Raw genomic sequence first — 139,047 nt, 5'->3', positions numbered from 1 at the left:
TTTGGTGAACTATCCCTTTAATGCTAAATCACTGAAGTAACCCTTTAATGCTTCTATATATATATATATATATATATATATATATATATATATATATATATATATAAATAATCATGCTTTTGTTTGCTCTCTGTTAAAGACTCATGGAGCCAAAGAAGGATCTAATAGAGCGTGTGGTGAGAGTTGTCGGAAAAAAGAAAGCCATCGAGCTTCTGTCAGAGACCGCATCAATTGAACAAAATGGAGGTCTCTACACTGTGGTATGTACAAAACTCAGGCAAATTTAATACATTTCTGTACATTAGATTGGAGTTTGAACTACTTTTTTTTATTAATTGGTGTTAGTCCTGTGTCAAATGTTCTTTTTTTTAATGTTTGATCATATTTAGTCAACCTATCATATTTTTTGTTTTGTTTGTATAGTTAAGTTTTAGTTGACTGGGAATTTTAGTTTAGGTTTAGTTATGGTGAATAACAGTGATTCCCTTTCGATTGCATATAAGAACTCCCTTTCTCGAGAATATGAAGCAAAACTTTATTCTATAAAGTATCTATTTTAAAACTCAGTGCAGCTGCACAGCAGATACAACAGAGGGAGCTACGCACTGATTGGCTGTGCTTCTGCAACTGCAAAAACCTATGGCAAGGTGGCTTAGAGAGCGAGCCAATAAGGATCGCTATAAAACTGTTAAATCCCACCGGAAAAGGTAGCTAAAATTAGCATATTGAGGCTATAAAAGACCATGTTCAGCCATATGATTTCAGATTTAATCTTCTTCAGCGATACAAGGTAGCGCCGTCAACCTCATAGCCTCGCTCTGTGTCCACGACTCGGCAGCGCTCACACTCAGCGAGCCGCAACAGACTGCATGGGTGTCTGGGACCTCGACCCAAGGTTGTGTTGAACCCTGAGCCACTAAAGCCATCCTACTCGTGAGAGGGAAGAGAAGGTGTTCAGGTCCCACCTTGGTCAGATCCCCACCACACATACTTGGTCACCCAGTTCCCTACAATCAGGTGGCTGGTGACTTCATTTGTTGCGCAGCCAACAAGCCCGTTGTCAAACGCGCTCGCCTGCACACAAACGCTGTTTTTACGGTGACCCAAAAAAAATCTTGCCAGTGTGCCCACCTCACAGTATGCACCACTACACTCAAACACTCCCCACACAAATGTAATGCGCACGCCCACTACACAGTGCACACCGCCAAACATAAACACTATCCCCACAGTTTTACAAGCACTGAGCAACCGGGCTACCCGGTCCCTACCAAGCGGCCCACCGACTCTAAGTCAGCCCTTGGCTTCACAAGTCCAGTCCAAGCAAACCATTCCCAGTACATCAAATTGGGTGTTGAATATAATAAAACAAGGTTACTCGCTACAGTTCGCTCGCAGACCCCCATGCTTTCGCGCCGTGGTCAATACCTCTGTGAGAAGCAGTGTAAGTCATGTTCCAAAAGGTAGTGGTGGAAACCGTAGACCCAACACCGAGTCAGGAATGTACAGTCGCTACTTCATCGTCCCGAAAAAGGATGGTGGCCTCAGGCCCATCCTAGATCTCAGACATCTGAACAAACCACTTATGACGCACTAGTTCAAGATGCTGCCGGTGAAACAAATCCTTGCACGCATTCGCCCAGCGGATTGGTTTTTCACAGTCAATCTGAAAGATGCCTACTTTCACATTCAGATAGCTCCCCGACATAGGCCATTCTTGAGATTTGTCTAGTTGAGGGTCAGGCTCATCAGTCCTGCCATTCGGGTTATCCCTAGAACCTTGCCCTTTTATGAAGTTCATGGATGCAGCTCTAGCCCCACTAAGGTTAAGAGGGATGCCTATACTCAGCTACATTGATGACTGGCTTGAGACACAGTTGATAACCCACAGGTCCTGGCTTCTCAACCATCAAGAATGTTTGGGTCTCCGGATCAATACCGCCAAGAGCTCAATGTCTCCCACTAAAAGTATCTCTTTCCTTGGGACAGTCATATACTCAATACACATGAGAGCGTGGCTTGCATCACAGCGTGCCCTGTCTGTTCAGAGCTCTCTGTTCAGGATGCTAGGTCTTATGTCTATTGCACATATGCCCCTTTCAACGCTGGCTGAACTCCTGCGTTCCGGCTCATGCATGGCGATCAGGCCACTTTCGCTTTGTGAACAACCGCTTTGTAAAAGCTCTGGCTCCTTGGAAAGCGACTGCCTGGTACCAGACAGGCGTAATGAGTACAATTACAAAATAGAAAAAGAGTACAATTACAAAATAGAAAAAGCGGTCTCGACAGACACGTCCAACCTAGGCTGGGGCGCTATACACAAGGGCAAGCCAGTTTTTGGCCAATGGGTGATATCAGAGAAAAGGCTGCATATAAACTATCTAGAGATGAGAGCGGTTATCCTTATCACTAAGAGCTTTACTTCTGTACATGAAGGGTCACCATGTCCTAGTCCAAACAGACATGTCAGAGGTATCCTATATAAATCGCCAGGGCCGTCCGAAATCTACACTCAAAATCAAAATCTTGCTCTACACTCCATTGCAAAACACCTTCTTTAATGGACAGAGCACAACCTAGACTCCCTGAGAGTGGCTCACGTGCCAGGTATCCTGAATCTGGGTCCGGATATGTTATCCAGAGGCGGCATTCCCCCAGGGGAATGGTCCCTTCACCCACAAACAATTCTGAGGACTTGGAACACCTTTGGCAAAGCAAAAGTAGATATTTTCGCCATATGCAAAATGAGACCTCTTGAAAGGGAATGTACTTGGTTACTCGTGTAACCTCAGTTCCCTGAGAGAGGGAAACGAGTATTGTGTAACGCGCCGTGCTTTTTCTTCTCAGGGTATCGCTTCACTCGATTTTTAACCTGAAATCCTAAGGCTGAACACAGTCTTTTATAGCCTTAATATGCTAATTTTAGCAACCTTTTCTGGTGGGATTTTACAGCGACCCTTATTGGCTCGCTCCCTCAGCAACCTCGCCATAGGTTTTTGCAGTTGCTGCTGCACAGCCAAATCAGCGCGTAGCTGCACTGCGTTGTAAAATAGATACTTTATAGAATAAAGTTTTGCTTCATATTATCAAAAAAGTTGTCGTCCCATATGCAATACTCGTTCCCTCTTTTAGGTAACCGATATAACGTGAGTAATCGAGTACTTTCCCAACCTTTTGTCCATGAAGCCTCCCCTCCTTACATATAAGAACTAGGGATGCTCATATTGACCGTTTAACAGTTAACCGATTAATACTAACAGTTAAACGGTTTTTATTTATTTTTAATGTTTTTTTATTTTACTCACGGGGCACGTCGACACAGAACCATACATGCTGACATAGACAAATTTTGCAAAATGAAGCAATGGGAACGAAGCATACTGTGTGAGACTATTTTGACAGAAAGGGTGATGAAGTTACGTGCAAAATAAGCCACACGGTATTACAATACAGCAATAGCCTAGTACAAGCTCCTGACTGGTGGAGGAAAGCTAATGAAATTCGCTTCCCGTCTCTGTATTCCCCGGCCATCGGTAGGGCTGGGACGGTATGGATTTTTTTTTACAGCAGATGAAAAGCAAAAAATTACCACGGATCAGCGGTAAACTGCTTTTAAACCCGTGATTTATTTTTAAAAAAGACGTGCAACAGGCTTGGCGCCACGCCCCCTGTTGAGCATCTTGTTGTGAGTGTGACACACACTAATCTTTTCCTATAGTTTGCTCTGTAAATTAAATTGAAAGTAAAACTAATGCATATATGCTATTTTAAATACTGTATTGTATTCCAGATGTATATAGCCTACATTTTACAATTAATAAACGCTCAAACATCCATTTCATAAGCATGCATGTTTATTTTTCATCAGTGAAACAACACACTACAGCCTGTAAAACATTTAAATGATTATAAGTAAATAATGGTAATCTTAAGAATATAAGAAAATTATATATTTGTTAAAAAAAATTATAGCCTATTGCCACGCAAAGATGCATCATGCCGGTCTGTGCTTTGAGATGAATGTGGGACACGAGCTGGATACACACAGTCTCGAAAGGAGATATTAAAATAAAAAGTGCACAACTCCTCCTAAGTTGAAGCAAGCTACCCTACTCTTTTTCCGAAGGACATCCTGGAACTTTTAATGACCACAGAGTCAGGACCTCGGTTTAACGTCTCATCCGAAGGACGGTACTCTTTGTCAATATAGTGTCCCTATAGCTAAAGTGGCGGGTTAGGACCAACACAGACCTCTGGCCTCACTAACACCTCTACCAGCAGCAACCTAGTTTTCCCAGTTGGCCTCCCATCCAGGTACTAACCAGGCTCAGCCCTGCTTGGCTTCAGTGGGAAACCAGTCTTGGGCTACAGGGTGATATGGCTGCTGCTGGTTAATTAGGCATTAGGCTCCAAATAAAAAATAAAATAATAAAGTGCCCAAAACCAATAAATAATGCTAGAAATAAAGGGCAACCTGACGCAGACAGCTTTGGGGACATAACGTAGAGTGTCTCTGTGCCTCTTAACAGACACAAAATGCAATTAAAATGTCTGTCCAACATGAACAGGGCCCTTACATGACAATGAGATGCGTATAGCCACGTAGCTATTGTTTAAATTCACCTGTTTTAAGCGGCTAGCTGTGTCTCGCGCTGAAGTCCCATGGGAACGCCGTTGTAGCCGGAGAAATAGTCCAGGGCAGAGCATTGTTTGTATGAAGAGGCTCTGCTCATCGGCTCGTCGGTTCTCAGTATTGAACGTGTGAACGTTTAGAAAGATTTAGTCCGATTTGGTGAACTGGTTCGACCGGTTCACTAAAAAGAACCGGTTAAAAAGAACGGTTCGTTTGTGAACCAGACATCACTAGAGTGATGATCTGATCGGGCTCACGGGTGAAGAAGAAATTGTTTGTTTGTGCCTTTCCGAATTGTGAAAATTTGCTGCGAACACTTGACTAATTTACACAGACACAACACAGCCAGACCGGTTAAAGAAAAATGCCATTCCGTGGTTAAAGACGGGTGCAACCACTGTGGAGGTAATGTAAACTTTATTTATCCTTCCAATTGGGCACACACGGCTTGAGGAAAGATGTGCAGAAATTTTAAAAAATCATGCTTTACACACACAATGCTCATCCCAACTGGAATGCCTTTTTTTCCGGCTACCGCTGAGTTCCCACGGGACTTCAGCGCGAGACACAGCTAGCCGCCTAAAACACATGAATTTAAACAATGGCTAAGTGGCTAAATGCATCTCGTTGTCATGTAAGGGACCTGTTCATGTTGGACAGACATTTTAATTGCATTTTGTCTGTTAAGAGGCACAAAGACAACCTTTACGTTATGCCCCCAAAGCTGCCGTTTTAGCTGAGTGGGGGCTCTGGGCATCAACTGTAATAACTCCGAGTTGCAAGCACCAATGCGGTTCGTTTTTTTCTCTATAGACTGTACTCACAAAGATATAACGATCAAGATAAACGTAAAAATTTGTCTTTAAAAAGTTAAAGAGTTGTCCTTTAACTGCTTTTGTTCTATTTCAGCAGCGAAAATATTTCCAAGATCATATCATATCTCAAAACAACAGTGTGTTACTATATGATTCAGTGGTTTGAATGAATTGGTTGAATCAAAGATTCAATAACCTTTTCGTAAACCATAGTTTTGTAAACCTAGTCATAAACTACTGCCCCATTCATGAACGAATCAGCCGTTTGAACGAATCGAACTCAATGATTCACTCATTAAGACCTGACCCCACCTATGGGCAGTTTAGTTTATTGTTTAAACATTCTTTTCAACATTTCTTATTTGTATAAATAAAATGTATTTAAAACAATCTCATAACATTATTTAATGCAATTTTTAGTGTAAATTATTTTAATTTGGTTGGTAACAACCTGTCTTATTCTAATTTAATTTATTGATAAAATGTAAGAATATAAAAGGAACCTGAAGCATAGACTATATTTAATAAGATCAGAGGTGGGGGAATGTCCTTTATAAAAGGTAAAATATCATAAATATGAAGATTTAAATACATCAAAGCTGATGAGAATGTTGCTTCAGAATAAGGATATTTAACTCTGCAGATCACCCTGATAGATTTGTAGAATTGTAAGGTGGAATGTAAACTTGGGCCACAGATGGTAAGCACAATTACATTAACACAAAACTAACTTAATTAAAATGCCACAAGCCCATACTCTTTTTAATTATTAGAATATAGACATTAAGAGAATAAATTATGCAATTAATTTTACTTTTAATACTTAAAGTACATTTACAATCGGGTACTTTTTACTTTTTTTACTTAAGTGGGGTTGTCATTAGTACTTCTACTTTTACTAAAGTAAATATGTCTCTGGTTATTTGTACTTTTACTGAGATTCAGTACTTTCTCCACCACTGCATATTCTAACAGTGTCTTTTTTAACTGGTAGTGTGAGCTTATGAAAAAATTATAAATTAATTAAAGCAGTCGCCTAGTGACATGTAACCTGGCAAGTATCTTCACCAATTTTTCACCAATTTGTACAGACCCCAATGGAAGACGCGGAATGGATAAAATTAACACAAAAAATAAAAGAGGATTTGAATAAGCCCATTAATGGCATGTTTGAGTCATGCTGTTAACGAACTATGTGTTATTATTTCCACTTTATTTCCACCTATTTATTGTAATAATAATTTGACGTCGCGTAGCATAGGCTAGTTTTACACTTTTATTATTCCTTGGCATCCTCACATAGGCTACTAAACTGCATTTTTTTTTTTTAATCGTTTGCTTGCTGGAGGTAAACGACTATTACATCGAGTGCAGAGTGATGTTAACATTTCAGATAGCACTCAAAGAGTCTAAAGAGGAAAGTTAAGAGCGAAAATAGGGCATACAAAGAAGAATGGGAAGACATCTGTGTGTTCATCCTACCTGGTTTTGTGAATGCAAAGCTGGTGTGTCTAATTTGCAACGAAGTTGTCACTGTTTGTAAAGAATATAATATCCACGAGACGAAGCATGGCAAATTTTTTGCTGGTTGTCTTGTCAATATTTTTGATAAAAAGGAAGGTGAATTTGAGTTGTTATTGTTCACGTAGGATGTGCTGAGGCCCCGCCATATAGGCAAACGTATTGATGGTTCACTGTTCGTTTTATCATGCCACACATTTCATGATGGCTCTTTTAGAGCCGTGTCTAACAATCCATTCCACAGACTCTTGAATGTCTTTCAGAACTTTTCAAATTGAAAGCTCTCCATTTATCCCAAAATAAAACATTGCTGCTAAAACGTTGTCACGTTTTAAGAAGGCAAAATTAATTGAAAATGAATGTTAATGTACCTAGATTCGCACTGCCCGTGGTTTGAGCTCAGGTCTTTCTGCACGGGAGTCTGACGCGCTAACGATGAGGCTAAACGCTGCATATTTATTGCACTGGTCATAGACGAGCGCCTCTTGATATGACATGAGTTTATCTGCAAAGTTCTCATTAGCTCGCCTCCGTTACACTGACAGATATGTTTCAGAACCAGCTGCTATCAAAACAATTTGGCAGATGCGGGTGCGGGCCAGATATTATCGCTGGTGGGCCAATTATTGCCCGGCGGGCCGCCAGTTGCCGACCACTGACATAAATGTAATTTATTATAATTTCCAATTTGTTTATACAGTATTGTTCAAAATAATAGCAGTACAATGTGACTAACCAGAATAATCAAGGTTTTTCGTATATTTTTTTATTGCTACGTGGCAAACAAGTTACCAGTAGGTTCAGTAGATTCTCAGAAAACAAATGAGACCCAGCATTCATGATATGCACGCTCTTAAGGCTGTGCAATTGGGCAATTAGTTGAATTAGTTGAAAGGGGTGTGTTCAAAAAAATAGCAGTGTGGCATTCAATCACTGAGGTCATCAATTTTGTGAAGAAACAGGTGTGAATCAGGTGGCCCCTATTTAAGGATGAAGCCAACACTTGTTGAACATGCATTTGAAAGCTGAGGAAAATGTGTCGTTCAAGACCTTGTTCAGAAGAACAGCGTACTTTGATTAAAAAGTTGATTAGAGAGGGGAAAACCTATAAAGAGGTGCAAAAAATGATAGGGTGTTCAGCTAAAATGATCTCCAATGCCTTAAAATGGAGAGCAAAACCAGAGAGACGTGGAAGAAAACGGAAGACAACCATCAAAATGGATAGAAGAATAACCAGAATGGCAAAGGCTCAGCCAATGATCACCTCCAGGATGATCAAAGACAGTCTGGAGTAACCTGTAAGTACTGTGACAGTTAGAAGACGTCTGTGTGAAGCTAATCTATTTTCAAGAATCCCCCACAAATTCCCTCTGTTAAAAAAAAGGCATGTGCAGAAGAGGTTACAATTTGCCAAAGAACACATCAACTGGCCTAAAGAGAAATGGAGGAACATTTTGTGGACTGATGAGAGTAAAATTGTTCTTTTTGGGTCCAAGGGCCACAGGCAGTTTGTGAGACGACCCCCTAACTCAGAATTCAAGCCACAGTACACAGTGAAGACAGTGAAGCATGGAGGTGCAAGCATCATGATATGGGCATGTTTCTCCTGCTATGGTGTTGGGCCTATTTATCGCATACCAGGGATCATGGATCAGTTTGCATATGTTAAAATACTTGAAGAGGTCATTTTGGCCTATGCTGAAGAGGACATGCCCTTGAAATGGTTGTTTCAACAAGACAATGACCCAAAACACACTAGTAAACGGGCAAAGTCTTGGTTCCAAACCAACAAAATTAATGTTATGGAGTGGCCAGCCCAATCTCCAGACCTTAATCCAATTGAGAACTTGTGGGGTGATATCAAAAATGCTGTTTCTGAAGCAAAACCAAGAAATGTGAATGAATTGTGGAATGTTGTTAAAGAATCATGGAGTGGAATAACAGCTGAGAGGTGCCACAAGTTGGTTGACTCCATGCCACACAGATGTCAAGCAGTTTTAAAAAACTGTGGTCATACAACTAAATATTAGTTTAGTGATTCACAGGATTGCTAAATCCCAGAAGAAAAAAAAATGTTTGTACAAAATAGTTTTGAGTTTGTACAGTCAAAGGTAGACACTGCTTTTTTTTTGAACACACCCCTTTCAACTAATTGCCCAATTGCACAGCCTTAACGCCGGCTTCACACTGCACGCGTAAGCAGGGCGTAGGCAGCGCTGAAGCAGCGCGTGTGTAAAGCAGTAGCAGCGCGCGTACTTTTTCCTTTCACACAGGCAGCGTTTGTGGCAGTTGTCAGCCGCAGTTGTGTACAGAGTATTCTCTTTAATGGATAAGTTTGCATTACTCTTTAATGTATTTGAAATGGAAATAAAGCAAAGATTTATCATGAAGCTAATTTTATTTTTAAAAAATCATTTCACTTGTTTCTGATGTCTTTTTATTTCGTTTAGTGCGAGTTTTTGATAGAAGAAAGGCCATCGCACTATATGTCCATGAAAAGCATACTGCTAAAAAGAGAAACTTCAGGAAATTGTCTTGAAATATAGGATATGCATCAAATTTACATGCATTACCCATCATAAACCTCTTAAAGATAATTCATAAATGACTGTAATAACTAAGAGGAAACTTCTTAATGATGCTGCTTACGCCCTGCTTACGCGTGCAGTGTGAAGCCGGCGTTAAGAGCGTGCATATCATGAATGCTGGGTCTTGTTTGTTTTCTGACTACTGAACCTACTGGTAACTTGTTTGCCACGTAGCAATAAAAAATATACTAAAAACCTTGATTATTCTGGTTAGTCACATTGTACTGCTATTATTTTGAACAATACTGTAAATATTTAAAAATTATCAGGGGTGTATTCCAGAAAGCAAGGTTAACATACCATCATGTATACCTTTACGTTTGATTAACCCAAACCTTGCTTACTTGAGGTATGCTGGTTCCAAAAATGATTCCGGGAGTAAGTTCAGACAACTCAGAGAATGTTCCCGGTTAACACACAAGACCTTCTCAACAGAGCAACGACTCAATAATTCACCATGGAAACAGACGCTAAGAAAAAGCATGCCATTCTACTTCCTCCTCTTCTTTTGTTTAATGGTGATTTACATAACCTGCTTAGTGCACATCCCCACCTATTTGGTTATGCTGCAATAATGTTTTATTTTAACAAGTAATCTTTATTCACTGAGAATAAGGATTATATTGTTTATTTGATGCTAATTGATTGAATGCAGATCCATGTGTGAGATGACAATAAAATAAATATAAATATATATTAATTGCATTAACATTTTAACTTATTATTATTTGTTTTTATCTTTAGAATTAATATATAATATTGGATATTATATAACTGAAACCAATTTTGTTATATTAATAACTCTATTAATTATATAAAACACATCTGAATACCTCTTAAGCAAACTAACCCTGAAACATGCGTCTTGAAGACGCACTCGCTTCAGTCAAAAGACAGGTAAAAACTAATTTCTTCTATTAGCACTTATTCTTATCATACTTTTTTTTATTTTTATTAATTGTTCCTCCTCTACTTTTTCTCTTTTCCCTCCCTTTTCTGTTTTTTGCTACTCTTGAGTAATATCCAAATCTTTGTATGTAGGGCACTTTTTGCATTTCTTTGCCTTTTCATGACAGATCGCTTCCTGCTCTCCTCAGTTGTAAGTTGGTTTAGATAAAAGCGTCTGCTAAATGCATAAATGTCAATGTAAACATAACCAGCTCTGGAGCAGGTTATGTTCAGAGTGCGTTGCCATGCTTACTTGCATAACCTGACAGTTACCTCTGTTTTTGGAGCCGAAAGTTGAAGTTATCCGCTAACTTACTCTTAAACATACCTGGGTATGTCACATAACCTGCTTTCTGGAATATCCCCCAGGACTTGATTTGCTTTTTATTTGGGCTTTTCAAGAATGATGTATTTTAATTTAAACTTCATTCACTAGCACTTTGGAATTATTTTTAACTATGAAAAGGGCTTTACAAATAAAATATATTATTATTATTATTATTAAAACTGAGAAGTGTTGTGCAGTTGTTATTGTTCAAACATGTCTATTTTCAAACATGTTCATTCTGTTGGATATAATCAGTTATATATTAGATTAATATTGCTCAATGTTTTTTGTTGTTTTTTGTATTTCCTGCAGGATGGCAGTAGGAGACGGACACCTGGTGGAGTGTATCTGAACTTACTGAAGAACACACCCAGTATCTCTGATGGGCAGGTGAAGGTTAGTCATCACCACTGAAGTGTTTGGGTGGGCAAATATAAAGCAGCTGAGTTTTCATCAGGGTTTTTTTTATATATATTTTTTTTTTACTCCAACTTTCAAATGATAAAATTCGAATAATTCCAACGGTGATAGACTTCAATCACTTGTACTCAAAACACAACATCCAGCTGCTGAGCCATCATTGCCTCAGGCCAGCAGTCTCAGAACTAAAATTAGGGCAGAGCTTGTTAGGCTTTAGTTGGCAGTCAGAGCAGATTCTGTTCTGTTTCACTCACTCAGTCTTCTCAGGGCCGCTCGCTCAACCCAGAATCATATGAAATCTGTTTAAGGTTTAATAATCTAAAATCCCGACACCACCCACAATGATGAGAGATAACTTTTACATATTTGTCTAAATGGCAGTGTGCTTTCTTCTTAATAACCAAATAAACTGCAAAAATGACAGTGGTGAGAAACAGCAGTTAAGAAATGCTTATTGTCTTTATTTAATTCTAACAGCGCTAATTGTTAGCAGAGTGATCAATATAAAGGGAAGACTCACTCTTCAGAAATAAAAAGTGAAAGACTCACTCCGTTATATTAGGTGGGGAAAACTGTCCCAATAAAAGCCAAATTTGGAGCAAATAAAGCTTTATTAATTCTTGTGCATCTGTATTTTCACTTTCCTCATAGTAAAATGGCAATGAGGCACAAAGGAAATGGGTTATAGGGTAGTATAAACTGGAAATTGTAACTTGGTGTGAGCATTCAAAAGTGTTTTTGTTTTTTTGTTTGCTGCTAAGGTCCCTTTAGGGGCTCCGTAGCAAATACTTTTTCCCCCTCACATTTTGTTTTTGAATTTATATTTAAACATTAAAGGGGGGGTGAAACACTCAGTTTCAGTCAATCTCATGTCAAACTTGAGTACCTATTATGGATTGGCATTTTTGTCAATTTTTCATTTCGATCATCGATAGGTCTCAAAAACGAGTAATCGATTAACCGTGGGCGGGGGGCGGGGTGTCCGTTATGGAGATATGAAACTATTTTAAGACTGTTATAAAAAATGTATGCGACAAAAACATGAGATGTTTATGCAAATATGAACATATGACTATAAAAAAAATCACACTTACATTTTGATGCATAAATGTCTCAAAGAAAAAGAAACTAAATAGGCCTAACTCTCTCAAATAACCCAGTCAATGATATCGGGCATTGTATTTGAGCTGCAACTATGAATACACCACACCGCAGAACTTTGCTAGAGAATTAATAAACTCAGTCAAACGCATCACTGAGATTAATCAGATATATGCCTATTACAATTTACATCTGCCCAAAAGGACGCAAATGTGCTTGAAAACGAAACTCATTTTGAATGCGCTCTTCAACGCTAATACAAAGGCAACGAAACCACAGATAATTTACAACACTTTAATCGTGTTCTTATTATAATTCTATGTAGCCTAAATGACAGATTGGCGCTGCACATAATTTTATTTTTCATGATCAAAGTGAGAACAGCATCACTGCTCGTTTTTGAATCCATGAGAAACATTAAAACAGATCGAATGTTAAAAAAAATGAGTAACACTGCTGCATTATTAATATCATCAATGATTTTGAAAAAGAAATAGCCTATCTAAAAATAATATGACCGTCTCAAATAACCCAGAGTCGATAATGTCGGGCTGTTCCCGTTTGAGCTGAAGCTGAAGAGAATAAACACCAGCCGAAATAACGGCAGCACTTTGCTAGCTGGTTATTAAAATCAACCAACCCCGTCCTATATGATAGACAACATATAATCAAGTATAAAACAAATAATCTTACATTTTGCATCTGTGGAAGATGACGCGGATGCACAGATGAACTTGACCGCGCTCTGACTCTGGTTGGGGATTTAATTTATTAACAGCGCACGCTGATCCACGGGGAGCTAAAGCACGGGGAATACAACATTATATGACAATCATGTTCTCATTATAATGCTGTGTATGTGACAGATTGGCTGCCGCACATCTTGCACTGTATTTCATGATCATTCTCAGCGCTTCAGGCATCACTGCGCGCTTTAGTTTCCCTTTATTTTGTGGTCTGGAAGGCTTGCTGTCTAATGCTAACCAATCAGACCTCAGTTACCGTCCAAAATGCTGCAATAACCAATCCGAGAAATATACAAATATATTTTTTTAAAGTCAGGGTGATCATCGTTTTCATGATTTCATGATCGATCGTCACGGTCACGTTCGAGTAATCGAGTACTCGACCACTGTTGCCCATCACTAGTACCTATAGAGTAGTATTGCATCCTTCATATCTCCGAAAAGTCTTTCGTTTTATTATATTTATAAAAGAAATATAGGCTGTACCGAGTCTTTCCAGAAAAAAACGAGCGCTGGAGGTGTATCGTGTGGGCGGAGCTAAAGAATGACGAGCCTGCAAAGCGGTGATGTATTTAGTGGCCTGTCAATATTTGTGTGTCTTACCTCGCAGTTTATGAGGACATGATTCGGTTTATGGACTATTGTATGCGACTAAACCTTAGCAGTAGCAAGCAAAACGGTTTTGCACGTCAGACTAGTGTAACGTTATACATAGAACAACAATGGAGTCCGTTAGCGCATTTTAAAAGTAAAGTAAAAAAGCACCGCCACGTTATATTTATAATAAATTATTTTATCCCTTGAGGTAGCCCTCTGAGACTGCTAGTCAGAAACCACTGCCGTGTGTTGCCCTGCAAATGGATACACCTCACGAGAACCGCAGTCTGAATCTGAAAATAGCATTTATGTACACATTTACTTCTTTTCTTTGCATGGAAATCTCAGTAATGTTTTGTTTGCATGTTCCCTTCACACAGGAGATATTTTATGAGGAGAACCAGAAAGAATACAATAGCAAAAAGGCTGCTAAGAAGCGACGGAAGCAAATTGTAGCAAAGAAGATGAAGCAAGCCATTGGCACGCTCAATCTAGAAGAACATGATGATGTCTCACGAGAAACGTTTGCTAGTGACACTGAAGAGGCTTTGGGGTCCCTGGAGGAGGGCCCGTCGGATTTGGCACTGGGCACAGAGGACAACCCTGTAGTCTACAACACAAATGACCTAGAGGTTTTCTGATGCTCAGCACTTTCAGCATGCATGCTGTGCTTCATGGGCTGTTCTAGTTTTAGTCCTAACACAGCTTGTAAGGACTACATAGTTCGTATTTAACGCTCAGGATGAAAGAAAACATTTGATTTGTCATAAATTAGTGAATTAGTGCATGTTAGAGTGGCTGTGATTTTGATTTGGTCTTAATGTTCACAAATAGCACTGAAGTTCTCTATAGGTTTCTAAACTCTTTTGCTCTTTAGAATACCATCAGAAGCAGCCAACGGTTGTACAGATTTTCTAAAGGTCTTGGCTGGTTTAGAATGATGTTAATAAATTAGATTTTTTTTTCTGTCTGAATGTTTTGCAATCTTTTACTGTATTCTTGGAGAATGGATTGCAGCAAGAACATATTGTAAATGAACTCATTTTGAAGTAACTTGGAAATGCTCTAAATGTTTGCTGAAATAGCACTGACCGGTTATGCAGTACATAGGGTACTTGATGTATGATTCAAAATTCAAGCTTTGCTTTGTCAGCATGTCAGTTGTCATATTGGCTCGATTTCCGTGATCAATTTAAACATCTCTCTTCCAGTCGTTTACTTTCACTGCATCTTAAGATTTCAGTGCAATGTTGCAGTTCAGCTGAATTGATATTTTGTATGAAGGCATAAACATTCTTAAACTGATTTAGTTTTACATTTCTATGAAAGCCTTCTACCGCCACTAAATTAAAAAAAGTAAATGCAACTTGTTATATCGTAATTGTGAGAAAAAGTCAGAATTCTAAGTTATAAAGTCACAATTCTGAGAGATAAACTTGCAGTTGCGTGATATAAAGTCACAATTCTGACTTTTTTTCTTAGTCGGAATTGTGACACTATCACTCAATTGCGAGTTTATATCTCAGAATTCTGACTTTATAACTCAATTGTGAGGGAAAAAAAAGTCAGATTCATAGATTAAAAGTCGCAATTACTCTTTATATATTTTATTTATTGTTGGAAACGGGCTTCCATACGTTTCGGTATACTCAAATTAAAAACACAAACCCTTAATTATTGTGATCAATGTTTTATGGAATGTGGCTATGATGATCGTGTTCACTTTTGCACATGGTATAATATACAGATGTCTTTTGCTGGGATCCTATAAAAGTGCTTTATCGGTGACATGTTTGGAAAATCTGCTAGCAAATACAGACACATCAAAATAAGAATTAGAAGAGTTGGAGATTGTAAACACATTTTTACTAGTTGCCCACATGATGAAATTATTTCAGCTTTAACACATTTCTTATTTAGAAATTTCTCTGTTGTGCTACTTTTAAATTCCAGAATAAATGTTGAATTTTTTTTGTCAAGACAAATACAAATCTCTATAAATGCTTGACTGGAATAGAATAGTCATTGAAATTCTGATCATCATTAAATAAAACCTCAAATAATTACCAAATTATTTGAGTCCCAAATATCCAGCACATATCATGCTGACATCAAGGTTATTTATCATTTCATATATTGAGTATTTTCTGTTTCAAATCTTTAGAAACTGATAATGAATCTGAACTGATAGTGTACACTAATATTTTACTAGTTAATAGTTGACATGTTTAATTAAGCATCTAAAATAAGTCATTCCAATAAAAGTCAGACTACACAATGTATTTCTATATGTTACGTTCTTTACAGTTGTTAAAGGAACAAACACACGTATGAAGGTACTATAAATATAATTAATTGCCCTATTAATAAAGTATTGATATTTATTAAGTTCAAATGTCTACCATTTGACAAACACATAAGTATCTTATTTTTTTCTAAATTAATATCAAATCATATCAATAGTCGATAATAGTTCTTCTTACTGATCTTAAAGTTATGTTTAAGTTATTTAGGGTCTCTAATGTTACACATTTTCAGAAATAAAAATGGACAGACCTTTTGCCTATATTAATTAATGAATGTGAACAAAAACTGCCTCAGAAAATATAAACATACAAATGCAATGTAAAAACGGTAAAATAATAATAAATATACTTCATATCCTTGAATTTATTTAAACAAACTAAATAAAAAAACATTCATGACAGATGTTCTTTAAAAAAACAACAACTTGATTGTGCTAAAAAGACTGGATTACTCATTTTACATACTATTTAGGATGTAGATTGTGCACATTGGAATGCTGGCTTGTTCTGCAATGCATTTTTCTCATTGAAAAAAATAACAAAATAACTTAAATAAAAATTATGTGGGTAACCATTACATACATACAAATATAACATCAAGTGAAGATATTGGGTTTGACCCCAGGCACTGCTTTGTGGTTTACACACCCAATATTTTCCCTTACTGTTATATTTGCATATGTGTAATTTTGTTACCCACATAACTAGGTATTTTTTGCAGTGAGGAAGAACAAGCCTGCATTTTAATTGTGCATACTATCCTACCCAGTATGTAAAATTAGTAATTCAGTCTATATTTTACAGTATTGTACAGTATAAGTCTTGTCACATTGCATAGTTTATGCAAAACCATTCAATGTATATTTGTCATTCTGAGTATATAAATGATATGACAAGCATGGGCATGGACACTTTTTATACTTCTTCCTTTTATATTAATTTAGAAACAATAATATACTTATGTGTGTTTGTCAAATGGTAGACATTTGAACTTGGAAATAAATGTCAAATACTTTTTAACAGTGTTAAATTATATTTTCCATGTATAGTTCCACCTTGTTAAGTCAGTCTATCAGAATTTAGCAGTCTCATCTTTGATTGGCTGGAATTATGTCATATTGTAACGTTCGGTTGTGTTGAGCAAGCCAGCTTTCGAGCGCAAGCAAACGAGACGTTGCACATGTGAAGTATAATGTCGGCGCACATCAAAATATGCTTATTTTAAATACAAAATTGATTTTCGTTCGCTCGAAATACTTTATTTGCGAGACGAACATTTCTCCGCAAAACTCAGTTCACGTGCGCTCAAAATATGATCTTGCGCGCGCAGAATTGTGGTAGACTAGTAACCCCATATTTTACTTTAACTTCATACACGTGCGTAGAGGTGCTTTGCGTGTTTTTGTGCAGTTTGAATTTTGTCTCTGCACCGTTGAACCTCTGGTGACGTGGCGTTTGCTGATTGCGTGTCTGTAGTCACGTGTCAGTGTGGTTCTGATGCGCGGCCATATTAGTTCAGTTCATTCTTTCATGCGGCTGTTCACAGTAAGATATTCTCTCACACACATACATACACAGAGTAATTCATATTTTACAATAATGTTTATGTAGCACGCTGTAGTATTTACAGCAGCTCGTTTAGAGTTACACTGTTTGCTCGGAGTGTTGTTTTTATACTTTTCAGTCAGAAGGTAACGTTAAATCGTTTTTGTCTTGCTCTTAATCATTAGCGTTGTTTCAGTTGATCGGATGTTTAGAATTCAAATTAAATTATATTTTGCTCACTGAGCTGAGGAATGACCAGACATTCATAATTAACACAATGTTGTTTTGCTAAAATTGAGCTGAAGAATGGCGAGCGTGGCGTGCACTCCGGCCGGACAGCAGTCGTTGTCCCGCGGCGGCAGCAGCACTCCTCTGAGCCCCGCGCGGATTTCCAGACTGCAGGAGAAGGAGGACCTGCAGCAGCTCAATGACCGGCTGGCTGCTTACATCGAGACGGTCCGCAGTCTAGAGTCTGAGAACAGCGTCCTGCAGCTACAGATCAGCGAGCGAGAGGAGGTACGGAGCCGCGAGCTTACCGGGATCAAATCGCTCTACGAGACTGAGCTGGCGGACGCGCGCAAAGCGCTGGATGACACGGCGCGGGAGCGGGCCAGATTGCAGATAGAGCTGGGCAAGATTAAGAGCGAGCAAGAACAACTACAGCACACGTGAGCAACTTCATTCAAACTTCTGATTGAACTGTCTCTTTCTCTCTCATAAATTATTTTATGGGCATGGCGTATATTTTACGTTTGCTTACAAATATACAAAAAAATAGGAGGGAAAAGGTCAGATAGCATCTATGATATGCACCAAGAAGTGTTTAGTATACTTTTATTAACATCAGACTTTTAAGTTGATTTTATATATATATATATATATATATATATATATATATATATATATATATATATATATATATATATATGTATGTGTGTGTGTGTATATATATATATGTGTATGTATATGTGTATATATACACACACACATACACACACACACATAGGCGTAATTTACGGGTGGGACATGTCCCCACCACTTTTTTTAAAACATCTTGCTTCACGGATGAACCTAACTAATACAAACAAAACATCTCTGGTTAACTAGAAGAGTATCATTTTGTTCGTTTGTTAAATAAGAGGCGATCTGGCGTTTGTTGCCGCTGTTATCAGTGGTGCAGATTTCTCTCGTGGCTCATGCAGTCTTCACACAGACGAGCGCTTTAATCTAACGTTTAACGCCGTTGCAGAGACTTTCTATTTGTTTCGGTCAGATCACGAAACAAAATGCACAAAAACTGTCGCTGCTGTACATGTACTGATGATATTCGGTTTTGATGAGAGAAAAAAATAGGCTACGAGGGCAGATTAGAAACGAGAACTTCTAACAAGTTTAGCAGACTAGACCAGGGATTAAAAGCAAAGTGTGCAAATCTATATGCTCTTATTCACGTGAAAATTCTTGGCACAACGCTATATTGTGTTTAGATGCAATAATTAAATGAGATCTATATCAATAAATGAACTATTTAATTGATTTCCGGTCATCTTAATTCTAATTTTTCTGCAATTGTTATTGTACATATTTTACATCTGATATAACATTGTATCAGCAATGCTACCCCCCTAAATACGACATATAGTGCATTTCATATGCACGTGAGTTGTTGTATGTTGTATTTTGATGTATGAGCGCCCTTCACACGTCAAAATGAGCTTTGGCGTGCAGTTTTTCGCGTTAATATGATACATTAGGCCACTGCTCAAACTCAGTCTTTCAGACGGAGCAGCGTTTACTCCTGAGAGAAAGTGTGTGTGAAGGCTGTATGTTTATGTATGTTGTAGCTGTATGTTTAATACAAAAAAAAGTCAACCTTCAAATAATTATGTTCAGTTCAGCACTCAATACTTGGTCGGGAATCCTTTTGCAGAAATGACTGCTTCAATGCGGCGTGGCATGGAGGCAATCAGCCTCTGGCACTGCTGAGGTGTTATGGAGGCCCAGAATGCTTCGATAGCGGCCTTAAGCTCATCCAGAGTGTTGGGTCTTGCGTCTCTCAACTTTCTCTTCACAATATCCCACAGATTCTCTATGGGGTTCAGGTCAGGAGAGTTGGCAGGTCAATTGAGCACAGTAATACAATGGTCAGTAAACCATTTACCAGTGGTTTTGGCACTGAGCAGGTGCCAGGTCGTGCTGAAAAAGGAAATCATCTCCATAAAGCTTTTCAGCAGATGGAAGCATGAAGTGCTCCAAAATCTCCTGATAGCTAGCTGCATTGACCCTGCCCTTGACAAAACACAGTGGACCAACACCAGCAGCTGACATCGCACCCCAGACCATCACTGACTGTGGGTACTTGACTTCAGGCATTTCGGCATTTCCTTCTCCCCATTCTTCCTCCAGACTCTGGCACCTTGATTTCCGAATGGCATGCAAAATTTGCTTTCATCCGAAAAAAGTGCTTTGGACCACTGAGCAACAGTCCAGTGCTGCTTCTCTGTAGCCCAAAAGTGGCTTGACCTGGGGAAACCTGTAGCCCATTTCCTGCACACGCCTGTGCATGGTGGTTCTGGATGTTTCTACTCCAGACTCAGTCCACTGCTTCCGCAGGTCCCCCAAGGTCTGGAATCGGTCCTTCTCCACAATCTTCCTCAGGGTCCGGTCACCTCTTCTCATTGTGCAGCATTTTTTGCCACACTTTTTCCTTCCCACAGTCTTCCCACTGAGGTGCCTTGATACCACACTCTGGGAACAGCCTATTCGTTCAGAAATTTCTTTTTGTGTCTTACCCTCTCGCTTGAGGGTGTCAATGATGGCCCTTTGGACAGGGTCGGGTCAGCAGTCTTACCCATGATTGCGGTTTTGATTAATGAACCAGGCTGGGAGTTTTTAAACGCATCAGGAATCTTTTGCAGGTTTTTAGTGCAAATGCTGTTTCATGCATACTGAGCTTTTTACACTGTTAAAGACTTGGATTCCTATCCTAAACATGGACAAAGTTTCAAGTTGGACGTTTGATGGAGTATTTCTGTGTCAAAAATACTCCTTCCGGTTTTTCAGAAGTTTTGGAGTTTTTTTCGAGACTGCGTCTGCTTGACGTCGACACAGCGGAAAGTCCTTGTATGGGCCCGTACGGGCTCTTCTACCGATTTGAACGTGGAAATGACGAGAAGCGTCACAACATCACGCTTCGGTCGTCAAAATAGTGGATCTCCACGGTCACTGCTGTCACAGGACTTTCAGGAAAATCAACAAGAAGTGTTTTTTTGACGGAGCAGTCCCAGCGATAAAGGTTCACCGTCGTGCTTTGGAAGCAGGCGGTGAGTAAAACTGCTTCAAATGTCTATGTTGTTGGCTATCGTCGCGTAAGTAAACATCAGTAAACAACACGATCGTGTATAGTTAATTTATCAATGGAGCATGCGATGTATGGTGTGTGTTTAAATATCATGTCATCATATACCATGAGTAAACAAACGCAAATGTTGACGGGCCACTACAGTACTTACCACAGAGACGGACATCCCGCTGCTGCCGCTTCTCCTGTTCAATTTATTTCATCCTCCGGATCTGATTCTGGATCATATATGTATTAGTTGAATCTGATTGATAGCCATGGTTTATTAGGGTAACGTTTTCTTTTCCACGCATGACAATGTCAGCTTTCAGAAGCTCTCGTGCAGTAGCTGCTCGCTTGTCATTCTTTAGCTCCGCCCACACGATACGCCTCCAGAAATGGGCCATTTAATGAATTTAAAATGTTTTTTCTATGAACAGTGCACCCATATTCGGAACCTGTACACACAATCCTCTGTTATAATCAAAAAACAATTTAGATCTTCATTAAAATATATTTAATTTAATGTCAGCTAAAGTTCAATCATTGATAACTAAATATGGTAAAATTGATAAAGGTCTTATTTTTGTATATAACTGTTTTGAATTAACTGTAATAATGGTACAGATTTTCGGTAATGCGATATATCACAATAATGATTATGCACGATATTATCGTGGGCACTTCATAATATCGTAAATAATAACTTATTAACAATTATTATTTTTTTTTTTAATGCACTCAAGAATACTTTGCCCATCAATGAAACGTACTTATAAAGAATAAATTATTCTACGTAATGTTCATTTCTTAGTTACTGTTTAATAGGGGTGTCAACAATAATCGATTCGGCGATGCATGGACGATTCAGCATCGATTATGTCACTGTTTATTTTCTGGCGGACGATAAAGTTGTGAAGTTTCAAATACTTCCGGTTCCAGGAGAATAACAACAACAACAAGGAAGATGGCTGAGGCGGAGGGAGATGACCGCAATAGACGGGTTATTAAAAACGCACTAACGACCCGAGGTGTGTAGAATTGTTTGTATATATTTTTTGCACAATAATAAATTAATCTATAATGACGAAATACGGCGCAATTCACCTTTATTCCACAAGGTGGCAATGTCTGATACCCAATGATGAAGTGACGTTTCACTCATAGTTACCTCTGACAGAAAACGAAACAATAATTATAATCTGCAAAACTTGAAATGGGTTAGTGATTTACTTCAGAGAGCAAGTACTAAACACAATCATATGTTAGTGTCACTGTCTCTTGATGATGGATGTGGGGCCTGTACCATGAAGCTGGTTTAGCTGGCTAGCCTGATTTGTTTAAGCTTAGTTTGTGCCAATCCTGGGTTTTAGGTACCATTAAAGGGGTTTGGCTTTTAGCTGTGTTCATCGCCATAGTAACTTATGCTCTACGGCTAACCTGCTCCAGGGCAGGTTATGTTCTGGATTAGAGATCTCAAACTGAAATTGGGCCAATCAGCTGTGAGTAAAGTGACACACCTCTGATGCAGTAAAGCCACTCCCCCTGTTTCTGCTCCAAATTAAAGGTCATTACATAGCAAATGGTTTTAAAGACTAAAGCGTCTTGCTTTTAACAATGCTTATTTATAATAATATTAATTTTGAATGATTTACTTATAATTTATGTAATTATTATACCTTAAATCAATTACACATTTATCATTTTAGTTAATCAATCATTAATAGGCACTTTGTTAAAATTAATACATAAGTCATATAAATAACATCACCTGCATAGTCATATGGACAAAGTTTTAAAATCAATAAATAAAAATAGCCTATAAAAAAAAGATGTTCACTGAGCTTAAATGTTTTATTTTCTCTATATCAACTAAACTAACTTCATAACTTTTACTTGCATTGAGGTATACAAATTTTTCTTAAAGTTGTCCTCTTTCATAAACAGCTTTTCTTCTTGCTGTGTATTTTTTTATTTTTTATTCTTAATATTTTTCAATCATGCAATATTCTGCAGAAGAGAGAAATTAATCTCACTGATTGTCTCGCGAGAAGTGAATCTCAGTTCCACAGCGTGTGATTGGCTGTTCACTGCTGATGTCACAGCTAAACTCCTGAAGTCAGGATCAAAGCCTGAGTTGACAAAGAAAGCTGATGATCAGCATCATGGGACCAACAAAGCCTTAATACAATGGTTTGGTTTTGTCAACTCGAAACTAATCCTTTAACCCTGAGTTTGTTAAACTACCATCATGGTACAGGCCCGTGGTCAAGAAGCTGTCAGTGATCAAAATATTGATTTTGAAGACATTGAAAATGAGTTTGGAGAATATGCTGGAGATCGCGAATATGAGGCAGATGCTGAATATACTGGTAAACGAGCTCTGACGAGGTCATATGATGATGGTATTAAACATCTGCTCAAACTGAATCCTTCCAAGCTCCAAAAGGTAACGAAATGGGTTTTATTTTATTCTTCTGTAGCTGTTACTCTAAAATCAGGAGTTTTATATATTATCACGACAGGTAGAGGTCTGTCCATGGTAAATATAGATCTGGGTCGCTAACGACCTGAATATGTAAGAATGTTTGGTGAAAGTCATGCATTTAAGGGTTAATTGCATTTTATTTAATTTTATTTAATTACATTTTATTTTATTGAATAACTTATGTCAAAGATACAGGAGACGCATAGCAGCCAATACAATCTGTTGTTTAATATCTGCTTGTATTGCCTCATGACTGATGAAAAATTTGCTTTGTGTGCAGTAGAATTTTGATGCTTCACAATGCATCGTAGAATCGAATTGAATCGAATCGTTACCTGGTGAATCGTAATCGAATCGTGAAGGCAGTGCCAATGCACACCCCTACTGTTTAATAACTAAATAACTATTTTTAATGGACCTAAGATAAAACTAACAATGATCAATATTTCTTAACTAACATTACCAAAAACATTATACTTTCTGTAACAAATGTAGCTATTGCTCAATCTTAATGCATTAAATAATGAGACCTTATATTAATTTGTTACCTGTTGTTCTTTATAGCCTAATTCTTTTGCACTTTAATCTTTTTAATCTGTTTGAAAATTGTACTTTTATAGCTATGGAAAAAATTTAGAGACCACTTAACATTGATTTCTCTTAATTTTTCCAGAGCTCTATATATTTTTGGTGCATTGTATTTAAACATTCAGTTATTTTTATTATTTTGTTATGCTATGACAACACTTTTTGCAACTTATTTCAATATCGTGATATCGTATACCGTGATAAAAGCTTTGCAATTAATAGCCACATGAAAAATTGATATCAGCGCATGCCTAGTACCGGTATTGCTTTACATATATTATTGTCCTTCACTATATGTACATTTTAAATTATATAATTATATTTGTCTAAAAAGGCTTTATATTCCAACAAGTTTCCATTATCATCTATAACAGGGATTCCCAAAGCTGTCCCAATACGCGCGCTGCCACCAGGGGTTGTGCGAGAGGAAAAATGTAATGCCGGTCTGTTTTTTTTTAATGGGATTTTCCATACAATAAAAAAAAGACAAGATCGCGGAAGATTTGGTTTCAAAGTGAAATGTAAAAGTGCCTATTTAAGTGAGTTTGTCATTGTGTGGTGTTGTTGTTTTTCATGAAGAAGAATAGGCTAATGAACCTACAGTTCAAGAATCCTGTCCCCGCATCGACGCTAATTCTAAACCCAAACTAAAATCTGCTTGGATGCACAGAGCGTGCATTTACTGACGAGCTGTCATTCACGGTGTGCGCGCACTGGCGTGGTTTCAGTTCATGCATATGGAAGCTTAACTTTCATAGGAATTCATTGAAACAGGGTGTCCGCGGAGTTTTAAAAAGTATTAGAAAGTGATAAATCAAAATTGTCAAATTTAAGGCCATTAAAAGTGTTAAATGTGGTCTCAGGTATAATTTTTTTCCAAATTAGGTATTATTTTTTCAGACAATATGGGCTTTAGCATATCTGGGCACATAATCAAAGATCTTTAGTCTCCGTCTCAACGCATGTTTGATGCTGACGTCATATTCAGTGGTCGTTCATCTCAGAACACTGCGCGCTCAACAGAAGTGGCTGGCTTACGTTTTATTTTAGACTTGCTTCAAGGCATATATTCAGGCCATCCTTAAAAATATTTTGGTTTGCAGTAACAGTAAAATTTTTTAAAAAAAGGGTCGGTAGGTAGGTCTATATATATATATTTTTAAAAATTTAATACAAAAAAAAGTAAGTTTTTTGTGATGGTGATTTACGTAGGTATGAATTTAAACAAATTGGCATATTGTGACATCACTGACTGGGTCTTCAAGCCGTGCCTTCGGGCGTGTAGGCTAATTGCAGGCTATATAGACCACAAACAAATTGAAATATTTGTCAAAAACATGTTTATTGCATAAATTTCAGGTGCATTCTTTAAGAAAAGGGTCCAACCACCAGCTAGCTGTCATTGACTCAAAGCTGTCAACCCTCCCTTTTTTTTCGGGTTTCTCGCGTATTTTAGCTCTTTTCCCGCTGTCTTCCCGTTTTAGTATTTTCCCGTGATATGTTTCTTATTTTTACGCTCGATTGTGTTAACTCAGAACACGCAACTATCTGTGTCTGAAGTGGCTTGCAATTCTTGCCAGACCAACGCATCTGGTGATATAGACTAGTGCATTTGAATATTAAAAAGCAAAAAGTTGTTTTTATGAATTCAGTTAATTAAGTAGCTATAACCAGCTATTCAATCAAGAGCAGTGAGTGAGTCCTTATCTTTTGTTTGACAGACAGCAGTAAAGGCTACTGCCCCTTTAAGACCTAATACAGAGATATGCATCGTCTTTCTCAACTGTATAAAGTTCTCTTAAGGCATATACAGACTGTCTGATGGATACTCATCAAGATCGACATGTTGACATACTTTTTGTGTGAGTTTATCCGTTCAAACGCAAGACTTGAAAGAACTCAATATTTGCGCGCTGTGAGACGTGCGCGCGCTGCGCAAAGAGACCGATCTTCTCTCACTGCAGAGGGTTCTCATTCGCGTCTTCTGGCGAATATACTGAGTGATGATGGCAAAAATGACTGGTCATACGGCAGCACTCGCATGCATTGAACACAGTTTACAAAGATAGACCGTTTTGCCCACGTTTTCTTTTATTATCGCTGTTGTAGTGCACGTGTATCCATCGATAGAACCATACATAAAGCATTATTTTTCAAGTTACAACCAGTGCCGCCGCTCCCACCACGCGCTGGGGTCGAGCAGAACACACGCTACCCATAGCAACGCGTAATGACCGACATTTCAGACTGACAGAGACAAGATAAACGGCTTTTCCGCCATTTGTTACTGTTTTGTACACGTTGTTATATTAATTATAATTCAAATTCTGTTTTATTCGCCACAATATAGTAATGATAAATGTTGAGAGGGGCACTTTTGATTAATTTTCAAAAAGGGCGGGGGCTCAAAGCCCTCCCCTCTGCAGTGCACTTGCCTGGTGTGTGTAACGTGTCCATGGTCCTGACTCCTGTCACACAATGCGGCGAAATCTCTGACAGGGCTTTAACAGTCTAACGTTACAGTGAATGAGAGTATGAGCCGAAACGAACGCACGTGCAGGCCATAGTGTGACATCCGTTAACCATAGTGTAAACATAGATGACGTCACAGGTTTTTCTATAGACCAAAGAAAGAATGTAGCCTTCGTTTGTATGGCCCAGGCAATTTATACATTTATAATACTTACTAAAATATAATTCATATTATTTTATTACTGTATTATTTTATTAACTCTGCTCGGAGAGGCTCAGCCGTGCGAGTCAAACGCTGTGTGAATCATTCTCGGCTGCATATTTTACTACATGCCCTAATCATGCAGGCGCCCTCGCGGCCACTTGCGCTCCAGTTCACGAGCAATGCATCTCATCCTAATTTAACGAAACTCAGCGTAGGCCTCACAGACATGAAATATATCTTAAGAAAGCTTGAAATGTCTTTTAACAATTTAAAACGAAAAGAAATAGGCTACTATCTGATTATGTAATCCATGATGTGCATTTCTCTCTATAGGCACGTTCACTACGGAGATGGCGGTCGTCAAATTAATAAACTAAAATAATAACCCTGACGCACACTATGGTTAACCAAGTATTAACCGCTAAGGACCTCGGTTAACGGTTAATGAAAAACTTGAAAATGTGCAGCCCTAGTCATAATTGTGATGTGGTCAGCTTACACAATTATTGTTATCGTGCTTGTGTACTATTGAGTTGTTCATGAGACTGGTTTGTGTTTTTATAGTGGAAGAGGTGACTCTTTCATTGAATATTCAACCTGGATTAGTGACACAAGATTCTCCCATAGTCGTTGCCTGGGTTATGTATGTGTGGGGTGGCGCTATCAAAATAAGGCCAAGACCCTTTTGGTGGTAGGGGCATGTTTGTTTTGGTGATTTGAAATGACAGTTACCAGAAAGCACTTACCCCACCTTGAACCATACGTGATAGCATGTACAGAATATTCTTCAGTTATGCAAAATAGAATCAGGTCTGTGTCACTCCCGGATAACAGAAAATGGGAAAAAAGGCAGAATGTGGGTGGAGCTTAGGTGATGCAATGACAATAGTTGGTGGATAAATGGCTATCTACCTGTCACTCAAAGTAACCACGCCTTTAATTATGCAGAACTTTAAGGCTTTATATAATGTAAACGAATGAGTTATAAAAAAAAAATCACCCCCCTCACAGTTGTCATGAAGGTCAAAATTAGCCGAATGGGCCAAGTTTTTTTTTCTGCTGTAAAGTTGGGAATTTTAACATGGGCTCAATGAGATTCTGGTCTCTTCTGGAGCCTGTCGCAAGCGGCCTGTCGAGGAATTGCAGTTTACATTTCTTTACTTCCGTATTGGCTTCGAGAGAGATTGCGGGAGGTTGCCGCTTGGTTTTGACACATGAAAACTGTAACAATGTATCTTAAAAGATAACACGATGTAACCTTGCTCTCATTTGAAATGTCTCCACATTAAATCCTTGAATTTGGAGGCACTGGATCTGGAAAATACTTGAAACGTCATTGATTTTGAAGTTAACCAAGGTGTGGGAACCTTGTGGGAACAGTGTTGTGATTGTGCAAGTGGTTTGACTGACGGGAACAGAGGTTCATTGGTGTGGAGCAACTGGAGGATGTGACTGTTCACCAGCTGCTTCACCAGCCTCTGTGTGAAGCAGCTTTTTGTTTCTAATCCTTTCTTTTATTTATGTACCCAAGCACTCAATACTTCTCATAGGACAGATGGATTTGCAATGGTCGCTTTGTCCAGTGTAGACGAGCTGTTGTGGTGTGACGCTTCAGCGGTTGCGTCTGGTGTAGACCGTGTTAGAAACCGAAACTTATGAATTGAGCTTGCGTTCCTCCAGGCACTCCTTCTATTCCAGCAGCATTCCACAGTTCCTCTGCTCACCTCCAGAGAAGTAGCTTTGTGACTAGGGCTGGGACAACGCGTCGATGTCATCGATGACGTCGACGCAAAAAATACGTTGACGCTAAATATGCGCGTCGATTCGTCAGAGTCAAAATAAAGATGGTGGCGCCGGAGAGTAGTAGCAACCATAGATATACATAATAAAGTATATTATGTAATTAAGTATATTATTTATTATGTATATCTATGGTAGCAACACGAGTGGCTCCTCAGACTTTCAGAAGTGCAAGGCTTGCGGGTTGGCGCGCGGCGCGCACGGAGCAAGCGTGCGCATGCACGCGTTTTGTTGTCACTGCTACATAAACAAATTTCTGCACACAGGAAGACAGATGTTTAAATTAAGTTACGGTACCGACATCCAGTTATGGTGTCCCGCCTTTGTTTTACTGTCTATTAAAGTCTGCCGCATTTAAGTTACGGTGTAGCCGGTGTACTGTCATACATGTTTTCATAATGCAGAATATTCACTCAGCGCGCTGTCAGGCAGTTTGGGGCTGCCCACTGCACGAGTGTGTGCACTCGAATGTGAGCTCACGCATACAATCCATTTTGAGACGCAACTGAAACGATGTTGTGAAGCTTCCCGTCATTTCTGCGTTCAAATCGGTTCAAATGCAGCGCTGCCTTCCCGGAATGCTGTGCTGAAGCGTTGAAGTCGCTCGACGTCACCCATAGGAATAAAGAGAAGCGCGGCGCCACATAAGTGTTCACGGACGACTGGATCTGCATCTGAGAGACTGTTTACGGCGTGCTCTAGTCACGCGCGCGCACCCTACCGGGAGAAGAGCCCTTACAGCCCATACAAGGACCTTCCGCTCTTATTAACGTCAAGTAGACCCATACTCGAAAAAAACTCGCCGAAACTTGTGAGAAACCGGAAGGAGTATTTTTGACACAGAAATACTCCATCAAACGTCCAACATTAGTTTTTGAAACTTTGTCTATGTTTAGGATGGGAATCCAAGTCTTTAACAGTGTAAAAAGCTCAGTATGCATGAAACAGCATTTCACCCCCCCTTTAATCCACAAGCAATCTGAGAATTATTCCTACTTGCCGTTCACGTCAATCTAAAAGTTGTTCTTTTAGGCTATAGGCGATTTTCATTCAAAGATGTAAAAGTAATTAAGCTATGTAGCCTATTGTATAATTTTTTTTTACTAGATAAAAACATTAAAAACATATTGCAATAAATAATTACTCTGTTTAGCCTATGAATGGGCAATCCGATCCAGTCAGTGCTGTCATTAGAGTGTGATAGCCAAACTTAACCCTTGATTAACCAGCGGCACTATTTGCTATTTATCTTATTCCAATCACATACATTTTTACATGATTTGTTATTTGTTCTATTTTTTATATCTTTGCATTATATATGCAAATGTTTACTCATTAGAAATAATCTTATCTTGTTCATATAATTCAGTGTCACCTATCAACCTGTAAGTTTTGCTGCACACCAATGAAGATACTCTTTACAAGACGTATTGTGTCCTTAATAATGGCATCAGAATGCAACCAAAGCACATGATGGTAATAAGAAGATGGCTATAATTAATTGTAAATCATCCAAAATAAATGCCATGATCATTAGATTTTATACAGGTGTTACTATATTGATTTTGTAAAAGGTGATCAGCAACCAAATATTGATAATATGGAAGTTACTGCCTCTTGCCTTGGCATGACTCCACATTTTTTGCAGACAATACAAAGGCAGAGTGCAGTAACTTCAAAATAGGGTGTGTGCGTGTGTGCGCGTGTGTGTGTGTCTATTTTATGATTTTATTGAATGCATTGTTCTTGTATAGTCTTTTACTTTGGAATTTTAAGAGCAATAAACATATATTGCAATGTTAAGGAATTAGTTTTTTTCATTCAGATAATTAAATCAACATGTATAAATTGCTATTAGGCAATTAATGGGGAGATAATCGAATCGTAACCGAATCGGACAGGGAAAATTAATCGTTAGATTAATCGATGCATCGAAAAAATAATCGCTAGATTAATCGTTTAAAAAATAATCGTTTATCCCAGCCCTATTTGTGACTGATCAACGCTGCAGTACAGAAAGAAGTCTGAAGACCTGTAAAGATGCATTGTTTATCAGTCTTCAGGACATTCTCTCTCACTGGATGAGTGATACTTTTTTTGGAACCAACATCACTATTTCACTAAGCAGAAGACTGGTGACAAGCTAGATGAATAAAACGAACAATGGGACAATAAAGAGGACTTTAAGTGATTTGTTAGCTCATTTTGGTCTTGTTTTAACGGTGTAAGACTCCAGTACTGATATTTGATTACTGTTTTATGCTATTTTTGTCAGGTCGATTCGAACAGCCAATCTTTTTCTCAAATTACAACAATTCCGCTGTTTACTTCGCATGCTTCATATTGCAAGTGTCAGTGGAGCATGAATGGTGCTAATTTGGTGCTGACAATGTTAATAAATGAGAGGGTCGGCCATAAAGCCTCTGATGTGAACTCTCATTTGTCAAAATGTTTTGTCTGTGGCCATACTTCTTCTGCTTGATGTGAAACTGACTTTATGGACTTTGGTTAACCTTTAAAAGTAGGATCATCACACTGCAACATTCCAGTCTACATTCACACTGCTGCTGATCCGTCATATAAATATAGTACAGTATGAAGCAGCTTCACGATTTTTTTTTTTTTCAACAAATTATTATTTGTGTGTTACAAACATTTAAATAACAGGATAAGTGTACTGGGATAAAAGTTTAGTGTTGGAATAAATCAAGAGGTATTGTCGAGTGTGTTTAAAAAAAAAGTGTCATTGACTCATTTTAAAAGATTTTAGTCACAAACACTGATTCAACCAATAACACAACCAGTTTTTATCAATATGCCATTGACTCTAGGTTGACTAACTGACTATTGGGGGCAGCCCTAATGTACAGGTTGCTGGTCATAATTAGAATAGCTTCAAAAAGTTGTAATTCCATTCAAAAAGTGCATCTTGGATATTATATTTGTTCATTACACACAGACTGATATACAGTCTTGTTCAAAATAATAGCAGTACAATGTGACTAACCAGAATAATCAAGGTTTTTAGTATATTTTTTATTGCTATGTGGCAAACAAGTTACCAGTAGGTTCAGTAGATTGTCAGAAAACAAACAAGACCCAGCATTCATGATATGCACGCTCTTAAGGCTGTGCAATTGTACAGTCAAAGGTAGACACTAGTGTTGTCACGATACCAAAATTATGACTTCGATACGATATCAGACTAAAATATCGATATATCGATACTAAATCGATACCACAGTAAAAAAATAAATAAATAAATAAATAAGATAAGATGCTTAATATGACAACAGAACTTATTATTCATTGTTATTTTTAACTAAAAATTCATGTGGCCCGCATGTTCCTTAGGGTTGGGCATCGTTTTGATTTGAACAATTATTGATCAATTGATCAATTACTATTAAAATTATCTCACAAATTTTTGCTATCTCAATGTATTTTTTACAATGGGGTAACTGTGTTGCAATAGCTTACACACAGCACAAGAAAGCTTGATTTCGAATGGTAAATTGAATTTAAAAAGACGAGTAAACAGTAATAAAATAAGAACAAATAAACAGATTACAAACAATAGCACAAATAAATGCAATAGAATAGAAGATACAAATTAAACAGACTGCTTTATTTTTTCAGGTAAGTCTAACATTCAGATAAGAAACTGAATTTAAAAAATGCATAGTAATTACATTTAAAACAACATTGGATAATGTTCTTTGTAAAAAAATTCAATAGCGTACAGATGAAACTATTAAAGTTACACAAGTTGATCAGTCAAGAGCAGTTGATCGTTTGTCTTTTTGTAGTTTGAATAGCAAATGACTGCGGTCCCTTTAAGACTAACAGACGCATGGATCCTGCACACTGTTCCTGTTCCTCGTTCTTCCTGAACTGTTTGCGACTGCGTTTACGTTAATACTCTTCCAGATGTGCACAGATAATTCTTTGAGTGTATTTGACCAATAATAAGCTGGAAAAGGAAGCAAATGTTTGCACTTGTATCATGTCAGAGGCGGCTTTATTACGGTAGGCTATGTGTGTGTGCGCTTCAGATGTGGAGCACGAAATCTGCGGGGATTAGTAGAATTAATTTATGAGCAATCCCGCGCGAAATTCAGACCGATCACTCACTAACACTAACACACTGTCATGAGGAAAAAGTCCAGCAGAACGCGCGCTCGCCGTGCTCAGAGGTTAACCGGGCTGAGTGAGAATATGCAGGTGTGTGTCAACCGTGTCAACTCGCTGACGGTCAGAGAGGAGAGCGCAGCTGATATCGATACTGTAAAAACTGAGAATCGTATCGTTTCAGATATTCCAGTATCGATATATATCGAAATATCGATATTTTTGACAACACTAGTAGACACTGCTATTTTTTTGAACACACCCCTTTCAACTAATTGCCCAAACTCAAAACTATTTTGTACAAACATTTTTTTTTCTTCTGGGATTTAGCAATCCTGTGAATCACTAAACTAATATTTAGTTGTATGACCACAGTTTTTTAAAACTGCTTGACGTTTTAAAAACATCTGTGTGGCATGGAGTCAACCAACTTGTGGTACCTCTCGGCTGTTATTCCACTCCATGATTCTTTAACAACATTCCACAATTCATTCACATTTCTTGGTTTTGCTTCAGAAACAGCATTTTTGATATCACCCCACACGTTCTCAATTGGATTAAGGTCTGGAGATTGGGCTGGCCACTCCATAACATTAATTTTGTTGGTTTGGAACCAAGACTTTGCCCGTTTACTAGTGTGTTTTGGGTCATTGTCTTGTTGAAACAACCGTTTCAAGGGCATGTCCTCTTCAGCATAGGGCAACATGACCTCTTCAAGTATTTTAACATATGCAAACTGATCCATGATCCCTGGTATGCGATAAATAGGCCCAACACCATAGTAGGAGAAACATGCCCATATCATGATGCTTGCACCTCCATGCTTCACTGTCTTCACTGTATACTGTGGCTTGAATTCAGAGTTTGGGGGTCGTCTCACAAACTGCCTGTGGCCCTTGGACCCAAAAAGAACAATTTTACTCTCATCAGTCCACAAAATGTTCCTCCATTTCTCTTTAGGCCAGTTGATGTGTTCTTTGGCAAATTGTAACCTCTTCTGCACATGCCTTTTTTTTAACAGAGGGACTTTGCGGGGGATTCTTGAAAATAGATTAGCTTCACACAGACGTCTACTAACTGTCACAGTACTTACAGGTATTTCCAGACTGTCTTTGATCATCCTGGAGGTGATCATTGGCAGAGCTTTTGCCATTCTAGTTATTCTTCTATCCATTTTGATGGTTGTCTTCCGTTTTCTTCCACGTCTCTCTGGTTTTGCTCTCCATTTTAAGGCATTGGAGATCATTTTAGCTGAACAGCCTATCATTTTTTGCACCTCTTTATAGGTTTTCCCCTCTCTAATCAACTTTTTAATCAAAGTACGCTGTTCTTCTGAACAATGTCTTGAACGACCCATTTTCCTCAGCTTTCAAATGCATGTTCAACAAGTGTTGGCTTCATCCTTAAATAGGGGCCACCTGATTCACACCTGTTTCTTCACAAAATTGATGACCTCAGTGATTGAATGCCACACTGCTATTTTTTTGAACACACCCCTTTCAACTAATTCAACTAATTGCCCAATTGCACAGCCTTAAGAGCGTGCATATCATGAATGCTGGGTCTTGTTTGTTTTCTGACAATCTACTGAACCTACTGGTAACTTGTTTGCCACGTAGCAATAAAAAAATATATACGAAAAACCTTGATTATTCTGGTTAGTCACATTGTACTGCTATTATTTTGAACAAGACTGTATTTCAAATGTTTATATTTTTATTTTATTATAACTGACAAATAAGGAAAATCCCAAATTCAGGATCACAGAAATTTTGAATTTTGTGAAAAGGTTCAATATTGAAGACACCTGGTGCCTTCAATATTGGAGAGGATTGTGAAACAAAACCAATTAAAAAAATGTGGGGGAGATTCACAAAGAGTGGACTGCAGCTGGAGTCAGTTCTTCAAGGACCACTATGCACAGATGTATGCAAGACATTGTTTCAATGTCAAGCCACTCTGTCGCATTCCTTATGTCAAGCCACTCTTGAACAAGAGACAGCGTCAGAAGTGTGTCACCTGCTGCATTCTGGATCAGTTGCAAGGGTTTGATAGTGCGTGCTGGAAGGCCAGCTAGAAGAGCATTACAATAGTCCAGTCTGGACAAGAGCTTGGACCAGGAGTTGTGCGGCCTGTTCTGATAGAAAGGGTCTAATCTTTCTAGTGTTGTATAAGGCAAATCTGCTGGATCGGGCTGTTGCAGTAATGTGGTCAGTTTAACTGGTCATCAATCATAACTCCAAGGTTCCTGGTTGTTCTGGAAGGCTTTATGGTTGATGAGCCGAGCTGAATGGAGAAATTCTGATGACGTGCTGGGTTGGTTGAGACGACAAGTAATTCTGTCTTTGCAAGATTGAATTGAAGGTGATGCTCCTTCATCCAGCCAAAAATGTCTGCCAGGCAGGCAGCGATACGAACACCAACTGTAGGATCATCTAGTTGAAATGAAAAGTATGAATTTGCACTGTCAGTTCTGTTTTTGAATGGTTGTAAATTAATGGTTTTTATTTTTCAAAAATATTTTTACCCGATTCATCCAAAAATTATCCACAGATTAATTGACTATTAAAATAACCGTTAGTTGCAGCCCTACGCACATGGCTGCGTCACACCAGTTTCAACTTGTGCACAATCTTTGTTTGAAGTGTAGTCCGTTTTACATGTTTTTGCACTTACACTGTTGACTAAAGGCATGAAAAGTTGATTGCAGTAGGAAATTTATCCTGACAGTTTTCAGTGGGTGTTTACATGCACACCAGTAAGCTGATAACTCCAAAAAAATCAGCTTATTAAAATAACCAGTTTTCCCCGTTTACATGCAAACCAGTAAACTAACAAAGCAAATAAACCGCGTTTACATGACTTTATTAATAAACCGGGTTATTTCCTTGTAGTGATGTCAAAAATAATAATGTCTGTATATCTGACTCAGAGTTTTTCAAATGTTACGTCAGTTGTGATTAGGGCTGTGCACTATATCGAAACTATCAAAATATCGCAAGTGAAATATTGCAAGTGCTATTAAAATCAATATCTGATTGATTTTAATAGGCTACTTCAACATTGTGAAAGTGTATGTTTTAAGTCGGCATATAGCGGCATATGTTATGCGCACAAGTCGCCGCTCTGAAACCGCGTGATCCCTTCAATTCTGTTTCATTTCTTTTTACACACTTAAAACTGTCTACACACAGTTATGTCAATAGGATCTGTGCATTAACTCTTAAAGTGATAGGCGGCTAATACAGTAAACCTGCCGCTGTCTGTCAAACAACAGAAGAACAAGGGACAATCACTCGGTGCTCTTGGCTGAATAACCTTTGTAGCTTTATCATGTATCAGTGTATATTTAATTCATGTGAAGACTACTGTTTTATTTTTAATAACAAAGTTATATTAAAATAACAAAAATAATCAGGTCAAGACAGTCTTTGTTTACCTGGATGTTCTTGATGTTCAGTTTTAGGTTGATATAATTATATATTACCAAGTCAAGCAAATAGTTTTTGTCATTTAAATATTTGCATTTATATTTTTTGTTTTAGTTGATGTTAATATGTTTTTTGTTTTGCTGAAACACTGCTGGTCACTTTCAGAAGTTGCAGCGATGCTTTTTGTCCCAGAAAGAATGTGAAAAGCATAAATAATATCATTCTCAGTTAGGGCTGCACGTTTTCAAATTTTTCATTAACGGTTAACCGAGGTCCTTAGTGGTTAATACTCGGTGAACCATAGTGTGCGTCAGGGTTATTTTTTGTTTATTAATTTGACGACAGCCATCTCCGTATAGTGAACGCGCCTATAGAGAGAAATGCACATCATGGATTACATAATCAGAGAGTAGCCTATTTCTTTTCTTTTTAAATTAAGACATTTCAAGCTTTCTAAAGATACATTTCATGTCTGTGAGGCCTACGCTGAGTTTCGTTAAATTAGGATGATGCGCTCAAGTTCACGAGCAATGCAAGTGGCCGCGAGGGCGCCTGCATGATTAGGGCATTAGTAAAATATGCAGCCGAGAATGACTCGCACGGCTGAGCCTCTCCCGGCAGAGAGTTCAAGCATCTGTTGACTCGTTCCTTCAAGTCTGGCCATCTTGCTTTCAGTCCACGATTAGCTTTTTTTGTTTTCTTCATTACAGTTAAAGTAACCTCTGCTTTTTGCTAGTCCCTCACAAGTTTCTCACTTCAAACTTTCTTTCTTCTGATCCGTTATGTACAGCGCACGCGGCTCCCGCTCTGCTTCTGCCCTAATGCGACTTATAGTCAAGTGCGACTGCGACTTGTTATTTTACTCTTCATGACACATTTTTTGACTGATGCGACTTATTCTCCGGAGCGACTGAAAAATGCGGTAAGCATTGCATTGCAATACTTGCATTTTGCCCCGTCACTCTCAATTTTAAAGTGCTCCCACGCTGTACTTTTCTTTGCCCGCTTCATGTTAGAAAGCTGGTCATGACGACTTCTTGTGGATATTACAAATGTCTGGGAGCGCTCTGGCGGTCTCTAGTGGTGCAAAAATATATTACAACTAAATTCAAAGCACGTCATTGATGCCACTTAACCGAGCAAAATGTTTCACTCGGTTACGCAATTTTTAACGGTTAATCGGTTAACCATGGACACCCCTATTCTCAGTATTTAAATACTTTTTAAATATATAATTGAAATCTATTTTACACACTAATAGCAATATCATATCGCATTATTTAACAAGACATCACATTTTTTTTAATATCGCACAGCCCTAGTTGTGATGTTACATAAAGCGTGCACCGTGTTAGCGGGAGATTTACGGCTCATCCCTATAGTTATGCAGCGTTTTGACTGAACCTCTTCTACTTCTGCTGCATGAGAAAAGAGAACACATCTTTACATGTGTTTTTGTCACCTATCACACATACGCACTTCAATAAGCCGACAGAAAGCAGGTTAATGCTTTTACATGCAGCACAAAATCGAGGTAAGAGAAAGAAAACTACCTGTCCTGACCGGTTTATGCTTACACCGTTTATGACCTTACTCGGGTAAAAGAAAACGGGTTACAGTGTTTACATGACCATGTTCATTGTTGTCTTATTGAGCATAATTGGCTTAAGAACCTGCATGTTAATGCACCCATTGTTGATGCACTTGGGAGTTGTAGTTTTTATTCCGATTTCATTACACATCCATTCATGAGAATCGATCGGGTCATTTGCACCAGTGCGCCCAAATATTTTTTCACAGTCACACGCAGTATTTTTCAGGTGCAAATGCACCCAAAATGGTTGCTATGTAGAGTCCTGCACTTGCCATAAAACAAGAAATGGCTGTCTAGCTTCTGATCATGTTGTGTTTTTCACAGATATGCTAAGAAAGATGCTGACCTCACTGGCACTCAGACCCGACTGAAAGAAGTTGAAGCACTGCTGAACTCTAAAGAGGCAGCATTGAACACTGCTGTTTCCGAGAGGAAGGCTTTGGAGAACACTTTAACAGACCTGCAGGTCCACGTCCAGGAGGTATGAGTCATGCACCTGTAATACTGCTAGTAATGCACATGAAGTGCAGAGCATAATGTGTCTATAGCTACATTTACATGCACCCAAATAATCTGTTAATAATCGGATTGATGGCTCAGTCAAACTGAAAATCCTTCATGTAAACTACCCAAATCGATCCGAAGGAATTTCAGTTGAACTGAAAGGTATGGAATGTCAGGGCTGCCCATATTAAAAATAAATAAAGAAATATACAAAGAAATATACAAAGAAATGTAAAAAAGCAAAAATAAATAAATAAATATACACAGAAAAGCAAAAAACAAAAATTTATAATTATACATTTATTTCCATATTTATGTATTTATTTATTTCCATATATATTTATTTATTCTTTTAATTATTTATACATTTATTTATTTATGCATTTATTTATTTATGCATTTATTTCTTCCAGCATTTATTCATGCGTAGGGTAATGAGGAGGGTGGGGTTTACCTCAGACATAGCAATCGAGCTCAGAGTAGGCGAGGGTGAAGCATTGAGGCCACAGTGACACCTTGTGGTGTGGCCAAAATACAATAAGTACAGCCTACTGACGCTGATACCAGGCCATTGCATTTTAATGTAACTCCCAAAAACAATACTGACAGCAACAGAAACAATTTGTTGTATTAAGCGGTGGTTGTCCTTAGCCTACTTCCATAAACTCATGTCCAGGAGCAACCTTATTAAATGTATGAACGTCACGTTAATCCAAATATATGGCATGACGGAATCAATAAAATGGTGCGTCAAATATGAAACTAACGCCCATTTCACACATACTCCATCTGCAGTGAGTGCAAAAAGTAATTTAAAAAAAAAAGTTTCAAAAGAATCATCTTTTGCTAGGGCTGGACAATAATTCAATATCAATATATATCGCGATATAATTTTTTTCAATAACGGTGATATGGTTTTTGAACACATTTCCGATATTTCGATATGACTGACGTTCAGGGCGCATGCCATCAGAAAGAGCAGAACACGATTGGCTTCTTGCGTGATGACGTAGGCCTACACCACGGCCAGTGCTCAGCAGTAGCAGGCTGATAGATCCAACACGGCACGTTTTAGCTCTCTTTACAAAGAGAGTTTCCCTGACCGCAACACAAATGTGACTGAACGAGCTTCCACAAGTAAGGAGAAATAAATAGTTGATAAGAGAAGAGACTAACTTTCTTTAGTGGCGTGGAAGTGGTTCGTCTATCTAAGCACTATTCGCACGGGATTAGTATTATCTAGGGACCTCTGTGATTTAGAAATGACTCCTCCACATCTGAGTTTTGCGTGGCGCATTCGCACGGGATAAGCAAAGCCTGTGATTTTACTCGAATTTACTGACTTCTCCCGGATATGATGTTAGTTATAGATAGCTGTATGAAATCATAAACAGGCATAGATATCGTTTTGATTATTTTACAGTAGCCTAATAAATAAATATAATTTCGTTCAGTTAGCGAACAGACGCCATGAACTGAGCTCAGACCAGCGGCAGGAATCAGATTTCATTTATCACGAGTAGGAAGCTGACAATATACGGCGGAAGATTCAGTTTCAAAACTAAATGTAAAAGCGCCTATTTAAACAAGATTGTCATTGTACTATACTGTTCTGTTATGTTTTTCATTCAGAACAGTATTGATGTTAATATTAAACACACCATTCAATCAGCTTACTCTCAAATTGATACTCATTCTAAAGTGAAAGTATAATTCGTGTGGGTGCGGCTGCACGGGAATTAACGGTGCGCATTATGAATGCAGACTTTATTCTTCGTGAAAGATAAAGATAGAAATGCTCACAGGGAGAAAAAAAGCTTGCAAAAAGTATATACAATCCGCCTAATCCTGGCCAAATCACAGAGATGTCGATTCGCACGGGACTAATGTTATCACAGGACCTCGGTGTTCGGCGAAATATGGTAGGTAGGCTAATTTGCGGGGGAATTTTTACTTTACAAATTATAGACATGACCGATTCGCACGGGATTAAGATCACCGACATTCTCTGCAATTATTACAAATCACCAGAGGTCCCCAGATAACACGAATCCCGTGCGAATGGGGCTGATATTAAACTTGTGCCGGAGAGGTGCCGACTAGGGGTGTAACAATACATCGACATAGATGCATCAATCTAATGTCTAACAATACGATGCCAAGCGTTACAAATAATCCATGTAGACTATTTATGTAAGAGGCAAGTGGCACATTTTTTAATACTTTCCACATTTGCACACAATGTCATGTTTTAACACCAATGCGTTCATTCTCGTTTAAATTACCTTTCAAAGCTTGTGAAAGACGGTCAGACATGGCTTCACGAAAATGTATCATTTTCTCCTGTTTAAAGCCTTGCAAAAAGCAGCGTGCACTCATCTCAAACAGAGCACAAATAGGCCACTGAATTGAAGCTTATTTTATTTTTATTTTTGTGCATCAGTAGATAAAGGTTTAGTTTTGCATAAAAGGAGAATATAGCGCTATGAATCGTTCTTCACTGAAAATTAAAACTTAAAAGAAAATGCTCAATAAACTGCGTCTGCGAAGTGAGTCTTGTTTATTTGATGGTGATTTCACATTTCTTGTTCGTATAAAGGCTAAATACAAATAAAAGGTGAACATGAATTTATTTGTACCGTTTTTATTTCTAAAATATTATATAGTTTTATAGGAGGAGGTTTCATAGACTTGGCAAATTCATTTGTCAGAAGTTTGTAGGTACAGAAATCCTTTGTGGCATTTCTTGGTAGTTTTTCTAAAGCTTTTATATAGTTCATATCGATATCGAAATTATATCGTATCGACCAAAATTAAGAAATATATCGTGATATAAATTTTGGCCATATCGTCCAGCCCTATCTTTTGCATACAGTACTATTAAGTAAAACATTTAAAGCTGAAAATAAACATGAAAAAATAACACATTTCACCATGAAATCATGTAGTGAATTGTTCTGTGTGTTTAACAATCACCATAATGATATCCAGAGCTTTGAAAATAAAAATAAAATACACGAAAACAGAACACTGCCGGACGTTTTTTTCCCAAGTTCAAAGGCCCCTTTAAATGATTAAAACTAGATGCTTATCTTAACTAAAATGTTACTTTTATCATGTAAACTACCCATATACAGCATGTTATATGCATATGTGTTTGGAACAGAGGGGAAAACGGGCACATTATGCAGCATATCTGCTTCAAATGCGACTATCATAAATCAAAGCACGAGAATGACATGGGTCGAGCAGACCACCGGGAAATCTGACAGAATGGACAATATTTGTCTGTATTTGCAATACATGAGCTGCGGTTCAACTGCGCGCGACCAATGCTGCCTGTGTAAAGCACAACGGTCGCGCGGCTCCCCCTCTCCTCTCCCAGCTTCTGCGCTGCCTGTGCGTGCAGTGTGAAACCGCCGTTAGCGTTTAGTTTCTTAACTTTTTCGTTGACGAAAGCAGAGCCATGGAGACCAACTTCGCCATACTTTCATTGTTTTGACGGATGAGCTGAAATGACGGGAGGGGTTGTGTCATGAAGATATGCTTCCCCCGGTTTGCATTTTCCTCAGACCTATGTTCTCCTCCCACACAAAACAGAATTTCATTAAAAATATGTAAAATTATGGAAAAATCTGCACAAGATTCTGTGCCAATATGCAGATTCAGTGTTATGCCAATTCTGCGATTCCGTGATCGCGGAAATTATAGGGCCCTACTGATCCGCTGTTGCATACCACAAACTCAGCATTTATTCATATCTTTTTTTAAATTTAAAATCCAAAAGTTGTTACTGAACATGGCTCTTCAGATTTGCAATTCCCTTTGTTTACTCTTTCATAGAAGTCAGGTTAACGTAGGCTACTACATTTAAACAACACTTTATTCAATTAATTGATTCATATTTTTATAGCCTAGTACTTTAGATTGGGCTCACACAAGTGGCAAAACATTTAAAAATAGGTTATAGCCCAAAATCACAAACATTTTAAATTAGAAACTTACAATAGGCTATTCAAAAACAGCCGACTCTCGTCTTTTCTTTCATTTTTAAACCCTATTAAAAGAAATCCTGCAGGTCATAAAGAACTTTGCTTTCCACCTCCAAGAAAGTACGAGTGCTCTCCATTATGGCACTTTTTTTTTTTTTACCTAAAAGCCAGTAAGGTGTCGTTTCCTTGCTTTACTTGAGAAAAAAAGTGGTGTGTTGACTTTGAAACAAGAGTATATTTTAAATTTTATGCATCTGTAGTAAAATTACTAGATTTTTGCATCAGTACATGTTTATTTTAATGCAAACAATGTTCTGTCACTTTAATGCAGCAGTGCAGCACAGCAAAAAATAGACTCTGTACAAAATCGCCGTACTGCTGCAGACGCAACGCTCCTGGGACGGACCGCATCCGCGTGCAGTGTGAAAGCCGTAATCCGTTAACATGGGTATGGGGAAAAAATACGCACTGCAGACGGAGTATGTGTGAAACGGGCATCACACTGCACGTGGATGCGACAGAACATTGTTAGCATTAAAATAAACATGTAGAAAATCTAGTCATTTCACCATATATATATAGACAAAGGTTAATATTATTTTGTATTACAAAATACAACCATAGATATGTTGCTTACAGATCGTTCACTCAATCCTTCTAGCAAACATCAGCTTTTCCACCATATAAGTTAAAACCACAGTCATTTGACAGGGCTATTCATTTTGTAAAAATAAGTTATATATTTATATTTTTGAGAATTGAAGTAGGCCTATGATATTTTTGCATGCTTTCAGAGTACATCACAGTCACTGTGTAACGTTAGCCTACATTGTGACTAATGTTATATAAACATGCAATATTGTTGATGAAAAAAGACATGTCTAAAATGTAGACTGAATGACACTTTAAGCAGAATATCTCAAATGGAGATTGCTGAAATGCAGCTTACTTGTTTGTTGGTGTTTTCAGCGCGCGAGAGAGGGAGATAGTGAGCTCGCGTGCACATGGTTGCCAGATTGGACCGGTTTAGGTAAAACACCGGATAGTATACTTGTTCTTTTCACAGAAAAGCTTTTGGGGGATTTAAATTACTGAAATCTGGCAATTGCCAGCACACAAGCTCTCGTGCGTGGATGATCTGAAAACTCCAATAAACAAGTAAGCTGATTTTTAGCTATTAGGCCGTGGGCCGGGACCCCGAAATTGTGAATTTCATTTATCCCTGCCAAGGAACTAAGTCATTTATTTACAGATGGTGTGTACAAATTCATATAAGTAGTGTAAGCATTGTTTCCAACGTTGGTTTGTGCACATTTGATGAAGATATCGATTTAAAGTCTTACATTTTTAAACAGGCAAATTTTTAGGACGACTAAAGCCTAGTTCACACTGCCCGATTTTTGCCCCGATTTTGAGTCGCCGACAGGTTTTGCGAAATCGCCGACAAATGCCCGAGATCACAGGCAAATCGGTGCTCGTGCACGCGAGTGACAATCACGCAGTGTGAATAATCAAAGACGCGATCAGAGAGAATCGCCGACGAGTCGCCGACGCCGGTGAGATATTTGGCATGCTAAATATCTGGACCTGTCGGCGATTCAAACTCCTGCTGTGTGAACAGCGTTCTGACTGAAAATTACATCGGCGATGACCGACAGCCAATGAAAGAGTGGGATACAGGAGCAGGACGTTCAGGGAGGAGTTATAGAGCAGAATTTCAGTATTTTAATAGATATATTTACAATTCTATCAAACAGAAACAAAGCCCAAACATTTGCACATCCAGCCACAGCAGCAGCACATTACAAAATTATTTATTTACCTCAAAATGTTTTTGCAGAACAAAATCCTGTCTCCCTCTGTCTCTCCAACAATTTCTTCCGCCATAATCTTTTTTCTTTTTCTCCACAAATCAGCACACATACAATTTGAAGCAAGCTTTGTGCAGTTTATCATTTTTAATAACAATTCCAAGTCTCGCGCGAGAACTCCGGTCTGACGCACGTGTGATCTCGCGTTGTTTACTTGTCACATCGCACGTGTTTGGGAAACGTAGTTTGCGCACCGGAGAGAGAGAGAGTTGTCGGCGATTCTTCCTTGTTCAGTCATGCAGTGTGAACTCCTCTGTCGTCAAACCATCGTGCAGTGTGAACACAGCAGTGACTGAATGATACCCCAGATAGTCATGCAGTGTGAATAGAGCAGTGACCCGACGAGTTTGAAAATCGTGCAGTCTGAACTAGGCTTAAATCGTAGCGTCAGAAAACGTAAACAAATCTCCTGTCTCCTTGACAACCAGCATAGTTGATACCTTGCTCTCTTTTTAACGAAATCCTGCAATTAAAATAGGCTTTATATACTTTTTGTCTACACAAGCTATACTATACATTGTGCACTTACCATCAGAAGATCTCTAACGTTATTGATCACCCGTATGTGGGATTTTGTCGCCTTATTTATTTACATAGACAAGCGGGACGCGATTGACAGGTATGCGGCAAAATGAGGGCTATGTATGTGCGACAGTGTATTGTAGTTAGATTAAAAATATATGTTAAATAAACCTCTCACTACAAGTGAATCCTAAATACAAGATGTGATTTTTAATTCATGTATATTTTTAAACACTTTGTATCTTACAATGTGTATTGAAAAGCTGGGCATTTAACAAGGACAAAAAGCATAGATTCAAAATAAGATTACAGTGAATAGTGTAAATATGAACACAAAAGTCATCCTTTTTTTAAGGAATGTTTTATTTGAAACAAAGACATTACATGGTATTCTTCCAAATCTAAACGGTGATATTACTAGATTACAAGTAACCACCCAGGGAAATGTTTGAAGAGAAGTCTTCCTCCAAAATACTCCCTTCACATTCAGCGAGCAAACTATTCACAGTGTTAGCGTTACTCAGTCCCAATGTTACTCAGGGATGGTCAAAAATACATAAAAATGTATTTTAAAATATGAAAGAAAATACTCTAAAACAAATTACAGCAACCATGACATGTATCAAAATAAACAGTATTTTGAAAATACTAAAATATGTTTCCAAAGCAACATTTGATCATAATTGACAGCTCTTCACTGCTTAAAAAGACATTACAAATCTGCTTTGAGAAGCACTGTAGCATAATGGGATTATTTAAGCAACAAAAAAAGGGGTGACTGCACATGTAGAAAGCACCCGCTAGCATGCACAGATGTGTCTATGAAGAAACTGCTCCAATGCTGTCTAAGGATGCAACACACAACATTGTAAGCGTGCAGACATGGCCTAAGTGCATCTTTAAATAACATAACACTGATAAAATTAATGGTTCAAGTTCATTTTCACTAAATAGCCCTAGTTAGCTGTTGATAATCTAACTATGGGGGCTCAAATGTTTCATGGGAGGATCAATGGAAGTAAAACAATATTACTTTACTTTAGTTATCAAAAGGAGATCACACAGAATTGTGTGAGAGTTCGGAGATGCAGTAGTTTTTGGGAACTATTTACCCCGGAGTCAGAAACTAATAAATGCCTTAGGACAGACCTTTGTTTATAACTATTTGGTGTAGTAATTGGAGCAGGGAGATGTCTAAAATAGGCAGGACAAGGTGTAACTTACTGCTGGAGTGTTTGGGAAACACTGTCGCAGTACATAAGCTTCACTTCAAATAAGATAAATTAATAAAGCTAGTCTATACGGAAGGGGAAATCTTAATATTAATAGGTAACACTTTACAATAAGATTCATTAGTTAACATTTGTTAATACATCAACTAACATGAACTAATCATAAATAGTGTTACTGTATTTGTTCATATTTGTTAACGTTAATATAACTACAGCTGTTCATGGTTTGTTCATTTTAGTTCACAGTGCAATGCTAATGATATATTAGATATTGATAATGCATTAAAATTAACATTAACAAAGATAAATGCTTTATAAGTCATAAGTAATTATTAGTTAATAATGTATGAACCTTATTGTGAAGTGTAAGACAAATGTTTACATGTTTAAGATGCAAATATGCCCTTGCTAAACTCTTTACACCAATAAAGCCAAACATAAATAATAAGCTTGTGGTATCCACATTAGGGGTGTGCGATATTGACAAAAAATTATATCTTGATATTTTCTGGAATTTTCTCGATAACGTTAATTAGACAATATTTTGCTGAGTGTGTTATTGTGCCGGTACCTTGGTGCTGGTGATCAGCTGACTTCTAAAGTTTATGATATTCTTCATATTATGTGTGGTGGTCAGTTCACAGTAGTGACAGAAATCATCTTTTCCAAAAAGTTTAAATGTACTTTTTCCTTTTATGAGCATTATATGCATGCATAATCTTGTTTGTCATGAATTTAATCAAATTTAATTATAATAATAAGACACAATAGAGCTGTTACCAATCAAATTTAAGTATCAACAAAATTCATCTTCGCAATGGAGAAACAGAAGCTGCATTTGAATTGGTATTTACATAGACTGTTGCATGAGCTTAGAGGTAACACAACCTACAGTTATGCATAAATAATGTTTTGAACACAACGTTGAATACTGATATTTGAAATTATTTAAAACATGAAGATACTTTAAATGTAAATTAAAATCCGCCAGTAGGCAGCAGCAATTCACTGTTATTGAGGGAGTCATTTAAATTCAACCGATTCATTCAAACGACTAATTCATTCAGGAATGTATCATTTGATCTTAATCTATCTTAGTTACTGAATCATTGATTCAAATGATTCGTTCAAAAATCTGATTAATTAATTAAGGAAACACCACGTGTGTTGCTCTGAGACGCGATTACAGTGCTGTGACTTTGTTTTGAACGATTCTCGTTGGCAAAATATACTAAAATGTAAGTCACTTAATATTAAATTGTTTAGCAAACTTGTATAAAAGCAATATCACATTTTTTATCATGCTGATATCTGAATTCTTCCTGTGATATTTATTAAAATCATTACATCATATGATAGACGCACGGTGAAAGTGTACACCCGCTCTAGTCTAATCTTCAAGACTACATCACCTAGTTTATGCGCACACACATAGTCAGATCGCCAGTGTTGTAGTCGAGTCACCCACTGTCGAGTCTTGAGTTCCAGTGTTCCGAGTCGTCACCAAAGAAGAGTCCGATTCGAGTCACCGTTACCTGATTTCGAGTCCGACTCGAGGTTCGAGTCCCGTGTTCGAGTCCAATTAATTATACTTTAAATTATCATTTATTTATGTGATGCAAAGCTGAATTTTTAGTATCATTCCACCAGTCTTCAGTGTCACGTTGTCCTTAAGAAATCATTATAATAATGATGATTCATTATTAAAGTCGGAAACAGTTCTGCTGCTTAATATTTTTTGTGATACTTTTTTATAATACTTTGATGAATAAAAAGTAAAAAAAAGAAGCAAATGTTTTAAAAATAGAACTTTTTTGTATCAACAATATATACTGGTCAGTAATTTGGGGTCAGTCATTTTCTTTTTCTTTTTTTGAAGTAAATCAATAATTTTATTCAGCAAGGATGTGTTAAATTGATAAAAAAAAGTGACAGCGAAGGAGATTTATATTATTTGAAAATATGTTTTTATTTTGAATAATTCTTTTGAACCTTTTATTCATCGAATATATTAGGCAGCAGAACTGTTTCTAATATTAAATCCTCATATGAGAATGATTTCTGAAGGATCATGATCACTGAAGAATGGAGGAATGATCCTGAAAATTCAGCTTTGATCACAGAAAAAAAATGATAATATAAAGTATAATAAATTGAAAACAAAATATTTTAAATTTTAATAATATATCACAATATTACATTTTTTTTCTGTATTTTTGTCAAATAAATGCAGGCTTGATGAGCAGAAGAAACTTCTTTCAAAAACAATACAGCACTGTGTCCAAACCTTTAGCCTGTACTGTCTATGTAGGCAAATACATTTGAAAGGATTGTTTATTGCTGCTTCCATAGACACATTTGTGTATTTTACAAACTATAAATGTATTATTTTGCTAGAAATTATATGCATTTAAATATCTGAATGAAATCTAAAATAAACATAACCGTGATTAAGCGCTGAGCGCGTTCGTCTTTGGCTCAGCGCCAGCCATTGCAGAAAGCATAGTTTGAATCTGGCAGTTATGTCCCGTCACTGTACATTCGCTTCACTGTACGTTGACGTCTGATGCCAAATAGGCAGACATCGCCCAACCCTAGCTTCCTCTGTTTATTATCATACATGCATTAGCAGGGCTCTACGCTAACTTTTTTCTTGAGGAGCGCACGTGCTCCTATTTTAAAAAAATTAGGAGCACAGTCAAACATTTAGGAGCACATTCTATTCCATCAAACACATTCCAATTATAACTTTCCTATTACAGGATGACATTTGTCCTCTTAAATTAATGTCCAGGGTCATTTTTACCATTATAAGAGCAATATTTTCTAATCTTATTAAATGTATGCATTCTTTAAATTAAAATAGAAAAGTTGTTTTTAAAATGTTAATTTAAATAATAATTTCAGTTAGAACAATTAGACACGATCAGACTTTCCAATCAAATGAGAGATTTAGACACATTTACATAGTGTTTAATGCAGCTCATGGGTAAATGTTGTATTAATGTTTTATATATACGTTTTTGAATTTAGAAATATGTACTAGGGATGGCTCGATACCACAATTTTGGCTTCGGTACGGTACCACAATCTAATACCGAAGTACCGATATTAAATCGATACCACAAGGTCTGATATAAGCGCGGGTATATTGCACGCGAATGAGAACAATTATGCAAGTTTTGAGTTTATAAAGTGGGAAATTACCACAAATGTTTATTAGTAAATTAATCAGCAAAGCTTATCACATCAAATCAGTCATTTGAAAACTTTCTTGTGAGAAATAATTTCAGCAAAAATCTCTCAAAATTAGCAAATTGCTTCTGGTTTCAAAAGACATCGCACTACACTAAAGCAATCTGCATAATCCGATTCAACATGTCATGCTCGTCTCGGGATGGAGAACGGAAATCATTTGGACACGCAAGAGATTTTATAGCATTTCGTAATAACAGTTACAGGAGATATGAGCTCATACGACACACACACACACACGCCTGTCACTTAGTCACGCTCGCATATTACACATTAAGTTTCCTTAAACAGTCAAATACACAGAATTATGTACAAATGTCCGTCTTTAGTGAGTATTCACATAAACACAGGCGGTTGTGTCTAACGCGAATGTAAATAGTGCAATAGTACGCGTGCAAATATAATGAGATCTAAATGTCATTGGTTGAAACGAACGCTGGAGATTGTGATATTCGATCTAATGTTAGGCTATGTGTGTGGGTTGATCAGTGTTAAAAGAAAATAAATGTCTAAATGAGATGGTTTGAATGATCCACTGACCTGTCGATCTCTTCAGAAGTCTTAAAGTCAGGATAGTGACAGATGCTTCTTGGCTAGGTTTGATGGTTCTTCATCAGTTTTATAAGCAAAGTCATTACAAATGTCACTTCTACTCCTCTCTTTATTAATTCGTTTTGGGCATCTTGAGTGAGATTCAACTGCTTTATCCATTTTGTCCGTCTATGTTGTTGTCACATTTGCCGGTTGTTTCGGGTCAGTTTGGGTAGAGCGCTGCCATCTAGCGGTGAACTTCGGAAAAGCAGCAAATACCGAAATGTGCCAAATCATGATATCGTACCGTTTTAAATAAAATATATACCGGTATTTTTCCAGTACCGGTATACCGCGCATCCCTAATATGTACAAATTAAACTTTAAATGTTTAATATTTTAAATAAAAAGTCCAAACAAAGTGGGATATAAATATGAAAATAAAACCGCCAGTAGGTGGCGGCAAGTCATTCAGTCAATAGTTCAAAACACAAGATTAATTTGAATCAAATCGCTTGGAGATGCGAATCAGTTCTGGTGTGGCTTTGATTTTCACAAATAGACAGTGTCAAACTGTCTATTGGATTTTTTACAAGATCAGTATTACATATGCGATCAATAATCTGAGCAATAGCAAGCCGTAACTTTTGGCGCTCTGGCGCTTCATAAACAGAACCGCATGCGTCTTGCGGAAGAACATTGCAGCCGGCTCTACTTCTCTCTGTTTGTGTCTATGGCGAGTCTCGCAGATGCGGTGTTAATCCACAGCGGGAATATAAACCATTATTTAGGGATGCACCGAATATTCGGCAACCGAAATTATTCGGCCGAAAATAGCCAAAAAAAGCACTTTCGGCATTCGGCCGAATAAGTAAAAAGGCCGAATAATTTTGGCCGAACAATGACGTTTTTAATGACGCGATCAAAAAGTAACCCACGTAAAGTAAGAGATGCGTGCTTTATGCAGCAAACATGTCAGCAGTGTGGAAGCACTGTTTAGTGCTGAAATTTAGTGCTCATGTCATCGATGAGAAGAGGAACCGACTTTCATGTGAGAAAGCAGAGAAGCTACTTTTCATAAAGAAGAACCTGCCACTTTTCCTGAAGAAGTAGGCTAAGTAGGCTTATGTCTAAGACAGTTATTTATTTGTTGTGGGTTCATCCACATTTTTTGCACTATTCAATGCACATTAGTTGTTGTAGACATACAGAGTTACATTCTTTCAGCAGTCAGTTATAGGCCTAACATAGGCTATTCAAGAAGGGGGGCTTCTAAGATGGCCAAATAAAAATATATTTTTTATTTTACTAATTATTTATTTTAAGTTATGTTGTGCTTAGTTTGTATAATATCTGCTGGAATGTTAAAAAAATTCAGTGTTAAATAAATATTTTGAAATTGTATTTTTGTTATTTGATTTATTTCTCTGAAAAGCAACACAAAATAGTAAAAAGCAAATTTTTACTATTTAATTATTGTAATGGTAAAAAAAAAAAGCCAAATAAATGGAAAAAATGCGAAACACCGCGTTCGGTATTCGGCCTTCGGTCTTCGGCCAAGCATTTCATTATTATTCGGCTTCGGCTTCGGCCAAGAATTTCATTTCGGTGCATCCCTACCATTATTTTATGTGTACCATAGTGATTTAGGATAAGACAAAAACACGGTTTGGAAAAAATCTTCACGATGTACTTGCTCATTGTATACATTTAGTATTTTTTTCACAATGTTTCACCTCATAAACAATCGATGTTTGAAATGTAGTCTGTCGCACACGTTTATGCACTTATTCTGCTGACTGAAGGCATGAAAAGCAGTTGATTGCAGTTGGAAATGTAGCCTAACAGTTTCTCACTTCACTTTGGGAGTTGTAGTTTTTATTCTGATTGTATTACACATCCATTCATGAGAATCGATCGGGTCACTCGCACCGGTGCGCCTAAATATTTTTTCACAGTCGCAGGCAGTAATTTTCAGGCGTAAATGCGCCCAAAATGGGCGTTATGTAGAGCCCTGATTAGTCAATAACAGTTTCTGCATTTTCCTAATGACAACATTTAGCCCGCGAATAAGGCAGGAGAATGCGGCGTAAAGTAGGTGACGTCAGTGAGTGTGTTCTCCAAGCAAGGAGAGCGAGCGGTAGCAGTGTCTGTGAGGGGGGGAAAAAGATCACGGTTCGCGGCTTGTCTTGGAGCCCGAAACAGGAAAAGTGTAACATCTTATATCAAATTTTATAACCTATTTAGTCAGAAACAACGTAATTTATTTGATGAATCCTCAAGTCCGTTTTTATATCCTTGAGACTCGAGTCCAAGTACGAGTCATCAGTCCGCAAGTCCAAGTCGAGTCACGAGTCCAGAGAACGGAGTCTCGAGTCCAGGGCTCAAGTACTCCATCACTGCAGATCGCATATCGTTAAAACAACAATTACGATCAATTACGAGTTTCGCAAACCACTAATCCACATATGCCAAGACCCATGCGTTCAGACTTTTTTCAATGATAGTGCTAATCAGTTACAATACCTACCTTTTCCGATGTGTAAAGCAGCCATACACTGTAACCAAAACAACAGAGCAGTTAAGTCTTTTCGGAGACAAAAAAAGTCAGTTTATCATTACCTGTCTGGCAGCAGAGCTGACTTGAGGGTGGAGCCTGCACCGAAAGCAAGTCAGAGCAGCGGTGAGTTCACATCCGGGTCTTTGGGCACTGGTTCAAATAGTGATGTGATTGGCCAAATCAAGTTGACAAGGTAACAACACAAGCTTTGATTGGTTCTTACTTCGGCTAACGTTTTGTGGTTAACTAGCGAGATTATATCTAAATTATATTTTTAATGTGCAACAATTGGTGTTGGAAACAAGTAGTAATGTACTCAGCAACGATTAATATAACCAGTTTTAAAAAATGAACCAATTTTCTTTAATCGAAAACTAAAGGAGAAAAACGGACTTGGCCCACAGCCTATATCTCCATTTGAGATGTTGTGACCGGCTTAAAGTGTCATTCAGTCGGTCTATGTTCTGTCAGGACTCACGAGTCGCTTCGCTGAATAGCTGAACTGCAGTGTGCTGTGAGCTGCTGAAATAAGCCAATCAGAGCAGAACTCAACATTAATACTCATGACTCTTCCAAATAAGGCAAAAAAAAAAAAGAGCATTACACCCTAGGGACGATTTCGAGGGTTGTAAATGGACCTGTAAAACTGTATCTGGACAATTTTTGACCCTTGAATAGGCCAAATACCCTCTATGTAGATCTCGGAGAACAATTTAACATAGTTTCAAATCATTCTAGGGCACCTTTAATACTTTTTATTATTTTTTTACGCCATATTTTTCTTATATTTGACCATTATTCTTCACCGCTGTCTCCACTGTCCTTTGAACGGCTCGTTGCTTCCTGCTTCTATGAAGCCTATCCCTCTGAAAATGCAATGGTCTTCGATTGGTTAGATGGCCAAATGTAGTTTCATGTATTTTTATTGGCTGAAGTGCCAAGCACAGGTTGCTGGAAATGCCACGTCCCTTACCATTATGGGCAGAAGTCACATCTGCAGTGTAAACAATGGCGTCAATATTGCCATACCAATTTGAGCCCGAATCAGACCCAGATAGTGGGGATGAAGGTCAAGCAGAACCTCTGCGTGCAAGGCTTTTATTGGACGTTAGTGAATGGTATGTATTTTTGTAGTGTCACTGTTGTTAGTTATCTTTTCAAACTCTGGTTAAAGTTTTACTGTATCTGAATACACAACTGAGTAGTAGCTTGTTTGTAAAGGTATCGTTTTATTTTTAGCATGAACATCTTGTTTATATAATTTTATATAAATAAACAATGTTCGCGGGTGTGATTACATAGAAGTTTGTCGATGATTGTAGCTGTTTGTTGGAGAATTAGCGTAGCCTGACTAAAAAACACCTGTAACGTTGTCTTTGGCTTTTACATTGTGTGGACTTCACAAAATGGGAAAATGCAAGTTTTCCGAGGGCTGGCTTGCCAATCCTAAATATAAAGCATAGTTAGCCAAAGATTTAAAATTTAAAAAGAAAGCTATTTGCAAACTTTTTGTCAAATAATTTGACGCATGAAGATATTTAAAGGATTAGTTCACCTCAAAATGAAAATGTCCTAACCATTTACTCACCTCAATGCCATCCAAGATATCAATTCATTACTATCTTCAGTGAAAAAGAAATTAAGTTTTGGAGCATCCAACTGAGTCGGTTGCCATTTTGGATGACATTGGGGTAAGTAAATGATTAGGACATTTTCATTTTGAGGGGAATTAATCCTTTAAATATCTTCATGCGTTAAATATCTTCAAAACATTACACACTAACTAAATTTAAAAAAGTGAAATCGCATGCAGCACCCCCTTTAAGGGATGCAGATTATTTTACCTTTGAACACCACTGTTGACTCATCTCTCCTCAGGCCCAGTCCTTTAGAGGGGTGGTTGCATGCGATTTCCCTTTTTTAACTTTAGTTAGTGTGTAATGTTGCTGATTGAGCATAAACAGTATCTGCAAAGTTACAGCACTGAAAGTTCAATGCAAACGGTGATTTTGTCTTTTAAAGTTATGCAACTTTAAAACAAAAACAGCTGGTTTGGACTACAACAAGCTTCTTCCTGGGTTGGTGACATCATAAACCCTTTCTAGTCACCGCAGCTGTGACTTCTGCCCATAATGGTAAGGGGCGTGGCGTTTCCGGACAACCTGTACTTGGCACTTGGAATTGGAATGGGAATGATTTATGTTTTTGTTTTTTTAACAGGGGTTTAATGATCAAATTGTGTCTGTCTTTAAATTTGATTATAATTTTCTTATGGATATACAAAATCCATCTCTGAGCACATTACCATAATATTAAAGGTTACAATTAACAACAAAACTATTAAATTCAGTTGCTATTTATTTATTTTTTGGGCCAAACTGTTTATAATTTAACTAATTATAATTTAACAAACTAGGGTCTTCAGAAGGTCTATTGGTTTTATGACTTTTTCAGCATAAATATTTCCACTGACAATGACAAAGTAACGTCTGTATGTGTTTGAGCCAGTGTGTGTTTGTCGTTTAGCTGGAGGGCGGGTTGAGCTCTGCTAAGAAGCAGTTGTCAGATGAAACTCTGCTGCGTGTGGATCTGGAGAACCGCTGCCAGAGCCTTATGGAGGAATTGGACTTCAGGAAGAACATGTTTGAGGAGGTCAGTCCCTTTCAGCATTATAAATGTCTAAAGCAAACCATTGCCTGAAAGATTCAAAAATTGAATCTGTCCTCAGTAGTGAGCACTTGCATTCCTTATTTAGAAGATGGGGCACAGTGATGCAACTCAAATACAACACACAGAAAATGTTTTTTAATGTGCTTTTAAAACAACATTAAAATCTCAACATTCTGATCCGTGTGATTTTGAAAGAGACGATCCCAAGATTGGACACAATTGTTTTATTTTCCTCTTTTTTTTTCTCCCAAGTTTAAAATGTTTGTATTCCCACACATTCTTTTACAGGGCTTGTAAAAATTCACCTGCCGGACGTTCTGTGGCTAATGTGTTTCAGTTGGGCTACCAAAATGTATTACTGCCCCTGCCTGACAGGCTATCTTAAATTGTGAAATAATTCCTGTCTTGAATAATGTCTTGAAAGAATCTCGGAAGGCATTTAAGGCCTACTCCTGGTCATTTCGCAATCAGACAGATATCTGGTCAGAGAAAACAAATGAAGAAACCAGTTGTAAAAAGGCTTAACTTTAGCAGCTGCACCGAAGAAACGCACGCTGCTGCTGGACTTTGTGCGAGCCATGTCTTGACAGTCGCGTAAGCTATTACATTCTCATGTTGTTTCCACCAGTGCAGTCTAAAAAACGTCCGAAGCCCGGCCCGCGTTTAGGTATGACGTGAAAATTGGCCTGAAGCCCGGCCCTAGAGGCTTAAAAAAATTTGGCCCTGTTGTCATTAAAGGGATCCCCTGGTGTTGAGACTTGTATGGCTTAATATAACATAAATGATGTCTGTTACTGAATTATGTAGTAGAAAACCCATGAAAGATCTACGTTATTTAAAAAATCGATTTTATATTTGGACCATGGGCGGCGCCATTTTGTTTGCGTTCTAGGTTGATGATGTAGATTGGTTGAACTCCTCAATCAGCTGGCGTTACCCGTAGCTATTTTTACCACAACGCAACTCGAAAATTGTTTCAGAGTTAAACAAAACCAATGAATTGCTTTGTAATTGTACTTAAAACACACTCAAACATACATGTGCACACAAACTCACCTACACAAACAGATCGGCGGCCGGGCACACACACCTGACAGACTGCGCTGTCTCAATCGAGATGTTGGGCTGATCAGTCTCCATGACATTCAGTCTCACGTTGCACCGCAGTGTACAGCCGATTTACAAACAGCTGTCCGACTTCACGCACCCAAACATACATGTGGACACAAACTCTCTCGCTCACACAGACTCACACACACCCCAACAGATCGGCGCGAACACACACACACACACACACACACACACACATGAGGCGCGAACAGATCGGCGCGAACACACACGCACTGCGTGCGCGCATACATCACTATTCCCTGTGTTGATATCATAGATAGACTGTTGATATGCAGTAGATTAACTGTAATGCCTAATGTATCCAGCAGAGGGAAATATCTAGGTAGGATGATGGGATAAATTAACGTGAGGAAGAGAGGCAGGATGTTTTGGTGATGATGCATGGGATTGGTTTGTGCATTAAAGTTTGAGCACGCTCAGTGAATTAACCTCAATCTTTAAACTTTCACTTTTAAGACACAAATTACTTTCGCTACTTTTGTTCACTAATACAACTTGAAGGAGTGAATGAAGACGATCGAGTGCGTGAAGTCGGACAGCTGTTGTGTGTAAATCGGCTGTACACTCGTTATTGCGGTGAACGTGAGACTGAATGACTGCATTCGAACATGTCCCTATGGTGTCGGACAACACTACAAATGGCCGTCCCTTCAAATAATGCCCTATTTCAAGGTATAGGGGGTCGATTTCGGATTCAGCCCCTGTCGTGGAGACTGAGCAGCCCAACATCTCGATTGAGACAGCGCAGTCTGTCAGGTGTGTGTGCGCGCCCGCCGATCTGTTTGTGACTTGTGTAGGTGAGTTTGTGTGCACATGTATGTTTGAGTGTGTTTTAAGTACAATTACAAAGCAATTCATTGGTTTTGTTTAACTCTGAAACAATTTTCGAGTTGCGTTGTGGTAAAAATAGCTACGGGTAATGCCAGCTGATTGAGGAGTTCAACCAATCTACGTCATCAACCTAGAACACAAACAAAATGGCGCCGCCCATGGTCCAAATATAAAATCGATTTTTTAAAATAACGTAGATCTTTCATGGGTTTTCTACTACATAATTCAGTAAGATACATCATTTATGTTATATTAAGCCATACAAGTCTCAACACCAGGGGATCCCTTTAATGCAGGGCTCTAGTGTGAATCTAGGTTCTGTTGTTGAGCTGTTCTGTATGTTCTGCTGTTTGCACAATGAAATAAACACGTGAAAAAAGTATTTTTAACGGGTCACAGACACTTGTCAATTGTATATTTATGTAACGTCTGTTGCGGATTAGCTCTGAGGGGACATATTAATAATTATTCATAACTAATGATTAATTATGAATATTTGAATCAGTGAAATAGATTAATAGATTTACAATAATAAAGCTACAATAGATTGTAGCTTTATTATTGTAAAGCTACAATAATATTGCAATCAATCAATCAGTTCATTTTGTGAACGTTCAGTATTGATTATTACTTAAACGTTAAAACGTTCGATTTTGGCGTCTTAATTTCAAAAGGCTATATCTTAAAAGTGCCTCCACGTTGCCCTCGAACTTGCTTATGAATACTTTGACCTCTTCTAACATACCCAGTGGCGTTAGATAAAGTCTCCACCACAATACTGTCGGCGCGATCGCGGAGAGGCACGCGGTGAGAAGACGTGGTGAGAAGACGTGGCTTCATGGTGAACGCGGCAAAAATCTCCCGCGGCCGCCTCATTCCCAACACTAACTCACCTGCTAACTTCGCGATGAACACTCGGACCCCGGGAAACATTATTCCCAGCACTGACATTGGGCAAAGGACCATCTACATTGGGCAAATGATTCACCATTTGTGCTTAGTGTAACGTTAGGTTTAGTTTCACTTTCAGAATTGCCGTCATCTCATATTTCCATTCAGAATCAGGGTCCGCGAATAGAAGACCCAACACTTAATTGCGGGTAGGCTTTATTGATGCCATTAAAAAATAATAATAGTAATAATAATCTAATGCAAATACTCGCTGACGTTGACAATGCTCTGATAAAACAGCTCACTCGCACGTCAGCTCCGCTTTTGTTTACACTGATTCAATGCGCACTGGAGGGGATCACTTATTAGGGGCCAATGGGCAAATTTGGCCCGGGATGCTGGGGATTTTTAATGACCACTGAGTTGGGACCTCGGTTTAACGTCTCATCCGAAAGACGGTGCTCTTTTGACTGTACAGTATCCCCATCACTATACTGGGGTGTTAGGACCCACACAGACCACAGCGTGAGCACCCCCATCTGGCCTCACTAACACCTCTACCAGCAGCTACCTGGTTTTCCCAGTTGGTCTCCCATCCAGGTACTGGCCAGCCTCAGCCCTGCTTAGCTTCAGTAGGAAACCAGTCTTGGGCTACAGGGTGATTATGGCTGCTGGTTATATGTAACAAGACAGTTATGTGTGTACATACAAGGTCCTGGGGTGCATGTTCATTTATAGATGGTTTGTCTATAATTTGAGGCAAAAGTGTGTGTTTTACAAGCTTTGTGTCTTTAACTCTGGACTTTATGTGGCCAAATTCTTTTGGGCCATAAAAAAGGTTTTATCAGTTGCTTTCCAGGGTAACGGAGGATCTTTCTCTGTTGTGTTGGGGGAGGGTTCTGTTACTAAGCACAAAGCATTTAAAACATATTTGTTAAATGTAACGGGCAATTGTGTGTTTGATTTGCCTGAGTCGCTATATATATATATATATAAAAAAATTTTTTTTTTTTGCACAAAACTATGAAGACAATGACACTACTAAGTGTGTGCGAAAGGTGCATGGATTTACAATGGTACTTCAGTTCTGCTTATCCAAAAAAAGAAAGGTCAGGATAGAAATTATAGCTCAGTTAGAACCAAATACATGTTTTTGATTGATATTTCGACTCCTGTATTGACTGATATTTCTACATTAATTATTATTATTTTTCCCAGGCTAGTTAAATTCTTTTCGGGCTATCAAAATCTTAAGCGTGCCTGAAGGGCTAACAGATATTTTTTGACATTTTGCGAGCCCTGTATTAGAGTGATAGGAAGTCATTTGATTTTCATTGGGTTGGGAATAGAGCTTAGATTCCCTGCCTGAGCCCAAGTCTGAACTTGACCCGAACTGACGCTCGGGAGGGGTTGGGCTGAGATTTACCGGCACTATCTTCGGTCCAGGCCAGGCCCTTGATCAAGCATTTGTGTATTTAAATTAGGGGTGTCCCCGACTAAGGATTTACACTTTCGAATCAGAATTTTCGAATCTCTCTATGGTCGACCAAAAGTCGAATCATCTATGTGTGTGTAAACCATAGACTGAAAAAAAAAAAAATTGTATAAACGGGTTGGGAAAGGCAGCAGGACACTAGTCAGTAGGAGGCTAAGTCAATTTTGAATCGACTTCTGACAGAAGAGCTGCACGATGAGTGTATCTTTTAGCACAGGGTGAAATCAGCACGTACATTCACGATTTGAGGGAAATATACATTTAATCGCCGCGGAGAGGCGCCGAATGCCGCCGTCGGTCTATATGTTCGAATTTTAAAGGCGCGGTGCGTCCGGTGTGAAGCTCAGTGCCCTTAAAGGGGCGATCGCTCAGCGCCGCGACACGTCTTTATAACACTAATATTGAGCACCCCCATATTGCCAAAATGGTATGATCCTCGTTTCATAACACCCGTGAAGATTCGGGTCGAATCCGGTCCTGCATATCGATGCATCGAATCTTCGACTATTAGGGGTCACCCCTACAAAAAATGAAAGGAAAAAAAAAAAATGTCATGTCTGAGCGGGATTTGAGCGAACATGGGGATTATTGAGCTGAGTCACACCGGTCTGCTTCGCTCTGCTCATTACAGGCTTCAGGGTGTCTGCGGGGTTTTAAAAAGTATTAAAAAGTGATAAATCAAAATTGTCAAATTTAAGGCCATTAAAAGGCCATTAAAAGTGTTAAATGTGGTCTCATAGGTATTATTTTTTTCCAAATTAGGTATTATTATTACGGTATTATTATAGGTATAGGTATTTAAATTCTATCTGTGTTCGCGTTCGTTTAAATATGGGCTTTAGCATATCTGGGCACATAATCAAAGATCTTTCGTCTCCGTCTCAACGTATGTTTGATGCCGACGTCATATTCAGTGGTCGTTCGGCATCATCTCAGAACACTGCGCGCTCAACAGAAGTGGCTGCATGGCTTACGTTTTATTTTAGACTTGCTTCAAGGCATATCTTCAACGACTGTCCTCATAAGAGCAATCTTAAACGATTTATATATGGTCTAAAATGAACAAAAAGATTATTACACGGTGTGTTAATAGGCCAGAGGAGAACTGGCACCCCGACTGAGTCTGGTTTCTCCCAAGGTTTATTTTTCTCCATCATGCCCCGATGGAGTTTTGGTTCCTTGCCACTGTCGCCTTTGGCTTGGCTTGCTCAGTTGGGGACACTAAAAATATGATTAAAGTTATTCAACTTATTATACAAATAAAATATATGAATTAGGTCTTATTTAATTCTATAAACTATAATACTGATCTGCCAACATTGTCTCTGTATGATAAATTAAAATAAGCTGATAACATCACTGTTTTCTCCAGTACGACTGTACAGCCAAATCTAATTTTGTCACAATATTATCCTGTTTGACACTGTGAAGCTGCTTTGACACAATCGTGATTGTAAAAGCGCTATATAAATAAAGTTGATTGATTGATTGATTTGTGAGAGAATGAGGCGCGATCCATATGCAGTATATAAACAGTGAGATCCGCGTGTCTGTCTGCTCTTAAAGGGACAGCAGCCAATAAAGCTTCCTGTCAGTAAAGTTAAAGAACAAAGGGAACAGAGAAAATGACTCGCTGCTCTTGACTAAATAACTTTTGTAGCTTTAATAAGAATTAACTATTTAATTTATAGTTTATGCAGTGCAGACTGCATATAACTTTGATAACTGTATTAAAATTCTGTATATTTCCTAACTGTTAAGACAGGAAGGGCAGGAATAAACATGACATTTATTATGGGTTTATGTTAGCATTGTTTTAAGTTTACTTAAATTAAAAACGGTTATATTTTTGAAGCCTAATAATGAATGTAAAATAAAAAAAAAATCAGTAGCTGTATTAATATCAGTAATACTGGCCTTCATTCATAAAAAGATGCCATTTAAACAAGTATTTAAAATATACTGTCTTTATGTTGTTTCTACATTAATTTGATTAACTGTGAAATTATTATATTAAAAAATGTATTAAAAACGTACAAAAACTTTTTTTTTTTTATTGCGATTAATCACAGAAAAAATGTGTGATTAATCTAGTTAAAGTTTTTAATCGATTGACAGCACTAGTTTTTAGTATTGTTTAATTCAAAAACTTATCACAGTTATAGAAATGTAATATTTGGCTCAGGTTTTGTTGTTGGAAAAAAAACACTAAATCATTTAATTGCTGAATTACCAATTATTAATTGAAATCAAATGTGTATGCAGTAATGCTTCTCCTTAACCAACCTTTGTGAATGTTGAGATCTATTTTACTGTGTCTGAATGATAACTTATAACAGAGTTCCTCCTGGTGTCGATTCTAAATAGGGTTGGGCATCGTTTTGATATGAACGATTCCGATTCTTACTTTCGATTCCGGTTCTTTTCGATTCTCGATTCCGATTCTTTGAGGGGTGGAGTCAAAACAAATCACATCGATATTCAATGCTATTTTCAATACAACGGGGGAAAAACGCTGCATGTACTGTCAATTAGATATTTTTTATATATATATATATATATATATATATATATATATATATATATATATATATATATATATATGTATATATGTATATATGTATATATGTATATATGTATATATGTATATATATATATATGTATATATGTCTGTCTTTTGAAAGTCTAGGCATCCAAACATTCTTCTGAAGAGATCACTTTATATGATAAAGCTTTTGAGCTTTTTCTCATATATAAACATTGATCAATTACTATTAAAATTATCTCACAAATATTTGTTAACTCAATGTATTTTTTACAACGGGGTAATTGTGTTGCAATAGTTTACACACAGCACAAGTAAGCTTGATTTTGAATGGTAAATTGAATAAACAAAGATACATATTACAAAAAATAGCACAAATAAATACAATAGAATAAAAGATATAAATGAAATGGACTGCTTTATTTTTTCAGGTAGGTCTAACATTCAGGTAAGAAACTGAATTAAAAAACGCAAAGTGGCTAAATAAATTTAAAATAACATTGGATAATGTTTTTGCAAAAAATTAAATAGTTTCATATAAAACCATTAAAGTTAGACAAGTTGATCAGTCAAGAGCAGTGTGATCGTTTGTCTTTTTGTAGTTTGACTTTGAATAACAAATGACTGCGGTCCCTTTAAGAACTGCCGCACTCATGGATCCTGAACACTGCTCCTGTTACTCATTCTTCATTTCTTCCTGAATTGTTTAAGACTGTGTTTACATACTGTTCAAAATGTGCACTGAGAATTTGTTTGAGTGTATTTGACCAATAATAAGCTGTAAAAAGAAGCGAATATTTGCACTTGTATGCCAGGGGCGACTTTATTACGGTAGGCTATGTGTGTGTGTGCGCTTCAGATGTGAACTTGAAATCTGCGGCGATTCGTAGAATTATGTGCAATCCCGCGCGAAATTCAGACCGATCTCACACACACTAACACTAACACGCTGTCATTAGGAAAAGTCCAGCAGAACGCGCGTCCGTCTTGTTCAGAGGTTAACCGGCTGAATGAGAATATGCGGCTGCGTGTCAACCATAGACCGTAAAAAAATATGGACGACTCGACATCATCCGTTTCCGCTTGGCAGATTTGACGCTTTCAGGCGGCCTTGCACGGCGCGGGCATCTTGGGACCGAGTCTGCGCAGTAGCGATTTCGGGACCGGAGTTGCGCCGAGTTGCGCAGTAGAGCGCAGGAAGTACAGCTGGATATCAAAAGCCCGCCCACACTCTCGCAGATGCAGAACAATTAATTATGTTGGTGTGAAATAAACAGTTATGGAAATGTAGAAATTAAATCTAAAGCTCTAATCTGCTCCCAAAAATTTCGAAAAAAGTCCGTTAGTGCCTCAGTGACAACTTCACTCAGAGAAGCCGTCAGTCTCAGCTGTCAATCATGACGTCACACCCCCCGTTTTTATAGCATCAAATAACTAACTCAAACTAAACTTATTTTTAAAACGAACGCCTGAAATGAAATCATCGTGATGATAACTGCCTTCAGTGACATAAACTAACTTTGGGGAAAACATTTTGAAGTGTAATTTTATTATTTAGTTTGCCTCGCGTCCATTAGAAATCACAGAGGGGCGGCTATACTGGGACCGGTCACCGGGGGGCGATCGAGGCGCGAAAGCTTCAGTAAATGAGAGGGAGACTGCAGGCTTGGTGTCAACTCGCTGTCGGTCAGAGAGGAGAGCAGCTGGGACCGATTGTGTAGGCTGAGCAGGCTATCGTATCTTTTCAGATATTTCAGTATAGATATTTTTGACAACACTAGTTGCACTGTGCCGACCCAGGCTTTTAAAAGTGAAATAAATCCACACTTCAGAGCCGCTTACCGGGCTTCCATGACTAAAAGAACAAGCGGGCACGCAAGCACCGGAAATCAGGTGGCCATGGAAACCAAAACCTGGCGCTTGGAACCGAAGATCGGAACCGAAAATAAATGTTCTGAACGATTCCAATTGAATCGTTATTTTTTAAACGGTTCCAAGTTAGAACCGGTTCTCGATGCCCAACCCTAATTCTAAATCTATTCTTTTTTGTATGTTATATATGTCAAAATCTGTGTAAATAATAGAAAGGTCGCTGATTAACACTTGCAATTCAGTGTCGTTATGGTTTTAAAAAATATTCTGAAGGTAGTAAAAAAGGTAGTAAATTTAACTTAAGGATTGCTGTATATACCCTGAGGCTTGTTCTCGTCAGAACGCCCAAGTATTAAAAAATGGTCGGGATTAAATCAGGCTCAGGCTCATAATTACAGTTAAAGGGGTGATGAATTGAGGAATCAGCTTTCCTTTGAGCTTTTGATATATAAAAGGTCATGGTAATATAAGATTATCCTGTAAATTTCTGAGCTGAAAACTTCCTTGTTAGTCAAAGAAAAGCTTTTATAGATACCAGGCCCAGAAAACGATCGTGTGTTTCACCCTGATGTCATCTAGTGGCAAAACACCACCTCTACAGAATAATAAGCACATGTAATTCAGTACCCCTGCCCACCGACTCATCGGATCATGCTAGCCAGCAGCAATAAACATGTTGAAGATAGCAAGATATTGTGGAAGAACAGTAGCTGCATAAGCTTCTTTTAGATTCTAATATTAGGAATGTGTGTTGCTTTGTTTATTTTTAATGAAGTTCCAGCTTACGTGGGGAAGACTGTATGTGTGTTTGCTTCATTTCACTGCGGAATCGTTTGTAAACATATCTCAGGTGCTGGATTTGCAGACACAATGTTGTGTCTTCTATAGTGGATCTGACAGGAATGGTTCAACAAGGTTATGTGAGTAAAACGTCTTTTATATGAAATGGTAGTCCTTGGGGAAAAACCTAAACCCATCGGCAGGCCGATGAATCTCAAATAGGTCAATTATATTTATTTCTTGATCGTGTGTTAGCACTAATAAAATCAGATTGTGTGGGCCATGTAATACAGAAATAATATTCCAATCAATCGCGGGTGGATGAGAAATAAATAATTGTTTGTTAGATAAAGATGTTTACGAGCCCTGTGAGAGAATCATCCCGTTGCCGCTTTTAAATCATTCCCTCCCTTGTGTAAACTGAACTGAAAGGGGAGCTGAAGCTCATTAAGTATGAAAATCTTATCCAATCGTAGCTGTGGGCGTTTACTTCCAAGTCTCCACGCCCATCAGAACCCAGCGTTCAGAAGAGAGCCTTAAAACCAGTGTAGAAAATAGCCTATTTCTTATTAGTTGTGATGTTTTTGAATGTAAAAACCACACGGATGTCATTAGTTGACCGCAGACGGTAGTATAAAATAAAAAAGCCAGTTCATGACCGATTTAATGTTTAGGGCCAGGCGGGCTTGGACTCTGTTTTTTTTTTTTTTTTTTTTTTTTTTTTTGAGCACGATCTAAGCTCCACATTTACATTTAATCATTTAGCAGACACTTTTATCCAAAGCGACTTACAAAAAGGGGAGAGCAATAGAAGCAACGAAACAAACAAGGGCAACAACCTGCAAGTGCTGTAAGAAGTCTGTTAATCGAGCACAGTCCACAAACAATTTTTTTACTTTGGACAAACAAACTTTAATTGGATAGTTAAGTGCTAGTCTTTCTTGGTCAGGTGCAGTTGGAAAAGATGTGTTTTAAGATGCTTTTTGAAAATTGCTACAGACTCTGCTGCACGAATTGAGATCTGCAGGTCTTTCCACCAGGTGGGCACGGTCCAGGAAAAGGTCAGTGAGAGAGATTTCATGCCTCTTTGGGATGGAACCACGAGGCGTAGTTCACTTGAAGAATGCAAGCTTCTGGAGGGTGTTTAAGTCCGAACATGTGAGTTTAGGTATTTTGGTGCAGAGCCAGTGGTTGCTTTGTAGGCGAGTGGCCATTGGTAGCCAGTGCAAACTGATAAAGAGAGTGCGCTTTATTCGGCTCGTTAAAGACCACCCTCGCTGCTGCATTCTGGATCAGTTGCAAGGGTTTGATAGTGCATGCTGGAAGGCCAACTAGAAGAGCATTACAATAGTCCAGTCTGGAGAGAACAAGAGCTTGGACCAGGAGTTGTGCGGCCTGTTCTGATAGGAAGGGTCTAATCTTTCTAATGTTGTATAAGGCAAATCTGCAGGACCGGGCTGTGGCAGTAATGTGGTCAGTAAGGTTTAACTGGTCATCAATCACAACTTCAAGGTTCCTGGCTGTCCTGGATGGAGTTATGGTTGATGAACCAAGCTGAATGGAGAAATTTTGATGAAGTGCTGGGTAGGGCTATGTAATTAATTGAATTTCCATTTCGTTTTTGGCTATTAAAGATCACAAAAATAGTATAATCGAGAAAAAAACGATTATTTTGCCATGTTCTGTTTTGCAAGAACACTTTTGTCTTGCATTCTGAATGAAACGCACACATCCGCCCCTCCCAAAGCCACAAACTCTCTCAGGTCGTTACTCGTGTGCATATCCGCTGGAATTTAAAAACTCTGCGAGAGTAAAGATGGCAGAAGGAGGGCAGTTACAGCAGCGTTTGGTGAGCAAAAAAGGCTAAACCAACTCAACAGTTTTGCTGCAAGGACTCAGACGATGAGCCGAAACATGCTACTTGCAAGATCATTTCTCCAGTCTTCAGTGTCACATGTGACATCCAGTCTATCACGATCCTTCAAAAATCATTCTAATATTCTGATTTATTATGAGTGAACTTGGAAACAGTTCTGCTTAATATTTAAGCTTAATATATTTGATGAATAAAAGGTTAAAAAGAATAGCATTTATTCAAAATAAAAAAGATTTTCTAGTAATATACATTTTCTTTATAGCATTTTTTTTTATTATCAATTTAACACATGCTTGCTGAATAAAAGTATTGATGTATTTAAAAAAAGAAAGAAAAAAAAATACTGACCCCAAATTACTGACAGTAGTTTATATTGTTGTTACAAAAGACTTCTCATTTTAAAACATTTGCTTTTTTACTGCTTATTTATCCTATATTTCAAGTGTCCTGTTATCAGCCCTACCATCATGTTGACTTGAGTCATTTTTTATTTTGTCTTAGTTAACTTATTTGCTGTTAATTCTGGGGGCTGATGGTGAGCCAGCCTTTAATATTCTGATCGAGTTACTAGCTGCAATTTGTTGAATTGCACTTTATTGTTGATCTTATTTATTTGTGGTTATCATTTTTACTTGAATACTTTTATACTTTGATTTGAATGTTATATTATTTATTTTAATAGTTCAAAAAGTACAACAAATGTTACCGTTTCAATTTAAGAATTGTTGAAAGGTGTCTCTTTAATAAATGCAACACATTCCCAAAGTCATGTGAAATAATCGTGTTACATAATTGTGATTTCAATATTGACCAAAATAATTGTGATTATGATTTTTTCCATAATCGACTAGCCCCAGTGCTGGGTTGGTTGAGACGACAAGTAATTCTGTCTTTGCAAGATTGAGTTGAAGGTGATGCTTCTTCATTCAGCGAGAAATGTCTGTCAGGCAGGCAGTGATACGAACACCGACTGTAAGATAATCTGGTTGAAATGAGAAGTAGAGTTGAGGGTCATCAGCATAGCAGTGATAGGAGAAGCCATGTTTCTGAATGACTGAGCCTAATGACAACATGTAGATGGAGAAGAGAAGTGGTCCAAGCACTGAGCCCTTGGAAACCCCAGTAGCTAGAAGCTAGAGATTAATTTTTTAAAATTTCTTAATTAAAGAAATCTAGTATTTGACCATGTCTAAAATGTATTCAAATGTAAAACCTACAAATACGTATGCAGTTATGATCTTTAATACTTGACTATTTATTAAAGAGACATACAGGCACTTTGGGTAATGGCATTATAATTTATTAATTATATTATTTTTCCGGCCTCAAAATGACTAATTGGCCTCTTTGCATTGGATTTCTCTATTTTAACCTATATCTCAGGGCTAAATACAAGAGCATAACATAACAATGTTGCATCTCCGTCACTCCATTTTAAAATGATACTATAAATGCGGTTGATGTAGTAATCAATGCTGTATATGATGCAAATACCTGTATAGTGAAGCTGTTGTCTATTCCATTGTTTCCCAACCTTTTTTCAGTCATGGCACCCCCTCGCATAAGTTACACTAGAGGTGTAACGGTACAGATTGCTCACGGTTCACTTTATATTACGGTTTTAGGTTCACGTTTCAGTACAGTTCGGTATTCGCTATGTTATGGGGAAAAAGGACTTCTGTCAAATGAAAATAAAGAAAATAAGAACAAATAACTTAAATAAAAGCAGCAGCACAAATAAATACTACTGAGCAAAGATAAGAATAAAATAAACAATGCTTTTCAGGTTTTTTAGGTAGGTCTAACAATAGTTTTTAGGTAGAGAAATGGAATAAAGTAATCAAATGTAAAATAATGAAATATTTAACTGTTTAAAAAAAAAAAAAAATCCTTATTAAACTTCCAAAAGCTATTCAATCAAGAGCAGTGAGTGATGTCTTTTTCTTTTGTTTGACATTGAATAGACTGCAGTAAAGGCTACTGCCCCTTTAAGACCCAAGTATAGTTGTCATATTTTCTGTATAAAGTTCACTTAAGGCATATACAGAGTAGGCTGTAACATTTTGACATACTTTTTGTGTGAGTTTGTCCATTCAAGCACAGGATGTGAAAGATAACTCAATATTTGCGCGCTGTGAGACGTGTGTGCGCTGTGGGACGAGCGCACAGAGACAGATCTTCTCATTCGCGTCTTCTGGCTACACGCGGGTGTTGACAGTGAAAATGACTGGTCATATTCAGAGCTAAGGCACCACTCGCATGCATTGAACAAAGTTTACAAAGAGAGACCGTTTTGCCCATGTTTTTCTTTTATTATCGCTGTTGTTGTAGTGTATAACTGAGGAGCCAGCACGTGTATCCATCAACAGAAACATACATAAAGCATTATTTTCAAGTTACAACCCATATTAAAGATGCGTCATCAGATGTGAAATGAACCGCGGTATAAGTGCGTCCCGGCGCCTTTTACACGGGGTCACAGGTTGGGAAACACTGGTCTGTATTGATTGACACTGCGCTGGTTTGTTTATAACTTTTGAGAGCGCCGTGACCACGTGCACTGCCACGTGATGAAGGCGTGTCACAACTCTGTTATTCAACTGCTCTGGTTTTAAAAGCTATGTCACACTAAATGCGACAAGATGCAATAAAACTTGTTTAAGATTTACGGCCGGACTCAACGCACCGAGTGTGTGTGTGTGAGTAAGTGAGTAAGAGACGCGCAAAAGGGCGGAGAGAGAACTAAGGAAATGCAACTGAACGAATATGCGTGTCTTTTAAATAGCATAATAATGAATGAATGATTAATCAATATGTGGCGGTCCAATGTCGGTTGAATTCCAACGCAGGCACACCTCATTCTACTGAATGATTGTGATCACCTGAACCAAATCTCATTTAATAAGGAAAAGTATTAAAAAAAATACACTTCTTTGGTCATCACTGTCCTCTTGCAGTAGGACCAGCTGGATGGCAAAAACAGTGCTAGTAGTATCTCAAAAGTAATTGGTATCAAAAAATTAGGGGCAACAAAGCTACAGACTGGCAGAGGGCGAAAATGACTCTCCACTGACCAGAATGACTGCCAACTCATTCGAATGTCACTCAACAACTGTAGGATGATATCAAATGAACTACAAAAAGAATGGCAAAAGGGAGCTGGGGTGAAGTGTATGACGAGGACGGTTCGAGGCAGGGCTGAAGTCGTGCAAAGCTAGAAAAAAGCCATTCATCAATATTATGTACTGCAATGTGTCAAATCATATCACACAACTCAGATAGTCATGTGTCATATATCATTTAAAAGGTCTCACGGAGTAGAACACAAGCATATTTGTTTTGGCCTTTGACTAAACTTGAGCAAGTTTTTTGTAAGTTAAGTCCAGCAAGACTAAGCAATCATAACTTCATGAAATGTGGAAAATGGGCGTTTAGGCTTGTAACTCCATGAAGCATGCTTTGTTCTTGTTCTCAGCAAACTATCTAAGTTGTTTTCATTCTTGTTTTCAGCAGACTCTCACAATTAAAAAGAGACCAAGGACACCACAATCTGTCACTCTGATCATAAAATATTCCCAGATAGATTTAAAACACATTTTAAACTGACAGGAACACAGAAGCTACATAAACTATTGGATCGCTAAAGTGGCGTTTAGGCTTGTAACTTCATGAAACATGCTCCGATCTTTGAAAAGTGCACATCAATATTTACAGTACACTCTAACGATTAAAATCACCATAATCCATCATACAGATCAAAAGTTATTCCCAGAAAGATTTAGAACACCTAACATGACAGGAGCACACAAGCAAAATTAGAATTATAACAAAATCATAACCTGACAGGAGCACGAGCTGAATAACAGTTACTCTAAAGTGCCGTTTAGGCTTGTAACTTCATGAAGCATGCTCCAATCGTTGAAAACAGCACATTGGTACTTACAGTGGATGCTGCCGATTTTGGAAATTAGTCCAAAATCAACATAATCAATTGAGTAGATCTCAAAATATTCCTCACCGATGTTGCGTTGATCAGTGCAGTTCTGAATAACATGGCCATTAATTTGTATAGCAGCCAGGGGGCTTACACTTCGGTTTAGATGAATAACTCAGCGCTTGGTACGAGTTGATCAAAATGGATAGATGCATTGGAAAGCTGAGATTATAAGCTTTAAAAGATCTTTTGAGATCTATTTTGTGTTATTAAATTATATATAATAGTATATAATAAAAATAATATTGTAATACTATAATATGGCTTTTCTCAGCATTAGATTGTCCAAATGTAAAAAATTATATTTTCTTAAAATATAAAAAGTGTTCTAACAAATGGTACCTACTATTTGACCATCCTTGCTTTATTTTGAGCCTTTAAATTTGTGAATGTCACTCAGAAAACAACAGTTTTATAAATGTCAAGGATTGAGTTTTTGCATGTCAAATAATAAATATTTATAAAATTATTAAAACAATAATACTATGTTAGTCTTTTATCAGAAGTTTCTCAGCATTATATTGTCCAAATGTAATCACAATTTATATTTTCTAAAAATATATATTTTTTAAATTGCTAACAAATGATACCTACCGTTACTCTGACAAGCCAGACCCACATCAAGATGTTTGGTCTGGAAACTCACCATAGACAATCTCAATCTGAGGGGCGGGATAAACGGTTGTCTTTCAAACTCCCTCTGCACGCGATAGGATAGCGCTACACCAACCAGAGCAACGAAGGTTAAACAGAGCTCGCTGATAGATTAAACATTCGCCGTATCCGGTCGGCTAAACTCCGAACACATTTTCCCTTTTTAAGAATGACTTCAGTGCCGTTCTTTTCTCAGAGAAAAGCTTAACTCCAAGTCTTCCAGAGTCGCGGTCAAAGCTGATTCGAAAGACCGCCGCCGTCCGCCAGTTTCTGTGTTATCTAGAAGCACGCAAACGCAACTCGACCGTCGTCATTATGGCCCCGCCCGCCGACTCTATACATGATGTTATTGGGCCGTCCACATTTTGAGGAACACAGCTCAGAATGGTATTGAGAGTGCCTAGACGACACTTGCGGGCAAATTAAATTTGCTGCCGCTAGGGTGCGTCTAGATTTCTAGGCTAACCTACCGTTTGACTTTCCTTGCTATAGTTTTGGAGGTGAGTCTTTAAATTTGTAAATGTCACTCAGAAAACAACAGTTTTATAAATGTCAAGGATTGAACAAAAATGCTACATTTGTTCCCAATGCTGTAACTTTTGATTACTTTGTTATAAACACAAAATTTGATCCAGATGCAGAACACGTATGGGGGAACATCACCAAAAAAGAAATAGGCTTTGACCATATTTCCTCCCGAGTTATTGCATGTCAAATAAAAGAATATTTGTAAAATTTAAAAATATATATTTAAAAAAGTGTTTTATAAGCAGTTTCTCAGCACTAGATTGTCCAAATATACTAAAATTAATATTTTCTAAAAAATATAAGTTTGCTAACAAGTAATACCTACCATTTGACTCTCCTTGCTATAGTTTTGGAGTTATGAGTCTTTAAAGTTGTGCATGCCATTCAGACGAGAAAACTCTAAAAATACCCTCAGGGCTTAAGGGGATAATGCAGACGACTTCCAGTAATCATGTGTTTGACAGGCGTTTAGTGCGTGCGCTCGGAACATCGTGTATTAAAACAGTGCATAAGCATGCAAATAAAATGTTTAACCGGCAAGACTTTAAAATGCATGCTAATAATGAACTTTCGTGATTGTGAATATCTAGTGTTCCGTGAGTATAACTCTGCCACTATGTGTGATATAAATGTATGTTGCGTTATATAGTATATTGGGATGGTGGCAAATGATAGAATTTGTAGAAAAATTATTAATTAAATGCAAAACCAAAAATAAACGCAATTCACAAGCACGTACTGAACCGTGAATGTCGTACCGAATGGTTCAATAAAAAATTAACAAACTTTATTTTTTTAGAAAATGGCTCCGATATAAGTGAAAAATTGAAGGGGGTCTGAATACTTTCCATACCCACTGTATATTAGGGCTGGCTGTCAAAATGTATGCGTTAGTGCTAATATAGTGCTAAATCGCAAAATAATTTGCATTATTTTATACATTTCTTGTGTCAAATTGTGCTCGCATTCATTATTCACTTGTGTGTGCTTATATAAGTATAATTATTCATTGCATATATTAGGATGCAAGTTATTAACGTTTTAGAATTTCACATTTGAAGAATAAACAAGAGTTCACAAGAGTTGACGTTGGCAAGAGTTGGCTGGATATTGTTGTTGGATATTGCTGGTTTATAATGTTATACAGGGTTTTTCCTCCATAGAGAATTATGAGACTGAAGCCTCCGTCTGTAGACAACTCCTGTCGTGATAATTAAATAATAAGAAATATATATCGTCACATGCTCCTGCAGCAATCACTTATACAGACAGGAGACCGCACACAGGAAAGAGATATTTACATCTAAACAGAACACTATGAACTGTGTATAACCTTTCTTTTTAAACAAGCATTTTTTACTTTTTGCTATTTTTTTTTTTTTTAAGTTTTCTTTCCGGTTTTTAATTTTGTTTTATGTGTAGCACTTTGGGATTGTTTTTAACTATGAAAAGGGCTTTACAAATACAATTTATTATTATTATTATTATTTTTAACTGTGCTTTGAACTCCAGCTGATATTTGTGTGATTTGTTGACAGGAAATCAAGGACACGCGGCGCAGGCATGAGACTCGTCTGGTTGAGGTGGACTCAGGCCGTCAGATGGAGTACGAGTTTAAACTGGCTCAGGCGTTTGCCGACATGAGACAACAACACGATGACCAGATCAAACTCTATAAGGAGGAAATGGAGCAGACATACGTGGCCAAGGTTATATTTGACGTGCTGCACATACAATAGCATGTCAAAACAAATGTCTTGACACATCTGCTGCTTGTGAAGTGTTTTCGTCTGAAAGCTTTAGTTCCTCTTTTATGCATTTTTCTGAGAATTCTGAGTGCGTTTCAGCTGGAGAACGTCCGTCTGTCATCAGAGATGAACAGCTCTTCAGCCAATATGGCCCGTGAGGAGCTGCGGGAGTCCACACTGAGAATTGAAAGTCTGGCTGCTCAACTCGCAAACCTGCAGAAAGAGGTATGTCTTTCCACCAGCTTTTTTTGACTTTTTTTTTTTATATATTAAAGCACTTTCCCACACTATTGGAGATGAAAGTCAAGTTCCTCCTAATTGTTGATGCTCACCATTTATACCTTGATCACATATTTTACTGCTTGGTCATTCTTTTAAACTCGATTTCATTTACGGTAATCCTGTCTGACAGTTTTCAGGAAGTGACATTTTTGATAGAGATATCTGCACTGTTACTCTACTTAACATCCTCTTACAGAGTTTACATGCACGTTGTGTTGTAGAAGTGAAACTAAACATGATTTAAAGGGTTACTTCAGCGAATTATTATTAAGCTTTGTACCAGTAGAAACCTGTTATTATATTTAAATGATCATTGCTATTTTTGTATTTTATCTTTGGAATTGATCTCATTTTCTTTTCTTCTTTTTTTTACATAATATTTTATGTTTACTTGAACATAGATTGAACATTTTCTCACGCGTCAAAATAGGGCTGGGCGATATGATGAAATATATCGTCTGGACGATAGAAAATGTCTATCGTTTTATATAAGGCTCTATCGCTTACGCCACGATAAGGCGTTTACGGCAGAATTTTACGTCAAGATGCACCTCACGCCACGGCATGCCCATGCACGCTGCAATACATAAACAAACATGGTAGGGATGGGCAACAGTGGTCGAGTACTCGAACTTAACAGCGACGATTGATCATGAAAACGATGATCGCCCTGACTTTAAAAAATATATTTTTATATTTCTCGGATTGGTTATTGCGACATTTTGGGCGGTAACTGGGGTCTGATTGGTTAGCATTAGACAGCACGCCTTCCAGATCGCAAAATAAAGTGAAACTAAAGCGCGCAGTGATGCCTGACGCACTGTGAATGATCATGAAATACACTGCAAGATGTATTTCTGCAAGAAAAAAAAATAGACTGCAAGAAAACAAATAGCAGATGACTTGCTTCGATGGCTCAACCTTCCAATCTCCATAATTGGCAGAATAGCAGCAATAAAGATGACAATTTTACCAAAATCAACTATCTATTCTCAATGATTCCAAGCCACCCCACACTCACCTGGTTTAAATCATTAGACTCCATTATCACTCACTTCTACTGGAAAAATAAAACACCAAGGATAAAACTCACTACACTACAAAAAAACAAGGCTCAAGGAGAACTAGAAGCACCAAATTTTTATTACTCGATAGCTAACCAACTGCAATACATATACAAATGGACCCACCCCACCCAATCCGATATTATATGGCTAGATATAGAACAATCACTATGCAAATAATTAAATATAGCTGACATACCATTCCTCACAAAAACAATCAAACAACACACGTTTTAAGGCTGTAACTATAGCTTCCACTCACCAAATCACAAATTCTATACTAGCCCCATCTATCCGCGCCCCATCTATCCGCACCCCATTGTGGAACAACCGTGACTTCATTAGCAATAAAAAAAAACTTTCGCACATGGGCTGAAAAGGGTATCACTCATATTAACCATATTTTCAAACCCAACACATTAACAACATTTCCGCATTTGGCCCAGGAGTTTGGCATCAGGAGCAATGAATTTTTAAAATACCTACAACTCAAATCTTCTGTTCTGGCAAAAATAAACATCCGAGCCACAAATTTAGAACTTCCACCAGCAATATCAGACTTGGTTAACATTTCATCTCCAAAGAAACTTCTCTCTAAAATATACAAAATCATTTCAAATCAATTTCAGACCATATACTTACTAGAGTGCGGATCGGGCTGCATTTTTCTGTCCGAGCCCGACCCGCGTCCGACAGAGCAGTAACCGAACCCGACCCGAGCCCGACAGGCATTCAAATATTTATGTCCGAGCCCGACAGTTAAAATCTATTTTTTCCCCTCATATACTAATGACACGCACGTTTGTTTGTGTGGAAATCCCGCTTTTATTAAGCAACTGTAAGGAAGGCATTCTGAAATGTTTACAGACGAGCGCATCAGCGCGCACACGGGGCATCAAACGTTACACAGAGCCCAATCAAATAGCCATCTGAAATTAAATGAACAAAGGTCTGCTAAAAATGGCCCAAGCTAACAGAACAAAACATTAACGTAACACAATTTAAATGCTTATTGAAATGAAAGTCATCTTACCAATTTTCTCAAACTGTGGTTCCTAAACTGCAACATGGGATCTATTTACATAATCTATCCATCAAAGTTTAGGCTAATCGAGGATTTATGTAGAAAAAGGATTGCATCAACTGCGGATGGCTTCAAGGCTGTCCTGCTGCCAGCAGCGCTGAAGTTGTGCTCATTGGAATGACGAGGATGCCGCGGGCAATATGCACGCACGTGTTGCGAGTTGTTGTCACGGCGACATAAACAAATTTCCGCATGCAGGAAGACGGATGTTAGGGTTATATAATGCATGTATTTTAATCACAAAAACAAACCATTGCATCAAGTTAAACAGGCCCATTGGCTACTTGCATAATAAGCAGTTTTAAATTTAAAAGGTTCAATGCCTTTTCGCGCTGACGTGCCCGACCCGAACCCGAACGTCATTTCTAAATATCTGTCCGATACCGTCGGAACCCGTCGGGCTCGGGTCGGGTATCCATCCTCTGATACTTACCAACAATAAAATGGGAAAACTATCTCTCAATAGCTCCTGATGCCAACTTCTGGACCCAAATCTGTAAAAACATCTATTTCATGTCCAAAAATGCTAATCTTCAATTAATACAATATAAAACACTTCACAGAACACACTACACGGCCAAAAAAATTAGCTAAAATGGGTTTCACATCAGAAATTTGCACACATTGCAGTCAGAAATCTACAGATACATACATCCATGCAACCTGGCACTGCACTCCAATCAAACACTTCTGGGAAGAGGTCACACAGTCACTATCCACTATAGTGGGCTGCCACATCCCACTATCGCCCTCTCTTTGCTTGCTAGGGGACCTCACAATAATTACAGATAAAACTATAAACTTTAAAACTCTCCTCATAGCCCTAACCATTGCCAAGAAAACTATCCTCATGAACTGGAAAACTCGTAACAAAATACACATTAACCACTAAAAAAATCTTCTCACCGACTTCATTACAATGGAATACACATCTCTCCCCTATAATCCCTCATCTGAAAGCGACCTCTGCCATCCAACACTTTCTGACCTCTTACAACTCTGAATCCTCTCTCTCTCCTTAACTCCGACTCCTCCCATCTCTTAATCAATCCACAGGTATTACTGCATAGTTCTAATTATTGTCAATATTGTTTCATTGTTTCATTATTGTTATTGTTATGATTGCTATTATTTATTATTATTTTTATTATTGTTCTTGTTTCCATTGTTGTCTTTGCTTTCAGCATTGTCGTCATCATCATCATCATCATCATCATCATCATCAACTATTATTATTGCTGTTTTGGAACTTCAAACCTGGTTTTCATTGTCACCACTACTACTATAGTAAAATCGATTGATAATTTCTAATTTTCCCCCTAATCTTTTCATGTGTTTTTAATGCACCACAGTGTAGAAGAGAAATGTGTGTATGTATGTATATATAAATTGAAAAACCTCATAAACACTCAGGCAGGCAAGACAGGCAAGAAATGGTTTCTCTAGGACAGCATCTCTGTCCTAAGTTGAGACACTCGCACAATGTCCCCCTTCTTTTAATGCACCTTAGACACTACACACAATATAAAAATAAAATAAAAAGTATAGGGACTGAAAAGATGTGGGGGGAGGATTATCTTATATTATTATTATACTATGTGAAATTTATTGATCCATTGAAAGTGGTGACAATGATAAATATTACATAGGAAAAAAAAAAAAGGGGACACTGATTATTACAATGATGATGGTATGATGATGAGAAGTGATGGTAGTGATATAATAAATAGTAAATGGGTAATTTTGCTTATGAATACACACACCCACACCTACACTCACCCACACACACCTTATACATTAACACACTTTTATTTCACTTCTAGAATTATGTAATTACTCGATTGTCAATTAATGCACTATTGTGGTTTGTATGTCTGTATGTCAATAAAAATAAATAAAAAAAGAGAAGAAGAAAAAAGAAGAAAAAAAAGAAATACACTGCAAGATGTGCGGCGCCAATCTGTCACATTGCAGATCTATTTTTTTATGCTCTAATGCGAAGAATCTCGAGACTAATAATATACTTGATGCAAATTAATGAAAGTATTTTTTGCAAATAGTCCCAAAAGGATTATTTCCCGTGTATCAGCGCGCGCTGTTAAAGGAAATCCACAATGAAAATCAGAGCGCGGTCAAGTTCATCTGCGCATCCGCGTCCTTTTCCACAGATGCAAGTTGTAAGATTACTTGTTTAATACTTGATTATATTGTCTATATCTGATTAATCTCATATAAGACGGCGTTTGGTTGAGTTTAATAACCAGCTAGCAAAGCGCTGCCCTTATTTCGGCTGGTGTTCATTCTCTTCAGCTTCAGCTCAAACGGGAGCAGCCCGACATTATCGACTCTGGGTTATTTGAGACAGTCATATTATCTTTAGATAGGCTATTTCTTTTTCAAAATCATTGATCATATGAGTAATGCAGCAGTGTTACTCGTTTTTTTAACAGTCGATCTGTTTTAAAGTTGTTTCTCATGGATTCAAAAACGCGCAGTGATGCTGTTCTCACTTTGATCATGAAAAATAAAATTATGTGCAGTGCCAATCTGTCATGTAGGCTACATAGAATTATAATAAGAACATGATTAGTGTTGTAAATGATCTGTGGTTTTGTTGCCCGTGTATCAGCGTTGTTGTTAAGGGAAGAGCGCATTCAAAAGGAGTTTCGTTTTCAAGCCGGTTGGCCAAGTTCATGTGCGCATTTTCATGTAAATTGTAATAGGCAAATATCTGATTAATCTCATATTTTTTATCTCAGAGTTTATTCATTCTCTAGCAAAGCTCTGCAGGGTGGTGTATTCACAGTTTCAGCTTAAATACAATGCCCGATATCATTGACTGGGTTATTTGAGACAGTTATTTAGTTTATTTTTCTTTAAGATATTTATGCAGCTATGCTGTATCGTATAGTGGTATTTGAAAAATGCACAAATGTCGTTCGCAAAATTTAAACTGATTTACTGCCCAGCACTATTATGGACAAACGTATGGAAAAGAAAGAATGTTGGTTATGGGTTTTGATTCCCATTGACTTCCATTGTAGGTTCAAACAATACAGTTGATGTCAGTGTGAACGCAACTTTGGTTTCCTTCATTATTTTTTATTTTAGGTGGACTATCACTTTAAACAATCATAATTAAGTTCCTATTTGATGTTCCGTTAGATTTGATAACCTTTTCTGTTTCCTTTCTCTTTAAACAGGCTCGTGCGTGGCAGGATCATGTCAGTGAATTGGAAGCGGCTCTGAGCCGTGAGAAAGATTTGAGCCGCAGGTTACTGGCAGAGAAGGAGCGGGAGATTGCTGAGATCCGAGCCAAAATGCAGCAGCAGCTGGACGAGTATGAGCAACTACTGGACGTCAAACTGGCACTGGACATGGAGATCAACGCTTACCGGAAGCTACTGGAGGGAGAGGAGGAAAGGTGACATGAGTACACTGTTAATTGCAAAAATGTTTAATGGGATGTGTAATAAAAAGGAATATAAGAATCTCATATTTCATAAGAATATCCAGACTTAAAACTGTATGTTGTCAAAGAAATTCACTAACGTATAATGTCCTCTACAGAGGCAAAACCTCTATTTTTGGTCTGATGAGGATATTTCTGTCTCGTGCAGAGTGAATCTAGCATTTATATTTAGAAATCACTTTCAAAACTTTGCAGCATGCAGTTGGCCATGGGTTCTCTTAGCAGTATGATTATCAATAGTTTTATTCAATGGACTTTATAGACTGTATAGCCTCGAGTTTCATGAGTTTGCATCAGCTAATCCCAGAATAAAAACTCTGCCGCTTTGAGCGGTGAGATTCCGATCATGTTCAAGAAATCACAAATATATCTGATTAGATGATATCATCATTCACAGCTGCAAAAACAAATTGTAAATAGATGCATTAGGCGCTCTCCAGAGCGCAAACACAAATATGCAAATTTGCCTAATCTGTTTCGCTAGTATATTACAGTATCAGCTGAGGGTACTTTTGCTTGCGTTTGAGGGTTCTTAGCTGTCTCCCCGAGCACGGTGCTGTCTTTGAGCAGGGCGGAGTAACATAGCTGGTAGCCTTTAATCACACTGCTGTTTGTGAGAGCTGCTGCTTTCTCCACCCCACGCACAGTGAAATTCTCCCACTCCGATACAGGAAAAATCTGCCCTTTTTAGGTTGAGAAATGTCTGAGAAGTGATGTACTGTAATCTGGTGATTTTTGTCTGTGTTGGTGTGTGTGAATTGGCCTTAAGGTTCAAGAAGCATCATTAAAGGGTCATGAAACCCCAAAACACTTTTTTTGAGATGTAAACAGATATGTATAGGCTGCACATCATTGAAAACACTAAGGGTACTCATTAATGGTATTCATATGTGAAAATAGTTATTTTTGCATTTTTCAGAGCGATTTCTGTCTTCCGGTTTGAAAAGCTTAGTCGGAGCAACGTCACAAATGCTGACGTCGGCGCGGCCTTTTCAGTCCATGTATGGGCTGGTGGGTACATGCTGACGTCGACCGCTCGGAGCGATTCTCGATATATATTCATGACATAAAGCTCATTCAGTCCAATCCCTGCGCTGTAGAATGCATAAAAGATAATTCAGTTAATATGCATGAGACAGTCACTTCTGTCAGGCTCGTCTTCCATCATTATTGTAGAGATATGTTAGGGAAGTTTTGGAAACAGCGTGCGGAAAAGTCACGGAGGAAAGCTAGGCGTTGTGCTGATACGAAGTAACGTAAAGGGTGCCGAGCGAGCTGTAACCGGCGCCGTCTGTGGAAGCCTTTGCTACAAAGGCTCGGTAAAGTAAAATTAACTTGAGCAATCGCACGCCGAACCTGCAAGCGTTGACTATCTAATTTTTGTCAGGAGTGCAAAATAATCAATCTGTAATCTGTTGGATAATGAACAAAAGCCACGTCCTCTCCATTTTATTTGTGGTCACAGCCATGCACTAAACCGCATGTGTTCGGGCTCTTAGTGAAACAGTGTGCATATTTGGACAAATATAGATTTAGCTGCCGAGTGATAGACAGCGCGGATCGTCACGGCAACCCAGCGCGCGTCGCTCTGCTTCAGATGCGCGGTCGAGACTAGCCTCAAACCCCTTCGCTTTTACCACGGTCTAGAATTACACATCTCTATCACATCGCATGTTGGGTGGTTCACGTTCTCTTATCACGTCGGCGCGTTGTTCATCTTGCCAAACAGCGTGCATATTTGGACAAATATAGTTTTATCACATTTGCAAAATATTTCGTCATGCAGAATAACATTTATTTTCATTTCTCACTGAATTATGCTGGTTTGAAAAGCTGAATGATTTGCGATCTCTGCTGCACGCCACTCATAGCTCTCTCATTCGCTGTATTCATCCCTCATTTAATCTCACTGTGGTAAACTATGCCAACGTGAACCAAGAACATGTCTCAGAACCGCTGTAACTGCTGCTATTGGTATCTCTAATCTTAATGCACCTACTGACACTCCCCTATTTATGCAAATCATTCCCTCTTTCCACACAATACCATCCCACCTTTTCACAGTCGTCCACTCCCCTTTTAAGAAGCCTTTTCAAATCGAAGGTGTGAAAATACACCGCTGCAGCAGGGGGGTTTCATGACCCTTTAAACGGTGTAACTTCATGAACATATAGTACCATACCTGTAACCGTAAAAAAAACAAAAAAATGTTGGTTTCCGTGAGTGCTGTGCAGTCAGAAGCTACTGTTCAGAAGCTACTGTATCCATCACCACATTTTGATTGACTATGCTTGGCATCTAGGTAGGAGTGCTTGTTCACAGGGTAGTTTGTTTCTATACGTGAATGGTTAATTAGATTTAGCTTAATGGTTGATTGTGAATTCATTCTAACATACTGTCTCTCAGGTTGAAACTGTCTCCCAGCCCCTCATCTCGTGTGACGATGTCACGGGCATCCTCCAGTCGCAGTGTTCGTACTACACGTGGGAAGAGGAAGCGCATGGACGTGGAGGAGTCTGAGGCAAGCAGCAGCGTCAGTATCTCTCACTCTGCGTCTGCCACTGGAAACATCTGCATTGATGAGCTGGATGTGGACGGGAAGTTCATCCGCTTGCAGAACAACTCTGAACAGGTGCGTTTGTCAAACTGCAATCTTGCGCACACAAACTCAATAATGGTATTTATAACATGATCTGAATACTCATTTGGTTGGATTACCTGTAATCGAGAAAATAGATGCACTAACCCAAAATGAGTTTTTAGAACAATACATCTTAACCCCTTTAGACACCAAGGTCGACAAGATGCGGCACTGAATAAAACTGCCTATTTTGTCTAATAGAGTGTCAAATTTCATTCCACCTCCCCTCCACTAGATGGCAGACATGTCATACTTCATCCCGACTCAAAAGAACATCATGATTCTATACAAAATCTTTGCACTTGAATCAGTGCAAACAAAACCAGAGCTGGTGTGCGAGTGAGCTGTTTTATCAGAGGATTTTCAACGTCAGCAAGTATTTGCATTTGATTATTATTACTATTATTATTTTCTAATGGCATCAATAAAGCTTATCCACAATGAAGTGTTGGGTCTTCTATTTGTGGACCCTGATTCTGAAGGGCAATATCAGATGACAGTGATTCTGAAAGTGAAACTATCCCTAACGTTACACAAGGTACAAACGGAGAATCCTTTGCCAAATGTAGATGGTCCTTTGCCCAATGTAAGTAGTGGGAGCAATGTTTTCCGGGGTCAGAGTGTTCATCGTGAAGTTAGCAGGTGTGTTAGTGTTGTGGGGAACAAGGTGGCCTTCTCTAAAAATTTGCATATGTGATAAAACTTCATTATTTTCCTTAATGTAAGGATAAAAATTAAACTTCCATATATGTAGTTTTAATTTTAGCCTACATTTATTCATTCAATGTCATACTTAAATGCTAGCTACTGTACATCTCTGAGCTGCCACTGTAAATCTTTATAGCCTATATATTTATTTTATATTTACAATACACTAGGAATGTGTACAAGGGTTTTTTAAGTAACGTTTTAAGTTTAAGTAAGGGTTTTCAAGTCTTTAAGTAAAATAAAGAATATTGCAATAAAAACATTTTCTCTTTAACCTTTTTCTGTTCCTGTCGCCTAAGAATAGAATAGCAAAAACAATAACCGAACCGATAAACCGTGGTTAAAAACCGGGGTATGTATTGAACCGTGGACTAACTGTATTGTTGCATCCCTAATTTGTATGTTTTTCGGTTCAGGAACTTCTTTTTTTACCATTAGGGAGAGAAAGAAATTAAATCGGCCCGAGCGGCAATCAGGTCATCGCGACTTAAGCCTGGTTCAGATGTCTGTTGAGATATTTGTCATTTTTATTTGACAGTAGTCATTTTTTCCATGAACATAGCAAATACCGAACCATACTGAAACTGTGAACCTAAAACCGCGATACAAACCGAATCGTGAGCAATCTGTACCGTTACCCCCCTAGCGTAACGTATGCGAGGGGGTGCCACAAAATTTAGAATATTTTCAAAGGGCTCCATGACTGAAAAAAGGTTATCTAAGTTATCTAGGCTATTTGACATGACAGCACTTAAACACGAGCAGGAATAGAAAATAGCTGATTGCTTAAACAGCTTTTCCGATATTAATCTCAGTGGAATTACCCCGAATAATGATATTACCGGGTTTATTAAAGAAAGTCATGCAGGTTTGAAACAATGAGGGTAAATAAACGATGACAGAATTTTCATTTTTGGGTGAACTATCCCTCTCATTTTATTTTTTATTTTTTTTTAAACTCCAGTACTGTACTCAATGTTGCATAGTAGCCCAGTAAAATGATTCAAGTTAGAAATTTTCTACTGAAATGTAATAATTTATATATTAATGACTTTTTCCATGGATATTTAATTTTATTAATAAAGTTATACAAATCATTTCAATTAATTGACTTGGTAATTGTTGGTACAATCAGGTTCTTGTATCCCCAATTTGTTTCAATGATATTGAAACGAATATGACTTCAATGTTAACTTAAGGCATATTTAGACTGTCTGCTTGGATACTCTTCAAGATGGACATGTTGACATCGGCTACTTCTTGTGTGAGTTTGTCCATTCAAGCACAAGACTTGAAAGAGAACTCAATAGATGCGCGCTGAGAGACGTGCATGTGTGCGCTTTCAGATGACTGCACAGAGACAAATCTTCTCACATCGCGATCGCACGTGAGTTCTCAATGCCGTCTTCTGGCTCTACACCCCTATTCATATTCGAAGATACGGCAGCAATCAAATGCATTAAACAAAGTTTACTAAGAGAGACCGTTTTGCCCACTTCTTTTATTATTATCGCTGTTGAAATGAATCACCGAGGAGCCAGCACATGTATCCATTGACAGAAACATAGATAAAGCATTATTTTCAAGTTACAACCCATATTAAAGATGCGTCATCAGATGTGAGATGATTCGCGATGCAAGTGCGTGCTAAAACCTTTTACGCGGCACCCCGCGCACCCCGGTTGGGAAACACTGCATTAATCTGACGCTCCACCATCCACAACATGTTTTATATTGACACATAGCAGGACTAATATGACTTTAAATTAAGATGGTTATTATTGGCACAATGTTGAGCTACAAAACAAAGAAGAAAATATTAAAATATTGGGCGATGACACGAAAATATCTCCAGAGACATCTGAACCCGGCTTAAGTCGCGATGACCTGATTGCCCCTCGTGCCGATTGATATTAATGTCTTTCTCTTCTTAATGGTAAAAAAATAAGTTCCTGAACTGAATAACATACGAATCAGCTGGTCTTGTTGCACTGAAAACCCCCTGAGATGTTTAGGGTGCCCGCATCCGGTATTTTTTTTGTGCAAAAGTATAAAGTGTAGTGTCAATAAAATCACTAATATCAGTATTTATAATGTTATGAATTAAAAATTGAGTATTGTATCTCAAATCCCTTGGTATAATTTATCATTTACAGCAATAAACAAAAATTACCTATTTTCGTCATTTTTATGGCTATGGCACTTTGATGATCAAAATCTCATAAATTTAAATTTTGGGTCTTTAGCCGGGGTTTCACAGACGGGGTCACGTATAGCATACAGAAGGTGAGGGATATTTTGGGGGGAAAGAAGTGATACATTTATCATTTAAACATTTGGCTTTTCATGGAAATTCTATAATCAAAGATTGCCGCCACCACCATATGATGTCATGATATGCAAATTAGGGAAAATGTAATCCCTACTTAAACTTTGGGTCATCCTTAATATTTCTCTAATTTACAGGAAGTCTCTATTACTTTTAAGATATAGCCTTTTGAAATTAAGATGTCAAAATCGAACGTTTTAGAAAAAAAACTTCTGCCGCCTAAAGGGTTAATATTGAGATTGTGATTATAAAAGTCAATTATACAAAGATCAGTGGTGGAAAGAGTACTGAAAAAGCATACTCAAGTAGAAGTACTGTTACTTTAAAAAAAAAAATGTTCTAGTACAGTAAAAGTACCTGTCCTAAATACTACTAGGAGTAAAAAGTAGCCCTTTTAAAAGTACTCAAGAGTAGTGAGTATTATGCTATGATTATTCCACCATATACCCTGCAAATTAAAAATGTAGCTTACTCTTTTATGGATAATTCTCAGTAAGAACAAAAAAAGCATGAGATCACCAACAGTATTTCAATACTTGCGAAGCGGCTTGTGAGTCCTGACCGTCCTGACAGAACACAGACCGGCTAAATGACACTAAGTAAAACATCTCTAATGGAGATTGATAAAATGCAGCTAACTTATTTATTGGTGTTTTCAGATCATCCGCGCGTGAGAAAGAGCTCGCGTTCGTGGGGGTTGCCAGATTTCAGTAATTAAAACCCTCAAACAGAGCTTTTCTGTGAAAGAAACCCGTTTGAAATCTGGTGTTTTACCTAAACATCCAATCTGGCAACCATATGCACGCGGGCTCTCTCTTGCGCACGGATGATCTGAAAACACCAATAAACAAGTAAGCTGCATTTGATCAATCTCCATTTGAGATGTTCTGCTTAAAAGTGTGTCATTCAGCCTACATTTTAGACTTGTCTTTTTTTGCTAACGACATTGCATGTTTATATAACGTTACGCAGTGACTGTGATGTAGCCTAATCTGAAATACAAAAAGGCGGAAACACCATACTTCAGTTCTCTGAATTCTACATATAAATATAAATATATGACTTATATTTTTACAAAATGAATAACCTTGTCAAATGACTATCGTTTTAACTTGTATGGTGGAAAAGGTGACGTTTGCTAGAAGGATCAAACGATCTAAGCAAAGTATCTACGGTTGTATTTTGTAATACAAAATAATTTTACCTTTTGTCATTAGACACTATTTAGTTTTGTATGGTACTTGGTGTTTCCTATTATTACTGTAAGCATCTTGCGTTATCTAGACAATGCGGTCTCTCTAAGAAACTTTCAATTTAATCAGAAATTGTTTAAACAGTCAATAAGTGGATAAATCTCTACATACTGCTTGCAGGAATACAGTTGTAATTGCCACTTTCTTCAGTTTAAGACGCTGAGCGAAGCTTGCTTTAAATGGGCCGAACAAACGATCTTGAATTAAATTGTTGTGGTATCGGATTATAAACATTAACCATGACTGTTGCCATTTTTTGCCATCTGTGGGAAGGGTAGAAAAGTCTCCTGCACAGCCTGGAATATGACGTGTGTCCATGCGAGCAGCTTGTGTTTACTGATGATTCGCTGTGTCATTTCCGCCTGACAATGCACATGTTTGCATGCATATAAATGACCCCCATTGCTTGCATCACGGTTGGCCTTATGTAAATCTTGTGAATCCAAAACACCAGGGGGAAAAAAGTGCTTCTCAACATAAGAAGTAGGAGGCAATGATGTTTGAGACTCACAGTATGTGATGTCCATGTACTGAACTCTTATTATTTCACCATGGCAAGGTTAATTCAATTTTTCATTCTAGGGCACCTTTAATATTTGAGAAAGCAACCAATAATCTGTTAAATTTATGACAACCACTCTATTGAGATGTTCTTGCGGTTGCAAAGGTGGCAAAGCATTGTACATTAAAGGTTTAGTTTACCCAAAAATGAAAATTCTCTCATTAATTACTTCTGACTTAATTCATTAATTACTTAAAGACCACCGTTCATCTTTGGAACACAAATTAATATATTTTTGTTGAAATCCGATGGTTTAGAAAAGCCTTCATTGACACCAATGTCATTTCCTCAAGACCCATAAAAGGCACTAAAGACGTTGTTACAAAGCCCATCTCACTAACACTGATTCTACAATAATTTTATGAAGCGATGAGAATAGTTTTTGTGTGCGCAAAAACGAAATAACTTGTATAGTGATGGGCCGAATTCAAAACAAAGTTTTGAATGGTTATGAATTCATGATTCGGATCGCGTGTCAAACTGCTGAAATCATGTGAAATTGGCGATCCAAATCCTGAATCAATATGATTGATACAAAATGAATTTGGCCTATCACTATACAAGTTATTTAGTTTTTTTTTGGGCACAAAAACTATTCTTGTCACTTCATAAAATAGTTGTAGAATCACTGTAGTGAGATGGGCTTTGTAACGATGTCTTAGTGCCTTTTATGGGTCTAGAGAGAGGAAATGACATTGGTGTCATTGTGTTCCGAAGATGAACGGAGGTCTTAGAGGTGTCGAACGACATTAGGGTAAGTAATTAATGAGAGAATTTTCATTTTTGGGGGATCTAACCCTTTAACAATAGCCCTGTTTCCACCAAAATTACCCAGAGCAATTTGTACCAGGAACTTTTCCAATGAGCTTAACCAATCAGGATGTTCAATGCCCAAGTCTTACCCTTTTTCAAACTTTGAAAAAGTACTACCTCCTGCGCAGGGCCGTTTGGAAGGGGAAATATTTACCCAGACTTCATTTAGACCCTGGTTCCTGCGGTTGAAACACCCCTAAGTTCCTAGTTCCTAAGGAAAGTTCCTGCGGTGGAAATGCGGCTAATTTTACGTTTAAAAAAAAAAAAAAGCGGAGTTCTTTCTTTTCAAGACGCATTCTTTGTACTGATTTAATTTCAATGGATGATTTTCTCTAAAAAGAATACACCTAAGAAATCAGAATAACACTCAATTTTCAGCACTGACTATTTTTGCTTGCAATTAAAAAATAAACCTGATTTAAATATATTTCTGATGTTTTGAGTTATTTGCTATAAACATGGACTACAATTTAAAAATCGCCATGTGAGAACACATTACATTCAAATATGCAGTTATGCTTACAGAAAGCAGGTTAATGTGTTTTACATGTTAAAGGGATAGTTCACCCAAAAATGAAATTGATGTTTATCTGCTTATCTCCAGGGCATCCAAGATGTAGATGTGTTTGTTTCTTCAGTAGAACACAAATATACATATATATATATATGAACACAAATATATATATATATATATGTATGTATGTGTATATGTGTATATATATATGTATGTGTATATATATATATATATATATATATATATATATATATATATATATATATATATATATATATATATATATATATATATATATATATATATATATATATATATATATATATATATATATATATATATATATATATATATATATATATATATATATATATATATATATATATATATATACAAATCTTAATTTGTGTTCTACTGAAGAAACAAACACATCTACATCTTGGATGCCCTGGAGATAAGCAGATAAACATCAATTTCATTTTTGTGTGAACTATCTATATATATACAGTCTTGTTCAAAATAATAGCAGTACAATGTGACTAACCAGAATAATCAAGGTTTTTAGTATATTTTTCATTGCTACGTGGCAAACAAGTTACCAGTAGGTTCAGTAGATTGTCAGAAAACAAACAAGACCCAGCATTCATGATATGCACGCTCTCTTAAGGCTGTGCAATTGGGCAATTAGTTGAAAGGGGTGTGTTAAAAAAAATAGCAGTGTCTACCTTTGACTGTACAAACTCAAAACTATTTTGTACAAACATTTTTTTTTTCTGGGATTTAGCAATCCTGTGAATCACTAAACTAATATTTAGTTGTATGACCACAGTTTTTTTTAAACTGCTTGACATCTGTGTGGCATGGAGTCAACCAACTTGTGGCACCTCTCAGCTGTTATTCCACTCCATGATTCTTTAACAACATTCCACAATTCATTCACATTTCTTGGTTTTGCTTCAGAAACAGCATTTTTGATATCACCCCACAAGTTCTCAATTGGATTAAGGTCTGGAGATTGGGCTGGCCACTCCATAACATTAATTTTGTTGGTTTGGAACCAAGACTTTGCCCATTTACTAGTGTGTTTTGGGTCATTGTCTTGTTGAAACAACCATTTCAAGGGCATGTCCTCTTCAGCATAGGGCAACATGACCTCTTCAAGTATTTTAACATATGCAAACTGATCCATGATCCCTGGTATGCGATAAATAGGCCCAACACCATAGTAGGAGAAACATGCCCATATCATGATGCTTGCACCTCCATGCTTCACTGTCTTCACTGTGTACTGTGGCTTGAATTCAGAGTTTGGGGGTCGTCTCACAAACTGCCTGTGGCCCTTGGACCCAAAAAGAACAATTTTACTCTCATCAGTCCACAAAATGTTCCTCCATTTCTCTTTAGGCCAGTTGATGTGTTCTTTGGCAAATTGTAACCTCTTCTGCACATGCCTTTTTTTTAACAGAGGGACTTTGCGGGGGATTCTTGAAAATAGATTAGCTTCACACAGACGTCTTCTAACTGTCACACTACTTACAGGTAACTCCAGACTGTCTTTGATCATCCTGGAGGTGATCATTGGCTGAGCCTTTGCCATTCTGGTTATTCTTCTATCCATTTTGATGGTTGTCTTCCGTTTTCTTCCACGGCTCTCTGGTTTTGCTCTCCATTTTAAGGCATTGGAGATCATTTTAGCTGAACAGCCTATCATTTTTTGCACCTCTTTATAGGTTTTCCCCTCTTTAATCAACTTTTTAATCAAAGTACGCTGTTCTTCTGAACAATGTCTTGAATGACCCATTTTCCTCAGCTTTCAAATGCATGTTCAACAAGTGTTGGCTTCATCCTTAAATAGGGGCCACCTGATTCACACCTGTTTCTTCACAAAATTGATGACCTCAGTGATTGAATGCCACACTGCTATTTTTTTGAACACACGCCTTTCAACTAATTCAACTAATTGCCCAATTGCACAGCCTTAAGAGCGTGCATATCATGAATGCTGGGTCTCATTTGTTTTCTGAGAATCTACTGAACCTACTGGTAACTTGTTTGCCACGTAGCAATAAAAAAATATACGAAAAACCTTAATTATTCTGGTTAGTCACATTGTACTGCTATTATTTTGAACAAGACTGTGTGTATGTATGTATGTATGTATATATATATATATATATATATATATATATATATATATATATATATATATATATATATATATATATATATATATATAATAATCTTTTTTTAATTGTCAATAATTAAATTAATTTACCCCTTTTAATTTTTTTTCTTCTTCTCAGGATCAACCCATGGCAGGATATCAGCTGACTAGAACTATCGGTGATGTTTCTGCGGTGTATAAATTCACTGCTAAATACACCCTGAAGGCTGGACAGAAAGTGACGGTACATATAAATTCTCCATAGATTTGTTAAGCTGATTATGAATAAAAACCATCACCTGACAGGATGTTAATGGGGGAAATTCAGCATATGTATTTGTTGTACAAAATACAGCTGTTCAGCCTTCTTTTGTAGCTTTGTTTTTAGTGAATGTTTATTTTGTCAGATCTGGGCATCTAACGCTGGTGTGAGTTCCAGCCCTCCTGCAGATCTGATCTGGAAGAACCAGAGCTCATGGGGGAGCGGGGAGAACATTAAAGTGGTTCTGCTGAGCCCAGACGGAGAGGTGAGACTAACTCAGAACCATGTGGATCTGATTGTGTGAAAATGCCAGGGCTTTGTTTATGATGTTTTATTTTTCAACGTCATATTACATTTTTCATCATGCATTAGTCATTGTTCATCAGTGGCCAGTAGAGGGCAGGATTGGTTCTGTTGTGGTGATATGAAGTACTGTCCTTACAGGAAGTAGCTGTAAGTAGCACAGTATTCAAGACTGCACTGGAGGAGGAAGAGGAAGAAAAGGAAGATGAAGTCATTGAGGAGCATTTCTTTCACCAGCAGGTCTGATATCAAGCACACATCAGCTATATCAATTGCATGTATCAAACCTCATCGTCATTTGAATGCTTTTGTGTGTTATTTGTAAGGTTCTGCTCAGTGTTCCATTATACATGTTTTCACAGGGAGATCAACGTACTGCCAAGAGAGGTTGTTTAGTCATGTGATTAACACTTCAGCCAATTGGAGATGGCAGTTTAACCACCATAAAGCTTCCCATGTGGTCCATTCTGAGTGAGATGCCATTTTTGTGCTTGTAAAATCTCTCACTTCAGTTTGTTTCAGTTTTTGTGAATGTTTATCAGCTTAAATGTGATGAACCAAATGCTTTTCTTTTCATGTGTGAGTTGTGACTATTTCAGTTTCTGTGACTAACCCTTTTTATCATGTTTATTTTTTTTTATAAGATGGCATTTTAGGTCTTTTTATAGACAGTTTTACAGACGGTAGACACATTTACATGGTAGTTTGAATAATGTTAAAGTTTGTAATTGTATTTAAAACAGCTGTTTGAAACTAATTCACTACACAATCACAGGGCCTAAACATCTCAGCAGTACGATTGCTCAACTAACCTGAACAATTCCAGACTTCATTGTTTTGTAAGCACATCATTTTTTATTTTTTTTTATGAGAAGGGACTTTTTTTTCTCTCCTCACATTGGATCGGTAAATATTTTTCTGCATATGCGGTGTCAGGTGTGTTTTGGATATGATGTACCAGCAGCAGAGTCTCAAACCACTGCAGTTTTGGGTCTGAAATGCATCTGTCTCACTCACTCAGATACAGCTTGTCTCCTCCATAGAGGATTGTGTTGATTGAGCCATTGGTCATGCCAGCGGACCCTGAAAACACTGCCTGCTAATATGATCAGTTATTACAGTGTGCAAGCTATTAAACCTTAAGATTCAGTACTGTATTTTTGTCAGCTTGTCAGAGATGCTGAAGTTCTATTTTGTACTGCTTTTTTCTGTATTATCTAACAATCACTAGCCTTACACACAAAAAAAAGTAACCTTTTTAAGAATTGTCACTTGCATGCTTTTTGTTTTGCTGCAGCCTTTATATTTAAAATGATTGAATAAAGTGTTGATTGACTGCATTTTATTAGTTGCTTTTTTCCATTTATTTATTATTTTAGCGCATGGAACTGCAAAAGGCGAATATCCGCACAGCGCAGCCGCTGTGGAACGTACGCTGTGTTTAAATGCTGTTCTATGAACTATGTTCTATGTTTGACTGAATTTTGTTTTATACAGTCCTGTGATATTGGGAACATTACAAATTCTGTGTTGAATCAGCTGAAAACAGCCGCGAGCATTTAAATACATGACGAGGTAAAGTGGAAAACTGCAATAAACAAATGTTTCACTTTAGCACAACCACAATTTACCTTGCAGCTACTAACAGCGAAGAAATCTGGTGTTTTGGAAGAAACATTTATTAAAAATGTTGCTGTTATTGCTTAAATTGATATTATAGAATATAAATAGCTTTCACAGAGGCTGTTTTCGTATTTTCTACAGGTGTTGACAATTTTTATTAATTAGGGGTTGTGCTTGAAAACCTATTGTATTTGTAACGGTTTTTATTCTGCTGTAAAACGCATAGTGCAGACCAAACCATAGGGGCTAGAGACTTGAAACTTGGCCAATAGGTAGTACAAAAATTGAGGAGAGGTTATCAAATTATGAGCCAGATTGGCCTATAGGTAGGCCTATAACGATCAATTGCGCGAAACTGCTCATAACTCCTAGGCCGTTGGCCGTAGCGTCAAGTGCCTTATATCATTGGAATCATTGGCTCGAGACGGGCCAGACGCATGCCTCAGATTAGATCGTGACCTGGGAAAATGTCCGGCTATTCTGGCTTTTTCCAAATATCTACTTTTGCTAGGGGGGAGGAGCCCCTTCCCAAGTTTGAGGGGGGAGGAGCCCCTTTTTACTTTATTGGCTATAGCTCGTCAACGGAACGAGACATTTTCACCAAACTCAGCACACCTATGTAAGAGCTCATTCTGTGGTCACCCGAAGAAGGACGGGGTGACTGGCCTTTTGGTGGCCTTATAACGGTTGAAAAGGTGTTAAAATGATGCATTTCTAAGGAAAATCAAATTAAATGCTTGAATGCCGCCCTCTTCCTGCCCAATTTGCATACAGCTTCTCAAAATCGGGCATGCCTATGCGTCACGTCACCCTAAAGAACCTTGCAGACTTTTATGGACGTCGGACCATCGGTGGCACTTTAACTGTTAGAAAGGTCAACTACATTATCCTATGCAAAATGACATTTAAATGACTAAAAATGTCTGTTCTGTGCAGAACTTCACCAAATTAGCTGAGCATGTGCACCCTATTATTGTAATGAAGCGTGCAAACTTTCCTGGAGATCGGGCCGTCGGTAGCGGTATTACAGTTTAAAAGGTAAAAAAAATAAAAATCATTAATTAATTAATATCCATGATAAATGAGCTGAAAATGCAAAATTCTACCGTTGTGCTCTCTGACGGCGATGTCAAAACGCTTGATAAAGTTTTTGTAACCAGCAACTCAAAAATCAAGTGCTGAGACCCTATAGTTTTATGCCCTTTTACGCCCTATTTATTAGGGGTTCAAGCACAAATAGGGTGTCGAATTCCCTCCCCTCCACTAGATGCTAGAAATGTCATACTTCATCCCCGACTCAAAAAAAAACATCATGATTCTACACAAAATCCTCGAGCAGGAGCACATTGAATCAGTGCGAACAAAAGCGGAGTTGGTGTGCGAGTGAGCTGTTTTATCAGAGCATTGTCAACGTCAGCGAGTATTTGCATTAGATTATTAGCCTATTACTATTATTATTTTCTAATGGCATCAATAAACCTTACCCGCAATGAAGTGTTGGGTCTTCCATTCGTGGACCCTGATTCTGAAGTGGAATATCTGATGGCAGTGATTTTGAAAGTGAAACTAACCCTCACGTATATAAGCACAAACGGTGAATCCTTTGCCCAATGTAGATGGTCCTTTGCCCAATGTCAGTGATGGGAACAATCCCGGGGTCGGAGTGTTCATCGCGAAGTTAGCAAGTGTATTAGTTTGGAGACACTTGGAATAAGCAACTTGTTACCTATTATTTATTTCCAATATCTATATCTGCAACAAAATGTGTATGTAAGTTAACATGTTTAAGGGCATTAACTTGGAAAATGTGCCCATTAATGATAAACAGCCATTTCAGATGAGCTAATGAGTGGTTCTCTGCTGCCACCTGCTGGTTAAAAAAATCATTGTCATATTAACTACTTGTTCTATAATTCATATTAAGAAATTATAAAACCACTATTATAACATTTACAATTACATTTTGTCAAATTTGATCAATTCTTTTTCATTAGAGCAGTGGTATTGACAGTTCTGCCAAAATGATGATTAATGTTTAAAAATGACTACAAGACTAGGAGTAAGCATTTTGTTACTAATAATTTATTTAAAATATCTATAGGTAAAACAGAAGTGTGTCTGTCTGTCTCTAATTATTTTACTGCTGAAAGGCCTTAAATGCAAAAGACCTTAACTGTTTAAAGGCCTTAAATGCTTGAACCCTGCAAAATGCTGCTTGCAGCTTTAATTACAAATATAATAGTTTATTATGTTTTATATATTTTAGAAACAATATAGCCATATAATGAGGAGCAAGGTTTTTACAGTCTATGTTTTTTATCCTGTGATTAGGCCAGTTTCATTGAAATGTAAGATAATGGTAGAGTGTTTAAAGTGTTATAATTTAAAGTCTGGATCCCATGAATTAAGGACAACATTTTTCCTCTTTAAACATTTTATTAACTTTTTTAATAGATCTAATGAAATGTATTAAATTATATTTCAATGATAGACTCATAAAAGATAGATATCAGTGTCTTACTTAAATTGTTAACTCTTGAAAAATGTTTTAAAAGGGGAAATTCAACCCAAAAATGTAATTGTTTATTCACCCTAATGTCATTCCAAACCTAAATTAATTTATTTCTGTGTAGCATTAAATAATTTGAGTCTGTTTTTTGTGTTTATACAATATTAAAATGGTAGCCTAACCAAAATGGCTTGGTTGCCCACATTCTTCAAAACCTCTTTTGTGTTTCACGGAAGTCATACGGGTGTGGAATGACACGAGAGTGAGTAGATGACAGCATTTAAAAGCAGTAAAGTTACTTTACTGCATCCTATCTCAATCATCAGTGCTTTACTGTCAAGTGCATTTCTTTGTGACAAAAGCAATATTAAGTTTATCTGCATTTGCAGCAAATTCAATAATATCTATCATTATTTGTCCTTGTCCTAGTTTTATTTATTTACTCCAATTTAAGACCTCAACCCCAGCAAAAACATTCACGGGGAACTCATGGACCGGATGGGCTGGGTTTGCCAGGGCTGAATTTTAGCCCCAGTCCAGGCCCTATGTCTTTGTAGCAGATGAGGCCTTTCCCCTCAGGATAAACCTCATGAGGCATTCCCTGGGTGCACCCTTCCCTGAGAGAAACGGGTTTTTAATTACCATCTCTCTAGAGCTCATCTGGTGGTGGAAGGGGGATCCAGTCCTCTAAGTGGAGGATGTATTGTCGCATGTTCACCCTAATGTTGTGGAGGGGTGTGTGAAGGCTACATGTGTCCTCCACAATTTCATGCGGAGATCTACCGAGGCACCTGTTGTGAGTGGGGTGGTGCAGGGTTAGGAGGACTCGCTGCAAAGTCTCATTTGGGTTGTTGCAAACAATTCTGCCGGAGAGGCCATCCAGGTCAGGGACGGCTTCATGGCACACTTTTCAGCCGAGGGAGCAGTCGCGTGGCAACCGACTGAATAGTTCTGTGTTGATCTGCATGTGTTCATCTGCTTGTCTATATGTGTTCATGTATTCATCTGCATGTGTTCATCTGCTTGTATGTTTTGTTCATGTATTCATCTGCATGTGTCCGTGTTCTTCATATGTTCATCTGCTTGAATGTGTTATGCATGTGTTCATAAACACTCATAATGCTGATTAGTTCTGCACATATTTCTTTAATTAATCAATATTGTAAATCACATCTTTTCAACCTCTCTTGTAAATATTATCTTTTTTCTTTTATATTGTAAATCATTCATCAGTTTGTTGTTCATTTTTACATTATAAATGGAGCCAGCCTCCAAAAAGAATACATGTCACGTTGCTGCATTTTCATTACACTACACCACAACAGTTCCACTAACAAAAAAACAAATCTTTACTATACTACAGGTCCTTTTAAAAAAAATTGCATATTGTGATAAAAGTTCATTATTTTCCATAATGTAATGATAAAAATTAAACTTTCATGTATTTTTGACTCATTGCACACTAACTTAAATATTTCAGATATTTTATTGTTTTAATACTGATGATTTTGCCATACAGCTCACGAAAACCCATCTCAAAAAATTAGCATATCATGAAAAGGTTCTCTAAATGAGCTATTAACCTCATCATCTAAATCAACTAATTAACTCTAAACACCTGCAAACGATTCCTGAGGCTTTTAAAAACTCCCAGCCTGGTTCAATACTCAAAACCGCAATCATGGGTTAAGACTGCCGACCTGACTGCTGTCCAGAAGGCCATTATTGACACCCTCAAGCGAGAGAGTAAGACAGAAAGAAATTTCTGAATGAATCGGCTGTTCCCAGAGTGTTGTATCAAGGCACCTCTGTGGGAAGGAAAAAGTGTGGCAAAAAACACTGCACAATGAGAAGAGGTGACCGGACCCTGAGGAAGATTGTGGAAAAGGACCGATTCCAGACCTTGGGGGACCTGCGGAAGCAGTGGACTAAGTCTGGAGTAGAAACATCCAGAGCTACCGTGCACAGACATGGACAGGAAATGGCACCTGGTATTACTGTGCTCAATTGACCTGCCAACTCTCCTGACCTGAACCCCAAAGAGAATCTGTGGGATATTGTGAAGAGAAAGTTGAGAGATGCAAGACCCAACACTCTGGATGAGCTTAAGGCCGCTATCAAAGCATCCTGGGCCTCCATAACATCTCAGCAGTGCCACAGGCTGATTGCCTCCATGCCACATTAAAGCAGTCATTTCTGCAAAAGGATTCCCAACCAAGTATTGAGTGCATAACAATTATTTGAAGGTTGACTTTTTTTGTATTAAAAACACTTTTCTTTTATTGGGCGGATGAAATATGCAAAAAAAAATTAGATTCAGTACAAAATTATCAGTATTAAAACAATAAAAGACCTGAAATATTTCAGTTGATGTGCAATGAATCTAAAATATATAAAAGTATAATTTTTATCATTACATTATGGAAAATAATGAACTTTATCACAATATGCTCATTTTTTGAGAAGGACCTGTATGTGACCAGCCAGATCTGCATGAACAAGACTGCTTTCTCATCTAGATCTCTATTTCTGTTCTGAGCAAATTTGGCTTTTTACACACACTTCACATTTCAAATTGGATCTGTCAATTTTACCTCTAATTTTCATCCCATCTGTAACATTCTCCAACATTAACACATCATCATAATTACAATGACCCAGTGTTTCATGCCATGTCTGAATATCATAGCACGCGTTACACTCATCAATCTCATTACCAACAGTACTCAAATAAAACAGTCTGTCATACATATGAATATCAAAAATTGTACCATTTTTGTGAATGAGTCGGTTCTGTCCCTCTTTGAAGATTACTGTCGCTCCATGTGAAATTGCCGCTTTGACGGAAAAGATGTCTTGAGAAAATGATGGAACATAAAGTGCCTCCGTCAACATGTCCACAGTGCGGCCGTTGCTATTTCTCAAATGCAATTTAGCGGTACCTTTCTTCAGCGCGATACCACTGGCCCATTCTCCATCAGCCAGCTCCAGAATGTGACTCTGAGGTTTGAAACTTAGGTCAAAATCCACTAACTTCTTAATGTCCGAAACATTGTGTTTAGTAACTCCAGAATCCACCATGAGGCCTTTTATTTCCATTCCATCAATCAGGACTTTATTCACCTGCTTAACCATAAACGCAAATGTGTGATCTTCCTCTTCATCCACCGTTTGCTTCACTTTATCCCGCTTTCTACGACAGTGCACGTCTTTATGTGAGGCGCTTTTACAGAAACTGCACCATTGTCTCCGTTCCCCGCGCTCCCAGCAACCATCGTGCACTCCGCGGCTTTATGGCCTTTCTGGCCACAGTCGTAACAGGTAAGTCTCGTGCTCCAATTGTCCCTTTCTCTAACTTTCATTACGCTGTCCTCTCCCGAACCAGCAATGGCAAACATTTCTGTGCTTTCATAACTCCTCAAATTTGCTTTTAAGTCGGCAAATGTTTTTTCATCACTCGTAATAAAAATAGTGAATGGTTTGAAAGTATCGGGCAAACTCTTTAGAATCATGGCAGTCAATAAATCATTGCTCAAAGTCTCTCCCGCATTTCACAATGCTGTGATGGCAGTCTCGGCACGAATAATGTAATCTGTAACAGTTTCATTTACACCTTTCTGAAGAGATGTCAACTCCGTATACCAAGTTATCACACGTGGCTTCCCCTTACCAGCATAGTGATCTCTCAAATTCTGCAGAGCCTTTCTGCTATCATCCGCAGCCTCTCTCAACACAAACAAACTCTTGTCGTCTAATAATTGGATCAGAGCTGCATATGCCTCTTCATTTTTACCGTCGTCTTCAATTTCCTCACCATTATCTTTCTTAGCAGAGGCGACATCCAATATGGTGGATTTCAAACCCAGAAGACGCAAATGTGCCAGGAACTTTGTTTCCCACAACTCGTAATTCTTTTCCTCTCCGTTGAAACATAAAAAATTCCATCGGTTCCCAAACTCTTTACTGGGCCCATAAACTGTTGGGGCTGCCATCTCAGTTAGAGCTAGGTAACCGGTACATGACGAAGGAATAAAAGACTTATTAAAGCGGCCATTTTTATTAAAGGTCCCATTCCTCGCGTGTTTTCGAATTTTTGATTATGTTTACAGTGTGCAATATAACATGAGTTCATGTTTCGTGTGTAAAAAAATAGTATTTTTCACACAATTTACTTATCTGTACAGCACTGTTTCCTCTGTCCTAAAAATGGCCCGATGATTTCCTTGTTCTATGAAGTCCCTCCTTCAGAAATACGTAACGAGTTCTGATTGGGCCTGTGCTTCCCGTGTTGTGATTGGACAGCAGCTTAGCGCACTTTGCCCGGAAAGGTCCCGCCTCTTACCATAACGGGGAGATGCAAGCGTTGAATGCGCGCTCTTCTCCACGTGGGAGAGCAACAAGACCACGCACCCTTTTTTGCGTGTTCTTGTGGGCGGAGGGTTAGTCAACAAACGGTTCTAGTGATGTCATTACATCCCTGCACTTCCTGCTGTAGTCCAAACCCGCCGTTCGCTGTAGGCTTTGAAAGGGAACTTCTGTTAAATAAAATATCTTGCTTGGCATTGAACTTTGAGCTTTATAATTTTACAGGTATTATTTATGCTCTAACAGCAACATTACACACTAACTAAAGTTTGAAAGATGGAATTGCGAAGAACGGGACCTTTAATGATTGCACATCTGTGTATGTTACTCCACTCACTTCAAGGAAGACAGATCACCATCAATTAGAGAACATATACAATTACATAAGTCAACATCACAAAACATCTTAAGGCTAAAAGTAGCTCCTAACTTGCCGATTTAGGAGAAACTCTTAAAAATAATAGCCGTGTCAGTCCTAATTTTACGACTACTATATTTGTGGTCTATACGGAAGCCCTGAACGGCCATGGATAATATTTTTTTTCTGTGTTGTTATGTCGTGATCACAAGTTAATTTTCTCGTGATCTCAAGATAACGAAAGTTGTTTTCTCGTGATCACGAGTTAATTTTCTCGTGATCTCGAGAAAACAAAAGTTGTTTTGTCGTGATCACGAGTTCATATTTTCTAAGTTACACAACTGCGCCACGAGGTGGCAGTATAGAACCAATTAACTGATGGGTTGCGGTATAGCCTATCCACCATGTGTTGTACTGGTCCAGATTGAACGCGTTGAAGACCTTTCGTGATCACTATAATTTGTGCAGTACTGTGTGCATTAGGCAATTAATATAACTGAATGGTCTAATGTGATTAGTTTGCTATAATAGCGTTTGGTGCGTTACTAAACTTACTGTTAAACTCATTTTGATTTCACTATTCTATTTGCACCTTTTTGTGCATTAAAATGCCATTTTAATCAGCAGCCTAAATAACCGTTAGTTTGCCAGATTGTGTCAATCAATGTATCGCCTAGATGTGATGTATAGCCCATGTAAAGATGCATTGCAGCCTAATTTAAATCAGTGATAATGTGCAATTAAAACGATTGTATTTTGTACAAGACTGTATTAACTGGATTAAACGTTTGTTTGTTTTTAGAAATATGGAGTAGGCTACTGCACCGCTTTTTAATGGAATAAAGGCTAGAAGGAAGGATACTAATAACAAACAAATTATGTAATGTTATTTCAAACGAATGAGGAAAATAAAATGGGCTGAATCGAAACTAAACGATTTTTAGAATAGAACAGAATAATCTGCCATCCTTCTGAAGGATCCTTCTCTTTTGATCATTTAAACATGTTAATTACACAAATAAAATGTGTATTAAGTGAAGCAAAGATTTTGCTGAAAGATGGCACGGTTTATTATCCATTGATCAGATGCCTGCGAAAGTTGTGTTCGTTGCTACAGCAACCGTAGACTCTGGGTGCTGTGCAGTATTTCAGAATGAAACTTGTGATCACGAGAAAACAACTTTTGTTATCTCGAGATCACGAGAAAATGATGTCGTTATCACGAGAAAACAACTTTTGTTATCTTGAGATCACAAGATAATTAACTCGTGATCATGACATAAGACAGAAAAAAAAATATTATCCATGGCCGTTCAGGGCTTCCGTAGGTCTAAGAGTATTTCACAAATAATTTTAGCACTAAAACTTGCGGCTAAATCCATGAAATGCTAGGAGTAGTCAAGAGGACTCCCAAGTCACTAAGACCAAATCACAAACAATCCTAATGGCTTTTGCAGCAATATGCCCAAAGACACTATACAACATTGAGGCAATAGTCATAATACATGGCTTATCTTTAATAAAAAATAAATACAATATGTCAGATTACCTGTGACAGTTGTTTTTACGAGTTTACACGTAAAAATGATTGAATAGCGTAAACAAAAATAAGCATATTAGGCGCACTGTCCGAGGGGATCGAGGTGGTCATAGTTAGTAAGATGACATCATCCATTGCAACTAGGTCAACCCCGCCCTTGCAGCTTAAGCTTAAAGGGATACTTCACTTGGAAATTAAATTTTGATATATTTTAGCTTACCTCATGGGAATCCGAGATGTAGGAGTATTTGTTTCCCTAGTAATTTCAATTTTGATCATTTTAGGTCAAACCGTTCCTGTCTGTGTCTCACATAATGCAGGTCTATGGTCACCACCTCAAAGAGCATACACAGAGAAGTCCAAATAAAACAATCCCCCATCGTAAGTACACATTGATGGCCTAAGACATGAAACAAGCGGTTTGTGTGAGAAATCGAACAGTATTTATATCGCTTTTACCTCGTGTACACCACTACGTCCGACTGATCCGAGGGCGCGCGTGCGCGTTTCCTGTTGTGACATTCGCACGTTCTGGCTTTAGTCTGCGCAAGCGCGGAAAGCGCCGTAAGTGGTATTACATTCTTGATCAGTGTATTCTGGTTCAAATAAATATGGTTGTGAAAAAAATTCAACGTTGTCTGTTAATATATCGAAATCTTCCATTGCGATGTCCTGTACGTCTAAATATGTTTAGATCTTCACAGTGAAAGGTAACACTTCCCAAATTTCTGTGTAAACAACAAGAGACGTACATGCGCAAGAGATCCACTTCTGGCGTTTTCCACGCTTGCGCAGAATAAAGCCAGAACGCGCGAATGTCACAACCGGAAACACGCACGCGCGCCCTCGGATCAGTCGGACGTAGTGGTGTACAAGAGGTAAAAACAATATAAATACTGTTTGTTTTCTCACACAAACCGCTCGTTTCGTGTCTTAGGCCATCTGTGTGAACTTACAATGAGGGATTTTTTAATTTGGACTTCTCTGTGTATACTCTTTGAGGTGGTGACCATAGACCTGCATTATGTGAGGCACAGACAAGAACGGTTTGACCTAAAATGATCAAAATTGAAACTACTGGGGAAACAAATAATCCTACATCTCGGATGCCCATGAGGTAAGCTAAAACATATCAAAATTTAATTTCAAAGTGAACTATCCCTTTAAGACTTATCTCTATTCTTTAGTTAAGGTTGCTCTCAGCAGCTTTGTAAATAGGTTTGTAAACCTGTAACTAAGAACTTTTACTGCCATTTAGGAGAACTCTTAGTGGTAAGATAAAATGTTTTGTGTATACGGCCCTAGTTTCAGAACCCCATCCACAGAACTGGAAGTGAGGGGCAGGGCTTAAACCAGGGTGCGAACTACGGGGGAGCTAGGGGGAGCTCGGCTCCCCTAAATAAGACATGGGCTCCCCTGAAAACATGATTTGTGAAATTTTGGGGGGTCTCAAAAAATATTGACACTGTGTTATTTTGAGGTGCAATTTCAGTTTTGTGTAATGTAATCATTGTGGATTATTATATGCAAAATTGCTAAAAATATATAATTAATTCATGCATGACGGCGAGTTAAATCTAATTCACTTCAATAAAGATAACTATACATGCTGTTCTTGTCATGACCATCAAGGTGTGGTGGCGCCGCGGTGCAAATTCCACTCATGTTAGTTTTTTCTACGAATCTTTGCGTTGACATGTACTGAACTGGTACATGTCAATGCAAAGATTCGTAGAAAAAAACAAACAAACGAATATCCACTTCTTGATCTTGGATTTCTGGACGAACAGCAAAGGAAGCTGACCCCAGGCCTCTGTGGTCGAGTCTGTGTTAAGGCATGTTATTCTCAATTATGTGTTGTGGCTGAGTTGATATAGGTATGTGTGACTATCGATGTCCTAAGCCTAGTTGAACGGAGGAATTATGGTATTCTTCTGTAGCCTGACGAGTAACTTTAACCGTTGTTCATGTGAACTCAAAGACAGCCGGATGCTTTGTTTATAGACGATTTGTGGGTGGTTTTTTGACCTATCAATTTGTGTTTTTTTTCCCTTTATTAAAATCAAAGATGTTCTTCAATGATTGTATTTTAAGAGCAGGGACACGTTGTGTGCATTTTGTTTTGTGATTTCACCGGAAAGAATAGTCTCTCTCCGCAATGGCATTAAGCGATATATTGACACGCTCGTCTGTGTGGGAAGGAATATACAAGTCCTCTTTTGAGGCCATGATCAAGATTTTAAAACAGCCTATTGATCATGCTTGGTATCAATGAATACAAAGACAGGTGTTTATACTTCATGGAAACAGGCTAAAACTATACACAGTTTTTATTGTTTCCCATTTGACTTTGTATAATAAAGTTTGTATAATATCTCCAGATATTATTGTCCAGTTGCAGTGGCTTTATCCAGGTGCCTTTCAAGGAGTGTTGAGTTCACACGGTGCATCATCAAAAACTGTCCATTTAAATGAAAGACAGGGATGTCATACCTGTATCTATCAAACCAGACTCTATTCTCCGGGAGGGTGATATCAACCTCCTGCAGCTGAAACTGAAACAGTGAATGGCACAAACACATTAAACAGATGTGATCAAATAAATATGAGAACACTGTGAACAGAGTGATTGTCTTACCCTATGTTTATATGGCTCAAGAACTTCTTTTGCTTCATCACACAATGGGCACGGGTCCTGAAAATAGCCATAGTGATCTCAATAGGACTCTGTTTTGCTCTTTTTTTATGCTTACATTAATAAATCAATGTCCCTTATTGCACACTGACCAGGCAGAACTGTGGTCTTGATACCTTTACTACTTCTACAGTGTGGAGTTTTTGATATGCATGCAATATGGAAGACACACATCAACAAAACGTGCAGTAGTGCAGTAACAGAGCTCACAGCATGAGACGCACATAATACAATACCAAATCTCCAGGTTGATGGAAGCAATATGGCCATAATGGTCAGATTCTCAAAAGAATCTAAATAATATTGGATCAGAATATTGGATCTGACAGGAATGGTGCAACAAACTTATGTGAGTAAAATGTCTTTTTTATACGTAGGCTAATAGTAGTCCCTATAATAGTAGCTGAAGCTCATTAAATATGCAAATCTTATCCAATCCTAGCCGTGGGCGTGAACTTCCAAGTCTCTAGTGGGCACGCTAAACAAAACCCAGTGTTTTGGAGAGAACCTCAAAATCAGTGTAGAAAATAGCCTGTTACTTATTAGTTATGTTTTTAGATGTAAAAACCACACAAATGTCATTAGTTGACCTCAGACAACAGTATAAAAACTAGGGCTGGGCAAGTTAATTAATCAACGCTGACAATTATTTTATTGCACAATAACATAGTTTTTTTTTTTTGGACCCACTTTATATTAGGTGGCCTTAACTGCTATGTACTAACATTGTAATTAATAATTTGATACAATGCACTTATTGTGTACATACATGTTTTTACATTGTACTTGTATTTTAAAAAATACCTGTAATTACATCTGTAATTAATTTCTGTAGTTACATTTGTAATTACACAGTTGACACTTCCCTTACACCTAACCCTACCCTTAAACTGACCCATACCACCACACCTGTCCCTAACTCTACCCGTATCCCACCTCAATATCAGCAGAAGTGTTTTGCAATACAATTTAAACACATTTTTTATGTAATTACATAGTAGTTAAGGCCACCTAATATAAAGTGGGGCCATTTATTTTTATGTTGAAAGCCCGTTGCTCACTGCCTCTGAATACACATACAGACAAACCATTGGTAACAAGAGAATACACGGCTGTCTGTAAGCCAATGGCTTGACATTCTTCGTCTGGGACAAATGAAGGAGAGATTTACTTTCCCGACCGGACAAATAAAATATAAAAATAACCAGAAACGCAAGAATGATTCAGATTGTTTTGTTGCTGTTTTCAGCGACTGTTTACATTGAATATTATATTCAATGTAAACAGTGTATCTCTGCCTCTGCTATGTTAACAAGTCGCGTTGAGGCTCGCGCTGCCCATTTCTTTGTGAGAAACATTCGCAGAGAAATCAAAACAAGTGAGCAGCAATATAAACTCACAGAAGAAACATACTGGGGTAAAACTGAGTTTTATTGTAATTGTAGATATTTATAAATTTATGATATTGTTAATAACACAAGTCGACTTTGCAATCGTGAAGTGTAGCATGAATGGAGTAGTTCAATAAACAAGTAGCCTAATTAATATTAAGTTACTTAAATTTTAGACCCAAACAACCTTTTTGTTCTATTTCACCCATGATTTCACCGACGAAAAAAGTTGAAAAATGATTCAGCGTTTTGAATTAATCATTTGAATGAACAACTCGATGACTCACTCATTAAGACGATCACTTACCAAAAGGACAGCTACTGTGTAAGTGTTTGTAACTTCTCATTTGATTGTTTGCTCAGCTGTTGTTAGATAAGTTTGTTTGTGTAGTATATTATCGTGTATTAGTAGTACTGGTGTAGGCTCGCTGTGTGTGGGGAGTTGTTCGCTTTTGTTTTCACGTGGGTCAATGCGTCTGTTGGGGGCGTTCCCAGCTGCTTTCAATAACTATACCCAGGTGAGTATAAATAGAGTGATAGTCCGCGGCAATGGAAGCGGTAGCCCTCGTGTGAAGACCGATGAGTGTAAAGACTTCAACTCTTTACTTTGCAACTCCTCCCGAGCAAGGACCCCGACAAGGCACTTGAGTATTATTTTCCTTTTCATTATTTGTGTTCAGCTTTTTCTATCTGGCCTTTTCCCTGACCAGTATTCACCATGTGCTTTCAAATTTCTACTATTACTACTAGCACTCGTAAATCACTTTCTGTACTCGCAAGACGCAGAAATCCTAAAAATCTGCATAGTCTACCTCAATCCTCTGCTACTTTACTCTATTCCAATCGGTCTCTGGAATTGCCAGTCAGCTGTAAACAAAGCAGACTTTATTTCATCTATCGCGACTCATTCATAGCTCAGCCTCATCGCCCTAACTGAGACCTGGATTAAACCAGAGGACACTGCCACTCCTGCAGCCCTCTCAACTAATTTTACTTTTTCACACACCCTTCGCCCAATTGGGAGGGGTGGGGGTGCTGGTTTGCTTATCTCAAATGATTGGAAATTTGATCCCTACCATCTCTATCTGGCATTTCCTTTGAATCACACTCAATCACTATTACTCATCCTGTTAAAATCCATGTCGTAGTGGTCTATCGTCCTCCAGGTCACCTGGGTAACTTCTTGGAGGAGTTGAATGTGTTACTTTCTAACTTCTAATCCATCTTGATAAACACCTAGCCACAGAGTTCACCACTCTAAGGACCTCATTTGACCTCAAGTTGTATCTACTACAGCTACTCACAAATCAGGTTGTAACATCGGCCTTTAAAAGCACTCTAGTTGTTACATAAACAATTAAGGGACCAGAGACTTCTACGTTTCAATGAGTCATTTATTTTCCAATCACCATACCCTCAGATACACAACACATTAATGTCCAGATGCAAATGAACCCCCCCAAAAGTTCTGTCTTTTATAGTAACTCCTTGGCTACTAAGAGCTCAGTCTTTGTTAGTGAGATGGAACAGTACTTGAGATCATTACTGATGAATCCACATCAGCCAGTGACCAGGACTCCTAGTAGCTGTAGATAAGCTGAAGTATTTCATACAGAGAACACTGGATGTTCAGGGCATTGTTGAATCTCAATAGTTCTTTGTACAAGTTCTTATTTAGTTGAGCAGTTTCCTCATGCTTACTCAAGGAACCCTCTGCATCAAACAAACAGAAAAACTTAGTGCCACCACTAACACATTTACACATAACATATTTAAATGCACTTTACCAAACATCATGCATCCAAACAAGACAAATAACAGTAGTACTTACATTTGAGTTCAAGAACTAGAAGTTCCTCAAAACCGGGTACAAACACAAGCTAATCTTTTGAGAAGTTATCACAATGTGGTTAACACATCCTTCCTACCTCCTGCTTCTTCTCTTCTCCTATTTATGCTAACAGGTAGTTCAGTGGCTAGAGCACTCCCTAGTGGCATAATCAAATATTGCATGCACCACAAGCTAATGGGACAAAAGTAACAGTAAAACAGTTACAAGGTAACCAATTAGTCCTTGTCTACACTCGCTACTGCTCCACGGACACCACTTTAGTTACTCCATTGCACACCTCAGACTACTTTCTACTCAGTCTTAACCTCATACTGACTTCTGGCACAACATAAACTCCTATAAAGATTTGCTTTTGGTGTAATCTATGCTCACTCTCTCCCTCTCGCCTATCCACTATATGGTTTCATCTTCACTCCCTCCACCCGCTTAGTTCTCAGCACTGGACACTTACAGTGCTACTGACACTCATTGCTCCACTCTAACATCTTGCTTAGACAATTTTTGCCCCCTTTCATCCAGACCAGCCCGCCCCACCCCAACTGCCCCCTGGCTGTCTGATGTTCTCCGTGAACATCGCTCTGGACTCAGGGCGGCAGAGAGGAAATGGCGGAAATCTAAAAACTCTACTGACCTTAACTTGTATCAGTCTCTTCTCTCTTCTTTCTCTACAAATGTCTTCACTGCTAAAACTACATACTACCACAATAAAATCAACAATTGCTTTGACTCTCGCCCACTTCAAAAAATTCTCCTCTCTTCTTTGTCCTCCTCCTCCTCCTTCATCAACTCTTATAGCTGATGATTTTGCATAATTTTTCACAAACAAAACCACCTCCATCAGCAGCCAGTTCTCCTCACCGCAATCTGACACGCACATCTCAACAACTAACACACACATGCTCCAATCCTTCTCTCTGCTCTCCGAGGAAGATATTTCTAAACTTATCCTTTCCAATCACCCCACTACCTGTCCGCTTGATCCTATACCCACTCCCCTCCTTCAGGCCATTTCTTCTTCAATTACTCCTGCACTCACTTACATTGTCAACACTTCTCTTCACACGGGAACTTTTCCCACAACATTTAAGCAGGCTCGGGTAACCCCACTGCTTAAGAAACCCTCTCTGAATCCTGCACTTTTAGAAAACTACAGACCGGTATCTCTTCTGCCCTTCATTGCAAAGACACTTGAGCGAGTTGTGTTCAATCAACTCTCTATGTTTCTTGAACAGAACAACCTCCTGGACAACAACCAATCCAGCTTCAAAAGCAGCCACTCGACTGAGACTGCCTATTCTCCGTTACTGAGGCACTGAGACTGGCAAAAGCAGATTCCAAATCCTCAGTACTCATCTTGCTGGATCTGTCTGCTGCTTTTGACACAGTTAACCACTAGATCCTCCTGTCAACACTTAAGAAGATGTTATCTCGGGAACTGCTCTCCAGTGGTTCAAGTCTTACCTCTCAGGTAGGTTCTACAGTGTGACATGGAGAGGTGAAGTGTCTAAGTCACATCATCTAGCTACTGGGGTTCCTCAGGGCTCAGTGCTTTGACCACTTCTGTTCTCCATCTACATGTCATCATTAGGCTCAGTCATTCAGAAAAAACGGCTTCTCCTATCACTGCTATGCTGACGACACTCAACTCTACTTCTCATTTCAACCAGATGATCTTAGAGTCGGTGTTCATATAGCTGCCTGTCTGACTGACATTTCTGACTGGATGAAGGAGCATCACCTTCAACTCAACCAACCCAGCACTTCAGTAGAATTTCTCCATTCAGCTCGGTTCATCAACCATAACTCCTTCCAGGACAACCAGGAACCTTGGAGTTGTGATGACCAGTTAAACTTCACTGACCACATTACTGCAACAGCCCGGTCCTGCAGATTTGCCTTATACAACATTAGAAATATTAGACCCTTCCTATCAGAACAGGCTGCACAACTCCTGATCCAAGCTCTTGTTCTCTCCAGACTGGACTATTGTAATGCTCTTCTAGCTGGCCTTCCAGCATGCACTATCAAACCCTTGCAACTGATCCAGAATGCAGCAGTGGTCTGTATTGTGTACTGTGAATATTACTTCAGAATCAATATATGTATACCACCAAAGATCCTTTTTATTTTATTTTATTTAAAACGGTACGATATCATGATTTTGCACATTCCGGTAGATGGCACTGCGCTACCTAAACAGACGAGAAATGGCAAATGTGACAACAACATAGATCTCATAATATCATAATAAAATCGCTTGCATGTCCTAATTTGATTTCCGTTAGCCGCCTCGAAATGAACATGAAAATTTTGAATCAGAGCATGCAGATTGATTTAGTGTGTGATGTCTTCTGAAGCCAGAAGCAATTTGCTAATTTTGAGAGATTTTTGCTGAAATTATTTCTTACAAGAAAGTTTTACAATGACTGATTTGATGTGATAATCTTTGTTGATTAATTTACTAATAAACATTTGTGGTAATTTCCCACTTTATAACTCAAAACTTGCATAATTGTACTTATTCTCGCACAATATACCCGCGCCAATATGAGACTGTGGTATCGATTTAAAGGTGCCCTAGAATGAAAAATTTAATTAACCTTGCCATAGTGATATAATAAGAGTTCAGTACATGGACATCACATACTGTGAGTCTCAAACACCATTGCCTCCTACTTCTTATGTAAATCTCGTGAATCAAAAAGACCATGGAAAAAAGTGCTTCTCAACATAAACCCAACCGTAACGCAAGCGTTGGGGATCATTTATATGCACGCCCCCAACATTTGCATCTGTCCAAACATGTTCATTGTCAGGTGGAACTGACGAAGCCGAATCATCAAACGACACTTGAGGATAGCAAAAATGGCAGCTCGGGGACACATTATGATCCAGGCTGTGCAGGAGATGTGAGGACTTATATGTCAACAGTCATGGTTGAGGTTTATTATAATCGGATACCACAACAAATCGTTCGTTTGTTCGGCCCATTTCAAGCAAGCTCCGCTCAGCGTCTTAAACTGAAGAAAGGGGCAACTGTAATCCTGCAAGCAGTAAGTAGTGATTTATCCACTTATTGATAAGCTGTTTAAACAATTTCTGATTAAATTGAAAGTTTCGGAGGGACTGCATGCGGAGGGACCGCATTGTCTAGATGACGGAAGATGCTAGTACAGTAACAATAGGAAACTCCAAGTACCATTCAAAACTAAATAGCGCGTCTAATGACAAAGGCTAATATTATTTTGTATTACAAAATACAACCATAGATACGTTGCTTACAGATCATTCACTCAATCCTTCTAGCAAACGTCTCCTTTTCCACCATATAAGTTAAAACGACAGTCATTTGACAAGGCTATTCATTTTGTAAAAATATAAGTTATATATTTATATTTTTGAGAACTGAAGTAGGCCTATGATGTTTTTGCATGCTTGTATTAAGAGTACATCACAGTCACTGCGTAGCCTACATTGTGACTAACGTTATATAAATATGCAATATCGTGGACAAAAAAGACATGTCTAAAATGTAGACTGAATGTAGATTTCTTAAATGCAGCTTACTTGTTTATTGAGAGAGAGAGAGCTTGTGTGCATGTGGTTGCCAGATTAGACATGTTTAGGTAAAACACCATGTGGTGTGACAGGCAGCGGGGCGAGGGACCGCGAGAGCGGGCCGGTGATTAATGTTGACGAGTGCCAGCTGCGTGGCACACCGGTCTCGTCTCGCGGCCATGTGACGGGAGCATAAAAGGAGGAACAAGAGCTGCGGAAGACGAGAGAGGACCAGGCCTGGATTTTATGTTATGTTTTGTTTATGTGTTTGTGGGCAGTCGTCCGTGAGGGGCTGCCCGCGGTTTTGGCTGGTGCCAAAACCCGGGGGGAAGGAGGGACATGCTGTCGAAGAGCCCTTGCTGCTGAGGGGGATCGCGGTGCTGAGGAGGTCGGGCAGCGCGGATGAATGAGGACCGCGAGGGCTGCCCGAGGCGATGGTGCTGGAGCGAGAAAGGTGGGACAGAGACCTCGCTGCCATGCCCTTGGGTCGAGGTGGGGTGGCTGCCGTCCGAGAGGGAGCGGAGGAGTTGCCGCGCTTGCCGTGGGCCGGAGCCTGCTGCCATCCGCCTGATAGGGGAGGAGCAGGGAGCGCGGGGCTCGCTGCCGGGTCCCTCGGAAGGAGGAGTCACCGCCGGCCGCCAGGGGGCGGAGGAGGATCGAGCTGTCCACCTGGCATCCAGTGCCATCGCACAGCACTGCGAGGAAGAGCCTCTCGGCGGGCGGAGGGCCGAACGGCAGTGTGTCTGGGAACCGGACCAGAATTTTTTTTTTCTCTCTCTTTCTTTTTTTTCCCTCTCTCCCCTCTCTCGTCCGCGGGCTCCTCGTGCTCCCGTCTACATTTCTCTCGCCTCTCTGTCCCGGGAGAGGGGGGAGGGGAGTAGAGCGCAGTCTCGGGAGTGCCCCCCGGCCTGCGAGGGGCGATGGGGGTATGTGGTGTGACAGGCAGCGGGGCAAGGGACCGCGAGAGCGGGGCAAGGGACCGCGAGAGCGGGCCGGTGATTAATGTTGACAAGTGCCAGCTGACGAGTGCCAGCATAAAAGGAGGAACAAGAGCTGCGGAAGACGAGAGAGGACCAGGCCTGGATTTTATGTTATGTTTTGTTTATGTGTTTGTGGGCAGTCGTCCGTGAGGGGCTGCCCACGTTTTATTTTGTGTGTTCGCGGGCAGTCGTCCGTGAGGGGCTGCCCGCGGTTTTACTTTCGTTTTGTTTATTTATTTTGAATTAATAAAAGTTGTTTGAACGTTCGCCGGTTCCCGCCTTTCACAGAAAAGCTCTGTTTGGAGGATTTAAATGACTGAAATCTAGCAACCGCACGAATGCAAGCTCTTTCTCGCGCGTGGATGATCTGAAAACACCAATAAACAAGTAGACTGCATTTTATCAATCTCCATTTGAGTTGTTCTGCTTAAAGTTTCATTCAGTCGGTCTGTGTTCTGTCAGGACTGTCAGGACTCACGGGCTAAACAGCTGAACTGCTGTGAGCTGCTGAAATAAGCCAATCAGAGCCGAGCTAAACATTAATATTCATGACTCAAAAACAGAGCATTACATCCTAGGGACAATTATAGGGTTGTAAATGGACCTATAAAACTGTATCTGGACAATGTTTGCCCTTATATAAGCCCCATACCCTCTATCTAGATATCAGAGAACAATTTAACATATTGTTTCAACTCATACTAGGGCACCTTTAATATTGGTACTTCGGTATTAGATTGTTGTACCGTACTGAAGACAAAATTGTGGTATCAAGCCATCCCTAGAGTGGGATAATGTGAGACACCCCTGGATCCGATCAACAGAATATATTTGTGGTCATATGACCATTGTGTTTTCAAGCCCCTCCAATTCCTCCTTGACCATGAAGGAGACAACATGACATCATGACTTTGAGTAAACATATACGCCACTTTCTAAAGCCAAGTGGCGTGTTATCTGTACGCATTTTGAGCTTTCGGTGTGTATGTCTACGCCGTGTGATTCCGCGTGTATGTCTACGACTAAAACGAACCATCATCTCTGCATGTATGTATACGCCATGTGATTCCGCCAACCTGATCTCACAGAATTTATATTTATAGCCTAATTTTATATTTTGGAGCATCTAACCACTCCTACCCTAAACCTACAAACTTCCAACAATATAAAACACATAAAAGGCAAAAAATTTTACAGTCACATGTATTTATTGCAAAAACAGACCAAAAAACAGTATAAAAGTATTAACTCATGTTGCATTCCCAGTCTTCTAAAGTCATACGATATCTTTAGAGTTGATCTTAATGTTTTAGTTGTTGAAATGATGATAGCACCCCTTTGTGAACAGAACACACGCACTGGTTAATATTTCTCTTTCAAATGATACATATGACAAGTTTAGAATGACGCGATCGGTCACGAGACACACGAGAACCAATGGCATTTTACAATCAAAGCTGATGTAATGACGCAATTTGTCACAAGACATACACCAGCCAATGCTGTCAAAGCTGACATGACATTTCTTTCCGGCAGCAATATTTGAAATGTAATCTTTGGCAGATGGACTCAACGTTACTGATCACTTTTGGGGATTTTCTTCACACAAATCAATCGTTTGGCCTTGGAACACTAGGAATATTTGTACTTTCTGAATAAATTGTGCCTGGGTTAGGTTTAGGGGTAGTGTAGGGGGATAGAATGAAACAATAACAAAAAATACGACTTTATTCAGCATTGTCTTCTCTTCCATGTTCCTCAAATAAAGATTCAAATGGTCATGAATCATGATTCGGATCACGTTTAAAACTGGCAAACTGCTGAAATCACGTGACATTGGCGATACGAATCACGAATCAATTTGCTGATTCACGACCATTTGAATCTTTATTTGAGGTTTGGAAACAAACCTGGAAGAGAAGACAATGCTGAATAAAGTCATATTTTTGGACCAAATTATATTGTCGAAAGAGTTTAACTAACCAACTGATGTCACATATGGACAACTTTGATGATGTTTTCATTACCTTCTGGACATGGACAGCAAGTGGGCATACACTTACATTCAAAGGACAGAAAGCCCTTGGACTATATCTAAAATATCTTAAACTGTGTTCCGAGGATGAATGGAGGTCTTACGGGTGTGGAACGACAGTGTGGTGAGTCATTAATGACATCAATTTCATTTTTGGGTGAACTAACCCTTTAACGTCATAAATATTGAAAAATATTCAAAATTCTAGAAAAGCCATCATGCCAGGCAATACACCAGGAAGACAATCTGGGGCCTATAAGTGATGTGGTGAAGAAGCTCCCTCAACCTACAAGACCTCATGTGCTGCGAGCAAATCACTCCGCACTCCACAGAAGTGGATATGTATATGTTTATAAGATAGCTGTGTCTCATGTAACCTTGTTATTTAACACGCTGTGACTATACACATAGCAACATGTAAATAGGAAAATGTTGGCGTTATTTTGTCACTTTTTGAGCAGTATAGGCTAGCTGAAGCCATATACCTCCAGTCTTTGTGCTAAGCTAGGCTAGCGAGAGTGCGTGTCAGACTGAGTTATGGGATGCACGGAGATGAGAATGATATATATGGACTTATCTAACTCTGGGGGATACACTTAATAAGCCAAAGTCCCAAAAATGTGGCGTGTTCCTTTAAGCTTCCAAAAGACAGCAGTGTGTTCTCTGCATCAAAGTCTGTTTTCTTTCGTAAATCTTTCTGCATCCACAGCTTAAAGGGTTAGTTCACCCAAAATTGAAAATACTGTCATTAATGACTCACCCTAATGTCGTTCCGAACCCGTAAGACATTGTTCATCTTCGGAACACTGTTTAAGATATTTTATATTTAGTCCGAGAGTGTATGCAAGTGTATGCACACTATACTGTCCATGTCCAGAAAGGTAATAAAAACATCACCAAAGTAGTCCATGTGACATCAGTTGGTTAATTAGAATCTCTTGAAGCATCGAAAATGCATTTTGGTCCAAAAATAACAAAAACTACAACTTTATACAGCATTGTCTTCTCTTCCGGGTTTGTTTTCAATCCTCAAATAAAGAATAGAACAGTTATTATTCAGCATGATTCGGATCGCCAATCTCACGTTATTAATGACATAATTTTCATTTTTGGGTGAACTAACCCTTTAAATCTACAGAAAATATTAAGACTCAGGTTTGTTTGATCAGGGTTGGAGCTAAACTCTAATTTAAATTCAGCTTTTTAAGTTATTAATAACAAAAGATATTTGTATGCGGCAGTTGAGAGGACAAACAAATTCTCTCATTGGTGAACACTTATGTCCATCCCTGCATGAGGGAGATTTCTGAGAAGGACTGCACTTTTACCTTTGTGAAGAGTGTGAGGACGGGCAGCTTTGTTCTGGTGCAGAGCTGTCTGATGAGACCGCAAACATTGAAGAGCTTCTGCGAGAGCAGCATGACTGTAGATTAAATCCACAAATAGTATTATTAACCTGATCACGGTGAACATCCATGTATCATCATCAAAGTTAAAGTTGAGCCCTAAAAGCTCAATCATGAAGTGGAGACCAGGGGCCTGTACCATGATGATAGATTAACAAACTCAGGGTTAAAGGATTAGTTTTGAGTTGACAAAACTAAACCAATCTATTCACACTTTGTTGGTCCCATGATGCTGATCATCAGCTTTCTCTGTCAACTCAGGCTTTAATCCTGAGTTCAGGTGACATCAGCAGTGAACAGCCAATCACACGCTGTGGATCAACGAGATTCACTTCTCGCGAGAGAAGCAGCAAGATTCATTTCACTCTTCTGCAGAATATTACATGATTGAAATAAATTAAGAATTTAAACAAATTTACACAGCAAGAAGAAAATAGCTCTCTATGAAAGAGGACAACTAAAAGAAAAAATATTATACGTCAATGCAAGTAAAATTTATGAAGATAGTTTAGTTGATATAGAGAGAGAATTGAATGTTTAAGCTCAGTCAGCTTTTTAATAGATTTTTTAATAGCTTTGTTTATTGATTTTAAAGCTTATTTGTATGACTATATAAGCTATTAATATTAATTTTAACAAAGTGCCTATTAATTTTTAATTTACTAAAATTATAAATCTGTAATTGATTAAGGGTATAATAATTACAGAAATTACATCTAAATCATTCAAAATTAATATTATTATAAATAAGCATTGTTAAAAGCCAGACATTTTAGTATTTAAAAACGATTTGCTATATAGTGACCTTTAATTTGGAGCAGAAACAGTGACTTTATTGCATCAGATGTGTGTCACTTCACTCACAGCTGATTGGCCCAATTTCAGTTTGAGATCTCTTATCCAGAACATAACCTGCCCTGGAGCAGGTTAGCCATGGAGCGTAAGTTACTATGGCGATAAACATAGCTAAAAGCTAAACCACTTTAGTGGTACCTAAAACCCAGGATTGGCACAAACTAAGCTTAAACATATCTGGCGAGCCAGCTAAACCGGCTTCATGGTATAGGCCCCAGGACTAGTAAGCACAGAGGTTACAGTAACAACTAGTTTATTTATAAGCTAGGTAGTTTTGTTGAGTATTTTTCATAATTAGTTTGAAGCAAGTTGCCATGTACCTTGTCTTTTCATGTAATTTTATGCAGGTCATAGGGTTAATTACAATTTCTGAAAGGCCAAAACAAGTCAGGTTTTGGGGTAAAACAGAGGCTACATCTACATTACATACGTCCACACTAATGTTTTCCAAAAGTTTTAAAATCCATACTTATACGTCATTAAACGTCCAATTCAACTTACTGTGCATGCGTAAAAGCCCACTGAAACAGTCATCAAAAAGTTATCTTGCAATTCTTCTGGCAAGATCATTTTATTTAGCAAAATATCTCACCATTAACTGATGCAACCAGGTCACACTCGGTCAACCATTATTTTTGGCCTAAAAAGCAGCTCCTTTTTCCACTGGACAGGAAATGCAGGAAAATACATTTCTAAATTTCTTTGTAAGTAATAGTCATTTTAAGGACCTGATGGCCGCTATTTTGAAAATGGGGACTTTCTTGGAGTCAAACTTTGTTAAACTGTTAATATGTTTTTAAGTACATCCGATACTACTGTAAACCACTGAGAAACCTTTTGTTAGAATTTTTTTGGGGTCAAGCCATATTTGCAGCTGACTACTCTTGAGCACAGAAAATTTGTTATCACAGAGGCCCTGAATGTGACAGCGAGTTTAGTGCAGACAAAACACTATCGCTTTAAGTATTTTGTGATGTTCAGAGAGAAGTCTCCTATCATCTGCTGACTTTTCTCTGTTTTGATGGCGATATATTGCTTTGCAACAATGCACTCCGTTTCCACAATGGTAGAATTAGTTAAATCCAAGATGGGCTTTATGGACTTTACATTCAAAAAGGATTTCATTTTCTGGGTCAAGAGCAGCAAGTGTTGCGGCAAACCTTGAATTATATTCAATGAAATGCACTACAGCCTGGGTAGCTCCACTTTATCATTGATGTTGGCTCCAGTTGTTTCTTCAACTGCATATTCATTCAAGTACTTGTTTACCTGTCAACTCCATTTTGCAGTGACAAATGTTTATTTCATGCTTTCGGTGACTGTGTCCCAGAGATTGCAGAATTCATCTTCGCTACGGAGATTGAGCACACATTCGGCAGCTGAAGATACAAGTTTCATCCCAATTAAAAGGTCTGTATACTCTAATTTCAAAACGATAATGGTAGGATTGAGCAACAAAAGAACCTAACCTTATGAAAAATAACCATGATTTTATTATAGTAAAAGTGTAGTAGTAACCATTACCATTAATAATTGATTACCATTTATATAACCACAGTTTTTACACAAATACCATGGTTAAACTATGGTTAGAGTAGCAAAACCATGGTTCATTTGTGGTCATCATGATTTAATTACAATAACCAAGGTAGGGTAGGATTTTTAAGGGTAGGGTAGGGCGTGAATTTAATTAGAGGTTGCATTAACTGAAATGAAATGTTTCCATCATTTCCTGAACATTGAAGGATAATTAAAAATTAATGCTGTTTGTCTTTTTGACATTAAAAAGGCCTAAATAAAATCAGGATATTTAAACCCATGTTCATATTATTTTTAGCCTTTTAAAAGCCATTTTTCAAGATTCAAAAATTTCATCAAATTGAATTGAATAATCCTTACACATTATTCATATTATTCATAGGGTGCGTATAGATTTCTAGGCTAGCCAAATAAGCATGTGGGATACGAACTTAATCTGACTAGCAAAGGCTCATCCTTTCCCAAATCATCTTTGCAAGTGTCATCAACATGACCGGAAGCAGTAGCTCATCTTTGTCACCGGGCTGGGACTCTGGGTCACTGGCGTGTCGACATCACTGGTGGTGCTACTGCTAGCCATGACTGTTTTCACTGTTGTCGATGTGGGAAACCCTTTCTTTCAATGGTTATTGATTAAATGATCAAGGCATGTTAAGTGTTTAGACCAATACAGATTATTAATAAAAAGCAGACGTTGACTGAAATACCAACGTCATGACATACAGTCATAATCAACCAATTATATACAAGTTGCTACCAGTGACGTAATTTAGTTAATCGCCTTTCACGAGTGCAAATGCATAGTTGCAAAATTGATACACTACAACAACAGCGCTAATAAAAGAAAACGGAAAAATGATCTCTCTTCATAAACTTCTCTTCATGTTCAACTCGTTTGCGCTGTGAAAAGATCTGTCTCTGTACAATCATCCGAGAGCGTGCACACGTCTCGCAGCGGGCAAATATTGAGTTCTCTTTCAAGTCTTGCGCTTAAATGGACAAACTCATACAAAAAGTATGTCAACATGTCCATCTTGATAAGTATCTTAGCAGACATAGTCTGTATATGCCTTAAGAGAACTTTATACAGTCGAGAAAGACGACACAACCGTGGATTCGGTCTTAAAGGGGCAGTAGCCTTTACTGCTGTCTGTTTAATGTCAAACAAAAGATAAGGACATGATTGAATAGCTGTTGTAAGTTTAATAAGGATAAATCTTTAATTTAATAAGTTAAATATGCAGTTATTTTACATTTGATTACTTTATTTAATTTCTGTACCTTTCTGCAGGCCAATAGGTCTGTACATTATTATTTAATGTACACGAGTGAGGTCAAATTAAACATTTTAGTTTTAATTTTATTTTATACTGTGCATTGTTGCAATGTGCTAAATAAATAATTGCATAATTTGTAATTGATTTATTATTTTAAACTTTAATTATTCTGTCCTGGCAATAATGTTCTGAACCAAGCACTGACAGATAGCTAACAGAAATAAAGCTCCATCACACGTTCTTCTTTTGTGCTTATGTGATGCACACTTTACTGTAAAACTGAAAAGAAACACAAATATACAAATTACAAAATGGTTCACAAAATACAATGGATATTTTCCTCATTCACAAACATCCACTTACACATTTAAACAACCGATATATATTTATATTTATATATATCAATCACATGCTTGAAGAAAAGGATCGCACAGCTCCATTAGCATAATAGCCGCTAGATCGCGCTAGCTTTCAGCATTAAACATCGATCTTTAAGCCTCTCAATAACTTACGGTTTTTTCTACTCCAAGGATTAGACAGCAAACAATGACGTAATTCTAAACGCTGGTCACCGAAAACGAGTATCTTCTTCTACTGCTTTACGAGCTTCCTGTTGCGTCCTATCATGCAGTGTACCAACATTTTCCGCCACTAGGTGTCACACAAGGACTATCCATACTAAATAGTATTCGAAAATAGAATTAGTATGTCCCAAATCATAGTATGTTGAAAAGAGTATTCCAAAGATACCCGGATGGTTTACTATTTCCGGTCCGAATTCGAAGTATGAATCAATGGGCACTCCAACCATAAGCTGTGTCTAATTTCGTTAAATTTCGAAGGTTGCAGTCCTCCGGACGACGCATCCTGTGTAGGATGCAGTTTACGGAGTTTCCTCAATCAGAATTAAACGAGACGTCCTTCGTAGGACACACAGGCAGGAAGTATCTCGTTGCTATGCCAACAAGTTCAGCCTCGTTGCACTCTCACGTCAGTTATATGAATGAAAGAAAATTATTTATAACTTGAAAATGACTATGAAATTTTTCTTGTCTTGACAGCAATGTACTGTTCTAAACGTTTAAAATGCACTAAACAGTTGTAATCCTGTTTACCACAACTATTTGTTTGAGGTAATAGAGACGGTTGAAAAAATATGACGGTTGTTAACGGAGACGCAAAGAATTGTGGGTTATCTTTAGCCATGAAGGATACACCTCATGCACACTCCGAATTCCTGTGAAAGAAGGACACATTTGAAGGTCGCATTTGGAGTGTCCTACTCACTTTTTTGAAATGAGACAGCCTTATGACGAGCCTCAACACAAGTTTGTTGCCAGAGGCAGAGATACATTTACATTGAATATAATAATAAAAACAACAAAATCTGAGAACAACAGAGCAAATTAGCACTTCCTCATCTAACGATGATGAAAGTGCTAAAAGTGAAAGGACCTGTGCTCTGAACGGAGTTGAGAGCACCTTAGGTAAATATCCATGTCTTGGTTTGAGGACGACTTTAGTCGTTTGGCCCAAATTCCAAACAAGAGGCGCTCACTGAAAGCGTGTTCAAGGTCGCCCACTCGCTTAACAGATTCTATCGCTAGCAGAAAAGCGGTCTTGAGTGATAGGAGCTTTAAGCTCACTGAATGCAGAGGCTGAAATGTTGAGCCCTTCATAGCATCCAGGACCATGGACATGTCCCATATAGGGACTGAAGGGGGACGAGGTGGGTGCAGCCTTCTAGCCAAGCGGCAACCTCCAGTGATCTCTCTTGAAGCCAATACGGAAGTAATGTAAACTGCAATTCCTCAACTGGCCACTAGGGACAGGCTCCAGAAGGGAGCAAAATCTCATTGAGCCCCATGTTAAAATTCTCAACTTTACAGCAGAAAAAAAACATGTTTACAGCCTGGTACAAATTGTGGTTTTGGCCTATAAGGATAATTTTGACCTTCATGACAACTATGAGGGGGGGGGGGGGGGAATTCTTTTATAACTAATTTGTTTACGTTATATAAAGCCTCAAAGTTCTGCATAATTAAGGGCGTGGTTACCAGTCATTTATCTGCCGTCTATAGTCATTGCGTCACCTAAGCTCCGCCCACATCCCACCTTTTTGGCCATTTTCTTTTATCTGGGAGTGACACGCAATGATGCGCACGCAAGATGGCAAAGCCCAGGTCGCCCCTACTTTAAGCTTCAGAACGGCTTATCTGAATCCTATGGGTGACGTCATGGATACTACGTCCATATTTTTTTACAGTCTATGCTTCTAGCCCCTTTAATGAAGTGCACGATAAGATCGTTCTTCCCCAGTGACAGTCTATTCACTTGAGTGTGGTGCGTTGCTATAGCGGCCACATAGTCTTTGAGCATGGAGGGGGAACGACAGTAACTCTTGTAAAAAAGTGAGCACTTCTGACACTTCACTATTATGTGGGTTCAGGCTTCGTGCTTGACACCAGTTCAAAAAGACTGACCATTTGCCTGAATAGAGCCGCCTGGTCGTGGGGGCTCTAGCTTCAAAAAATAGTATTTAATACACTTTCAGAGAGGTTCTCATGTACCCGTTGATGGGCCAGACGTGAAGCACCCATAGATCGGGATGGGGATGCCAGATCTGCCGTTTCGCCTGCATGAGGAAGTCTCTCCTTAGCAGGATTGGCCACGGAGCTGTGTCTGACATCTGACTTAGCAGCGAGAACCATGGTTGATTTCTCCAGAGCGGGGCTATTAAAAGCACGGCGCTTTTGCTCTCCCTGATCCTCTCTATGACCTGAGGTAACATTCAGATTGGGGGAAAAGCATAAATGGGGAAGGTTGGGCCATTTGTGGGCAAACACGTCCTTTTGTTTAGAGAAATATATTAGGCATTGAGCATTGTCTTGTTAGCCGAAAATATCCACTTTTGCCTTGCCAAACATGGCCAAAATTGTCTGAATCGTTTGTGGGTGAAGAGACCACTCTACTGGGGACACTTTGCCCCTGGACAGCATGTTCGGACCCAGATTCAGAATGCCTGGCACGAGTCACTCTCAGCGAGCTTAGGTTGTGCTCTGCCCATATTAGGACTTTTTTCACCATTGGGTGGAGACCGACGGATCTTAAGCCACCTTGATGATTTATATAGGCTACCACTGACCTGCTGACAGTTCGGATCAGGACATGGTGGTGCTTTTTGTACGGAATAAAAGCTCTTAGCGATAGCGTGACCCCTTTCATCTCTAGACAGTTTATGCTTCCATGCACTTCGTAAACATGCGGGCAGCCAGAGATAGACCAAAGGGTAGCACCCTGTATTGGTAAACTTTCCCCTCGAAGGTGAATCTCAAGAATGGCCTGTCATGGAGGGCTATTTGTACGTGGAAATAGGCATCCTCCAGATCTACAGTGAAGAACCAATCTTCTCTACCATGGCACGAAAGCACGGTGGTCTGCGAGCAAACTGTAAGGAGTATCCTTGTTCTATTATGTTCAACACCCATTTTGAAATGCCGGGAATGGCCTGCCAGGCCTCGGCCTTCAAAGCCAGGGGCTAAATTAATTTGTGGGGCGAGTCTCTGGGTAACAGGGACTCATTGGCCCGACGGTGTTGTGTTAAGGTGGCGCTTATCGGAACGCGTCTGTTCACAGGTTCTGTAACTGTCAGAGAATTGTTTCCCGCCGCCAGGCGGTGCAGAGTGTCTGGGGACATAGAATATTGGTGCTTGTGTACAGGCAAGTGTATGGGCTTGTTGACTGTGAGGATAGTGTTTCCAGCCACCTGAATGCAGGGGGCTGGGGAACATAGGGGAGTGATTGAGTGTAGAGGTACATGCTTTAATGCTGGCACACTGCCTACAAAGAAAAAATCCTTTTTGCGATTCATATGGGTTGCTGTGAAAACAGCGTTTGAATACAGGCGAGCGCATTTGTTTACGGGCTCGTTGGCTGTGTATGAAATGTGGTCCAGCTGTAGTGTGGCAGCTAGTGGAGGAGCTGGAAAGCTGTCAGGAAAAGTCGCATTGCCTGTGAGGCCTTCTGCGCTTCTGTGAACCCTACCACAGAGGGACTGAATAATCCTGAAGGTGACATGGGCGCGTCCAGGAAAGCGGTTTTGTCCGAGTCCAAGTTTCTTTTTGGTTAGGTTAAGCCACAGATTGTGTTCCAATAACGTCAAGTTGGCCATGCATCTGCCAATCGCCTGAGCATTGGCCTTGGTCGCGACCAGGGTCAGGTCGGTGGCGCCGCGCAGGTCCTTCAGGGCCTCGTGTCAGGGACAGACTCATTCAGGGAATGGAGGAGTTTGGCCTGGAAGACCTGAAGCACCGCCATAGAGTGTAGCTCTGAGGCAGCCTGGCCAGCGGAGGCGTATACTCAACCGACGAGGCTGGAAGTAGTGCGGCATGCCTTAGATGGGTGTACAGCTTTTGACTGCCATACCCTGGTGGAGGGCGGGCAAAGGTGTGAGGCGACGGCTTCCTCGAGGGGAGGAAAAGCGTGATATCCTTTTTCCTGAGCGCCATCGACCACCGAGAGCACGGGAGAAAAAGAGAATTTAGTGCAGGATGAAAATGGCGCCTTCCATGACTTGGATAGTTCCTCGTCCGATAATAACATAATAATGTTATTATTATTATAATAATGTTATTATTATAATAACATAATAATGTTATTATTATTTTCAATGTAAACAGCGATTGATAATGGAGTGTATCTCTGCCTCTGGTAACAAAGACGTGTTGAGGCTCGCGCTGCCTGTCTCTTTGTGAGAGACATTCGTGAAGAAATCAAAACAAGTGAGCAGCAATATAAACTCACAGAAGAAGCATACTGGAGTAAACTGAATTTTTTGTAGTTGTTGATATTTATGATTTATGATATTGTTAATAACACAAGTCGACTTTGCAATTGTGAATTGTGCAGCATGAATGGTGTAGTTCGAACTATGATATAGGCTAGTATTAGGATATAGTGCATGCATAGAGGAATGAAAAATGGAATGAACTACTATTAGATATTACATATTTTAAGAAGTAAAATTAGTTTTAAAAAGAAGGAAAATTGAATGGGATTTGTATGTTTTATTTTATTGTTGTTGATTTAATAAGGGCCTAAGCACCAGTAGTGGTCTACATGCCAATATTTAGTCAGTTATAGTGCCACCTGTGGGCAACAGTAAACTGTGATTAACTCCTCATTAAGATTGAACCAAAACAACATCATATGTGTTTAAGTTTAATCTTAAGCCTTAGTGATGTTAAATTTCAAAGATCTTGAGTGTTTTGAACTTGAGTTTGTGGCATCCTGACAAAGTCTGATGTTTCGGCAAAATTTTTGTTAGTCATAGTGACACCAGCTGGTAAAGTCATCTTAATTTTATGCAGTGCTTTTAACAAGTCCAATTGTTTCACAGCAGCTTCACCGTGTTAATATTTGAAGTCTAGCTTCAAATATAACTCCTTTGAAGTTTTGGTGCTTTATGTAACGTTGTGTAGTGTAAATGATAAGTCACGTTTGACATTTGTGTTGGCTACTGTAAACAGGCCACCAGGGTACAATACAGACTTTATCAAAGAATTCGCTGGTTTTATATCAAGATTAGTATTGGCCGCAGATAAAGTCCTAATTGTTGGTGATTTTAATATCCATGTAGACAATGAAAATTTTTGGGATTGGCATTTAGAGACGTTCTAACTCTATTGGAGTTAGACAACACGTATCAGGACCCACTCATCGCTGTAATCATACTTTAGATCTAGTAGTGTCACATGGAATAAATGTTGATACAATTCTGCAGCAGAGCGATGATATCTCAGATCTAGGGATGAATTGGTATGGAAATTCCGGCTATTACCGTGAAAATCACGGTAATAGTGACCAAAATTATCACAGTTATCAATATTATCACGGTTTTGTTCAAATGAGATAGTGTTCAAAAAGAACCAATGCACACACTGAAAACATTTAAACAAGTTTTATATTTGAAAAAATCAAGCAGCTCTGTGCCCTTTTTAAAGCAAGGCATGACGCATTTAAATCAAGCATATAGTTTGTGCATGAGCCCAAACAGTATCCCAGTAAAATAAATCATATCAATATTTTCATATGATGAACAGTTTATTTTATTAAATATCAAAAATCCAAATTGTGTGCATTATACCCGACAACTAGATGAACACTTGCTATTAACGGCGGGTGTTACAACCGGCGGGTGTTAATGTTCTGATTATTATTATTATATGTATCTGATCAGGACGGGGGTCCTGATTATTATTCCTTAAATGTCCCCCTAGTAGTGTCTGAACGTGTTCGTTCATCTTTGGCTCAAGCTTCACGTTATTATTTCCTAGACGTAGGTTTTGAATTGAGGTCAAAGTCCACTTGCCTTGCGTTCGCAAATCTTCACAGATTTGAAGTGTTTCCCCTATTACAGTAACTTTCTTTTAGCATGTTCTGCTGTAGACTGGGTGACCAGAGCATCCTCGATTCATTTTCCCTTGACTTTTCTCCTGGGCTCAAATCTTCATAGACTTTTTTTACAAAAGTCAAAAAAGTCATTTGATGGCCACACACCTCAGATTTTAAAAGGCTTGGAAAATCTCCCGGTGCTGTCACTGCCGTCTGTCATCTCTTCTCATTCAGAAAACACCGTTGCGTCACGTGCTGCGCGTGCCTGCACCAGACTGAACAGGATTTACCGCGACTTTTCTAAATCGTGATAATCACTGACGGTTTTAATGATAATTAAATTTTAAGCGAAATTACTAACCGTCAGGACATTTTACCGTGGTTTATCGTGAAACCGGTAATCGTTTCATCCCTACTCAAATCATTACCTAGAATCATGTATACTTAATTTAGCTAAGGCAGCAAAGCCATCCCCTCGCTTCAAATACAGCAGGACTATAACCGCTGCTAAAGATTGCTTTGTACATAATCTTCCACATCAGTTCCATCCCCTCATTATTACAGACAGCCTAGAGGAACTTGATGTTGCAACAGAAACTATTGACTCTCTCTTTACTAGCACTTTAGACATAGTTTCTCCCCGGCACTTAAAGAAAATGATCTAATGCCGTGGTACAACGAGCACACTCTGGCCTTTAAAACAGCAATAATAAAACAGTAATGATTTTATGAACTTCTTTACTAGTAAAATTGATAAAATTAGGAATAAAATTATAACCATGCAGCTGTCTACTACAGTATCACTTCAGACAGAGCATTGTAGTGTCACTAAGGAAAAATTACACTCATTCACTGCTATAAGAGTTAAATCATCCAAATCAACAACATGTATGCTTGACCCTATCCCGACTAAAAGAGATACTTCCAGAGGTCATAGATCCTCTGCTTAATATTATTAATTCATCCTTGACATTAGGATATGTACCGAAAACTTTTAAGTTGGCTATAATTAAACCACTTATTAAAAAAACGCAACTTGATCCTAAAGAATTAGTCAATTAAAGGCCAATCTCAAATCTACAATTTCTATCAAAAATACTAAAAAAGGCTGTGTCTTCACAATTATGTTCCTTTTTTAGAAATAAATGGTATATGTGAGGATTTCCAGTCAGGATTTAGACCGTATCATAGTACTGAGACTGCTCTCAGAGTTACAAATTATTTACTCATATCATCTGATCGTGGTTGTATCTCTCTATTAGTGTTACTCGATCTTAGCACTGCATTTGATACTAACAATCACAATATTCTTTGAATAGACTCTGATGTTGGCATTAGTGGAATTGCATTGGCATGGTATAAATCATACTTATCTGACCGTTATCAGTTTGTAGCAGTAAATGAATAGATGTCACACCGACCACAAGTTCAGTATAGAGTACCGCAAAGCTGAGTGTTAGGACCGTTGCTTTTCAACCTGTATATGCTACCACTGGGAGATATCATTAGGAAGCATGCTGTTATTTTTTATTGTTATGCTGACGATACTCAGTTCTATATTTCCTCACGCCCTGACAAAACTTACCAAGTCACAAGATTAACGGAATGCATAGCTGATATAAAAAATTGGATGAATAGTAATTTCCTGCAACTTAATTCAGATAAAACTGAATTTTTAATTATTGGACAGAAAAACTCCACAAGTAGTAACCTAGAATACTGTCTAACACTTGATGACTGCTCTGTCAAGCCCTCGTCGTCAGTGAGGAACCTGGGTGTGCTCTTTGATACCAATCTTTCATTTGAAAGTCACATTTCTAGCATCTGTAAAACCGCATTCTATCATCTTAAAAATATATCTAAATTACGGCACATGCTTTCGATGCAAAATGCTGAACAGTTAGTACATGCGTTCATGAGCTCAAGGCTAGATTATTGTAATGCTCTACTGGGTGGTTGCCCTGCTCGCTTAATAAAAACACTCCAACTAGTCCAAAATGCAGCAGCTCGAGTTCTTACTAGGACCATGAAGTATGATCATATTAGTCCAGTTCTGTCAACACTGCACTGGCTCCCTATTAAACATCGCATACATTTTAAAATCCTGCTTATTACTTACAAAGCATGAAATGGTTTGGCTCCCCAGTACTTAAGCGAGCTCTTTCTTAACACATTATACTCCATCACGTCTATTGCGGTCTCAAAACCCTGGCCAGTTGATAATACCTAGAATATCTAAATCAACTGCAGGCGGTCGATCCTTTTCCTATTTAGCACCTTAACTCTGGAACAGTCTTCCTAGCATTGTTCAGGAAGCAGACATACTCTGTCAGTTTAAATCTAGACTAAAAGTGCGTCGCTTTACTATGGCATACACATAGAACATTTTTAACTTTCATTATTCAGATCAATTGACTGATTGTTAGGCTGCATTAACTAGGTCAGCCGGAACCGGGAACACTTCCCATAACACCTGATGTACTCGTTACATCATAAAAAGAGTGGCATCCACACTAATGTTAGTCTCTCTGTTTATCCCGGGGTTTATTGCATTCGGTGGACTGCATCTGGACATGACCAACACATCCTGGAGTGTCTGCTGAGACCGTGTCAATTGGTGTCTCTTCTGAATTTGCCTCACCGGCATGTCATCCTCAAAAAACCTGTCTCCGGCACAATAACTCCGATCTTTCAAGTATTCGTACTCTAGTGTAATCGACGCGCCATCCTAAATAAACCCATCTCTTGCGTGATACTCAGAAATTTTGAATATTCCAATCTAATATGATTTCTGACCTGTAAGGTTGCCAGAATAATAATCATACACTGTTTGTGTATGAGGTGTACTGGCACCCTGTATACACTGGCATACACTGTTTGTGTATGAGGAGAACTGGCACCCTGACTGAGTCTGGTTTCTCCTAAGGTTTATTTTTCTCCCTCATTGCCCTGATGGAGTTTTGGTTCCTTACCACTGTTGCCTTTGGCTTGGCTTTCTCAGTTGGGGACACTAAAATTATGATCCAAATTATTCAACTAAATATACAAATAAAATGAATTAATTAGGTCTTATTTAATTCCATAAACTATAATACTGATCTGCCAATATTGTTGCTCTATGATAAATTAAAATGAGCTGATAACATCACTGTTTTCTCCAGAACGACTGTACAGCCAAATCAAATTTGATTGCAATCCTGTAAACTCCATTATCAATTGTATTGTCCTGTTTAACACTGTGAAGCTGCTTTGAAATAATCGTCATTGTAAAAGCGCTATATAAAAAAAGTTGATTGATTGATTGATTAACATGAAAATAATGCAACAGATTTTGTACAGCCGCTCTGGTGAAAACGGTGATGTTATCTACCTAATTTCAATTATCATATAGTGTCAATGCGGGCAGATCGGTAACATAATTGAAATGTAGGTGTCCTCAACTGAGCAAGCCAAAAGCCCAAAGCAATGGTGGCAATGAATGAAGCAAACCTCCTTGAGGGCCAGAATGGAGAGAAAAAACATCCTTGGAGAAACCAGGCTCAGTCAGGGTGCCATTTCTCCTCTGGCTGACGAACAAACAGTGTATGATTATAATTCTGGTAACATTACAGTTCAGAAGTCATATTAGACAAATAGATATTCGTAAGATTAACTGCCAAACTAATGAAATCACGTGACATTGGCGATCCAAATTACGAATCAATACGCTGATTCATGACCATTTGAATCTTTACTTGAGGTTTGTAAACAAACGTGGAAGAGACAATGCTGTCGTAGTTTTTGAAAACTACGTTAAAAAAAAGTCGTAGTTTTTGCTTTTTTTGGACCAAAATGTATTCTCGATGCTTCAAGAAATTCTAATTAACTAACTGATGTCACATATGGACTACTTTGATTTGATGATGTTTTTATTCCCTTTCTGGACATGGACAGTATAGTGTGCCTACACTTAGATACGCTGTCGGACTAAATATAAAATATCTTAAACTGTGTTCCGAAGATGAACGGAGGTCTTACGGGTGTGGAGCGACATTAGGGTGAGCCATTAATGACATAAATTTCTTTTTTGGGTGAACTAACCCTTTAAGCATACCAGTAGTACTGGTCAAGATAACTTGCAGTACCCGGATGAGCGTGTTATTCAGTTTGGCGGTTGTTATCTGGGAATAATGCTGCATTCATGTGCCATCGGAAATTTGATAATTCCCACTTCTGAATAGTGGGATATAAGTGTAATTTTTTACCAAGGAAACTAGTATTTACGATAATTCCGATAGCACGTGAAGACAGAATAACATACTGCTGGAATGTGCGATTGGCCAATCAGAATCAAGTATTCCACAGAGCCGTGTAATAAAGATAGATATATTAATAGCCTGCAAGAAGGTCTGCCTCTAGATGTGGGGTATGGGTCATTCAGAGCTTTGGCACTTGCTACACTGCTGGACCCATGTTAAACCATTTAGCTTTTTTTTAGGCTGAAAAGAACATCACACTGGAGTTCGAGCACATCAACGTCTCCTTGTGAGCAGTTTCAGTCTTCATTTAACTTTATGGAGACATCATGTATTTATTTATCCTTTATTTAACCAGGAGATCCCACTGAGATATTAAATCTCTTCTTCCAGGGAGACTTCCAAAACTTACAACAACAAAAAAAACACCTAGTTATTAACAATGAGGCTACAGGTTACAAAACCAAGATCACAGACAGATGTTAAAAAAGATAATTGGCCAAGTTATTTCAGATACACACATGACCACTAGGTGTCATCGTAGAGACAGGTGTCGGCTTGTTTCAAGCTTTGGCACAATACGGCACATTTGCTTCAACTGTTTCATGCTTTACGAAGCCTCGGTCTGCCCTCTTCCCATCACTATCATCTTACACAAAAGCTATTATCATCATCTGACACAGCATTTAAAAAACTCTTACCAACGACGATCACGCGACGGAACGGAAGAGTGAACGGAATGGTCCCAGAGGAGCTGCTTCTTCTTTTTCGATTTATGGCGGGTGGTAACCAGCTAAGGGGGCATCACATGCTCCACCTACTGGGTTGGAGTGTGGGACGAAAAACAGTCCGGGTTTCCTTCAATGAGCAGATTTACAATCCAAGAGTATTGTAGAATCAGGAAGTTTAACAATAAGTTAAAGGTAAATAATGGCGTAAACAGGAGCACTAAAATCTATATTTTTAAATGTCAATTAATTGACTTCTGTCTACATCGTTTTAAATAGCTTAAATCAGAGGCGCTAAGTCAATGTTCCAACTCTCATAGTTTATACTTTGGGACTTGGTATAACTATATTCAGGGTGTCATGAATATTTTGAAAATATATATAATTAAAACAGAGTTTGCGGACATGATCTGAAACACCACCACAACAACGTTTAATGTGAATCAATTTATTATCAGACTGCATGTCTGAAGAAGAAACAAACGCAACTCCTCAAAAAACTATAAATGGAAATGTCTTGTAGGCAAAGTCACGTAGCCTAGCCCAGTTTGCTTAACACAATTTTTGCCTCGTCCATCTGGTTTTACCCCGTAGGCTATCAAATATTTTCCCAAATAGAAGCGCTGGTATTGCAGCTGGCTGCAGGTTTTTTTTTTCCTTTCTTCGGTATATTAGCTATTTGTATTATCATTTTTCAGGAACTGTTTTCTGATTGACATTTAGCTTATTTTTATTAGGCTAGACCCCGTTTTCTTAAAAAGAAAGATCGTATTTTTTCCAGCACGGAAATATGTATGTAGGCTATCTAGCTCTTCGAATCATGTAGGCTACGTGCATAAATGCAGTAAAAAAAAAAAAAAAACCGTGTTTATGGTTGTAAATAATGCCTACAAATTTGCAAGCATAGGTCGTAGTATTATGTTAAAATAAGTGGAAAGATAATACAAATTAAACATTTCAGTAGTGGGTGTAATTTTTGGAGAAGTTTTGAGCTGAGTTCCTCGTCAAGATTTGTCATGAGCTCGAGATGGCGCCACTTCATCTTATCAAACACACGCTTTCTGTCTACAGATTTAACAGTCCTGGGGCCTATTGCACAAAACTAGGATAAGGGATGAAGCTGGGATATCTTGGTGCTCTTGTCATCTGTATGCAAAATTTAGTACACCGCTGTCGTGTAAACGTACCCTGAAGGCACACTCACACCAATAACTAACGATAATGAAAGAAAACTGTATATTAGCGGATAAATTGAGCCAGGATCACCAAGATATCCCGGCTTAATCCCTTATTTTTGTGCAATAGTCCCCTACTCGACTAGTTGCTGTTAATATTAGAAAATCTTGATCTTTGATCAGTAGCTGAAATTATTTTCAGGTCACTGGTCTAACCATAACTCTAATACAAAATAAGTGTTTTCCATCCTTGATCTTCAGCAATTACACATTTCACATAACAGGCACCAAAAGTAGGCTAGCTATGTTTGACACATCGATTTCAGGTTTATTCACGTGCGTTTGATTAAGAAGAATATAAAATTCGCACTGTTGGTGTTTGGGAAACATGCTCAAGATGCTTTTGTGACTTTCATTCAACAGAGAGCATGCTGTTGCTATTGGCTGTTCCCCTGTGACATCATGATGAAACGCGTCGCGTCTCGTGTGGAGTTAAAGGAGTCAGTGTGTTCATGAATCCATTCTTTGAGCGCTTCTGTGAAAATATTTGAAGGAAAGAAAAGCTAATTTAAGCGGATCCGATGTGTTTGGACCGGACGAAAACTTTTGTGTAAAAGTGGTGAGTTATATTTTTGCGAATCACTTTATACAAAATAAAAACCTAATTTACGAATTAACATATAGATTAAATATTACTGTTCTGTATTCTGTTGCACCGACTGAAATGGCACTTAATGTAATTAAATATAGCAAATAGGTCGGATTTAAAGGATGGGAATATTCGGGAAATGTTGACATATTATCAAGTGTTAGTAATCTTTAAAATGTTGATCACGTGCTACGTTTTAAATATTTATAATAAGATAATAACTTGTGTTACTTCTCGTTTTGTTGATTTGTTTATCTCAGACTTACATACTTATCACATCAGTCAGTGATGCTGCGGAAAGTCTTGTGTAGCCTGAGAGAGTGTTAGAGAAAGTGTGGCCCCTGCTGAGTGCGTCTGTGTTTGTCCTTCTGTTCATGCTCATGTGACACATTCTGTGATGAGCCTCTCTTCACATCTTCACACCAAACTACAGAAACATACGGTATTAAGCGTGTGCCAGTATGGTAGCAGATTCCTCTCAAGCTCAAGATGAGCAGCTGTATGAATTAGGCTATATTTCTCAGAATAAATGAGAGAGTCTATATGTGGATGGATAATTGCTGTTTTTTGGAGATTGAGTTAAAGGGATAGTTCACCCAAAAATTCTAACTTGACCCCATAGACATGCATTATACGGGCAACCAGTTAAAAAATCTCAATTTGTGTTCTACTGAAGAAACCTACATATTGGATGCCCTGGGATAAGCAGATAAACATACAATTTTCATTTTTTGGGTGAACTATCCTTTTAATTGCGGTTTCCTGATATGTTGACATGGTCTTTTAAAGGCAGAGTAAGAGTTCATAAGTTGTACGTTTCTCATAAACACTTTTTATTATACTGGTTGGACAACTCTATATATTCTCATAGCAATCAGTAATAGAAGTGGTCTCGATATTTAAAAATATATATCTTCTGTAGAAGTCTAAGGACCAAAAATTCAGTCCGAATACAATGATATGCATTGTCCTACTTGCCAGTCATTATATGTATTTATATTTGTAACATGTGACCACTGTACCACCTGGCTGCCTGCTGCAGATTAATTTAGGTTTTGATAATACTGCCGAAGAAATGTATGAGGACATGAACAGCTCCAAATATAATGTCACATCTTGTCATAGACTGCTGAAATTACAACATTTTTCACACCAATAATCGTAATTATGAGATGGCAAACCGTGATGTTCTACCAGGAACCATGCATTTCTATGGCAACACTATCCCACAGAAATGAATCTGCAGCAGTCAGGTTATACAAGTCAGAGATCTGTAAGTTGTTTATGTTCATTATTATCATAATGGTATGTGCTGCTTTGAGACATGACGTAATTTCTTGTGACGCTTTGTGAACACTGCTATGGCTGTGCCTGCTCATGTGTTTTGGAGATGTGTCTAAAGGGAGGGTGGGATCTTATGTTTTCAAAGCTAGCTTGCTATTGCTAGCCTTTCCAAAATTTCCTTACCTGCCTTTAAGTAGCAGAGTGTTTCTTGTATAATGTATTTTATTGTGTTGTGATTCTGACTGTATGATTATCATATTACTTGTCTGTTTGTTAAGGCAGGTTAAAGCGGTACGATGCTCCATCTGCTTGCAATAAAAACAGCATTATTCCTATCATAATTATAGGGTTTTTCATAGACCAATGTTTCTGAGACAGAAATAAGTAGCTGAGAAAGTTTCACATCCTTCGGCTGCTCGTGGAACGCGTTACTCTCACAGATGCTGTAAAACAGTGGACAATACTTAGTTGATGATTTTCCCTCTGAGAGTCTAGTGGAGATGCACAGTAATACTTAAACACGTCAAATTGATGCACTTCATTTTGAGTCAAACTCTAGATTCTGCCCTAAAAGAGCCAGATCAGTTTTATTTGCTGTTGTGTTTGTTCAGTGCCACTGAATCAGTCTTTTTGTAACTAAGAAAAATATTGAATATACATGTGCTTTGTTTTCTACTGAAAGGGACAAGCTTTTAGAGTTGATTGACAAGGGCATGTGTTTGTGTGCGTGTGTGTGTGTATTGGCCAGTTTGAGAAAAAGTCTGTGGCATCAGACCTACAAAGATGAGCCCTCTATCCCAAAACCCCAATGTTAGATGACCTCAATCTGCTTTATGATGCATTTTAGCTTTTGTGTAATTCTTACACATCAATAATATTGTACATGAAAATTCCCTTCTTTTCCCCCAATGTACAGTGTTCATTTTATGACATACTTTATGACATTGGGAACACAAAATGTTCAACTGTTACTGATCTGCCCACATTGACACTATATGATAATTTAAATTAGCTGTACGGTGGCCCAGTAGTGCAGCCGTACTAAATTAAACCACAACACAACGAAATTGCCACAACACAATGGAAAAAAAGCACAACACAACGAAATCGCCACAACACAACAGAAACGAGCCACAACACAATGGATACGAGCCACAACACAACGAAATCAACACAGCACGACGGAATCACCACAACACAACGGAAATGCTCCCGACCACGAGGGGCTCTCGGAGCATAAAGTTAGTTTCCCTTGCCATTGCTCTATAGATTGGCCAGTCTTACAAAGATTATAACACTACAATCAGTTTTAAGTCTGTAACCATTGTATATCAACATGAAATATCAATTCAAAATCACCTACAGGCATTATAGCTGCATATTTATACTCTAAAACCCTTTCACACGCCAATTCCACCATGCAGTTGAAACATGTAATTTGCATGAATTCAAATTACTTTTAAAATTTAAAACAGACATGTTAAAATCCCACAGCTTTTTTGTATTCTAAAAAACTGACTCAATGCATAATATTGGAATTTGAACATTTAAACAAAACAAAAAAGTAATTTGAATTAATAAAATTATATGTTTCAACCACTTGGGTGGAATTGGCAGACGTTCCCTTAGGCATCAAGCGCCGTGATCGCGAGTAAAAATGTTTTTGAGTATAAATATGCAGCTATAATGCATGTAGGTGATTTTGATTTTATATTTCATGTCGATATACAATGGTTACACACTTAAAACTGATCATAGTGTTTAAATCTTTGTAAGACTGGCCAATCTATAGAGCAATGGCAAGGAAAACTAACTTTATTGCACTCCGAGAGCCCCCTCGTGGTCGGGAGCATTTCCGTTGTGTTGTGGCTCGTTTCCGTTGTGTTGTGGTGATTTCGTTGTGTTGTGGCTCGTTTCCTTTGTGGTGATTTCGTTGTGTGACAACGAATTTGCCAAAACACAACGGAAACAAGGCACACCTTGTTTCCGTTGTGTTTTGGCAAATTCGTTGTGTTGTGGTTTCATTTAGTACGGCTGCACTACTGGGCCACCGTAAGCTGGATGGCATCATCATTTTCTCCAGAGTGGCTGTACAGCCGAATCAAATTCAGTTGCATTATTTTCCTGCGTAACACTGTAATGCTGCTTTGAAAAAGTTGGCATTGTAAAAAGTGCTATATAAATAAAGGTGACTTGACTGACTTGACATCCTCAGATCTCAGTCATATGTCGAAAAAGCATCATGCCTTAGACTATAAGGCTTCAGTCATTGGACAAAACTGTATTGCGCCTCAGATTAAAAGACTTCAGGTCTCAGGAAAAACAATGAGACCCATGCAATGGTTTACATGCACACAAGTAAGCTGATAACTAAAAAAAAATCAGCTTATTGAAATAATCAGTTTTCTCCGTTTACATGCAAACCAGTAAACTGACAATGCAAGTAAACCGTGTTTACATGACTTTATTAATAAACCGGTTTATTTCCTTGTAGTGACTGGCTGCAATGTTCTTCCACAAGATGCATGCAGTTTTGTTTTTTAACCACTAGAGTGCAAAAAGTTACGGACTGCAGCTTTAAATAAAGCGTGCAACATGTCAGCGGTAGATTTACGGCTCATATTATCCCTCATGCAGAAACAGATGCAGCATTTGACTGAACCTCTTCTAATTCTGCTGCTTGAGATAAGAACACATCTACAATTTTCTGGGTCTTAAAAGAGTCTTCGTTTGTGATATATGTTCTTATTTCATGCAAAACTCTAGCTCACTCTGCCTGGATGCATTTAAATCTGGTCTAAGTTTGCGTTTTTGTCACTTATCACACATGCACACTTCAATAAGGCAACAGAAAGCAGGTTCATGCGTTTACATGCAGTGCGAAATCGAGGTAAGAGGCAAAAAACTACCTGTCCTGACCGGTTTATGCTTACGGCGTTTATGACCTTACTCCAATAAAAGTAAACCTGACCATGTTCATTATCGGCTTATTGGGCATAATCGGCTTAAGAACGTGTATGTAAACACGCCCATTTTTAGGTGCCTAATTACTCAATATAGATGCAAAGAACGACAAGACAACAATTTTTTTAAAGTACATTTTAAGTAATTAAAAATTTTGACTGTACTACAATATCAAACTTATACAACTGTTTTTACCATTCTCACATTAGCACTGTGTCGTATGTGAATGCATTGATGTCGTATGATGTCTGTGTAGACAGGCTGCACAGTGCTATGCAAAAACAGGGAAAATAGTATGTGTAAAAAATATATTTTAGCTTAACATAGTGATTGCTATTGATATGAGTTTAGTTTCAACCAGCAATAACAACAACAAAATCTGTGGAGAATCACCTATTGCAGCTTTAAAATGCCATGATCTGTCTGAAAATGTCTCGGTTACATCTGTAACCTTAGTTCCCGGAATAGGAACGAGACGCTGCGACACTGCTCTGGGAACGCCTCTGCGTGATTGCGTCGTGAAGCACGTATGTAATCAGTCCAAGAGAGAGACAGAACGTCATAGGCGGGTGACGTCATCGACCCGGAAACTATTAAGCCTGCCGGCAAACACACGCCCCAGCTTCTGAACAAGGCCTGAAACAAGCTGCTAGAGGGCATGCGGGGAGTATGGCCGGGTGACGCAGCGTCTCGTTCCTATTCCGAGAGCTAAGGTTACAGACGCAACCGAGACGTTCCCGTTCAAGGAACTCGAGCTGCGTCACCACTCTGGGAATGAGAATACCCACGTCCCCATACGAGCCAGGTGCCCGCCTGTTGAATTGTCTAAGGGGTGAGCACCCGAGCCCCAGGAGTTTAAGTCTAGCTCGTAGAACCGTACAAAAGTATGAGGTATGACCACCCTGCCGCATCACATACATCTTGAAGGGAGGTCCCTGCCAAGAAAGCCTGAGAGGCCGCCATACCCCGGGTAAAGTGGGCCCGCACAGCCAAAAGAGAAGGCTGTCCGACCGCCACATAAGCGAGTAAGATGGCCTCGACCACCCACTTGCTCATCCTCTGCTTTGACAACGGACCCCCACTCGAGGGTGGCCCATAGCACACAAACAGTTGTTCGGACTTCCTCCACAGGGCAGCTCTGTGGACATAAGTATCAAGAGCCCGAACCGGGCAAAGCAGATTAAGTGTTTCCTGGTCTGACGTCACAAACGGAGGAGGATTAAAGGCCTGGAGCACGATAGGTCTTATAGGATTTGAAGGAACCTTAGGAATATAGCCCGGCCTCTGATGGAGGAAGGCTTTAGCCATAACGGGCGCAAATTCCAAGCTCAAGGGTGCCACAGAGAGGGCTTGAAGGTCTCCTATTCTCTTCAAATAGGAAATAGCCAGAAGAAAAATAGTTTTGAAAGTAAGGAACCACTCACAAACTGAATCCAAGGGTTCAAAGGGAGCCCCTGACAGGCCTTGCAAGAAAACAGCCAAGTCCCAGGCCGGCACCCTGGTGCGTACTGCAGGTCTTAACCTCAATGTCCCACAGAGGAAACGGGTTACCAGGGGGCGTCACCCCAAAGACACCCCACCCAAAGGAGAGTGGTAGGCTGCTAAGGCCGCCACATACACCTTCAAAGTGGAGGGAGTTACTCCGGAGGAGAATCTCTCCTGCAGGAACTCCAGCACTCCTGCGCTCGCAGGGCAGTTAACTGGGTCCCACAGGCGATCTCTGCACCATAAGGTGAAGAGTCTCCATTTTAAAGCATAAAGTTTCCTCGTGGAGGGAGCTCTAGAGTGTAGAATGGTCTCAACAACCTCGGTTGAGAGACCAGCACTTATGAGCTGGGCCCCCTCAGAGGCCAAGCCCACAGTTTCCACAGCTCTGGCGAGGGTGCAGAACGGCCCCGCCCGCCTGAGAGAGAAGGTCCCTCCTGAGCGGAATCTCCAGTGGAGAGCCGTCGAGGAGAGACACTATGTCTGAAAACCAGACTTGGGCCGGACAAAACGGGGCTACTAGCAGTAGACGAACCCCGTCCCGGTGCACCCTCTCTAGAACTCCCGTAAGCAGAGCAATTGAGGGGAAAGCATACAGGAGCGGCCTCGGCCACTCCTGCACCATGGCATCCAGTCCGAGAGGAGCTGGCTGCACTTAGGAGAACCACAGATGGCAGTATGTATTCTCCTGAGTAGCAAACAGGTCAACTTGCGCCCTGCCAAACTTTTCCCATGGGAGTTCCACCACCTCAGCGTGGAGTCTCCGTTCCCCGGGCCTCGGCCCCTGCCTTGACAGGATATCTGCTTCCGCATTCAGATGCCCCGGGATGTACATTGCCCTCAGCGAGCACAGTTTCCCCTGGGCCCGCAGGAGGATCTGGCAGGCCAGTTTGTATAACATACGAGACCTCAGACCCTCAGACAGCACATGGCGGCCCCTGAGATAAGGAAGTGTTTCAGAGCCTGAAACACGGCCAACATTTCTAGACAATTTATGTGCCATAAACACTGGCCCTCCTGCCACAGGCCCTGGGCCAAGTGACCACTCATGGTCGCCCCCAGCCTGTCAGGGAGGCATCCGTGGTCAGAGTGCCCCCAGCGACGGTGCGCTGACACGGTGCCCCCAGTGACGGGCCTTGGGCCAAAAACCAAGGGTCCTTCCACATAATCAAGGCGCAGAGACACCGCTGCGTGACCTTGATTACACGAAAGGGGTTTCCCCTCGGGGAATATCCCTTTATCTTGAGCCACCACTGTAGCAGTCTCATGTGCAACAGGCCACAAGGAATCACGTTGGCCGCTGCTGCCATCCGACCTAACAGTCTCTGGAACTGCTTTACAGTGAGTGACTGGTCTAGCCTCAGCCCTCTGGCGGACGAGAGAATCGACCCTATACGAGGCTCTGATAGGCAGGCCCGCATAGAAACCGAATCCCAAATCACCCCCAAATACGTGATCCTCTGGACTGGCGAAAGCACACTCTTCTTGGAGTTGAGCCTCAGCCCCAACCTCCTCATGTGCGTAAGCACAGCATCTCGATGCTGGGCCGCCACACACGCTGAATGAGCGTATCCCTTTTTTATAAACTTCAGGACCCAACGAGAAATATTTGGCAGGTTCT

The 139,047-nt window shown here is 38.6% G+C and overlaps 4 protein-coding genes and 1 long non-coding RNA gene across 7 annotated transcripts in view; 3 read left to right on the top strand and 2 right to left on the bottom strand.

Annotated features, from left to right (window-relative positions):
* Window positions 1–14,665, top strand: part of phax (phosphorylated adaptor for RNA export) — a 45,335-nt gene extending 30,670 nt beyond the window's left edge. The window contains exons 3-5 of the mRNA XM_067434102.1: window positions 140–260; window positions 11,146–11,229; window positions 14,078–14,665. Coding sequence (XP_067290203.1) covers window positions 140–260; window positions 11,146–11,229; window positions 14,078–14,338 — 466 coding nt within the window. The 3' untranslated portion in view covers window positions 14,339–14,665. The remainder of the gene's footprint in view (window positions 1–139; window positions 261–11,145; window positions 11,230–14,077) is intronic.
* Window positions 14,666–17,438: 2,773 nt separating this feature from the next.
* On the top strand, window positions 17,439–91,875 carry lmnb1 (lamin B1). 2 transcript variants are annotated; one of them, XM_067434101.1, is made up of 12 exons: window positions 17,439–17,548; window positions 17,848–18,216; window positions 37,922–38,078; window positions 54,591–54,716; window positions 72,870–73,040; window positions 73,179–73,304; window positions 78,713–78,933; window positions 81,388–81,613; window positions 90,105–90,209; window positions 90,373–90,492; window positions 90,672–90,770; window positions 90,893–91,875. In XM_067434101.1, exons 2-12 carry the CDS (start codon window positions 17,855–17,857, stop codon window positions 90,932–90,934), a joined length of 1,755 nt encoding a protein of 584 aa, XP_067290202.1. In that variant the 5' UTR covers window positions 17,439–17,548; window positions 17,848–17,854; the 3' UTR covers window positions 90,935–91,875. The 2 variants fall into 2 exon arrangements, with proteins under 2 accessions (XP_067290202.1, XP_067290201.1); XM_067434100.1 differs by lacking the exon at window positions 17,439–17,548 and adding an exon at window positions 17,556–17,694.
* Window positions 91,876–103,215: 11,340 nt separating this feature from the next.
* Window positions 103,216–129,972, bottom strand: c23h5orf63 (chromosome 23 C5orf63 homolog). The gene is made up of 4 exons (XM_067433386.1): window positions 129,843–129,972; window positions 114,765–114,859; window positions 103,564–103,620; window positions 103,216–103,480 (listed from the first exon to the last, which is right to left on the bottom strand). The coding sequence occupies exons 2-4, from the start codon at window positions 114,855–114,857 to the stop codon at window positions 103,310–103,312; spliced, it is 321 nt and encodes a 106-aa protein (XP_067289487.1). The 5' UTR covers window positions 114,858–114,859; window positions 129,843–129,972; the 3' UTR covers window positions 103,216–103,309.
* On the bottom strand, window positions 106,385–106,898 carry LOC137062807 (uncharacterized). The gene is made up of 2 exons (XR_010901282.1): window positions 106,843–106,898; window positions 106,385–106,724 (listed from the first exon to the last, which is right to left on the bottom strand). It is a non-coding gene; the product is annotated as an uncharacterized lncRNA (long non-coding RNA).
* Window positions 129,973–131,512: 1,540 nt separating the features above from the next.
* megf10 (multiple EGF-like-domains 10) overlaps window positions 131,513–139,047 on the top strand; it is a 97,812-nt gene continuing 90,277 nt past the window's right edge. For both annotated transcript variants that reach the window (XM_067433517.1, XM_067433516.1), the window contains exon 1: window positions 131,513–131,663. The gene's annotated coding sequence lies outside the window, so the exon portion shown is untranslated. The remainder of the gene's footprint in view (window positions 131,664–139,047) is intronic.

The sequence above is a fragment of the Pseudorasbora parva genome, chromosome 23 (genome assembly GCF_024679245.1).
Source record: "Pseudorasbora parva isolate DD20220531a chromosome 23, ASM2467924v1, whole genome shotgun sequence".
Lineage (NCBI taxonomy): Eukaryota > Metazoa > Chordata > Actinopteri > Cypriniformes > Gobionidae > Pseudorasbora > Pseudorasbora parva.
Note: the sequence above shows the minus strand (reverse complement) of the source record. Positions and strands in the feature narration are given on the sequence as shown.

Excerpts from the sequence above, each read along its gene's own strand:
- lmnb1 (XM_067434101.1), top strand. The coding sequence starts at position 17,855 with ATGGCGAGCGTGGCGTGCACTCCGGCCGGACAGCAGTCGTTGTCCCGC. Across the intron at positions 73,041-73,178 it reads AGCAGACATACGTGGCCAAG|CTGGAGAACGTCCGTCTGTC; the intron begins GTTATATTTGAC and ends AGTGCGTTTCAG. Across the intron at positions 90,771-90,892 it reads AGCATTTCTTTCACCAGCAG|GGAGATCAACGTACTGCCAA; the intron begins GTCTGATATCAA and ends ATGTTTTCACAG.
- c23h5orf63 (XM_067433386.1), bottom strand. The coding sequence starts at position 114,857 with ATGCTGCTCTCGCAGAAGCTCTTCAATGTTTGCGGTCTCATCAGACAG. Across the intron at positions 103,621-114,764 it reads TCCTCACACTCTTCACAAAG|GACCCGTGCCCATTGTGTGA; the intron begins GTAAAAGTGCAG and ends GGCTATTTTCAG. Across the intron at positions 103,481-103,563 it reads TTGAGCCATATAAACATAGG|TTTCAGCTGCAGGAGGTTGA; the intron begins GTAAGACAATCA and ends TCACTGTTTCAG.